At 33.1% G+C, this 144,179-nt stretch overlaps 1 protein-coding gene and 1 non-coding gene across 2 annotated transcripts; both read left to right on the forward strand.

The window, feature by feature from the left end:
- Nucleotides 1-26,776: 26,776 nt before the first annotated feature.
- On the forward strand, nucleotides 26,777-74,005 carry LOC139889304 (uncharacterized). Its single transcript, XM_071872267.1, has 2 exons — nucleotides 26,777-26,893; nucleotides 73,493-74,005. Exons 1-2 carry the CDS (start codon nucleotides 26,777-26,779, stop codon nucleotides 74,003-74,005), a joined length of 630 nt encoding a protein of 209 aa, XP_071728368.1.
- A 28,841-nt stretch (nucleotides 74,006-102,846) lies between these two features.
- On the forward strand, nucleotides 102,847-102,953 carry LOC139887392 (small nucleolar RNA R71). The gene has a single exon (XR_011773227.1). It is a non-coding gene; the product is annotated as a small nucleolar RNA R71 (small nucleolar RNA).
- Nucleotides 102,954-144,179: the final 41,226 nt, after the last annotated feature.

The raw sequence follows: 144,179 nt of genomic DNA on the forward strand, positions 1-144,179 counted from the left end.
CTCCGGTTATTTTCAAATTCCCATTGATCCAAAAGACCAAGACAAGACAACTTTTACTTGTCCATTTGGTACATTCGCATATCGACGAATGCCGTTCGGATTATGCAACGCGCCAGGCACCTTTCAAAGGTGTATGATGGCAATATTTCACGACATGATAGAAGGAAGTATGGAAGTCTTTATGGATGATTTCTCTGTTTTTGGAGACTCCTTCGATTCATGCCTTTCAAACCTCGAGCGAATGTTAATTCGTTGTGAGGAATCAAATCTTGTTTTAAATTGGGAAAAATGCCACTTCATGGTGAAGGAAGGCATTGTTTTAGGACACAAGATTTCTCGAGATGGAATGGAAGTAGACAAAGCTAAGATCGATGTAATCTCAAAGCTTCCTCCTCCAACTAACGTTAAAGGAATTTGAAGTTTCTTAGGTCATGCGGGATTCTATCGACGATTCATAAAGGATTTTTCCAAAATCGTTCGACCCATGACTAAACTTCTCGAGAAAGACAGTACATTCGATTTCAATGACGAATGCTTACAATCTTTCTCCATTCTAAAAAATAAACTTACGAATGCACCCATTATGGTATCACCCGACTGGTCCAAACCTTTCGAGCTAATGTGTGATGCTAGTGATTTCGCGATGGGAGCTGTTTTAGGTCAACGTCAAGATAACAAATTTCAACCAATTTACTACGCAAGTAAAACACTTACAGGAGCTCAGTTGAATTACACAACTACTGAGAAGGAGCTTCTTGCAGTAGTTTTTTCTTTCGATAAGTTTAGATCTTACTTAGTGTTATCTAAAACAATTGTTTATACCGATCATTCAGCCCTAAAGTACTTATTCAAAAAGCAAGATGTTAAACCTAGACTAATTCATTGGATTCTTCTCCTACAAGAATTCGACATTAAAATTAAGGATAAAAAAGGTGCTAAAAATCTCGCTGCAGATCACTTATCCCGTCTTGAAAATCCTAACTTAGAAACACTCTACGAATCTGTTATTCATGATACTTTTCCGGACGAGTTCCATATGAGAATTGAAATAGAAGAAGAAATTCCATGGTTTGCGGGCTATGCTAATTATCTAGCCGCAGGAATTCTTGTTAAAAATCCAACTTATCAGCAAAAGAAGAAATTCTTTGTTGATCTGAAGTTTTACTTCTGGAAAAGCCCTAACCTCTTTCGTATAGGGGCTGACCAAGTTATTCGTCGTTATGTATACGGCAAAGAAGTACAACAAATTCTAGAGCACTGTCATGAAGGACCAGCTGGTGGACATTTCGGACCAAGCTATACAGCCAAAAAGGTTTTTGACTCAGGTTTTTACTAGCCTACAATTTTTAAAGATGCATACAATATGATAAAAACTTGTGATGCTTGTCAAAGATCTGGAAATATCTCCAAGAGAGACGAAATGCCACAACAAAGCATCCTAGTATGCGAAGTGTTCGACGTTTGGGGTATTGACTTCATGAGACCATTCCCTGCTTCTAACAAATGCAAATACATTCTCGTGGCAGTTGATTACGTTTCTAAATGGGCTGAAGCCAAAGCCCTACCCACTAACGATGCTCGAGTTGTTGTCAGCTTTCTTAAAAATCTTTTCTCGCGTTTTGGGATTCCAAAAGCATTAATCAGTGATCGTGGAACTCATTTTACAAATCAACTACTCGAGAAAGTGCTAAAAAAGTACGGAGTTAATCATCGTTTTTCAACTTCTTACCACCCTCAAACGAGTGGCCAAGTTGAAAACACAAACAGAGGTCTTAAACGAATTTTAGAAAGAACGGTTAAAAATAGTCCAAAAATCTGGCATCGAAAGCTAGATGATGCGCTTTGGCCATTTAGAACTGCATTTAAAATGCCCATCGGCACTACACCTTTCCGATTGATTTACGGCAAGGCGTGTCATCTACCTGTTTAAGTTGAACACAAGGCATACTGGGCTCTGAGAGAATGTAATACCGACCATGTGAAAGCCGAAGAAAACCGATTCTTACAACTGAATGAATTAGATGAATTAAGACTACAAGCATATGAAAACTCTAAAACATACAAGGAGAAAACTAAAAGATGACACAATGCACGGTTAAAAGAAAAGAAAGAATTTGAACAAGGAGATAAAGTATTAGTATTCCAATCAAGTTTTAAGTTTTCACCTGGGAAACATAGATCCCGATGGATTGGGCTATATGTAATAAAACAAGTTTTTCCATCTGGATATGCAGAATTATATAGCAAAGACGGTGGAACTTTCAAAGTGAACGGTCATCGACTCAAATTATACTTTGAAGGAATCAATACTACGGAAAGAGACGAGATCACCTTCTACCCTAAATACAAGTAAATTCAGGGTAACTTTAAGGTTTTTCAACTCCATTCTCGAACTTTATTTTCATCTTTAAGAGTGGGGTTTGTTCGGTCTTTCCCTAGCCGACACTAAAGAACTAGTCTTCTCCCTCCATTCTACCTTTTTTTTTCTTTTCGTTTTTATTTATTGTTTATTTTCAAGATGCGCAATCAATATGTCTACAATCACTTCTTTTTGATGTGCGATAAAATTTTACCGAGAGATGTGGTTTTAGATATTAAAAGAAGATGCGATCAGGCGAGTAAAGAAATAAGGCAAAAACTTAACGAGAAAAATTATGCTAAAGGAAAATCAAAATCAGCTAAGAAACGTCGAGCGCGTCATTTGGGCAAATGTGTAAAATTTGGAAAACCAGCTCATTACGGAAATTGCCCAAAGAACCAGACGAACTCTAATTACGAGTACGTAACATTATGCCGAGAAGGGCCTTTTAAATGTTCAAAGGAAAACCTCTTAAACCAATGAGGTTACACCTACGAAGCCATGGGGGGCGAAATGATGCGACTCCACTACGAGGCGAGTCAGCGCGGTTTCACAATCTAATTCGTTTTCTCGCCAATTGTGTGTTTGAGCATTTTTGTAATTTTGTGCATTTTTGTGTGTTTATGTTTTGGTGTGTTTTAGTTGGTATTTGTTTGTTGTGTTTTTATTTAAAAAAAAAGTCTACCATTTAAAATTGATAAACCTTGAGTTTAACCTGTTTTCATTGAAAACGATAATGCTAAGTGTAATAACTGAATTGTCGTTCTTCAAATTGCACGAAATTAATTGTTGGATTCATAATATATCTTTTAAATGGTAAACCACCAAAAACAGAAGAAAAATTAAAACTAGTAAAAATATACTTTTTTATCAATAACCGTAAAGATATATAACTTATAAACCTTTGTCGTGGGTAATGATAGGTATAACAACCGAGATTGTCTCTACCTAGTTGATAGGAAACAAAGTTTTAAGTTTGAAAATTAGTTGGTTTGAAAGTATATATTAAAATTTAAAAATTTAAAAAGAAAAAAATATAGTGTATTTTAAATTCATTTAATTTTTATTTTTCATGTACTTGTTTTTAATTTTAAAATATTAATTTTCTTTTAATTTAAAATTTTAAAAAGAAAAAAATAGAGTGTATTTTAAATTCATTTAATTTTTATTTTTCATGTACTTGTTTTTAATTTTAAAATATTAATTTTCTTTTAATTTAAAATTTTAAAAAGAAAAAAATAGAGTGTATTTTAAATTCATTTAATTTTTATTTTTCATGTACTTGTTTTTAATTTTAAAATATTAATTTTCTATTAATTTAAAAATTTAAAAAGAAAAAAATAGAGTGTTTTTAAGTTGTTTTTGAAAAATTTTAAAAACTTTAACTTTTAAAGTATTAAATTTTATAAATTGAAATTAAAATTTATAAACGGATAAAAACTAGGTATACCAACCGAAATTTCCATTACAACAAATATAAATTTAAAATTGATATTTTGAAAATTTAAATACTTATAAAGTTGAAAAATATATATATATATATATATATATATATATATATATATATATAAAAATAAATAAATAGAATGTTTTTGTTTTATTTTTATTTTTGTAAAATATTAAAAATTTTAACTTTTAAATTATTAAATTTTATAAATTGAATTTTAAAATTTATAAACGGATAAAGACTAGGTGTAACAACCGAAATTTCAGTAACAACGAATATAAATTTATAAAAGAAATTTTAAAAGTTTGATTAATTATAAAGTTGAAAAAAAAATAAGGCAGAACACTTACGCGAACCGTGTGGCTACCCACGCGGAATGCGTACAATTAAAATCTACGCGAAACGCGTAGTACTACGCGAAATGCGTAAAGTTTAAAACAAGATCAGATATCAGTCGACCAACAGCAATGTTCTTCACACTCTATCCTTATTTTTTCTTTGCTGTGGACGAAGGAGAACACAAAAAACCCCAAAAATCACAACCAAACACTAAATTAACACTATCAATCTCCTCCAATTCATCCATCTTTCAACATGCCTAGATTGGTAAGGGTCCTAAACCCAATTTACCCCTTGTTTTCATATTTTTCATTATTTATTTGTTTAGTTTTAATCCAAATTTGGAGCTTGTTATTGTTAAATTTTGCTTGATTATTGCTATGGCTATGTTGTTAGTATGTTATTAAACCCGATTAGCATGAAAATTTGATGTTTAATTGATTAGTGAAAAGTTAGGGTTTATGTAAAATGGGGAAATTGAGGAATTGCTATTAAAATGTGTTATTTTGGGTCTAATTTGATGTTTTTAGATGTTTTGATAGTAGTAGAAGCTTTGAATATAAGTTTGATTGTTGATTTTGTGATTTTAATTTTCGTCTAATTTTCATAATTTGTTGTAATTATCATGAATCAAGTATAGATTGTAATGATGATTAGGAGCTGGAATATACGCAATGTGATTGAATTGGATTATATATGCTTAGCTCATTGCGTGTTTCCACTTGTGAATTAAACTTTGTTTTTGAAACTTGATTTATGATTATGAATTTTTGTTTTATTGTTTTTTATTGTTTTAATTTTTAGAAGTAAACTGTTGTTGAAATATTGATTCATGTGGTGTTGAAACAAGCTTGTATGTCAAGGATGAATTCTTTGCTAACATTAACTTACCCAATTGGGACGATTCTCTTGTTTTAAAATGTTATGCAGGGATTATTTAGAATGAGAGCTGTTAACCAACAACAAGGGGAAGAACAAGTAACACCGGAAATGGAACAACAACTTCAGAATCTGCACCCGAACCTGAGATTTCCTTATGATTTACCTAACCGATTACAAAAAGTTAAGGACCTACTTTCTCTGGTCAATAGAAACATCTCTCCAGTATACGTTGTGGATTAGGGTCCTTTAGGACACCCAGTCAACTTAGATGAACAAATAAGGGGAATTTTGAACCAAAGTTTTACAAACGAATTTGGAATGACTTTGGTTTTTAATGATTTTGAGAGATTGTTTAGTTTAAATAGCCCTGTATATAGAGAATGGTGTTTAGAGTTCTATTCTACCGTTAGAATGAGTTTACACCCAGAAACTATCAATGACCCTAATTTTCTACAATTTCGACTGGGTGGGGTAGATAGAAGTATGTCCCTAAGCAATGTGACTGACGCATTAGGGATTTACACCGTTGAGGAGATGTTGGCTCCTGGTTTTAGGGAATATATTTTTACAGGAGCTAGATATACAGGAAATTATGATTCTTCGAGAGTCTGGCAATCTTTCACTAATAGAAATACATATGAGCTAGGCCAAGAATCATACCTAAAAATCACTGATGTTCGCTTTAGAATAATTCATAAGTTTATAGCGAACACAATAAACCAAAGGTCATTTACTAATACAGATAAAATTAATTATATTGACCTTCGGTACTTAGATGCGATCAGAGATAGGGATACATTTGTTAGTATACCCTATGGAGTTGCTTACTTTTTGGCCCATGTTGGTAAGGGTGCTAGAGGAACAAGTGACATGTCAGGGGGTCACTACATCACGTGTCTAGGAAACTGGTTCGGACTCGACCCGAGTGAATCAGAACCTCCAATCCAACCGGTAGATCAAGCTGTTAAAACTTTAGGATTGGAGGTGTATAGGACGGTAAAGGCTATCCACGTGAGGGGCGGGGTAATTAGTTTAAGATGACAAGAAGTCGTTGCTTCCGCTCCTATGGAGGAGGATGAGGAACCCGCGAGGGAAACTAGGAGGAGACACAGACAGCCAGATCATGCTAGTTCGTCTAGTGCAGGTATTTCTGTTTTCTACATGCTACAAAATTCGTTTGATTCATTGAGTTTAGACGTAAGAAACTCATATGAAACATGGGGACAGAGATCAGAAAACCAATAAACTAGTTTATCTCAACAGTTAGGGGATGTAAGAGCAACCCAATTAGATCAGAATAATATTCTAGAAAACATCCGCTACGATCAGAGGGGCTAGGGAGCACAGTTAGAGTGGGCGCATCATCAGGCATATTTATACGCAGCTAACCCACAGGCTTACACACCCTCAGCCTTTCCTTCATACCCCCAATGGCAAGCACACGGTGACCCTCTACCTCCACCTTATGACCCCAACGCTGCCTTAGCCACAAGTCAGGAAGCCTATAGGCATTTTTACGAGGAACAACACCTAAATGAACAACGGCAGCAACAGCAACGGGAACAGGAAGATCAGGGAGGCCCTGCGTGGACATTTTTCTAGTTTCTTTTTAGTTTTAGAACTATTTATTTTGTATTTGTTTTGTGTAAAATAATTTTTATGGTGTGTTAATTTAGTTTTACTTTTATATATTTTATATTTACAAAAACTTTTAGTGTGGGGTAAAATTTTTATACTACTAAAGTACAACCCCATCTCATTTGTGTTTGACATATTTGTTGACAGGTACTTATGATGATGAGATTCGACATAGCGAAACACGAAAGCATTATTGTGATAAAAAGGATTGGATATGTTCATACAATAAGCAGTTTACAATCTCCAATTTTTAACTAAGGAAGTTCTAAACACTTTACACTTTTTGTCCTCTCAAATTTATACATTTTAATCTGATTTTATGTAATGAGGATATTACATAATCTTAAGTGTGGGGTGGGAGTATATAAATTCTCGAGAACTTATAATTTAGTGGTTTTTATGAAAATTTTTAAACAAATATAACTAATCAATTTTTAAGGTAATAACGAGCAATTAAAGATTAGGTGTCAAAAACCGAAATTATTGTCTCATACATTAAAAATACATAAGTTTATTTGATTAAAACCTATAAAAGAAAACCAAGTATAGCAGAATTTATAAACCCATATGTTTAGAACCATTTATCACATGTTTCTATGAAGTTTATTGCAGATATCATTGCTTTGGAATGTATAAACCTGCAAATCTCATTAAGGAAGTAAAGTCTTCCAAAATGACACACTTGCTAACTTATGTTAGAAGATGTAGTCCAGAACAACTGTAGGTTGATGAAAAATCTTGAAAAGTCATCTCTGTCATCGGCTGGAAATCCACCTCACCTCAACATCAAATAGGGTTTTTGGTGGTCAGACTTATCCTAACCATGAGATGGATCTGTCTCGTACAATGGAGGGGCACATTGCAAATTAGCTTTTAAGACTAATGAATCTAATCCCCAGATGGATGATCTTCGTAAAGATCAATCGCATCTATGTTTGACCGCGGTCAACATACATATGCCATAACAAATTGAGGTGTGCAAACTCATGGTTCACCGATGATATTTGGACACGATATAATTTTATTTTAAAACTTATGCTATTTTATGAATTATATTGTGTAAAACCATTTTTAGGACATTCGGTTTCAAGTTCCATGATACTTCAATTATGGGGGCGGATAGCTTGCTAATCGCCGACTGAGACTACGGTTTTCAGTTACCCTCGACCGGAATTTAAGGTTAAAACTGGAAAACGTATCTAGTGTAAAAACTAGCATGCCATTTTATAAAATCTTAAAACGTTTTCATAAGGTCCAATTTTCTCTAAGGATACAAATTTTTAAACCTTAATCACGAGATTTCTACTTTGTTTCTGTTGTCAGAATTTCATTTCGTGTGGTATGCGTGTGATCCAATAAAAATTGTGTAGTGTTTCCAACTTATTCCATATAGCGTGTGTTTCATTTCGTGTAGCGTGTGTTGTGTGATTTAATGTTCGATATGGAAAAATATGTAATGTTCCGATTCTATTTAGAAGATGTAATTGCTTGAGGACAAGCAACGTTCAAGTGTGGGGTATTTTGATATTGCTTTAAACATACATATATTTCGACGCAATATCATTTATATTTCATCAGCTTTTACCGAAACGAAGACATTCAAATGTATAATTCACGAGAAAAACGACAAAAGTAAACACGAGCTTGAAGTTTGATAAAACAACGATAAAACGACGGATTTAAACTAAATATGTATTAAGATAATGTTTACCCAAATGCAAGTTCAAGATGATCGAAGAGAATAGTTCAAATGAAAAGTTCCAAGTCGATATACGTCAACACGGGATTAATAAAGAACAAACGAAAAAAATAAAAATAAGAAAACTGCCGTGTACTCCTACGCGAAACGTGTGGTTTTCTACGCGAAACGCGTAGTATTTAAGTCTTACGCGGATCGTGTGGGTATCTACGCGAAACGGGTAATCTCTTGTCCAGATCCAGATTCCAAATACAAATGGGACGGCTGCTTTTGTATAAAATATAAATTCTTTAACAGCAATTCAGTTCTTTACACCAATACAAATTGCATTTTACAATTTTTTAAAGGAAACAGATCACAAGATGAGAGATATACTAGTGCTATATACAGAGAAGGGAAGAGTCAGTAGAGGACACACATCAAGATACATCACAAAAATTTATGATTCTCACTGTTTTTCATTTTATAAATTTCAAAGTACTCCGTATCAGATTATTTAGTTTCAAGTATAGTTCCAATTAATTTCCAAGGTTCAATTTTTAGGATAGTTTCAGTTTTAAGGGTGTATTGTTCGTGATTAAGGGTATTATTGTACGCGCTAAAGGAGTGTTGTTATTGTAATTTTCTATCGTGTAAAGTAAATGAGAGTGAAGATTTTCGTAAGTATATTCCATTAAAATTATCGTTATCAATTTTTATCGTTATTATTATGTTTGTAATTTTATATTTTCATATTTACCTTAGTATAATGAGTAGCTAATTTCCCTAGTGTTTGCTTAGATGTAGAGCCCCTAGTGAAATGGATTGTTATCATTTGTAATAATCAAAATGTAAACTTAGTATTTTTAACATTGAGCCTAATTAAAAGAACTATTATTATGTACCTGGATATTCAACCCTTGTCACTTAATTTATTAGATTTAAATAACGAAAGTAATTGTTATCTATATAAATTAAGCTTCAACATTAAAAGTGATCTAGACGAATTTATGAATAATTTATTAACACTAAATTAGAAGTAAGGTTCGGTGGTTTGGGTAATATCACTAGTCATATAATAGTGAAATTGTAAAAAGGGAAACCGTTATGATTTGGGTTTTGGCGAAAGTCAAAACTGGGTTGGGTCTCAATTTAAATACTTAAAGACTAGTAACTATCTAAATAGAATCCGATGAAAATTAGATTTAATTTAGTTAGTCATAACTTTATATTTTTTCGAAAGAAAAATATAAAGTTTATTACTAAAACATTTTAAATAAGGCTTAAACTCAAAAACAATCCATGGATCTAGAGGTGACACATTTAAGTAAACACTCCCATTTATATATATATTGCTAATTTTTATTATTATTATTTACGTATATTTATTCAGCAAAACTAAAAAAAAAATTATACAACATTATAATTCAGTTAAACATTACTGTTTTGTCACTTAGCCTATAACATACGCGGATCGTGTATAATTCTATACGATACGCGTACGTTTTAAAACATACGCGGAACGCGTATATCATTACGCGAAACGCGTAAGTTTAAATACGAATACTGTAGCAGTTAGGTTAAAATCTAGGGTTTTAAATATTTTATTATTATATTTAAGTTATTGATTTATAATTAGTATTAATTATTACAACTTTCTTTAATATATGTTTTAATCTTACTAGAATTTATTTAAATCTCAAGGTTTTAATTAAAAGCTTTATTATTAATTTTAAGTAATTAGTTTATAATTAGTTAATTATTATAATTCCTATTAATTTATATTAATTTAATTAAAGCATGTTATTTAGTTAATTTAAATAAATTTATATTATAATTGCTCAAAACAAAATTCTAATTAATTAGTTTTATTAAAATTTATTATTTTATTAATTATCATTTAGTAATAAACTTATTAGTATACTTTCAATTAATTCACTTTTAAGTTAATAATTATAAATAATGTATTCGTATAAATTAATAAGTAGTTCAATTAAATTAGGATTAAGTTATATTTTATTATTATTATGTAGTATTATAAATTCCTAATCCAAAACCCCCTTTAAATAAGTTTAACCTCAAAGACTATTAAAAAATTTAATTTGAACACTGTCTCCCTGTGGAACGAACCGGATTTACCAACAAACTAAACTACACGGATATGACTAGTTGCCTATATATGTTTGAAACCAACCTAAATTCATTAAAATACTATATATACAATAAATCAATTCGTGTAACAAAACAACTCAAATCCGTTCATAAATAAAGGTACTGTTTCAGAACATCACCATACGTAATGCTATGACGCTACCGGCTCCTTTTTTCACGCCATTACGCATTTGAGTCATACTCCTTTATACTGCTACCGGCTCGTGGTTCACACTTTGACGCTATCAGCTCGTGGTTCACGCCTCCTTTATAGTGCTGCCGGCTCGTGGTTCACACTTTAGTGTTACCGGCTCGTGGTTCACACTTGATGCTACCGGCTCGTGGTTCACATCATGACACTCATCACATACATGCTATGGTACTACCGGCTCATTGGTTCATACCATAACATTCACAAATAAATACGCCATATACACATACATATAATTATCCCACTCACCTTAACGCCAAGGTGATGATTATAATCCGCAAGCTTCAAGCGAAGTACCTAATAGATTAAGTACCCAAATCAACATACAAACTAGTGGAACTAACCTTCAACACTTAACTCTTGAGCATTTAATAATCTAAATGCATTGAATGACCCATTTACACCAAAACCGCCCAATTAAGACCAAGACTTATCATAAATCACTAAAAGCTAGTGATTAAAGTCCCACAACACCCATTAACATAAATTTAAGGTATTTCATACCCATCTTACCCAGCTAGGTCAACCATTACCCATTTGACCCATTTTAACCCTTAGACTCACAAATTGGTCAAATTTGAACCGATTAACAACCTTTCACTACCACACAAGTGTATTAGTGATTTGGAAGCACAATTAACACTTACAAACACCAAATCACATGACCAGACCCTAGATTACAAAATCTTAGGGTTTCCTTACATCAATATAACCCAATTCACCCATTTAACCCCCAAATGGGTCTTACAAGTCTCAAATGAACAAACCCTAGTCATAAATCAATTAAAACTCAAAACATGGAGTTAAGACTTACCAACACTATCACAACGTAGCTAGAGACTAGATGAACAACTTCAAAACTTGGACTTGGGCGAGATTTGGTCTTCTTCTTCTCTAAAGTGAGCTCTCTCACTCTAAAACTCTCTCTCTCTAGGATTAAAGTGGAAGAGATAAGGTGGTTGAAAATGGAGTAATGACACTCCTAGATCTGATCTTGTGCTTTAAATTCGTCCCTCTCGCGAAAGTAACAAAATGCCCCTCATTTAATTAATTTATAGCAAGGAGTTTTCGTCAGGCCCTAGCAGCACCGCGGATCAATTGGTTGCGTCACGGCCCAACACTGGAGCTGATGGTCGCCAGCAATTAATATATATACAATTTTGTACATTCTAAACTCGGGTCTTACATTTCTTCGTTTGATTCTAATACCAAGAATCACCTCAGCCTCCCCTATGTCTTTCATATCAAAACTAGATGATAAAAACTTTTTGGTTGTATCAACTTGGTGTTGATCAGTACCAAAAATCAACATGTCATCTACATATAGACAAATTATAACTCCTTTACCGGAATTATCAAATTTGCTATATACACACTTGTCAGCTTGTTTTATTGCAAAACCATTAGACAAAATCACATCATCAAACTTTTGATGCCACTGTTTAGGTGCTAGTTTCAAACCATACAATGACTTCTTCAGTTTGCACACCTTATTTTCATTTCCAGGCATCACAAACCCTTCAGGTTGTTTCACGTAAATCTCCTCATCCAAATCACCATTCAAGAATGCAGTTTTCACATCCATTTGATGAATTACAAGATTATGTATAGCTACAAGAGCTAACAACAATCTAATAGTGGAAATTCTAGCAACAGGAGCATAGATATCAAAAAAGTCAATACATTCCTTTTGCCTAAATCCTTGGATTACCAATCTAGCTTTGTACTTATCTATAGTACCATCCACTTTCATATTCTTTTTGAAGATCCATTTACAACCTAAAGATTTACAGCCAGGAGGTAAATCAACCAAAACCCAGGTATCATTATGAAAGATTGAATCAATCTCATCATGAATCGCTTCTTTCCAGAAATTTGTATCCCTAGATGCCATGGCTTCACTAAAAGTCCTTGGATCTCCTTCAGCAATAAAACAATATTGATGTTGAGACATAGTCCCATCCCTATTTCCTTAAACTAAATATAGATGAAAATCAGATCCAAAAGACTTAGCTTTCTTAGGTATAGAACTCCTTCTAGGTACTGATGATTCAGGAACATCACTCGCTTGATTTGAATCGTTGGTGAGGGATTTCTAAATCATATCCCTAGGTCTAGGTATAGACGTAAATCTATTTTCATCAAATATTGCATCTCTAGACTCTATCACAGTGTTAATTGATACAGAGTCATTAGATTCTATAACATAAAATCTATATGCCTTGGAATACTCAGCATACCCAATGAAAATACAATCTATACTTTTTTCACCCAAGTTTTTCCTTTTGGGTTCAGTGAGTCTCACAACCGCTCGACAACCCCAAACTTTGAGATAACTCAATTTTGGTACCTTTTTATGCCATATTTCATAAGGGGTATTTTTACTCTTTTTATTTAGAGTTCTATTCAATAAATAACAGGCTGTCAACATAGCCTCACCCCAAAATCCTTCACTTAAACCAGAATAGGATAACAAGGAATTAACCATTTCCTTCAACATCCTATTCTTCCTCTCAGCCACACCATTTTGCTGTGGTGTGTAAGGAGCCTTGGTTTGATGTATTATACCAGTAGATTGAAAATAAACTGGATCATAATACTCACCACCTCTATCAGTACGCAAAACTTTTATTAATTCATTTTTATGCAACTCTACTTCTTGTTTATAAATTTTAAATTTATCGAGAACTTCATCTTTTGTATGCACTAAATACACATAACAATATCTAGATGCATCATCAATAAAAGTTATTACATACTTTTTGTTCCCAAGTGAAGGTGTTGCATGAAAATCACATAAATCACTATGAATAAGTTGTAAAACTTTACTTTCTCTATTAACTTCCTTAAAAGGTTTTCTAGTTATCTTAGTAAGCATACAAGTTTTACACTTTTCATTATTTGTGTCAAATGCGGGAATTAAACTCATTTTGGACATATCGTTTAATCTTTTATGATGTATATGTCCTAACCTAGCATGCCATAATTCTAATTTGTTTAAACTATTGTTTACACTAGATGTAAGAATACAAACAGAATTAACATCAAAAGGATAAACAAGATTCAACCTAATCATACCGTTACAAACATAACCAAATCCAACAAAAGTACCATGTTTTGACAAGATATACTTGTCACTTTCTAACACTTGTTTGTAACCAAACTTATTCAACACAATTTCAGACAAGAGATTCTTTCGAATTCCAAGAACATTCAAAACATTATCCTCACATAAAACATTTCTAGAAGTGAAATTAAGTAAAACACGTCCTATTCCTTTGATTGGTTCAATTGCAACATTACCCATCTTCACACAAGATCCATCTTCAATTGGTTGACATTCTTCAAACCAACGAAGATCCTTGCAAACATGACATGTCGCGCCCGAATCAACCCCCCAAGCAACATCATCATCCTGAACATAAAATGCATCAGAAATCACAGAAATATAATTCTGAATATTATTAAATTTACATAACATATTCTGACCTTGTTGCTTTTCCGGATCCTTAGACCCACTTGGACCAGTGCCATCCTTTTTTCCTTTTCCAACACGAAATTACTTCTTCGTATGACAGGTTTGGCATACTTCCAACATTCAAGTTTCGGCTTTTTAAAACGACCAGATTTGTCATCACCGCCTTTGTTTTTGCGTTTGTTGTTGTTAAACTTGTTGTACTTCTTAGAAAATTCACCGTCCACCATGTTAATAGAAGAATTCCCAACTTGATTCTTACCTTTCGAATTGTTGTCAAGTTCTTGAGTATTCAAAGCCTCTTCAATCCGAAAATGACTTCCAAGTTGAATTAAAGTTAATTCTTCCTTGTTATGTTTCAATGTGTGTTTAAACTCTTTCCATGATGGAGGCAGTTTGTCAATAATCATTGCAACCGATATGGCTTCATCCATTTTCAGATTATGTTGAACAAACTGTCCCAAAATCCTCAACAATTCATGAAATTGTTCCATAACAGGCATGGTATCAACCATCTTGTAATTCATGAAATTACCAACCAGAAACTTCTTACTAGAAGCATCTTCTGCTATGTACTTGGATTCCATTGAATCCATAGTTCTTTTGCGGATTCGACATTTTGGTAAACATCAAATAGAGAATCAGACATACCATTCAATATGTGGCCACGACATATATAATCGTTGTTATCCCATTTTGATCTCCACCTAGTAACCTCCAGTGTTTCTTGTTCATCGAATTCAGGCCTGGGAGTACTCAGAACGTACACCACTTTCAGGGTTATGAGAAGGAAGTGCATCTTCTTATACCATCTACGAAAGTCCTTCCCATCAAACTTCGCCAATTTGTCAAACTTGCTTGTCATGTCTTTCACAGATTCTCCGTTCGTCATCTTCACATAATACTTTGATCTTTGTAGTAAAATAGAGTTTCGAATTCGGATTTCTGAGAGTAGTGTAATCACTTTCAGATCAAAGTATTTTGATGGTACTATCGAAATCTCTAATCGGATAAAACTCAGAATTTATTGAACAAAGAATGTGTGTTTTTTGTGTATCTGAATTTGAAAAATGTACCCGACTAAACAACCAAAAAATCGGAGTTTATAACTGCCGAATGGCCGTTCTATCTATAACTACCGAATGGCAGTTTCATAACTGCTAAAAAGGGTTGCCACCCCTTGGATCCCGCTATCGGGGGCACTGCCCCCGAACCCCCGTCATAATCAAGATAAGTTCAAACAAGTGTGCACTCCACACTTTCCCGAACTTGTTCGATATTTATCAAGATTATTTTGGTTAACAAATTAATCCCATTACACTTAAATCATATTAGTGACACAAATCATTAACAGTAATAAGATTTGCCATTATATAAAACAAATCTAGAGTAATTTTTAATCAAAAGTAAAATATACAGTTATTTTCATCATGCACATCTTATTTTATTTATCATAAAAAGTAAATAACATTATTAATTCAATACTGACTACATATATTATAATCATACTCTTTATATCCAAATTATGTGAGTTAATGAAAATAATAGAAAATAGCTCCTAAGTGTTATTCTTCTCGTGTTCATATTTGTCATTTTATCATTTTTCTAACGGCTTCAGCTATTTTGCCAAACACCTAAATATATCTAAAAAGCTCCGGCTACCAACTACAAGCTAACAACTAACAACTACTAGCTATCAGCTAACACCTACCAGCTCAAGCTATCAGCTAGTTTTGCCAAAAATACAATGTGGTGATTGCCAACTTGGTCTTTCTTCTTTCTTTTCTAGATGAATATATTGGTTTATATTGGAGTAAATATTAATTAGACTCAAAATAGAATGAATTAAAGTTGTTGTTTTTTTAATTAAAAATATATTAGGCTTGTTTGATGATGTTGATGGTGGTTTGCTCTCTATCAATGGTGGTTATTCAGTTGCAGTGACTTAACACATTTGTTAGCAGCAGTATTTCTAGCATCCTTCAAGTGGCAATTCAAGTGGCGAATCCAGGATGAAAATTCAATGAGGTCCTAGAAATTTTTTTCAAAACTAATTATATTTTAACGGGCATTTTAGTTAAAAATATATGGTGTCTTATCCTTAAATGGCGTCCTTCACTTGTGATACACTCTCTCTCATTCCTATTTTCTCCCAATGTACACAAAAACTACTAAAAGTGACAATATTTTTCTTGTAAAAATTCTTTAAATATGTTGATTATAAGAAGACACCACCACTATCATTTAACAAGATTATTTCTAACGATCCAAACGAGACCAATCTTGCCGGCGTCGGAGATCCCACGTGAAGCGAACCGTCCTAATCCATCTGGACGAATACATTACATTTGGTTACATCGCGAGGTACTTGACCTCTATATGATACATTTTATAAACATTGCATTCGTTTTTAAAAGACAAACTTTCATTTACATCGAAAGTTGACGGCATGTAAACCATTTCATAATATATCCAACTATAATTGACTTAATAATAATCTTGATGAACTCAACGACTCGTATGCAACATCTTTTGAAATATGTCATGAATGACTCCAAGTAATATCTCTAAAATGAGCAAATGCGCAGCGAAAGATTTCTTTCATACCTGAGAATAAACATGCTTTAAAGTGTCAACCAAAAGGTTGGTGAGTTCATTAGTTTATCATAATCAATCATATCCATAATTTTAATAGACCACAAGATTTCATTTATTTAATAATCATACACTCGTAAGTGTTAAAAATTCATTCGTATGGATTGAACACCTGGTAACCGACATTAACAAAATGCATCTAGAATATCCCCATATATAATCATCGAAGTACTAAAGCAGTTCAAATTCTCTGACTGGAGCGTGTCACAGCCCATAGATCTATCTTTAGGATTCGCGTCAATTGGTGGCAATTATAATAAACACCAATTCTTAGGTTACCAAGTTCAACAAGGGCGATATCCGGTATAACAATTCAACCATAGAATGTAGTTTCGATTACTTGTGTCTATTTCATAAAGCATTTATAAAAGCACATGTATTCTCAGTCCCAAAAATATATATATTGCAAAAGCATTTAAAAAGTGAGCAAATGAAACTCACAATACTGTATTTTGTAGTAAAAATACATATGATGAAACTGAACAATGTAGGGTTTGGCCTCAGATTCACGAACCTATATCATTTATATATATATATATATATATATATATATATATATATATATATATATATATATATATATATATATATATATATATATATATATATATTAAAACATATAATCGTAATCGAACAATTATTACTTTATATATTATGTAATTAATTTGTATATATATTTGAAAATGATTATTATATATATAGTTATATATATATATATATATATATATATATATATATATATATATATATATATATATATATATATATATATATATATATATATACTATATATATATATATTAAAAATACTTAATTTGTTATATATGGATATTTATATAAAGATTATTAATCTAATTAATTTATACTTATATGTAATATACTTATAAGTATATCTTTATATACATAATAATATATGATATTAATAATAGTAAATAAAAGTTGTATTTGATTATGATGATAATATTAATAATAATGATAATAGTGTTAATGATTCTATAAATGGAACTATTAATGATAGTTTTTATAATGAATCTCATAATAATGATAATAACAGTAGTTTATAATAAAATAAATAATTTAATAGTAATGGTAATGAAAATAATAATTTTGATAATAATACCTAATACTTACTAATAATAATAATTATAACAGTCTTATTTCTAATGGTAGTCTTAATAATAATACTTTTGTTAATAATAATAATAATAATAATAATAATAATAATAATAATAATAATAATAATAATAATAATAATAATAATAATAATAATAATAATAATTCTAAAATGATACTAATACTAATTTTAATGATAATTATAATAGTTTGTATTATTTTCATACCAACAATAATAAAAATAAATCTTATTCGTAATAATACTTATAATAATCATAGCGATGGTAAACATTAATAATCTTGTAATAATAATAATTTCGATAATGATATCAATACTAATCCTAAATGATAATAATAATACTAATAATAATACTATTACTTAATAATAATATCAATCAATAATAACAATAATAACAATAACAATAACAATCTATAATAATAATAATAATAATAATAATAATAATAATAATAATAATAATAATAATAATAATAATAATAATAATAATAATAATAATAATAATAATAATAATAATAATAATAATAATAGAAAATGGAAACTACCTCAAAAATCGAATTACAAAAAATAATGCCATCCGCCGGGCTCGAACCCGAGACCTCTAGCTCACCCAAATCAACATCCAACCATTACACTGACTTGTTTCATCTGATTATACCCACACCTGATATTATTTAACCCGTTTTACCCCGTTCTCCTTCTTCTTAATCTAACAGACCAGAGTACCATCTTTAATCATAACATTGAGTTACCAACTTGGTTTTGAATTTGAAATTTGGAAATAGAAACGATCGATTATGAGTGGTCTCGATTTACAGACCAGAAAGAAAAATTAAAACGAACAGCAGCAGTGGGAGTAACTCGCGATGAAGAACTCAAACACTGAATTTGAATTCCGTATACTTTTAGGCCATGATTACTAAATGAAATATATATTAATCCATTCATAGAATCTTCGTAAATTATCAATTGAATCTAACTCGTAACAGATTAGTCGAATTTATTCATAGAAATCTGTTTGACTTTTATTAACCGAAGCTTTGACTCAAAAATTCGTTCACGTTTTAACAAATTGGAATTTGAGATTTTTCGTACACATTACAGAGATGAATTGAAAGATCTCTGCAATTTTAGTTTTTCTCAATTCGTTAAGAATAATTTCAGGAGCCAAATTGGTCAAAGATGAACACGTAGGTCAAATTTGATCAAATTCTCTTATGGATGTTGCTGTAAATATGAGATGATGATTTACGAAGTTTAGGAATCAAAGAATGAATGAATTACAGTAATTACTTGGTATTGAGAAGCTTTAGAAATAGATTTTTGATTTTTGGATCAATTAAACTACGAACAGGGAGTTTGAGATTAAATAAATAAAAAAAACAGATAGCACAGATATAGGAGATAATGGATGGATTTCACGAATGCGTTCTCATCTACAGAATTCATATCGACAAGCATTCACATGTAAATAGAAAACAGAAGAAAACAATAGAACTGATTGATATATATAACATACTTTGTTCTTATATGTTTTATATGTAATAATATAATATATAAATATAATATATAAATATAGATATATTAATAATAATAATCCTATTAATAATAATAATAATAATAATAATAATAATAATAATAATAATAATAATAATAATAATAATAATAATAATATCAATAATTCTAAATACGTTAATAACAACAATAGGTAAAAATCATAAATTTGATAATTTCTAATAAATTTAATAATAATAATCAAAATAAAAATAATAACAATAATATTAATAATAACTTTATTAACTTTATTCTAATATAAGAATAAAAGTAATTAGAACAATGATAATAATAATATTATTAATGATAACCATATTAAATTGTATTATTTTTATTATAATAATGTTGATAACTATGATAATAATGAGGAAAATAATAATATCATTAATGATACTAATAATAATACTAATTACAATAATATTAGTAATAACAATATAACATTTTACATTTATATCCATTTTCATAATAATATAACAATACTAATATAGATATTAATATTGAAAGTAATAATAATATTACTTAACAATTATAGTTTAACTTATAATTAAATTTATTATATTAGATATTAATATTACATGTTATAAATCTTATGATATATATAATAATATTAATAATAATAATAATTCTTAATGACAATACATAATATTAATAATTCTTAATTCAAATGATTTAATTTTTATCATTTCCAATCCCTACATTTATATATATATATATATATATATATATATATATATATATATATATATATATATATATATATATATATATATATATATATATATATATATATATATATATATATATATAGTTATTTGCAACAATTGTCCGTGAATCGTCGGGAATGGTCAAAAGGGGCAAATGCATTCATGTAAACTGTTCCAAAGTTTTCAAGACTCGATTTAATAGACTTTGCTTATTGTGTCGAAACCATATAAAGATTTAGTATAAATTTGGTCGGAAATTTCCAGGTCGTCACAGTACCTTCCCATTAAAGAAATTTCATCCCGAAATTTGAGTGACGTGATCATGGTTAACAATAAAAATGTTTTCATGACGAATATGAGTTGATAAGTAGAGTTTTATCATCATTGAGTAATATGGATAAGATAATTCGATTATTCGAAGAGTACGAGTGAAGCTATCACAAGAGAGTGAAATGAGATAATAAAGGTTCATTCTTAACTTTTGAAGTTGTCTTGGTTGAATTCCAGAATTCAAGGGATTTAAAGAAATCTTCGAAATCTATAAGATCTGATTATTCGAGATTTAATGGAATTAGGATCTCTTAAATGCGGTCATCTGTCTCGATTGTTACGTCTGATTTTTCCTTTATAAATTAAACTCTTCCGTTCCATTATTCCCACCATTCCTGTACTTTCTTTCTTAGTTCGTACATCCAAAAGATTGTGAAAATGCTTAATCCCATTTTAATCCTTGATATTTTCCTAATTATCATTTCTGTCATCCTTCTTTTCAATCTTCCACCAGAAAAATCTGTTTACTTGTACTATTTCCTTGGGGTGATACTATTCTTAATTATACCGTGTCTTTATATTGCTATCCATATTAATATCCACGGTTTGTAACCTCCGTGTTGTTATTGGGCTTTATATTTTCTCTTATATTTTGGAGCTCTTTGCCTTTTTATTATCTTCTCGATGTCTAGTAAAGCGAGTAACGGTCCAGAATTCATAAGTATTAAGTTTCAAAATGAACATGGTTAATGTTCTAAGAGAGAATCTGTAGTGGCACAATCTTGATTGGTTAAATTACCAGAATACCTCGAAAAAGACCGAATTATCAAGAAAAATATTTTCTTGATATGTTTAGAGGTTAAGTAGAATACCAGAGTCGTGTAACATGGCATATGATGACGTTATGATCTGTGAATCATCACATTCCATTAGAAACTCAGCATGACTTACTGTAATATAATCACGTTGATCAAGTGTTATTATATTATACTAACTCATGCATCAGTTTCCAACACTACTTCAAAAACATTCATAGTTTAAACTCGAAAGTTTATAGAATATAGAAACTAACAGTTTCTTATATGATGTAACACTGATAGCGCGAAAAGATAAATGATTTCGGATAAGAATAGTTATGAAAATATCTTCAGAAATATCGAAGATATTTATGACGATATTTTGGAATTTCTAAGATCGAAGGTTGATGAAGAAAAGCAAGGATTTAGAATAAATAAGGAGCAAGATATTCGCTGAAGAGTTCATCAGATACAGAATCATCTGAATTCGTTAAGTACAGGTTTAGTCCTTGTGATTTGTCCACGGTCTCCTTTATAGTTTGCTCAATCCATTTTTCAGTTTCAACTTTTCTGAGCTTTGCCAACATACTATCCTTTATCATCAAACTTTTGGTTGTTAAGATCGTTTACAGTTTTTGTTGATTCATTCAGCTTTTTCAGCATTTCGATTATTGATTCTCAGACTGGGTGCTTTTCAGAATTTCAGAATGGAAGATCATAATTCTAAGATATAAATGTTATATGTATACATATAACTGTTGATGCAGAAATGCTACGAGATTCAAAATACTGATTGCTGATTTCCAGTAATTGGTATGGCAATTCTCGTTACAAGATGCGGATGAGTATATGATAGGGTTTTGATAAAAATAATAATTTTTCAGAAAGTCAGAGATCAATGAAGTTGCTGGTACATCTACTGATAATGTCACGGAATATAAAAGGTTCCTCGGTAACGAAGGCGAAAAGACAACGTATATATCATGGTTATAATAAGGCTAATCCGACTGAAAAGTCGAAGTTGACTTGCTGGAGCTGTGATAAAATTGGCTATTTTGAAAAAGAACTGCAAAGTTATTTTGGGTAATAATAACACTAATGGAATTAGCACAGCTACGTGTTAAATATTTACTCAGTTTTCCGAGAGTTTTTCAGGTGCATGATTATTTCTTAAATCTTTCTTCTCGTAGATGAAGTGCATTTGGTTCCTCCTCTAGATTGAGGTGTTTTTAAGAATCATGAAAGGTTTGAACGCAGATTGTAATCATCAAGATACAAATGAGGTTTAAGATGAAATCAAGTGGCAAACTTGAAGAATTGTTTAGTTTCATATGTTATAATCAATATTTTAATTCATTTTAATTGTCCAATGTTGGCAGTCCACAGTCAATAGTCCACAGTTAACAGTCCAATAATTCATATATAGTTTAATATATAATATTCGAATTAATTAATACGTATCATGACCCGTGTACATGTCTCAGACTCGATCACAACTCAAAGTATATATATTATTGTAGAATCAACCTCAACCCTGTATAGCTAACTCCAGCATTACTGCATATAGAGTGTCTATGGTTATTCTAAATAATATATATAGATGCGTCGATATGATATGTCAAAACCTTGTATACGTGTCCTGATATTTAAATGCGTAAATAAAGTATTTAAATGACGATAAATAAAGTGCGTAAAATAAAAAACAGAAATTAAATTACGATAAATAAAATTGCCAGAATATAAATTGCGATAAATAAATTGCGATAAATAAAATGTAATCAGTTAGCTAGGAACAGTTAGCTAGAATTTTGTTAGCGTGGATTCTTAATAGAAATTCTCATAGTTAATTCATTTGTTTCTAACAAATTTTATTTTGTCCAATGTTTTCTTCATTATGCCACTTGTTGGATTCTGATAGATCAAAATCTAAATATGAAATTGAATAAAAATGGTTATTTTTGCGGTGAACGGATACGTATATCGGTGGTTGTAAATAGGATAGTAAATGACTGTTGAATTAGATTTGAAAGAATGTACAGTGTACTTATTAATGTGAAATCTAAATATTTCTCGGGTATTATCTACCCGTTAAAATGTTTTCACCATTAATCATTTGTACAAAAGAATTTTTAATTACAATCTTTATGAAAATATACTTATATATATATATTCTCTTCAGATGTAATCATGGATTTAATGAGTCAATATGATATTAGACTCATTTGATTTACTGTTAGAACAAGGATATATAATCTCTAAAACATTAGAGATTACATAATTGCCATGTCGAGGTACAGAATGAGATGTAGAACAAGATAATCGAGGTATAGAATGAGATGTTGAGGTACAACAAGATAAAACATTAGAACAAGATAATCGAGGTACAACAAGATAATTGATGTAGAACGATACGTAGTATGATGATTATAATCGAGGTACAGAATGAGATGTTGAGGCGTGTGTTGTTGATGGTACGGGTGCTGTTGCTGGTGGTTCTGTTGATGTCGGTGATGTTGTTGAAGCTGGTAAGTTTTGCACCATATTCTCCAAATTTATTACTCGAGCGCGAAGCTCGTTGACTTCTTCCATTATTTCGGGATGATTGTCGGTCAGAACGAGCAGCTGAATAAGGTTTAGAATTGTGGATAGAATATAATCGTGACGAGCTACCCTGGAAATGAGGCTGAAAATGGTGTTTCAGATAGGTTCGCCGGTAAGTGCTTCAGGTTCATTGTCAAGAGGTGAATTCGGTTGGTGGGAAGGATCGCCTTCTTCGCGTCTTCATTGACTAAGTAACAACGAACCCATCAGATGAATTGGGGATTGCTGATTGGTTGATTCATTCTGGTGACACTGCTTTCGGAGCTTAGGTGAAACTCATGTCGGAATAGCACTCGGAATTCGAAGAACTTGAACTAGTGACGAGTTCCATTTCGTACGATTGAGTAAAGGGTTTTTCGGTATGAAATGATTTTTCGGCTATCAGATGGTATTCTAATTACATAGAATATCTATATATATAGAACAAAAGATTTTGTAGAATACGAAGGAATTTACGGAATATATGTCAGGCAAAGTTTACAGTAACAGATACGCTAAGATATGAATTTTGTCTATACACTATTCATGTAATCAATGCAGTAAGATGTGTCTAGACTAAGAATGATAAGCAAATGATTCCCTAAGAATGATAAGCATGTAATTTTTTACACGAAATGATAAGCAAAACTTTTGACATGCATACACGGTCGAAGTCCAGACTCATTAATGCATCCTAACAACTACTAGTTAGACACACTAATGCAAGACCTGGTTTGCTAAGACCACCGCTCTGATACCACATGAAGCGACCCGTCCTAATCTGTGATGACCCGGGAATTTCCGACTAAATTTAAACTTAATCTTTATATGATTTCGATACGATTATATATTTTTGTCATGATAAGCAACATCTGTAATGTTGAGTCTCAAAAATTTTGAACTGTTTCATATATTCAATTGACCTTCGACCATTCCCGATGACTCACGAATCACTATTTGTAGATAGATATGTGTGTATATATAAATAAATAATAAATTATAAATTGAAATATTATATGTTGTTGTTATTAAATTTAATTATGTAAAATAAAATAAAAATATGATATTATGAAAATTATTATTAAAAACACATCTATATAAATAAAGTATATTAAATGTATATTTTGTGGTTTTAAATTTATTTTGTAATTGTCAGTAGCACTCAATTATCATTCGATCGATATTAAACAAGTTAAAAACGAACTTTTGTGATTTTAAAATGAACGGTGATTCGAAAATGAGTTATACAATTTATAGGTTTGTTCATAATGAATTTAGGAACTATTTGTTGAATTTTAAAACTTTTTATATTTTACTTGGGGTTGGGAGCTAATAATTAATGTAATTTTTATTTGATAGTTAATGATTAAATTTTATACCATAATGACCAAAATAAATAAAGCTATTTAATTTAAAAATATGAAAAAAAAATTCGAAGACTTTTATCACTGATTAACAACGGAGTACGAAATTTAGTCCGTGAATGGTGACGGCTAACTTTCTTACACGTTTATTTTTAAATAATATTATAATTATTATTATATTATTATATATTAAAATATCTATTACTATATATGTATGTATTACGGGTATATAGATATGAGTGGATGGATATTGATATTAGGTGGTAGTCAATTAATCATCACAACAACTTTACTTGCTTGTCTGCCATATTATGCTGTCAATTCCCAACTTTATCAACAAGTTGATATTAATCAACTACACAATCAAAACTGAACCCTTTGCTCAACGAGTTCAAACGATACCCAAACCACAACCCTCGAACTCTTTCATATTTTTTCTTATGTAATGTAAACCATCACCGAAGCGCCACCACCTTCTCTCTCTCTCTCTCTCTCTCTTCTTCCTCTTTCCATTTCTCTTCGTAAAATGCCATCAATAACCACCCAAACAACCGAGTTCCACCACCTCACCTCCATCACAAACCTTCGACGTGATGCCACTGAGATAAACGATTTCAATAGGGGCCCAATTAACAGCTGTTTGTGTTGAACTAGGCATGCTAACTCTTCGACGTGATGCCACTATTGCTTTTTTTTTTTTTCGTGAACCCATTACTAACAACCATCATCAACCATCGAACCTTCAATCATCAAAACGCCACCATTTTGAACTCACACAAACCTCCACTTGCAAACTGATGTAACTTCTGCCTTTGTTCGATTACCATCAAATCCTCAACAAACCGCCAATATTTTTCTGTTGTTACTTGATGCTACTCGCTTTCCTGTTTAATTCTTGTCCGAGAACACACCACGATCTCTATGAAACCCACCCTCACATTTTCGAACAACCTACTTTCTTTATGCTGCTATTTTTTTCTGGTTAATGGAACACCTTGAAAACAATTAAAATGCTAATGTTAACCTGCTGCTATACTTGACTCACGTTTCATTTTTTGCTGCAACTGTTTTTCTTGTTTTTATGCGGAATAAAACCATAAACCATCACTCTAAACAGTCTTACTGCTACTTGCATCTACTCGTTTGTTTCTTTTTACAAATGAACCCAAAAGCCTAACATTACATTTTGTTAATGTCAGTCCACTATAAGCCTATGTTGGTTTGAAGTATTATATCTCAAGCCCAACAATTTATTATGGTTGTTTGTGGCCCTTTTATGAATCGAATTACACTAATGCTTTTGTTCGAATAAAAATCACAATCGAACCATGGTGTTGTTGCTTAAACCTTTTTCCTGTCTTATCTCACCATTTATGAGCCACCTGTTAAGCTATTGCTTCGAACATTTGTTGCTAGCTTAATCGAAACCCACAAAATTTTGAATGAAAATGATTATGATACGTAATATCTAGTTCGATGATGAAGAGGTTGTACATAAAAGGATTATGTTTTAATGTTATCAATGAGAATGTTAAGATAAGTGATGATGATGAAAAAGGTTAATGGTGATGATGAGGATGATATTACAAGTGATGATAATGATGATGATTACGATAAGATAATGAAGATGATGGTGAATGAACGTCGAGTGATGGCGACCGTATGATGATGATCGTGAGTTGATGATGGCGTATAATATTATGATAATGATCGTGATGAAGGTGAGTATGATGATCAAGACGGTGATAAAATGAAAATGAATGATGATGATATCATGATGAGATGATTAAATGATCGAAGTATGATGATGATGATGATGATAAGAGACTATGGTGATTATGAAGAAGGATGACAATGATTATGATGATGATATATGATGGCGAGGTACATTATGATGATACAGAATGATGAGAATGATAGTGATGAAGATGATAAAATTATTTGGTATATGTTATATAATTAAGTATGCGATATATATAACAAGAAGTATTAACGGTTCAATGGTTAAGTATGTTTCGGGTGAACGGGAGGTCGCGGGTTCAAACCTGGACTTGGGCATTATTTTTAGGGCTACTTCCTTGAGGTAGTTATCTATCTATTTATTATTATTATTATTATTATTATTATTATTATTATTATTATTATTATTATTATTATTATTATTGTTGTTGTTGTAAAATAAAACAACTTTTATTTATTGTTATTATCAATATTATTTTATCAAATAACTATTAGTTATATAAAACTATATTTACTACACATAACATAACTATATTAATACTTTTATAATAAATATTAATAAATATAATTAATAAGGTTATTAATGAAAAACCTAATTAAATAGCAATTAAATCTCTAATAATATATAAATTTGTTCGATTACCATTTTATGTGTTAATATATATATATATATATATATATATATATATATATATATATATATATATATATATATATATATATATATATATATATATATATATATATATATATATATATATATATATATATATATATATATATATATATATAAATGATATAGGTTCGTGAATCCAAGGTCAACCCTGCATTGTTCAGTTGTTCAATGGCGTCATATGTATTTTTACTACGAAATACAGTATTGTGAGTTTTCATTAATCCCCTTTTAAACGCTTTCGCAATATATATTTTTGGGACTGAGAATGCATGCGCTGCTTTTATAAATGTTTTACGAAATGGACGCAAGTGATCGAAACTACATTCTATGGTTGGATTATCTAATCGAATATTCCCTTTTTATATAGTCTGGTAATCTAAGAATTAGGGAACAGAAACCCTAATTGACGCGAACTCTAAAGATAGATCTATCGGGCCCAACAAGCCCCATCCAAAGTACCGGATGCTTTAGTACTTCAAAATTTATATCATGTCCGAAGGAGGATCCCGGAATGATGGGGATATTCTTATATGCATATTGTGAATGTCGGTTACCAGGTGTTCAATCCATATGAATGATATTTTTGTCTCTATGCATGGGACGTATGTTTATGAGAAATGGAAATATGAAATCTTGTGGTCTATTAAAATTATGAAATGATTATTTATGTTAAACTAATGAACTCACCAACCTTTTGGTTGACACTTTAAAGCATGTTTATTCTTAGGTATGAAAGAAATCTTCCGCTGTGCATTTGCTCACCTTAGAGATATTACTTGGAGTCATTCATGACATATTTCAAAAGACGTTGCATTCGAGTCGTTGAGTTCATCAAGATTATTATTAAGTCAATTATAGTTAGATATATTATGAAATGGTATGCATGCCGTCAACTTTCAATGTAATGAAAGATTGTCTTTTCAAAAACGAATGCAATGTTTGTAAAATGTATCATATAGAGGTCAAGTACCTCGCGATGTAACCAACTATTGTGAATCGTTTGTAATCGATGTGGACTTTGTCCGGATGGATTAGGACGGGTCATTACATAATCCATCTGGACGAATACATTACATTTGGTTACATCACGAGGTACTTGACCTCTATATGATACATTTTATAAACATTGCATTCGTTTTTAAAAGACAAACTTTCATTTACATCGAAAGTTGACGGCATGTAAACCATTTCATAATATATCCGACTATAATTGACTTAATAATAATCTTGATGAACTCAACGACTCGTATGCAACGTCTTTTGAAATATGTCATGAATGACTCCAAGTAATATCTCTAAAATGAGCAAATGCACAGCGGAAGATTTCTTTCATACCTGAGAATAAACATGCTTTAAAGTGTCAACCAAAAGGTTGGTGAGTTCATTAGTTTATCATAATCAATCATATCCATAATTTTAATAGACCACAAGATTTCATTTATTCAATAATCATACACTCGTAAGTGTTAAAAATTCATTCGTATGGATTGAACACCTGGTAACCGACATTAACAAAATGCATCTAGAATATCCCCATATATAATCATCGAAGTACTAAAGCAGTTCAAATTCTCTGACTGAGGCGTGTCACATCCCATAGATCTATCTTTAGGATTCGGGTCAATTGGTGGCAATTATAATAAACACCAATTCTTAGGTTACCAAGTTCAACAAGGGCGATATCCGGTATAACAATTCAACCATAGAATGTAGTTTCGATTACTTGTGTCTATTTCGTAAAGCATTTATAAAAGCGCATGTATTCTTAGTCCCAAAAATATATATATTGCAAAAGCATTTAAAAGGGGAGCAAATGAAACTCACAATACTATATTTTGTAGTAAAAATACATATGATGAAACTGAACAATGCAGGGTTTGTGAAATGTCCCGTTCATATTGATTATAAACGTTCCATATTAATTGATTTCGTCGCGTGGTTTTGACCTCTATATGTGACGTTTTTCAAAGACTGCATTCATTTTTAAAACAACCATAACCTTTATTTTATCGATAAAGATTTAAAAAGCATTACATAGATTATCAAATAATGATAATCTAAAATATACCGTTTACACACTACCATTACATAATGGTTTACATTAAGAATATATTACATCAAAAATAAGTTTCTTGAATGCAGTTTTTACACAATATCATACAAGCATGGACTCCAAATCTTGTCCTTATTTTAGTATGCAACAGCAGAAGCTCTTAATAATCACCTGAGAATAAACATACTTTAAACGTCAACAAAAAATGTTGGTGAGTTATAGGTTTAACCTATATATTATAAATCATAATAATAGACCAAAAGATTTCATATTTCAATATACATCCCATACATAGAGATAAAATTCATTCATATGGTGAACACCTGATAACCGGCATTAACAAGATGCATATAGAATATCCCCATCATTCCGGGACACCCATCGGACATGATAATTTCGAAGTACTAAAGCATTCCAAATTCCAGAATGGGGCTTGTTGGGCCCGATAGATCTATCTTTAGAATTCGCGTCAATTTGGGGGTCTGTTCCCAAATTCTTAGGCTACCAAGCTAAAAAGGGGCATATTCGGCTTCGATCATTCACCAATATAAAGTAGTTTCATTTACTTGTGTCTATTTCGTAAATCATTTATAAAATTGCATGTATTCTCATCCCAAAATATTATATTTTTAAAAATGGGACTATAACTCACTTTCACAGATTTTTACTTCGTCGAAAAGTAAGACTTGGCCACTGGTCGATTCACGAACCTATAACAAATATGTACATATATATCAAAGTATGTTCAAAATATATTTACAACATTTTTAATACATTTTAATGTTTTAAGTTTATTAAGTCAGCTGTCCTCGTTAGTAACTACAACTAGTTGTCCATAGTTAGATGTACAGAAATAAATCGATATATATTATCTTGGATCAATCCACGACCCACTGTATACACGTATCAGGCTAGATCACAACTCAAAGTATATATATATTTGGAATCAACCTCAACCCTGTATAGTTAACTCCAACATTACTGCATATAGAGTGTCTATGGTTGTTCTAAATAATATATATACATGGGTCGATATGATATGACAAAACATTTGCATACGTGTCTATGGTATCCCAAGATTACATAATATATTAGAATACATGTATAATACAATACAAGTTAGCTAGGATATGATTTGTATAGAATTGTTACAATATTTCCCATAGCTACAACAATAAAAAAAAAAAAATATCCAATCTTGTTTTACCCATAACTTCTTCGTTTTAAATCCGTTTTGAGTGAATCTAATTGCTATGGTTTCATATTGAACTCTATTTTATGAATATAAACATAAAAGTATAGGTTTATAGTTAAAAATACAGTTTAAAAGTTATTTTTGTAAAGGTAGTCATTTTAGTCGAAAGAACGACGTCTAGATGACCATTTTGGAAAACATACTTCCACTTTGAGTTTAACCATGATTTTTGGATATAGTTTCATGTTCATAAGAAAAATCATTTTTCCAGAAAAACAACTTTTAAATCAAAGTTTATCATAGTTTTTAATTAACTAACCCAAAACAGCCCGCGGTGTTACTACGACGGCGTATGTCCGGTTTTATGGTGTTTTTCGTGTTTCCGGGTTTTAAATCATTAACTTAGAATATCATATAGATATAGAACATATGTTTAGTTGATTTTAAAAGTCAAGTTAGAAGGATTAACTTTTGTTTGCGAACAAGTTTAGAATTAACTAAACTATGTTCTAGTGATTTCAAGTTTAAACCTTCGAATAAGGTAGTTTTATATATATGAAACGAATGATGTTATGAACATCATTACTACCTCAGGTTTTGTTGCTAAACCTACTGGAAATGAAAAAAGTAGATCTAGCTTTAAAGGATCCTTGGATGGCTTGAAAGTTCTTGAAGCAGAATCATGACACGAAAACAAGTTCAAGTAAGATTTCTACTTGAAATAAGATTGTTATAGTTATAGAAATTGAATCAAAGTTTGAATATGAGTATTACCTTGTATTAGAAAGATATATTACTGTAAATAAGAAAGATTTCTTGAGATTGGATGATCACTTTACAAGATTGGAAGTAAGCTAGCAAACTTGGAAGTATTCTTGATTTTATGAAACTAGAACATATAGAATTTATGAAGAACACTTAGAACTTGAAGATAGAACTTGAGAGAGATCAATTAGATGAAGAAAATTGAAGAATGAAAGTGTTTGTATATGTTTTTGGTCGTTGGTATATGGATTAGATATAAAGGATGTGTAATTTTGTTTACATGTAAATAAGTCATGAATGATTACTAATATTTTTGTAAATTTATGAGATATTTCATGCTAGTTGCCAAATGATGGTTCCTACATGTGTTAGGTGACTCACATGGGCTGCTAAGAGCTTATCATTGGAGTGTATATACCAATAGTACATACATCTAAAAGCTGTGTATTGTACGAGTACGAATACGGGTGCATACGAGTAGATTTGTTGATGAAACTAAACGAGGATGTAATTGTAAGCATTTTTGTTAAGTAGAAGTATTTTGATAAGTGTCTTGAAGTCTTTCAAAAGTGTATGAATACATATTAAAACACTACATGTATATACATTTTAACTGAGTCGTTAAGTTATCGTTAGTCGTTACATGTAAATGTTGTTTTGAAGCCTTTAGGTTAACGATCCAGTTAAGTGTTGTTAACCCATTGTTTATTATATCAAATGAGATGTTAAGTTATTACATTATCATGATATTATGATCTATTAATATATCTTAATATGATATATATACATTTAAATGTTGTTACAACGATAATCGTTACATATATGCCTCGTTTCGAAATCCTTAAGTTAGTAGTCTTGTTTTTACATATGTAGTTCATTGTTAATATACTTAATGATACGTTTACTTATCATAATACCATGTTAACTATATATATATATATCCATACATATGACATCATATAGTTTTTAAAAGTTTTAACGTTCGTGAATCACCGGTCAACTTGGGTGGTCAATTGTCTATATAAAACCTATTTCAATTAATCAAGTCTTAACAAGTTTGATTGCTTAAGATGTTGGAAACAGTTAATCATGTAAATAACAATTTCATTTAATATATATAAACATGGAAAAGTTCGGGTCACTACAGTACCTACCCGTTAAATAAATTTCGTCCTGAAATTTTAAGCAGTTGGAGGTGTTGACGTATCTTCTGGAAATAAGTGCGGGTATTTCTTCTTCATCTGATCTTCTCGTTCCCAGGTGAACTCGAGTCCTCTACGAGCATTCCATCGAACCTTAACAATTGGTATATTGTTTTGCTTAAGTCTTTTAACCTCACGATCCATTATTTCGACGGGTTCTTCGATGAATTGAAGTTTTTCGTTGATTTGAATTTCGTCTAACGGAATAGTGAGATCTTCTTTAGCAAAATATTTCTTCAAATTTGAGACGTGGAAAGTGTTATGTACAGCCGTGAGTTGTTGAGGTAACTCAAGTCGGTAAGCTACTGGTCTGACACGATCAATAATCTTGAATGGTCCAATATACCTTGGATTTAATTTCCCTCGTTTACCAAATCGAACAACACATTTCCAAGGTGCAACTTTAAGCTTGACCATCTCTCTAATTTCAAATTCTATATCCTTTCTTTTAATGTCAGCGTAGCTCTTTTGTCGACTTTGGGCGGTTTTCAATCGTTGTTGAATTTGGATGATCTTCTCGGTAGTTTCTTGTATTATCTCTGAACCCGTAATATGTCTATCCCCCACTTCACTCCAACAAATCGGAGACATGCACTTTCTACCATAAAGTGCTTCAAACGGCGCCATCTCAATGCTTGAATGGTAGCTGTTGTTGTAAGAAAATTCTGCTAACGGAAGGTGTCGATCCCAACTGTTTCCGAAATCAATAACACATGCTCGTAGTATGTCTTTAAGTGTTTGTATCATCCTTTCGCTCTGCCCATCAGTTTGTGGATGATAGGCAGTACTCATGTCTAGACGAGTTCCTAATGCTTGCTGTAATGTCTACCAGAATCTTGAAATAAATCTGCCATCCCTATCAGAGATAATAGAGATTGGTATTCCATGTCTGGAGATGACTTCCTTCAAATACAGTCGTGCTAACTTCTCCATCTTGTCATCTTCTCTTATTGGCAGGAAGTGTACTGATTTGGTGAGACGATCAACTATTACCCAAATAGTATCAAAACCACTTGCAGTCCTTGGCAATTTAGTGATGAAATCCATGGTAATGTTTTCCCATTTCCATTCCAGGATTTCGGGTTGTTGAAGTAGACCTGATGGTTTCTAATGCTCAGCTTTGACCTTAGAACACGTCAAACATTCTCCTACATATTTAGCAACATCGGCTTTCATACCTGGCCACCAAAAATGTTTCTTAAGATCCTTGTACATCTTTCCCATTCCAGGATGTATTGAGTATCTGGTTTTATGAGCTTCTCTAAGTACCATTTCTCTCATATCTCCAAATTTTGGTACCCAAATTCTTTCAGCCCTATACCGGGTTCCGTCTTCCTGAATATTAAGATGCTTCTCTGATCCTTTGGGTATTTCATCCCTTAAGTTTCCCTCTTTTAAAACTCCTTGTTGCGCCTCCTTTATTTGAGTAGTAAGGTTAGTGTGAATCATTATATTCATAGCTTTTACTCAAATAGGTTCTCTGTCCTTTCTGCTCAAGGCGTCGGCTACCACATTTGCCTTCCCCGGGTGGTAACGAATCTCAAAGTCATAATCATTCAATAATTTAATCCATCTGCACTGCCTCATGTTCAGTTGTTTCTGATTAAATATGTGTTGAAGACTTTTGTGGTCGGTATATATAATACTTTTGACCCCATATAAGTAGTGCCTCCAAGTCTTTAATGTAAAAACAACCGTGCCTAATTCCAAATCATGCGTCATATAATTCAGCTCGTGAATCTTCAATTGTCTAGACACATAAGCAATTACTTTCGTTCATTGCATTAATACACAACCGAGACCTTGCTTTGAGGCATCACAATATATCACAAAATCATCATTCCCTTCAGGTAATGACAATATAGGTGCCGTAGTTAACTTTTCTTCAACAATTGAAATGCTTTTTCTTGTTCATCTTTCCATTCAAATTTCCTCCCTTTATGCGTTAATGCAGTCAAGGGTTTTGCTATTTTGGAAAAATCTTGGATGAATCTCCTGTAATAACCAGCTAGCCCTAAAAATTGGCGTATGTGTGTCGGAGTTTTTAGGGTTTCCCACTTTTCAATGGTTTCAATCTTTGCTGGATCCACTTGAATACCTTCTTTGTTCACTATATAACCGAGGAATTGAACTTCTTCCAACCAAAATGCACACTTTAAAAACTTAGCGTACAGTTTTTCTTTTCTTAACAACTCTAGCACTTTTCTCAAATGTTCTTCATGCTCTTGGTCATTCTTTGAGTAAATAAGTATGTCATCAATGAAAACAATGACAAACTTGTCAAGGTATGGTCCACACACTCGGTTCATGAGGTCCATGAACACAGCTGGTGCGTTAGTCAACCCAAATGGCATAACCATAAACTCGTAATGACCGTAACGCGTCCTAAAAGCAGTCTTTGGAATATCATCCTCCTTCACCCGCATTTGATGATACCCAGAACGTAAATCAATCTTCAAATAAACCGACGAGCCTTGTAGTTGATCAAATAAGTCGTCGATTCTCGGTAGTGGGTAACGGTTCTTGATGGTAAGTTTGTTCAACTCTCGGTAGTCGATACACAACCTAAATGTACCATCCTTCTTCTTGACAAACAAAACAGGAGCTCCCCATGGTGATGTGCTTGGTCGAATGAAACCACGCTCTAAAAGTTCCTGTAACTGACTTTGTAATTCTTTCATTTCGCTGGGTTCGAGTCTGTATGGAGCACGAGCTATTGGTGCAGCTCCTGGTACAAGGTCTATTTGAAATTCAACGGATCGATGTGGGGGTATTCCCGGTAATTCTTTCAGAAATACATCGGAAAATTCTTTTGCGACGGGAACATCACTGATGTTCTTTTCTTCAGGTTTAACTTCCTTGATGTGTGCTAGAATGACGTAACAACCTTTTCTTATTAGTTTCTGCGCCTTCAAACTACTAATAAGATTTAATTTTGCATTGTTCTTCTCTTCGTACACCATTAAAGGTTTTCCCTTTTCACGCATAATGTGAATCGCATTTTGTAACAAACGACCTCTGCTCTCACCTTTTTCAACCAGTCCATACCAATTATTACATCAAAACTCCCTAACTCGACTGGTATTAAATCAATTTTAAATGTTTCATCCCCCAGTTTAATTTCTATATCCCGACATATATTATCTGCTGAAATTAATTTACCGTTTGCTAATTCGAGTAAAAATTTACTATCCAAAGGCGTCAATGGGCAACTTAACTTAGCACAAAAATCTCTACACATATAGCTTCTATCCGCACCCGAATCAAATAAAATATAAGCAGATTTATTATCAATAAGAAACGTACCCGTAACAAGCTCTGGGTCTTCCTGCGCTTCTGCCGTATTAATATTGAAAACTCTTTCGCGGCCCTGCCCATTAGTATTCCCCTGATTCGGGCAGTTACTTCTAATGTGGCCTAGTTTTCCACATCCATAACAAACAAAGGCGGCATTACTTGTTTCACCACTATTTGTTCCTTTAGTTCTGTTAAACTTTGGTCCGTAGACCTCACACTTTTTCACACCATGGCTAGTTCTTTTACACTTGGTGCAAAATGTTGTGCAGAACCCATTCTGGTGGTACTCTTCACACCTTTGGCATTTTTGGTTTTTTTTGCCATTGTTGTTATTGAGGTTGTTGTTGGGATTGTTATTGTTGTTGGAATGGTTATTGTAGTTGTTGTTGTTGTTGGGACGTTTATTGTAGTTATTGTTGGGATTGCGGTTATTGTTGCGATTGTTGTTGCGGTTGTGGTTGTAATTGTTATTGTTGTTGTATTGGTGACCCTTGTCACTGGTTTCTTCCCACTTTCTCTTGAGTTGTTTCGTGTTGGCTTCTTCGGCCGCCTGCTCTTTAATTCTTCCCTCAATCTGATTTATGAGTTTATGAGCCATTCGACTTACCTTTTGTATGGAAGCGGGCTCGTGTGAACTCACATCTTCTTGAATCCTTACTGGTAACCCTTTTATAAACGCGTCGATCTTCTCTTCTTCATCTTCGAACATTCCTGGACATAATAGGTACAACTCTGTGAATCGTCGTTCATATGTGGTAATGTCGAACCCTTATGTTCGTAACTCTCTAAGCTCTACCTTGAGCTTATTGACTTCGTTGGTAGGACGGTACTACTCGTTCATCAATTGCTTGAATGCCAACCACGGTAGTGCGTAAGCAGCATTTTGTCCTACCTGTTCAAGATAGGTGTTCCACCACGTTAACGCAGTACCTGTGAAGGTATGCGTAGCGTACTTAACTTTATCCTCTTCAGTACACTTACTTATGGCAAACACCGATTTGACTTTCTCGGTCCGCCGTTTCAATCCAATTGGTCCTTCAGTTCCATCAAATTCCAAAGGTTTGCAGGTAGTGAATTCTTTGTAGGAGCATCCTACACGATTTCTTGTGGAATTAGTGTCATAACCGTCCTTAACCATAAGAACGAGTTAGATAACGTATGATTTCATTGCGAGGTATTGACCTATATATGCGACATTTTTAAAAGAACAACTGCATTTATTTTACATTACAAACCATAACTCTTATGTTAATACAAGCTTTAGACAATATAAAGATGATTATCGTTTAGCGATAATCTTAGACTTACAAACTTTACATGTGATGATGACAATACGATTTCTAGCATATTTTACATTACAATTCCTCGGATATGCAGTTTTATTTTTGACACAAATATGCATACTCAAGATCTTCCTTAAATTCAACATGTTGCAGCGGAAGCTTTTAGTTATCACCTGAGAATAGACATGTTTAAAACGTCAACATAAAGTTGGTGAGATATAGGTTTAATGCCGGCAGCGATATAAATATAGACCACAAGATTTCATTTGTAAACATTTTAATAAAAATATTCTAAGTGGTTGAGCACTTGGTAACCATACTTAACATTTAATCACGTCGCATATTCCCTTTATTATGAAATCTTACTACACCTTACCAAGTGTAGTCACGAAACGAAGTACTGTGCAACCGTTAAATACTGGTCGTCCAGTCCGGTTGGGGTTGTCAGGCCCGATAGATCTATCAACAGGATTCGCGTTTACAATACCGCTGTAAATAATAGTTACCAAGCTACAGGGAAGTATGCCAGTGGTACAACTCAACGTAGAATATATTTTTCAGTTACTTGTGTCCATAACGTAAACATAAAATACATGTATTCTCATCCCGAAATACTTAGAGTTTAAAAGTGGGACTATATACTCACTTTTGCCTTGAAGATATATATATATTTTGACTTGGTCTCCGGTTGATATCACGAACCTATCCATATATAGTTTATCAATATATTTCCATTTTAAACAATCGTCACATATATATACTTATTATACTTTTAATAGTTTTAATAATTTCTTAGTCCGTAGTTAGCAGTCCGATGTTAGTAATTCAATTTTAATGGTTCATATTTAGGTGTTTAATAAATAAAACCCCCATCGAAATAAATAAAACCCCATCGTATTTGTATTGGTCGGGATTAATCTTGACCCACGGTACCGGTGTTGTCAAATGACGTGTTGCGTACATAAAGTACCGGTGTTGTCAAATGACGTGTTGCGTACAATCATGGGATCTTATGATTAATCTTCTCGTATTGTTTACGGGTGGTCCTGAAATATATAAAATTAAATTATGAGTACATATATATAAAATATCATGTTATTTTAGAAAGATGTGATTCATTTAATTTTTCTCCAACTATTTTCGTGGCTAAACTAGTTTTGGATATCCGATCTTGTTTTGGTCATAGTTTCTTCGTTACAACTCCGTTTTCGTTGGTTCAACTTGCCACTTCCTTGGATCGAGTTCTTCTTTAAGACTATGAACTGTAAATACCTTAGTTTGTATTTGAAATCACAGGTCATAGGTCAAACTTTGGTGAAACTTATGAAGTTAATCATTTTCCCTTATGTAAACAACATTAAATGATTATTTTTCTAAAAATACTTATACTTTGAGTTATATCATAAAATTTTTATGTGTTATCATATTCATAGTAAATATCATTTTTCCAGAAAATAAACCTCCAATTCAAGGTTCAAAATAGTTTTTAATTATCCAACCCAAAACCGCCCCCGGTTGCACTCCGACGTCGTAAAAACAGTTTTTAAGGTGTTCTTCGAAAAACCAAGTTATACCTTGTTAAATTAGCATATATTTATGATATATTACATGTCTTGAAGTATTTTAAAAGTTAAGTTAGAAGGATCTATTTAGTTTGAAAACATTCAAACTATGTTCTTGTTGTTAAAATTTTATACCATAAAATAAGATAGCTATATATATATGAATCGAATAAGGTTATGAACAAAGTTACTACCTCAAGTTACTTGGACAAGATTGCTGTAAAAGAGGAGTAAAAACCTAGAACCAAAAGAGTGATGGAATTGGATGAAAGATTGGAAGTAAACTTGTGTTCTTGGAAGGATTCTTGAAGTGTTTTTGTAAGGGTTTTCTTATGATGATTAAGTGATGTTTTTGGAACTAGATCTTCATGGTTGTGAGCTGAGATGGTTAAGGGGTTTAAGGCTCATAAGTGTGTGTGTTTTTAGCTAGAGAATTGAAGTAAAAATGAATCAAAATGATGATCCCCCATGGCTCTTAAAAAACGTGAATGGGGGGAACCAAGACAAAATTTTAGTTTGTAATTTTATGTATTTAGTCAAGCAATCATACAAAAGTAATTACCTTATACATAAGGCATGAACAAGGGCTGGTTGGTGGTGATTTGATGTGTATTTACCAATAGTAAATACGTATAGAAGCTAGGTATGATACGAGTACATATACTCTAGATATACGTATAGAAATCTTGTGAAAACGGAATGAGAATTCAAATATAGCTATCTTTTGTGAATATACTTATATGGTTTTATGTATTTAAGTCCTTAAAAAGTGATTAAATACATTATATATACGATATATGTATAAACATTATAGGTCATAAGTATTTATGTCAAATAACGTTACGTATGGTTATCGTTTTGAAAACTTAAGTTAGTAGTTTCAAAATATACTTATAACTTATTGTTATTAATACAAAATGAGATATTAAAACATCCATAAATCATGTTAAATATGTATATATACATATATATACACAAACGTATAATTATCATATATTATATAGTTCGTGATATCATCGGTCAAACTAGACGGTCAAACGTTGTGTAAAACTCTTTTCGAAAACATAAGTTTCAATAATTTGGATTGCTTATCATGTTGGTAAGGTTTAATTTATGTAAATATTAATCTTATAAGTATAAATTGATCGAAAAATTCCGGGTCATTACAGTACCTACCCGTTAAATAAATTTCGTCCCGAAATTTTAAAATTTTACCTATTTTGCGTCATCGGGAAACAAATGTGGATATTTTTGTTTCATCTGATCCTCCCGTTCCCATGTAAACTCGGGACCCCTTCAAGCATTCCAACGAACCTTAACGATCGGTATATTGCTCTGCTTGAGCCGTTTAATTTCACGATCCATGATTTCGATTGGTTCTTCGATAAATTGTAGTTTCTCGTCGACATGGATTTCTTCAAGAGGAATGGTGAGATCTTCCTTTGCAAGACACTTCTTAAGGTTTGAGACGTGAAATGTATTATGTACTCCGGCGAGTTGTTGCGGTAATTCGAGTCGATAAGCTACCGGTCCAATGCGTTCGATGATCTTGAACGGGCCTACGTACCTTGGGTTCAGTTTACCCCTTTTGCCGAAACGTATTACACATTTCCACGGTGATACCTTTAACATAACCATGTCCCCGATCTGAAACTCTAATGGTTTCCTTCGGACATCGGCGTAGCTCTTTTGGCGGCTACGGGCTGTTTTCAATCTCTCCTTGATTTGTACTATCTTCTCAGTCGTTTCGTGTATGATCTCGGGACCAGTTAATTGTCGATCTCCTACTTCATTCCAACAGATGGGAGATCTACACTTCCTTCCATACAGTGCTTCGAATGGTGCAGCTTTAATGCTCGCATGATAACTATTATTATATGAGAATCCTGCTAACGATAAATACTTATCCCATCCGTTTCCAAAATCGATCACACATGCCCTGAGCATGTCTTCAAGAGTCTGAATTGTTCTTTCACTCTGCCCGTCAGTTTGCGGATGATATGCGGTGCTCATATCCAAACGAGTTCCTAGTGCCTCCTGTAGTGATTGCCAGAACTTTGAGGTAAATCTACTATCACGATCAGATATAATGGAAATAGGTATTCCATGCCTTGAAACAATTTCCTTTATATATAATCGTAATAATTTCTCCATTCTATCCGTTTCTTTATAGGCAAGAAATGTGCAGATTTGGTGAGACGATCAACAATTACCCAAATGGTATCGTATCCCCAGGCAGTCTTTGGTAACTTCGTGATGAAATCCATGGTAATACCATCCCATTTCCATTCTGGGATTTCTGGTTGTTGAAGTAGCCCTGACGGCTTTTGGTGTTCTGCTTTGACTTTGGAACAAGTTAAACACTCCCCAACATATGTTGCAACGTCTGTCTTTAAATTAGGCCACCAATAATGTGTCTTAAGATATTGGTACATCTTTCCAACTCCAGGATGTATCGAGTATCTTGTCTTATGTGCCTCATTCAATATCAACTTCCTTAATCCACCCAACTTCGGTACCCAAATACGGTTTGCAAAATATCGAATTCCGTCTTCCCGTATAACGAGTTGCTTCTCATACTTCTTCATTATTTCATTTCTTATGTTTTCTTTAGTAAGTGCTTCTCGTTGAACTTCTTTGATTTGTGAGTTGAGATTCATGCGAATTTTTATGTTCATTGCTCGTACTCGAATTGGTTCTCGTTCCTTTCTGCTTAGAGCATCGGCCACCACATTCGCCTTCCCGGGATGATAACGAATTTCACAATCATAGTCGTTTATCAGCTCGACCCACCTACGTTGCCTCATGTTCAGCTGTTTCTGATCAAAAATATGTTGAAGACTTTTATGATCAGTGAACACAGTGCATTTAACCCCATACAAGTAGTGTCTCCATATCTTCAATGCAAACACGACTGCTCCCAGTTCTAAATCATGCGTCGTATAATTCCGCTCGTGAATCTTCAATTGTCGGGATGCGTATGCAATAACTTTCTTCCGTTGCATAAGAACGCAACCAAAACCTTGTCGCGAAGCGTCACAATATATTTCAAAATCATCGTTCCCTTCTGGTAACGATAAAATAGGCGCCGTAGTTAACTTCTTCTTTAGTAATTGAAATGCACTCTCCTGCTCAGATGTCCATTCATATTTCTTCCCTTTTTGCGTTAACGCTGTCAACGGCTTAGCTATTCGGGAAAAATCTTGAATAAACCTTCTATAATAACCGGCTAAACCCAAAAATTGGCGTATCTGCGTTGGTGTCTTAGGAGTCTCCCATTTTTCAATGGCTTCAATTTTTGCTGGATCAACCTGAATTCCTTTGCTACTAACAACGTGGCCAATAAATTTCACTTCTTTCAACCAGAAAGCACATTTAGAAAATTTAGCATATAGCTTTTCTTTTCTCAACAACTCTAATATTAACCTTAAATGCTGCTCATGTTCTTGCTCACTCTTGGAATAGATAAGAATGTCATCAATGAAAACGATAACAAACTTATCTAAATACGGACTACAAACTCGATTCATAAGGTCCATGAATACAGCTGGCGCATTTTTCAACCCAAACGGCATGACCAAAAATTCGTAATGACCATAACGTGTCCGAAAAGCAGTTTTCGGTATATCTTCTTCTTTGACGCGTAATTGATGATAGCCCGATCTTAGGTCAATTTTCGAGTACACACATGATCCTTGGAGTTGATCAAATAAGTCGTCAATTCTCGGTAGTGGATACCGATTCTTGATAGTTAACTTATTTAATTCACGATAATCTATACACATCCTAAAAGATCCATCTTTCTTTTTAACAAATAGAATCGGAGCTCCCCACGGTGAAGTACTTGGTCGTATGAATCCACGATCCAGTAATTCTTTTAACTGACTCTGAAGTTCTTTTAACTCGGAAGGTGCAAGTCTATATGGAGCACGGGCAACTGGTGCAGCTCCTGGTACTAAATCTATTTGAAATTCTACAGATCTAAATGGAGGTAATCCCGGCAACTCTTTCGGAAAAACTTCAGGAAAATCTCTTGCCACAGGCACGTCGTTGATGCACTTCTCTTTTTCTTTCTTTTCGACTTTATTAACATGTGCTAGAATAGTATAACATCCCTTTTCTAAACACTTCTTGGCTTTCAAACAGCTAATGAGTTTTAGCTTTGAGTTACCCTTCTCTCCATAAATCATCACCGGCATTTTATCCTTACAAGGAATGCGAATTGCCTTCTTGGCACACACAACTTCAGCTCCTACTTTGGACATCCAGTCCATGCCGACTATTACATCAAAACTTCCTAATTCTATAGGTATTAAGTCAATTTTAAATGTTTATCCGGCTAAATTTATTTTACAATCGCGGCAAATTTTATCGGCTTTAATTAGTTTACCATTAGCTAACTCAATCATGTACTTAGCATCTAGAGGTAATGATGAACAATTCAATTTAGCGTAAAAGCCTCTACTCACGTAACTTCTATCGGCACCAGTATCAAATATAATAGATGCGGATAAGTTATTAATGGTAAACGTACCCGTAACAAGCTCCGGGTCTTCACACGCCTCTCTAGCATTAATAACAAATGCTCTTCCATGTGCAGATCCATTATTCTTCTCTGGATTCGGACACTGGCTCTTATAGTGACCTTGTTTTCCACACCCATAACAAGTAATGGTAGCCAAAGCAGTTCTATTTGCATTGGTGGCAGGAGTCTTGGTACCATTTGTATTTGTAACGAGAGCCCTACAATCTTCAGCAAGATGACCCTTTCGATTACATTTGTTGCATACCACATTACAGTAACCAGAGTGATGTTTGTGGCATCGGTTACATAAAGGATTTTGTCCTTTGTAACCAAAGCTTAAACCACTACCCGCACCTTGCGTGATTTCTTGTTTCTTAAAAGATTGTTGTTGGTTACCTCGATCATAATTTCCATTCCACTTTCTTTTGTTACCTGATACCTTCACATCAGTATTGGATACTTTCTTATCCATGATGACCTGATCCATTAGCTCGTTTGCCATGGTTATAGCTTCATGAATTGTCTTAGGTTTCGATGCTGTAACATTTGCCTTGACCTTTTTGGGCAAACCATCTTTGTACATTTCAATCTTCCGTTCTTCGGTTGGAACCAATTCAGGACATAGCAAAACTAATTCCATGAATCGCTGATTGTAGTTGGTGATTTCAGTACCAACAACCTTCAGGCTTCGTAATTCATCTTCCAACTTCCTAACCTCGTTCCTTGGACAATACTCGTTGATTAACATTATTTTGAATTCTTCCCATGGGGTATCATAAGCTACATCTCCTCCTACAGCCTTCACGTAATTTTTCCACCACGTGAGTGCACTATCTTGTAAAGTGCACGATGCATACTTGGTCATGTCCTTTTCAACACAACCACTGATTTTAAACACAGTCTCCATCTTTTCTATCCATCGGGTTAAACCGATCGGTCCTTCTGTTCCACTGAATGATGAGGGCTTGCAAGCTTGAAAAGTCTTGTAGGTGCATCCTACACGAGGATTTGGGTTAACTGCAGCAGCTCTTGCAGCTTCGACCCATAACATTCTGTCGTTCACTCACTGGTTGATGAATTCCTCGACTTCTTGTTCCGTCATTCGATTCAATCGCGCCATTTCCTAATGAAAGAAAATAATTATTCACATGGAATATTATAGATGTAGTGTGTATTTATAGTACATTATAGCTTGTTAACAATATGAACCAGGTATTATTATAAAAGCCTTTTCTTCTTATTAGCATTTTATAATTATATCTAGGGTAGTACCTACCCGTTAATGTTCATACTTAATAGCTTAGTACAGAACCAATTACTACCATCTAAATAATACTTAACCATGGAAAATTATTGCATTTCATACTTCACTATTTTACATATGCTTATCTTACATCGAACATTAAGCAAACCACACTAATAATATTATACAAAACATTATATGATCCCATGGTTTAATACGGCAGCGCATCATTTGGTCTATTTTCTAGGACATTTAGGTTCAAGGAATGGCCTAACGCTTATCCTAGCTGTCTGCCTATATTTTGGCTGTGGGTCTGAAGAACTAGATGCCGGGATAGAACGAATAGGAATAGCGGGAATAGGGGTGGTAGTGTCTAGTGGAGTTGGTGCCACATCATCCTCTTCGAGATTTGAATTTTCTAATTCATTAGCCTTTCATTTCTTTCCTAGTTCGAACTTGTCTTTCGTAATTTCCTGTATTTCTTCCTCGGGTTCACTTTCCTCCTCGGGTTCACTTTCCGGGTTCCCTATAGTTGGTTCATCCGAAATTTGTGAGTCTTCCCCAAAGATATTATTTTCGTCATCGGATAGGTTAATGACTGAAACACCATCTGAAGATTCTGATTCGGAGTCGCTGAATGTGATAATAAGTTTTGAGCCCGAAATCTATCACACAACAACTAACCCATTAGTACTACATAATATTTACATATAAATTTTAACCAACAATGATAAGCAATGGTTGTTAAATCAGACCCGGTCAAAGTCCAGACTTACTAATGTATCCTAACAACTTATCAGTTAGACACACTAATGCAAACCTGGTTCGCTAAGACCACCGCTCTGATACCACATGTCATAACCCGTCCTTAACCATAAGAACGAGTTAGATAATGTATGATTTCATTGCGAGGTATTGACCTCTATATGCGACATTTTTAAAAGAACAACTGCATTTATTTTACATTACAAACCATAACTCTTATGTTAATACAAGCTTTAGACAATATAAAGATGATTATCGTTTAGCGATAATCTTAGACTTACAAACTTTACATGTGATGATAACAATACGATTTCTAGCATATTTTACATTACAATTCCTCGGATATGCAGTTTTATTTTTGACACAAATATGCATACTCAAGATCTTGCTTAAATTCAACATGTTGCAGCGGAAGCTTTTAGTTATCACCTGAGAATAGACATGTTTAAAACGTCAACATAAAGTTGGTGAGATATAGGTTTAATGCCGGCAGCGATATAAATATAGACCACAAGATTTCATATGTAAACATTTTAATAAAAATATTCTAAGTGGTTGAGCACTTGGTAACCATACTTAACATTTAATCACGTCGCATATTCCCTTTATTATGAAATCTTACTACACCGTACCAAGTGTAGTCACGAAACGAAGTACTGTGCAACCGTTGAATACTGGTCGTCCAGTCCGGTTGGGGTTGTCAGGCCCGATAGATCTATCAACAGGATTCGCGTTTACAATACCGCTGTAAATAATAGTTACCAAGCTACAGGGAAGTATGCCAGTGGTACAACTCAATGTAGAATATATTTTTCAGTTACTTGTGTCCATAACGTAAACATAAAATACATGTATTCTCATCCCGAAATACTTAGAGTTTAAAAGTGGGACTATATACTCACTTTTGCCTTGAAGATATATATATTTTGACTTGGTCTCCGGTTGATATCACGAACCTATCCATATATAGTTTATCAATATATTTCCATTTTAAACAATCGTCACATATATATACTTATTATACTTTTAATAGTTTTAATAATTTCTTAGTCCGTAGTTAGCAGTCCGATGTTAGTAATTCAATTTTAATGGTTCATATTTAGGTGTTTAATAAATAAAACCCCCATCAAAATAAATAAAACCCCATCGTATTTGTATTGGTCGGGATTAATCTTGACCCACGGTACCGGTGTTGTCAAATGACGTGTTGCGTACATAAAGTACCGGTGTTGTCAAATGACGTGTTGCGTACAATCATGGGATCTTATGATTAATCTTCTCGTATTGTTTACGGGTGGTCCTGAAATATATAAAATTAAATTATGAGTACATATATATAAAATATCATGTTATTTTAGAAAGATGTGATTCATTTAATTTTTCTCCAACTATTTTCGTGGCTAAACTAGTTTTGGATATCCGATCTTGTTTTGGTCATAGTTTCTTCGTTACAACTCCGTTTTCGTTGGTTCAAGTTGCCACTTCCTTGGATCGAGTTCTTCTTTAAGACTATGAACTGTAAATACCTTAGTTTGTATTCGAAATCACAGGTCATAGGTCAAACTTTGGTGAAACTTATGAAGTTAATCATTTTCCCTTATGTAAACAACATTAAATGATTATTTTTCTAAAAATACTTATACTTTGAGTTAAATCATAAAATTTTTATGTGTTATCATATTCATAGTAAATATCATTTTTCCAGAAAATAAACCTCCAATTCAAGGTTCAAAATAGTTTATAATTATCCAACCCAAAACCGCCCCCGGTTGCACTCCGACGTCGTAAAAACAGTTTTTAAGGTGTTCTTTGAAAAACCAAGTTATACCTTGTTAAATTAGCATATATTTATGATATATTACATGTCTTGAAGTATTTTAAAAGTTAAGTTAGAAGGATCTATTTAGTTTGAAAACATTCAAACTATGTTCTTGTTGTTAAAATTTTATACCATAAAATAAGATAGCTATATATATATGAATCGAATAAGGTTATGAACAAAGTTACTACCTCAAGTTACTTGGACAAGATTGCTGTAAAAGAGGAGTAAAAACCTAGAACCAAAAGAGTGATGGAATTGGATGAAAGATTGGAAGTAAACTTGTGTTCTTGGAAGGATTCTTGAAGTGTTTTTGTAAGGGTTTTCTTATGATGATTAAGTGATGTTTTTGGAACTAGATCTTCATGGTTGTGAGCTGAGATGGTTAAGGGGTTTAAGGCTCATAAGTGTGTGTGTTTTTAGCTAGAGAATTGAAGTAAAAATGAATCAAAATGATGATCCCCCATGGCTCTTAAAAAACGTGAATGGGGGGAACCAAGACAAAATTTTAGTTTGTAATTTTATGTATTTAGTCAAGCAATCATACAAAAGTAATTACCTTATACATAAGGCATGAACAAGGGCTGGTTGGTGGTGATTTGATGTGTATTTACCAATAGTAAATACGTATAGAAGCTAGGTATGATACGAGTACATATACTCTAGATATACGTATAGAAATCTTGTGAAAATGGAATGAGAATTCAAATATAGCTATCTTTTGTGAATATACTTATATGGTTTTATGTATTTAAGTCCTTAAAAAGTGATTAAATACATTATATATACGATATATGTATAAACATTATAGGTCATAAGTATTTATGTCAAATAACGTTACGTATGGTTATCGTTTTGAAAACTTAAGTTAGTAGTTTCAAAATATACTTATAACTTATTGTTATTAATACAAAATGAGATATTAAAACATCCATAAATCATGTTAAATATGTATATATACATATATATACACAAACGTATAATTATCATATATTATATAGTTCGTGATATCATCGGTCAAACTAGACGGTCAAACGTTGTGTAAAACTCTTTTCAAAAACATAAGTTTCAATAATTTGGATTGCTTATCATGTTGGTAAGGTTTAATTTATGTAAATATTAATCTTATAAGTATAAATTGATCGAAAAAGTCCGGGTCATTACAATTAGTTCCACTGCTAGATCCAGAGTTATTGTTATTTTGCATCGCAGCCTGTACTGCGGCTATGTTTGCTGCAAGGAAAACACGGAAGTCTTCCTCGCTCATGTTCAAATTCTGACGAGTCGCCGGTGCCATTTCCTTCAAAAATAGCCAAAAAAATTGAGTTAATCATATAGAATTTAAGAGTAGTCAATAGTATTTCGTAGCATAATATGAACTCATTTATAAAAGCTTTTTCTTCATATTAGCGTTTTATAAGTTTAAATTTGGGTACTACCTACCCGTTAAGTTCATACTTAGTAGCTAATATACAATTCAACTACTACAATTCCATATGAAAAACTGATTATAATAATATATCACATATAAATATTCTTCAAACTTACAACATCGCTATATTACATATAACATGAAATATAGTACACTTTGATACAGGACAGTTTTGAAGATAAATTTAGTTAATACGCAAGTTGTTCAGCAAAGGAAATAAAGACACGTAATTCATAAGTCCAGAAACAAGTCATGCATTCTGGTTTTACTAAGACGACTTCCCATCCTTGGTCTTGTGGAAAATAACCATTATGACCATTGGCTAGGCAGCATGTTGTAATGTTGTCAAAAGGACGAGGGTTTTTTAATGTCCAACAGCCCCGTAATAATCTAAAAACCTTGTTTCTCACCCCAACTACTGAATCCGTCACTTGTGAGAAGGTTTTATTTAAAAGCTGCAATCCGATGTTCTTTTTATCACTTTGGTAAGAAGCGAACATCACTAACCCGTAAGCATAACATGCTTCTTTATGTTGCATGTTAGAAGCTCTTTCTAATTCACGAAATCCTATGTTAGGATATGTTGAGTCAAAATAGGTTCTTAACCCGTAGCGTAAAATTGCATTTGGGTTCCCCGCATTTAACGCTTTAAAGAAAACACGGCGTAACTTACGGTCTCCCCAATGTGATATACCCCACCTATTAAAAGAAAGCCTTTTATAAACTAAGGCATTTCTGGAAAGTCTTTCAAATATTTGACAAGTTAATTTTGCCATAATTAATTGTGCTGATGAATTCTGACCGACTCTAGACAAGATTTTCTCAATCATATCATCTGGTAGATCTTCTAAAATATTCGGTTGTCTACCCTTAACATCCATTTTGTTTTTATACTGTAAAATAGACAAGGATTAGATTCGTAAAAGATAATTAACAAACAATACAAGCAATTTTTACATAGAACATAAAAGTACAAGCACACTACAATACATATAATACACAACATGATTACAACCCTCTAATCTGAATCACTGGTTTCTTCTTCTTCGGACTTGGTTCGTTTTCCTAATTTTCTAGGAATATATGGTGTTCCTCTAATACGAGCCGTCGTTTTCCACAATGGTTTAGAAAAACCTGGTCGAGGTAATCTCTATTTTTATACCTTTTCCCTTATTATTTTCTTTCACTTTATTAAATTGGGTCGAGGTAATTTCTATAACATCATCGGAATCCTCATCGGGATCCGATTCATCGGAAAATTGATAATCTTCCCAATATTTTGCTTCCTCGGCGGAAACACCATTGACCATTATTAACTTTGGTCCGTTGGTTGAGGATTTTCTTTTATTTAATCGATTTACTATAGGTATCAATATTTCTTCCTCCGGAACCTCCTCTTCTTTTGGTTCCTCTTCTTCCGGTTCCTCTTCTTCCGGTTCCTCTTCGGGAATTTGTGAATCTTCCCAAATTATATTCGACTCTTCATTATTATTAGGTGAGTCGTTGGGATTTGTACTAGTGGTAGACATCTATCACACAATATCAAACACATTAAGAGGTTAATATATCACATAATATTTACATGTTAATAATATATAGTTTCCAACAAAAGTGTTAAGCAATCATTTTTAAAGAAAATACGGTCGAAGTCCAGACTCACTAATGTATCCTAACAAACTCGATAAGATACACTAATGCAAATTTCTGGTTCTCTAAGACCAACGCTCGGATACCAACTGAAATACAGTGGGGAAAACCACCGTCCCACCTAGTGCCTTCCCAGCTAACCGCCTGGTGACCACTGAGTGTACCTCAGATACTGATTTTAGGGCCTGCCTCTCGGCTACTGCCAACCCTCGTAAGGGATCACAAGGAGTAAGAGCCAATGCTTCGTCACAGGTAATACTGTGAGAACCTCCTTTACGACTAACCCGCCACACATGGACGGCGTTCTACCAGCTCTGATACCAACTGAAATGCCCCGTTCATATTGATTATAAACGTTCCATATTAATTGATTTCGTCGCGAGATTTTGACCTCTATATGTGACATTTTTTAAAGACTGCATTCATTTTTAAAACAACCATAACTTTTATTTTATCGATAAAGGTTTAAAAAGCATTACATAGATTATCAAATAATGATAATCTAAAATATACCATTTACACACGACCATTACATAATGGTTTACATTAAGAATATATTACATCAAAAATAAGTTTCTTGAATGCAGTTTTTACACAATATCATACAAGCATGGACTCCAAATCTTGTCCTTATTTTAGTATGCAACAGCGGAAGCTCTTAATAATCACCTGAGAATAAACATGCTTTAAACGTCAACAAAAAATGTTGGTGAGTTATAGATTTAACCTATATATTATCAAATCATAATAATAGACCACAAGATTTCATATTTCAATAAACATCCCATACATAGAGATAAAATTCATTCATATGGTGAACACCTGGTAACCGACATTAACAAGATGCATATAGAATATCCCCATCATTCCGGGACACCCATCGGACATGATAATTTTGAAGTACTAAAGCATTCCAAATTCTAGAATGGGGCTTGTTGGGCCCGATAGATCTATCTTTAGGATTCGCGTCAATTTGGGTGTCTGTTCTCAAATTCTTAGGCTACCAAGCTAAAAAGGGGCATATTCGGCTTCGATCATTCACCCATATAAAGTAGTTTCATTTACTTGTGTCTATTTCGTAAATCATTTATAAAATTGCATGTATTCTCATCCCAAAATATTATATTTTTAAAAATGGGACTATAACTCACTTTCACAGATTTTTACTTCGTCGGGAAGTAAGACTTGGCCACTGGTCGATTCACGAACCTATAACAAATATGTACATATATATCAAAGTATGTTCAAAATATATTTACAACATTTTTAATACGTTTTAATGTTTTAAGTTTATTAAGTCAGGTGTCCTCGTTAGTAACCTACAACTAGTTGTCCATAGTTAGATGTACAGAAATAAATCGATATATATTATCTTGGATCAATCCACGACCCAGTGTATACACGTCTCAGGCTAGATCACAACTCAAAGTATATATATATATTTGGAATCAACCTCAACCCTGTATAGCTAACTCCAACATTACTGCATATAGAGTGTCTATGGTTGTTCCAAATAATATATATATACATGGGTCGATATGATATGTCAAAACATTTGCATACATGTCTATGGTATCCCAAGATTACATAATATATTAGAATACATGTATAATAAAATAAAAGTTAGCTAAGATATGATTTATATAGAATTGTTACAATATTTTCCGTAGCTACAACAATAAAAAAAAATATCCAATCTTGTTTTACCCATAACTTCTTCGTTTTAAATCCGTTTTTGAGTGAATCAAATTGCTATGGTTTCATATTGAACTCTATTTTATGAATCTAAAAATAAAAATTATAGGTTTATAGTCAGAAATACAGGTTACAAGTCATTTTTGTAAAGGTATTCATTTCAGTCGAAAGAACGACGTCTAGATGACCATTTTGGAAAACATACTTCCACTTTGAGTTTAACCATGATTTTTGGATATAGTTTCATGTTTATAATAAAAATCATTTTCCCAGAATAAAAACTTTTAAATCAAAGTTTATCATAGTTTTTAATTAACTAACCCAAAACAGCCCGCGGTGTTACTACGACGGCGTATGTCCGGTTTTATGGTGTTTTTCGTGTTTCCAGGTTTTAAATCATTAAGTTAGCATATCATATAGATATAGAACATGTGTTTAGTTGATTTTAAAAGTCAAGTTATAAGGATTAACTTTTGTTTGCGAACAAGTTTAGAATTAACTAAACTATGTTCTAGTGATTTCAAGTTTAAACCTTCGAATAAGGTAGTTTTATATATATGAAACGAATGATGTTATGAACATCATTACTACCTCAGGTTTTGTGGATAAACCTACTGGAAATGATAAAAATAGATCTAGCTTCAAAGGATCCTTGGATGGCTTGAAAGTTCTTGAAGCAGAATCATGACACGAAAACAAGTTCAAGTAAGATTTCCACTCGAAATAAGATTGTTATAGTTATAGAAATTGAATCAAAGTTTGAATATGAGTATTACCTTGTATTAGAAAGATATCTTACTATAAATAAGAAAGATTTCTTGAGGTTGGATGATCACTTTACAAGATTGGAAGTAAGCTAGCAAACTTAGAAGTATTCTTGATTTTATGAAACTTGAACTTATAGAATTTATGAAGAACACTTAGAACTTGAAGATAGAACTTGAGAGAGATCAATTAGATGAAGAAAATTGAAGAATGAAAGTGTTTTTAGTTGTTTTTGGTCATTGGTATATGGATTAGATATAAAGGATGTGTAATTTTGTTTACATGTAAATAAGTCATGAATGATTACTAATATTTTTGTAATTTTATGAGATATTTCATGCTAGTTTCCAAATGATGGTTCTCACATGTGTTAGGTGACTCACATGGGCTGCTAAGAGCTGATCATTGGAGTGTATATACCAATAGTACATACATCTAAAAGCTGTGTATTGTACGAGTACGAATACGGGTGCATACGAGTAGAATTGTTGATGAAACTGAACGAGGATGTAATTGTAAGCATTTTTGTTAAGTAGAAATATTTTGATAAGTGTCTTGAAGTCTTTTAAAAGTGTATGAATACATATTAAAACACTACATGTATATACATTTTAACTTAGTCGTTAAGTCATCGTTAGTCGTTACATGTAAATGTTGTTTTGAAGCCTTTAGGTTAACGATCCTGTTAAGTGTTGTTAACCCATTATTTATTATAACAAATGAGATGTTAATTTATTACATTATCATGATATTATGATGCATTAATATATCTTAATATGATATATATACATTTAAATGTCGTTACAACGATAATCGTTACATATATGCCCCGTTTCGAAATCCTTAAGTTAGTAGTCTTGTTTTTACATATGTAGTTCATTGTTAATATACTTAATGATATGTTTACTTATCATAATACTGAAATGTCCCGTTCTTATTGATTAAAAATGTTCCATATTAATTGATTTCGTTGCGAGGTTTTGACCTCTATATGAGACGTTTTTCAAAGACTGCATTCATTTTTAAAACAAACCATAACCTTTATTTCATAGATAAAGGTTTTAAAAAGCTTTACGTAGATTATCAAATAATGATAATCTAAAATATCATGTTTACACACGACCATTACATAATGGTTTACAATACAAATATGTTACAACAAAATAAGTTTCTTGAATGCAGTTTTTACACAATATCATACAAGCATGGACTCCAAATCTCGTCCTTATTTAAGTATGAGATAGCGGAAGCTCTTAATAATCACCTGAGAATAAACATGCTTAAAACGTCAACAAAAATGTTGGTGAGTTATAGGTTTAACCTATATATATCAAATCATAATAATAGACCACAAGATTTCATATTTCAATACACATCCCATACATAGAGATAAAAATCATTCATATGATGAACACCTGGTAACCGACATTAACAAGATGCATATATAAGAATATCCCCATCATTCCGGGACACCCTTCGGATATGATATAAATTTCGAAGTACTAAAGCATCCGGTACTTTGGATGGGGTTTGTTAGGCCCAATAGATCTATCTTTAGGATTCGCGTCAATTAGGGTGTCTGTTCCCTAATTCTTAGATTACCAGACTTAATAAAAAGGGGCATATTCGATTTCGATAATTCAACCATAGAATGTAGTTTCACGTACTTGTGTCTATTTTGTAAATCATTTATAAAACCTGCATGTATTCTCATCCCAAAAATATTAGATTTTAAAAGTGGGACTATAACTCACTTTCACATATTTTTACTTCGTCGGGAAGTAAGACTTGGCCACTGGTTGATTCACGAACCTATAACAATATATACATATATATCAAAGTATGTTCAAAATATATTTACAACACTTTTAATATATTTTGATGTTTTAAGTTTATTAAGTCAGCTGTCCTCGTTAGTAACCTACAACTAGTTGTCCACAGTTAGATGTACTGAAATAAATCGATAAATATTATCTTGAATCAATCCACGACCCAGTGTACACGTATCTCAGTATTGATCACAACTCAAACTATATATATTTTGGAATCAACCTCAACCCTGTATAGCTAACTCCAACATTCACATATAGAGTGTCTATGGTTGTTCCGAAATATATATAGATGTGTCGACATGATAGGTCGAAACATTGTATACGTGTCTATGGTATCTCAAGATTACATAATATACAATACAAGTTGATTAAGTTATGGTTGGAATAGATTTGTTACCAATTTTCACGTAGCTAAAATGAGAAAAATTATCCAATCTTGTTTTACCCATAACTTCTTCATTTTAAATCCGTTTTGAGTGAATCAAATTGCTATGGTTTCATATTGAACTCTATTTTATGAATCTAAATAGAAAAAGTATAGGTTTATAGTCGGAAAAATAAGTTACAAGTCGTTTTTGTAAAGGTAGTCATTTCAGTCGAAAGAACGACGTCTAGATGACCATTTTAGAAAACATACTTCCACTTTGAGTTTAACCATAATTTTTGGATATAGTTTCATGTTCATAATAAAAATCATTTTCTCAGAATAACAACTTTTAAATCAAAGTTTATCATAGTTTTTAATTAACTAACCCAAAACAGCCCGCGGTGTTACTACGACGGCGTAAATCCGGTTTTACGGTGTTTTTCGTGTTTCCAGGTTTAAAATCATTAAGTTAGCATATCATATAGATATAGAACATGTGTTTAGTTTATTTTAAAAGTCAAGTTAGAAGGATTAACTTTTGTTTGCGAACAAGTTTAGAATTAACTAAACTATGTTCTAGTGATTACAAGTTTAAACCTTCGAATAAGATAGCTTTATATATATGAATCGAATGATGTTATGAACATCATTACTACCTTAAGTTCCTTGGATAAACCTACTGGAAAAGAGAAAAATAGATCTAGCTTCAACGGATCCTTGGATGGCTCGAAGTTCTTGAAGCAGAATCATGACACGAAAACAAGTTCAAGTAAGATCATCACTTGAAATAAGATTGTTATAGTTATAGAAATTGAACCAAAGTTTGAATATGATTATTACCTTGTATTAGAATGATAACCTACTGTAAGAAATAAAGATTTATTGAGGTTGGATGATCACCTTACAAGATTGGAAGTGAGCTAGCAAACTTGAAAGTATTCTTGATTTTATGTAACTAGAACTTGTAAAATATATGAAGAACACTTAGAACTTGAAGATAGAACTTGAGAGAGATCAATTAGATGAAGAAAATTGAAGAATGAAAGTGTTTGTAGGTGTTTTTGGTCGTTGGTGTATGGATTAGATATAAAGGATATGTAATTTTGTTTTCATGTAAATAAGTCATGAATGATTACTCATATTTTTGTAATTTTATGAGATATTTCATGCTAGTTGCCAAATGATGGTTCCCACATGTGTTAGATGACTCACATGGGCTGCTAAGAGCTGATCATTAGAATGTATATACCAATAGTACATACATCTAAAAGCTGTGTATTGTACGAGTACGAATACGGGTGCATACGAGTAGAATTGTTGATGAAACTGAACGAGGATGTAGTTGTAAGCATTTTTGTTAAGTAGAAGTATTTTGATAAGTGTATTGAAGTCTTTCAAAAGTGTATAAATACATATTAAAACACTACATGTATATACATTTTAACTGAGTCGTTAAGTCATCGTTAGTCGTTACATGTAAGTGTTGTTTTGAAACCTTTAGGTTAACGATCTTGTTAAATGTTGTTAACCCAATGTTTATAATATCAAATGAGATTTTAAATTATTATATTATCATGATATTATCATGTATGAATATCTCTTAATATGATATATATACATTAGATGTCTTTACAACGATAATCGTTACATATATGTCTCGTTTAAAAATCATTAAGTTAGTAGTCTTGTTTTTACATATGTAGTTCATTGTTAATATACTTAATGATATGTTTACTTATCATAGTATCATGTTAACTATATATATATATATATCCATATATATGTCATCATATAGTTTTTACAAGTTTTAACGTTCGTGAATCACCGGTCAACTTGGGTGGTCAATTGTCTATATGAAACATATTTTAATTAATCAAGTCTTAACAAGTTTGATTGCTTAACATGTTGGAAACATTTAATCATGTAAATATCAATCTCAATTAATATATATAAACATGGAAAAGTTCGGGTCACTACAGTACCTACCCGTTAAATAAATTTCGTCCCGAAATTTTAAACAGTTGAAGGTGTTGACGAATCTTCTAGAAATAGATGCGGGTATTTCTTCTTCATCTGATCTTCACGCTCCCAGGTGAACTCGGGTCCTCTACGAGCATTCCATCGAACCTTAACAATTGGTATCTTGTTTTGCTTAAGTCTTTTAACCTCACGATCCATTATTTCGACGGGTTCTTCGATGAATTGAAGTTTTTCGTTGATTTGGATTTCATCTAACGGAATAGTGAGATCTTCTTTAGCTAAACATTTCTTCAAATTCGAGACGTGGAAAGTGTTATGTACAGCCGCGAGTTGTTGAGGTAACTCAAGTCGGTAAGCTACTGGTCCGACACGATCAATAATCTTGAATGGTCCAATATACCTTGGATTTAATTTCCCTCGTTTACCAAATCGAACAACGCCTTTCCAAGGTGCAAATTTAAGCATGACCATCTCTCCAATTTCAAATTCTATATCTTTTCTTTTAATGTCAGCGTAGCTCTTTTGTCGACTTTGGGCGGTTTTCAACCGTTGTTGAATTTGGATGATCTTCTCGGTAGTTTCTTGTATAATCTCCGGACCCGTAATCTGTCTATCCCCCACTTCACTCCAACAAATCGGAGACCTGCACTTTCTACCATAAAGTGCTTCAAACGGCGTCATCTCAATCCTTGAATGGTAGCTGTTGTTGTAGGAAAATTCTGCTAACGGTAGATGTCGATCCCAACTGTTTCCGAAATCAATAACACATGCTCGTAGCATGTCTTCAAGCGTTTGTATCGTCCTTTCACTCTGCCCATCAGTTTGTGGATGATAGGCAGTACTCATGTCTAGACGAGTTCCTAATGCTTGCTGTAATGTCTGCCAGAATCTTGAAATAAATCTGCCATCCCTATCAGAGATAATAGAGATTGGTATTCCATGTCTGGAGACGACTTCCTTCAAATACAGTCGTGCTAACTTCTCCATCTTGTCATCTTCTCTTATTGGCAGGAAGTGTGCTGATTTGGTGAGACGATCAACTATTACCCAAATAGTATCAAAACCACTTGCAGTCCTTGGCAATTTAGTGATGAAATCCATGGTAATGTTTTCCCATTTCCATTCTGGGATTTCGGGTTGTTGAAGTAGACCTGATGGTTTCTGATGCTCAGCTTTGACCTTAGAACACGTCAAACATTCTCCTACGTATTTAGCAACATCGGCTTTCATACCCGGCCACCAAAAATGTTTCTTGAGATCCTTGTACATCTTCCCCGTTCCAGGATGTATTGAGTATCTGGTTTTATGAGCTTCTCTAAGTACCATTTCTCTCATATCTCCAAATTTTGGTACCCAAATCCTTTCAGCCCTATACCCGGTTCCGTCTTCCCGAATATTAAGATGCTTCTCCGATCCTTTGGGTATTTCATCCTTTAAATTTCCCTCTTTTAAAACTCCGTGTTGCGCCTCCTTTATTTGAGTAGTAATGTTATTATGAATCATTATATCCATAGATTTTACTCGAATGGGTTCTCTGTCCTTCCTGCTCAAGGCATCGGCTACCACATTTGCCTTCCCCGGGTGGTAACGAATCTCAAAGTCGTAATCATTCAATAATTCAATCCACCTACGCTGCCTCATATTCAGTTGTTTCTGATTAAATATGTGTTGAAAACTTTTGTGGTCGGTATATATAATACTTTTGACCCCATATAAGTAGTGCCTCCAAGTCTTCAATGCAAAAACAACCGCGCCTAATTCCAAATCATGCGTCGTATAATTTTGTTCGTGAATCTTCAATTGTCTAGAGGCATAAGCAATCACCTTCGTTCGTTGCATTAATACACAACCGAGACCTTGCTTTGATGCGTCACAATAAATCACAAAATCATCATTCCCTTCAGGCAATGACAATATAGGTGCCGTAGTTAGCTTTTTCTTCAATAACTGAAACGCTTTCTCTTATTCATCCTTCCATTCAAATTTCTTCCCTTTATGCGTTAATGCAGTCAAGGGTTTTGCTATTCTGGAAAAGTCTTGGATGAACCTTTTGTAGTAACCAGCTAGTCCTAAAAACTGGCGTATGTGTTTCGGAGTTTTCGGGGTTTCCCACTTTTCAACAGTTTCTATCTTTGCCGGATCCACCTTAATACCTTCTTTGTTCACTATGTGACCGAGGAATTGAACTTCTTCCAACCAAAATGCACACTTTGAAAACTTAGCATACAATTCTTCCTTCCTCAATACTTCTAACACCTTTCTCAAATGTTCACCGTGTTCTTGGTCATTCTTTGAGTAAATAAGTATGTCATCAATGAAAACAATGATAAACTTGTCAAGGTATGGTCCACACACTCGGTTCATAAGGTCCATGAACACAGCTGGTGCATTAGTTAAACCAAACGGCATGACCATAAACTCGTAATGACCGTAACGTGTTCTGAAAGCAGTCTTTGGAATATCATCTTCTTTCACCCGCATTTGATGATACCTGGAACGTAAGTCAATCTTTGAATAAACAGACGAGCCTTGTAGTTGATCAAATAAGTCATCGATTCTCGGTAGTGGGTAGCAGTTCTTGATGGTAAGTTTGTTCAACTCTCGGTAGTCGATACACAACCTGAATGTACCATCTTTCTTCTTGACAAACAAAACAGGAGCTCCCCACGGTGATGTGCTTGGTCGAATGAAACCACGCTCTAAAAGTTCTTGTAATTGGCTTTGTAGTTCTTTCATCTCGCTGGGTGCGAGTCTGTAAGGAGCACGAGCTATTGGTGCAGCTCCTGGTACAAGATCTATTTGAAATTCAACGGATCGATGTGGGGGTAATCCCGGTAATTCTTTCAGAAATACATCGGGAAATTCTTTTGCAATGGGAACATCATTGATGCTCTTTTCTTCAGTTTGTACTTTCTCGACGTGTGCTAGAACGGCATAGCAACCTTTTCTTATTAGTTTTTGTGCCTTCAAATTACTAATAAGATGTAGCTTCGTGTTGCCCTTTTCTCCGTACACCATTAAGGATTTTCCTTTTTATCGTATAATGCGAATTGCATTTTTGTAACAGACGATCTCTGCTTTCACTTCTTTCAACCAGTCCATACCGATTATCACATCAAAAATCCCTAACTCTACTGGTATCAAATCAATCTTAAATGTTTCGCTAACCAGTTTAATTTCTCGATTCCGACATATATTATCTGCTGAAATTAATTTACCATTTGCTAATTCGAGTAAAAATTTACTATCCAAAGGCGTCAATGGATAACTTAATTTAGCACAAAAATCTCTACTCATATAGCTTCTATCCGCACCCGAATCAAATAAAACGTAAGCAGATTTATTGTCAATAAGAAACGTACCCGTAACAAGCTCCGGGTCTTCCTGTGCCTCTGCCGCATTAATATTGAAAAATCTTCCGCGGCCTTGTCCATTCGTGTTCTCCTGGTTCGGGCAATTTCTAATAATGTGGCCCAGTTTTCCACATTTATAACAAACTACATTGGCATAACTTGCTCTGACACTACTTGCTCCGCCATTACTCATTCCGACACCATTTGTTCCTTTCGTTCTATTAACCCCTGGTCCATAGACCTCACACTTCGCCGCGCTATGACCATTTCTTTTACACTTGTTGCAAAATTTGGTGCAAAACCCCGAGTGATACTTTTCACACCTTTGGCATAGCTGCTTCTGATTGTTGTTGTTGTTGCGGTTATTATTGTTGTTGGGATGATTGTTGTAGTTGCTGTTGTTGTTGTTGTTGTTGGGCCGTTTGTTGTAGTTGCGATTGATGTTGCGATTGTTGGGATAATTGTTGCGATTATTGTTGTAATTGCTGTTGTTGTTGTATTGGTGATTCTTTTCACCGCTTTCCTCCCACTTTCTTTTGACTTGCTTCACATTGGCCTCTTCAGCAGTCTGTTCTTTAATTCTTTCTTCAATCTGGTTCACTAGTTTGTGAGCCATTCTACATGCCTGTTGTATGGAGGCGGGCTCGTGTGAACTTATATCTTCTTGGATTCTTTCCGGTAATCCTTTCACAAACGCGTCGATCTTCTCTTCCTCATCTTCGAATGCTCCCGGACACAATAGGCACAATTCTGTGAATCGTCTTTCGTACGTGGTAATATCAAATCCTTGGGTTCGTAACCCTCTAAGTTCTGTCTTGAGCTTATTGACCTCGGTTCTGGGACGGTACTTCTCGTTCATCAAGTGCTTGAATGCTGACCACGGTAGTGCGTACGCATCATCTTGTCCCACTTGCTCTAGATAGGTATTCCACCATGTTAACGCAGAACCTGTGAAGGTATGCGTAGCGTACTTCACTTTGTCCTCTTCAGTACACTTACTTATGGCAAACACCGATTCGACCTTCTCGGTCCACCGTTTCAATCCGATCGGTCCTTCGGTTCCATCAAATTCCAAAGGTTTGCAGGCAGTGAATTCTTTGTAGGTGCATCCTACACGATTTCCTGTACTGCTAGATCCAAGGTTATTGTTGGTATGTAGCGCAGCCTGTACTGCGGCTATGTTTGAAGCTAGAAAAGTACGGAATTCCTCTTCATTCATATTCACGGTGTGTCGAGTAGTCGGTGCCATTTCCTTCAAAATAGTCAAATGGAACAAGTTAATCATACAGAATATTAAGAGTAGTTAATAGTATTTCGTAGCATAATATGAACTCATTTATAAAAGCTTTTTCTTCATATTAGCGTTTTATAAGTTTAAATTCGGGTAGTACCTACCCGTTAAGTTCATACTTAGTAGCTAATATACAATTCAACTACTACAATTCTATATGAAAAACTGATTATAATAATATTTCGCGTTCAAACTTTTATACAATATTTTACAAACTTACAATACCGCTTATTTTACATAAAGCATGAAATATAGCACACAATAACTTTGATACAAGATAGTTGTGAAGATAATTCTAGCTAGTACACAAGTCGTTCAGCAAAGGCAATAAAGACACGTAATTCATACGTCCAGAAACAAGTCATGCATTCTGGTTTTACTAGGACTACTTCCCATCCTTGGTCTTGTGGAACATAACCGTTATGGCCGTTGATAAGACAGCGTGTTGTAACGTCGTCAAAGGGACGAGGGTTACGTAATGTCCAACAGTCCCGTAACAATCTAAAAACCTCATTTCTTACCCCAATTACCGACTCCGTCACTTGTGGAAACGTTTTGTTTAATAGTTGTAGCCCGATGTTCTTGTTCTCACTTTGGTGAGAAGCGAACATTACTAATCCGTAAGCATAACATGCTTCTTTATGTTGCATGTTAGCCGCTTTTTCTAAATCACGAAGTCCAATATTCGGATATATTGAGTCAAAATAATTTCTTAACCCGTTACGTAAAATAGCATTTGGGTTCCCCGCAATATATGCGTCAAAGTAAACACATCGTAACTTATGGATTTCCCAATGTGATATCCCCCATCTTTCGAACGAAAGCCTTTTATAAACCAAGGCATTCTTGGAACGTTCTTCGAATGTCTTACAAACTGATCTCGCCTTAAATAGTCGTGCCGAAGAATTCTGACCGACTCTAGACATGATTTCATCAATCATGTCTCCGGGTAGGTCTCTTAAAATATTGGGTTGTCTATCCATTTTGTGTTTTTAAACTGTAAAATAGACAAGAGTTAGATTCATAAAAAAATACTTATTAATACAAGCAATTTTTACATATATCATAAAGCATAAGAACACTATATTACATATATTACACCACACGAATACAACTATCTTATTCCAACTCGCTCGTTTCTTCTTCTTCGGTTTTGGTTCGTTTTGCCAAGTTTCTAGGGATATATGATGTTCCCCTAATACTAACTGTCGTTTTCCACAACGGTTTAGAAAAACCTGGTGGTTTAGAGGTTCCCGGGTAATTGTTACAACTTAAGGACTTCGGGGGTTGACGATACATATAAAGTTCATCGGGGTTGGAATTAGATTTCTCTATTTTTATGCCCTTTCCCTTATTATTTTCTTTTGCCTTTTTAAATTCAGTTGGGGTAATTTCTATAACATCATCGGAATTCTCGTCGGAATCCGATTCATCGGAGAATTGGTAATCCTCCCAATATTTTGCTTCCTTGGCGGAAACACCATTGACCATAATTAACCTTGGTCGGTTGGTTGAGGATTTTCTTTTACTTAACCGTTTTATTATTTCCCCCACCGATTCTATTTCTTCATCCGGTTCCGATTCTTCTTCCGGTTCCGATTCTTCTTCCGGTTCCGACTCTTCTTCCGGTTCCGACTCTTCTTCCGGTTCCTCTTCGGGAACTTGTGAATCATTCCACGAATCATTCCAATTTACATTTGACTCTTCATTATTATTAGGTGAGTCAATGGGACTTGTTCTAGAGGTAGACATCTATCACATAATATCAAACGCGTTAAGAGATTAATATATCACATAATATTCACATGTTAAAAATATATAGTTTCCAACAAAATTTGTTAAGCAATCATTTTTCAACTAAACACGGTCGAAGTCCAGACTCACTAATGCATCCTAACAAACTCGATAAGACACACTAATGCAAAATTCTGGTTCTCTAAGACCAACGCTCTGATACCAACTGAAATGTCCCGTTCTTATTGATTAAAAACGTTCCATATTAATTGATTTCGTTGCGAGGTTTTGACCTCTATATGAGACGTTTTTCAAAGACTGCATTCATTTTTAAAACAAACCATAACCTTTATTTCATAGATAAAGGTTTTAAAAAGCTTTACGTAGATTATCAAATAATGATAATCTAAAATATCCTGTTTACACACGACCATTACATAATGGTTTACAATACAAATATGTTACAACAAAATAAGTTTCTTGAATGCAGTTTTTATACAATATCATACAAGCATGGACTCCAAATCTCGTCCTTATTTAAGTATGCAACAGCGGAAGCTCTTAATAATCACCTGAGAATAAACATGCTTAAAACGTCAACAAAAATGTTGGTGAGTTATAGGTTTAACCTATATATATCAAATCATAATAATAGACCACAAGATTTCATATTTCAATACACATCCCATACATAGAGATAAAAATCATTCATATGATGAACACCTGGTAACCGACATTAACAAGATGCATATATAAGAATATCCCCATCATTCCGGGACACCCTTCGGATATGATATAAATTTCGAAGTACTAAAGCATTCGGTACTTTGGATGGGGTTTGTTAGGCCCAATAGATCTATCTTTAGGATTCGCGTCAATTAGGGTGTCTGTTCCCTAATTCTTAGATTACCAGACTTAATAAAAAGGGGCATATTCGATTTCGATAATTCAACCATAGGATGTAGTTTCACGTACTTGTGTCTATTTTGTAAATCATTTATAAAACCTGCATGTATTCTCATCCCAAAAATATTAGATTTTAAAAGTGGGACTATAACTCACTTTCACAGATTTTTACTTCGTCGGGAAGTAAGACTTGGCCACTGGTTGATTCACGAACCTATAACAATATATACATATATATCAAAGTATGTTCAAAATATATTTACAACACTTTTAATATATTTTGATGTTTTAAGTTTATTAAGTCAGCTGTCCTCGTTAGTAACCTACAACTAGTTGTCCACAGTTAGATGTACTAAAATAAATCGATAAATATTATCTTGAATCAATCCACGACCCAGTGTATACGTATCTCAGTATTGATCACAACTCAAACTATATATATTTTGGAATCAACCTCAACCCTGTATATCTAACTCCAACATTCACATATAGAGTGTCTATGGTTGTTCCGAAATATATATAGATGTGTCGACATGATAGGTCGAAACATTGTATACGTGTCTATGGTATCTCAAGATTACATAATATACAATACAAGTTGATTAAGTTATGGTTGGAATAGATTTGTTACCAATTTTCACGTAGCTAAAATGAGAAAAATTATCCAATCTTGTTTTACCCATAACTTCTTCATTTTAAATCCGTTTTGAGTGAATCAAATTTCTATGGTTTCATATTGAACTCTATTTTATGAATCTAAACATAAAAAGTATAGGTTTATAGTCGGAAAAATAAGTTACAAGTCGTTTTTGTAAAGGTAGTCATTTCAGTCGAAAGAACGACGTCTAGATGACCATTTTAGAAAACATACTTCCACTTTGAGTTTAACCATAATTTTTGGATATAGTTTCATGTTCATAATAAAAATCATTTTCTCAGAATAACAACTTTTAAATCAAAGTTTATCATAGTTTTTAATTAACTAACCCAAAACAGCCCGCGGTGTTACTACGACGGCGTAAATCCGATTTTACGGTGTTTTTCGTGTTTCCAGGTTTTAAATCATTAAGTTAGCATATCATATAGATATAGAATATGTGTTTAGTTTATTTTAAAAGTCAAGTTAGAAGGATTAACTTTTGTTTGCGAACAAGTTTAGAATTAACTAAACTATGTTCTAGTGATTACAAGTTTAAACCTTCGAATAAGATAGCTTTATATATATGAATCGAATGATGTTATGAACATCATTACTACCTTAAGCTCCTTGGATAAACCTACTGGAAAAGAGAAAAATGGATCTAGCTTCAACGGATCCTTGGATGGCTCGAAGTTCTTGAAGCAGAATCATGACACGAAAACAAGTTCAAGTAAGATCATCACTTGAAATAAGATTGTTATAGTTATAGAAATTGAACCAAAGTTTGAATATGATTATTACCTTGTATTAGAATGATAACCTACTGTAAGAAATAAAGATTTCTTGAGGTTAGATGATCACCTTACAAGATTGGAAGTGAGCTAGCAAACTTGAAAGTATTCTTGATTTTATGTAACTAGAACTTGTAAAATATATGAAGAACACTTAGAACTTGAAGATAGAACTTGAGAGAGATCAATTAGATGAAGAAAATTGAAGAATGAAAGTGTTTGTAGGTTCTTTTGGTCGTTGGTGTATGGATTAGATATAAAGGATATGTAAATTTGTTTTCATGTAAATAAGTCATGAATGATTACTCATATTTTTGTAATTTTATGAGATATTTCATGCTAGTTGCCAAATGATGGTTCCCACATGTGTTAGGTGACTCACATCGGCTGCTAAGAGCTGATCATTGGAGTGTATATACCAATAGTACATACATCTAAAAGCTGTGTATTGTACGAGTACGAATACGGGTGCATACGAGTAGAATTGTTGATGAAACTGAACGAGGATGTAGTTGTAAGCATTTTTGTTAAGTAGAAGTATTTTGATAAGTGTATTGAAGTCTTTCAAAAGTGTATAAATACATATTAAAACACTACATGTATATACATTTTAACTGAGTCGTTAAGTCATCGTTAGTCGTTACATGTAAGTGTTGTTTTGAAACCTTTAGGTTAACGATCTTGTTAAATGTTGTTAACCCAATGTTTATAATATCAAATGAGATTTTAAATTATTATATTATCATGATATTATCATGTATGAATATCTCTTAATATGATATATATACATTAAATGTCTTTACAACGATAATCGTTACATATATGTCTCGTTTAAAAATCATTAAGTTAGTAGTCTGGTTTTTACATATGTAGTTCATTGTTAATATACTTAATGATATGTTTACTTATCATAGTATCATGTTAACTATATATATATATCCATATATATGTCATCATATAGTTTTTACAAGTTTTAACGTTCGTGAATCACCGGTCAACTTGGGTGGTCAATTGTCTATATGAAACATATTTCAATTAATCAAGTCTTAACAAGTTTGATTGCTTAACATGTTGGAAACATTTAATCATGTAAATATCAATCTCAATTAATATATATAAACATGGAAAAGTTCGGGTCACTACAGTACCTACCCGTTAAATAAATTTCGTCCCGAAATTTTAAACAGTTGAAGGTGTTGACGAATCTTCTAGAAATAGATGCGGGTATTTCTTCTTCATCTGATCTTCACGCTCCCAGGTGAACTCGGGTCCTCTACGAGCATTCCATCAAACCTTAACAATTGGTATCTTGTTTTGCTTAAGCCTTTTAACCTCACGATCCATTATTTCGACGGGTTCTTCGATGAATTGAAGTTTTTCGTTGATTTGGATTTCATCTAACGGAATAGTGAGATCTTCTTTAGCTAAACATTTCTTCAAATTCGAGACGTGAAAAGTGTTATGTACAGTCGCGAGTTGTTGAGGTAACTCAAGTCGGTAAGCTACTGGTCCGACACGATCAATAATCTTGAATGGTCCAATATACCTTGGATTTAATTTCCCTCGTTTACCAAATCGAACAACGCCTTTCCAAGGTGCAACTTTAAGCATGACCATCTCTCCAATTTCAAATTCTATATCTTTTCTTTTAATGTCAGCGTAGCTCTTTTGTCGACTTTGGGCGGTTTTCAACCGTTGTTGAATTTGGATGATCTTCTCGGTAGTTTCTTGTATAATCTCCGGACCCGTAATCTGTCTATCCCCCACTTCACTCCAACAAATCAGAGACCTGCACTTTCTACCATAAAGTGCTTCAAACGGCGTCATCTCAATCCTTGAATGGTAGCTGTTGTTGTAGGAAAATTCTGCTAACGGTAGATGTCGATCCCAACTGTTTCCGAAATCAATAACACATGCTCGTAGCATGTCTTCAAGCGTTTGTATCGTCCTTTCACTCTGCCCATCAGTTTGTGGATGATAGGCAGTACTCATGTCTAGACGAGTTCCTAATATTTGCTGTAATGTCTGCCAGAATCTTGAAATAAATCTGCCATCCCTATCAGAGATAATAGAGATTGGTATTCCATGTCTGGAGACGACTTCCTTCAAATACAGTCGTGTTAACTTCTCCATCTTGTCATCTTCTCTTATTGGCAGGAAGTGTGCTGATTTGGTGAGACGATCAACTATTACCCAAATAGTATCAAAACCACTTGCAGTCCTTGGCAATTTAGTGATGAAATCCATGGTAATGTTTTCCCATTTCCATTCTGGGATTTCGGGTTGTTGAAGTAGACCTGATGGTTTCTGATGCTCAGCTTTGACCTTAGAACACGTCAAACATTCTCCTACGTATTTAGCAACATCAGCTTTCATACCCGGCCACCAAAAATGTTTCTTGAGATCCTTGTACATCTTCCCCGTTCCAGGATGTATTGAGTATCTGGTTTTATGAGCTTCTCTAAGTACCATTTCTCTCATATCTCCAAATTTTGGTACCCAAATCCTTTCAGCCCTATACCGGGTTCCGTCTTCCCGAATATTAAGATGCTTCTCCGATCCTTTGGGTATTTCATCCTTTAAATTTCCCTCTTTTAAAACTCCTTGTTGCGCCTCCTTTATTTGAGTAGTAATGTTATTATGAATCATTATATTCATAGATTTTACTCGAATGGGTTCTCTGTCCTTCCTGCTCAAGGCATCGGCTACCACATTTGCCTTTCCCGGGTGGTAACGAATCTCAAAGTCGTAATCATTCAATAATTCAATCCACCTACGCTGCCTCATATTCAGTTGTTTCTGATTAAATATGTGTTGAAAACTTTTGTGGTCGGTATATATAATACTTTTGACCCCATATAAGTAGTGCCTCCAAGTCTTTAATGCAAAAACTACCTCGCCTAATTCCAAATCATGCGTCGTATAATTTTGTTCGTGAATCTTCAATTGTCTAGAGGCATAAGCAATCACCTTCGTTCGTTGCATTAATACACAACCGAGACCTTGCTTTGATGCGTCACAATAAATCACAAAATCATCATTCCCTTCAGGCAATGACAATATAGGTGCCGTAGTTAGCTTTTTCTTCAATAACTGAAACGCTTTCTCTTGTTCATCCTTCCATTCAAATTTCTTCCCTTTATGCGTTAATGCAGTCAAGGGTTTTGCTATTCTATAAAAGTCTTGGATGAACCTTCTGTAGTAACCAGCTAGTCCTAAAAACTGGCGTATGTGTTTCGGAGTTTTCGGGGTTTCCCACTTTTCAACAGTTTCTATCTTTGCCGGATCCACCTTAATACCTTCTTTGTTCACTATGTGACCGAGGAATTGAACTTCTTCCAACTAAAATGCACACTTTGAAAACTTAGCATACAATTCTTCCTTCCTCAATACTTCTAACACCTTTCTCAAATGTTCACCGTGTTCTTGGTCATTCTTTGAGTAAATAAGTATGTCATCAATGAAAACAATGACAAACTTGTCAAGGTATGGTCCACACACTCGGTTCATAAGGTCCATGAACACAGCTGGTGCATTAGTTAAACCAAATGGCATGACCATAAACTCGTAATGACCGTAACGTGTTCTGAAAGCAGTCTTTGGAATATCATCTTCTTTCACCCGCATTTGATGATACCCGGAACGTAAGTCAATCTTTGAATAAACAGACGAGCCTTGTAGTTGATCAAATAATTCATCGATTCTCGGTAGTGGGTAGCGGTTCTTGATGGTAAGTTTGTTCAACTCTCGGTAGTCGATACACAACCTGAATGTACCATCTTTCTTCTTGACAAACAAAATAGGAGCTCCCCACGGTGATGTGCTTGGTCGAATGAAACCACGCTCTAAAAGTTCTTGTAATTGGCTTTGTAGTTCTTTCATCTCGCTGGGTGCGAGTCTGTAAGGAGCACGAGCTATTGGTGCAGCTCCTGGTACAAGATCTATTTGAAATTCAATGGATCGATGTGGGGGTAATCCCGGTAATTCTTTCGGAAATACATCGGGAAATTCTTTTGCAATGGGAACATCATTAACAAGTTTGATTGCTTATCATATTGGAAACACTTAATTGTGTAAATAACAATTTCATTTAATATATATAAACATGGAAACGTTCGGGTCACTACAGTTTGGCCTCGAATTCACGAACCTATATCATTTATATATATATATATATATATATATATATATATATATATATTAAAACATATAATCGTAATCGAACAATTATTACTTTATATATTATGTAATTAATTTGTATATATATTTGAAAATGATTATTATCTATATATATATATATATATATATATATATATATATATATATATATATATATATATATATATATATATATATATATATATATATATATATATTAAAAATACTTATTTTGTTATATATGGATATTTATATAAAGATTATTAATCTAATTAATTTATACTTATATGTAATATACTTATAAGTATATATTTATATACATAATAATATATGATATTAATAATAGTAAATAAAAGTTGCATTTGATTATGATGATAATATTAATAATAATGATAATAGTGTTAATGATTCTATAAATGGAACTATTAATGATAGTTTTTATAATGAATCTCATAATAATGATAATAACAGTAGTTTATAATAAAATAAATAATTTAATAGTAATGGTAATGAAAATAATAATTTTGATAATAATACCTAATACTTACTAATAATAATAATTATAACAGTCTTATTTCTAATGGTAGTCTTAATAATAATACTTTTGTTAATAATAATAATAATAATAATAATTCTAAAATGATACTAATACTAATTTTAATGATAATTATAATAGTTTGTATTATTTTCATACCAACAATAATAAAAATAAATCTTATTCGTAATAATACTTATAATAATCATAGCGATGGTAAACATTAATAATCTTGTAATAATAATAATTTCGATAATGATATCAATACTAATCCTAAATGATAATAATAATAATACTAATAATAATACTATTACTTAATAATAATATCAATCAATAATAACAATAATAAAAATAACAATAACAATCTATAATAATAATAATAATAATAATAATAATAATAATAATAATAATAATAATAATAATAATAATAATAATAATAATAATAATAATAATAATAATAATAATAATAATAATAATAATTATAATAATTATAGAAAATGGAAACTACCTCAAAAATCGAATTACAAAAAATAATGCCATCCGCCGGGCTCGAACCCGAGACCTCTAGCTCACCCAAATCAACATCCAACCATTACACTGACTTGTTTCATCTGATTATACCCACACCTGATATTATTTAAACCGTTTTACCCCGTTCTCCTTCTTCTTAATCTAACAGACCAGAGTACCATCTTTAATCATAACATTAAGTTACCAACTTGGTTTTGAATTTGAAATTTGGAAATAGAAACGATCGATTATGAGTGGTCTCGATTTACAGACCAGAAAGAAAAATTAAAACGAACAGCAGCAGTGGGAGTAACTCGCGATGAAGAACTCAAACACTGAATTTGAATTCCGTATACTTTTAGGCCATGATTACTAAATGAAATATATATTAATCCATTCATAGAATCTTCGTAAATCATCAATTGAATCTAAATCGTAACAGATTAGTCAAATTTATTCATAGAAATCTGTTTGACTTTTATTAACCGAAGCTTTGACTCAAAAATTCGTTCACGTTTTAACAAATTGGAATTTGAGATTTTTCGTACACATTACAGAGATGAATTGAAAGATCTCTATAATTTTAGTTTTTCTCAATTCGTTAAGAATAATTCCAGGAGCCAAATTGGTCAAAGATGAACACGTAGGTCAAATTTGATCAAATTCTCTGATGGATGTTGCTGTAAATATGAGATGATGATTTACGAAGTTTAGGAATCAAAGAATGAACGAATTACAGTAATTACTTAGTATTGAGAAGCTTTAGAAATAGATTTTTTGATTTTTGGATCAATTAAACTACGAACAGGGAGTTTGGGATTAAATAAATAAAAAAAATAACAGATAGCACAGATATAGGAGATAATGGATGGATTTCACGAATGCGTTCTCATCTATAGAATTCATATCGATAAGCATTCACATGTAAATAGAAAACAGAAGAAAACAATTGAACTGATTGATATAGATAATAGACTTTGTTCTTATATGTTTTATATGTAATAATATAATATATAAATACAATATATAAATATAATATATAAATATAGATATATTAATAATAATAATCCTATTAATAATAATAATAATATCAATAATTCTAAATACGTTAATAACAACAATAGGTAAAAATCATAAATTTGATAATTTCTAATAAATTTAATAATAATAAACAAAATAAAAATAATAACAATAATATTAATAATAACTTTATTAACTTTATTCTAATATAAGAATAAAAGTAATTAGAACAATGATAATAATAATATTATTAATGATAACCATATTAAATTGTATTATTTTTATTATAATAATGTTGATAACTATGATAATAATGAGGAAAATAATAATATCACTAATGATACTAATAATAATACTAATTACAATAATATTAGTAATAACAATATAACATTTTACACTTATATCCATTTTCATAATAATATAACATATAGATATTAATATTGAAAGTAATAATAATATTACTATAACAATTATAGTTTAACTTATAATTAAATTTATTATATTAGATATTAATATTACATGTTATAAATCTTATGATATATATAATAATATTAATAATAATAATAATTCTTAATGACAATACATAATATTAATAATTCTTAATTCAAATGATTTAATTTTTATCATTTCCAATCCCTACATTTATATTTATTTATATGTATATATATATATATATATATATATATATATATATATATATATATATATATATATATATATATATATATATATATATATATAGTTATTTGCAACAATTGTCCGTAAATCGTCGGGAATGGTCAAAAGGGGCAAATGCGTTCATGTAAACTGTTCCAAAGTTTTCAAGACTCGGTTTAATAGACTTTGCTTATTGTGTCAAAACCATATAAAGATTTAGTTTAAATTTGGTCAGAAATTTCCGGATCGTCACACCACGCGCCTCCAAAAAACAACCATCGGAGGTGGGTTTTTCCGGTCAATTTTCAAGTTTTTCCGGCCAAATCCCGGCGAGTGAACAATCACACCCTTCATACCTGGCTCAAGAACATTTTTTCGCTTAGGAAATTACCACCCTTTGTTTACACCGCAACACTTCTGCCAACCGTCGCCGCCGCCTATTACCGGAAATTAATCTTTCCGGCCGGTTACGATTATCTCTCTCTATCTTTTTTGTTAACTACTTTCTGATTTCCTGCTTAAGCGCTCTCTATATATATATATATATATATATATATATATATATATATATATATATATATATATATATATATATATATATATATATATATATATATATATAAAATACCCTTATATATTCATGTTTATTCATCTTTGTGTTATACCATTGTTATACTTTTCGTTTCTTTTTGAAATTACATTATTTATAACATACATTTATTTTTATTCATTTTTAGTTTTAGATATTATAAATAACAATATATACTAATTTAACATATTTTTATTTTTAGCTTGTATTTGCGTCATCTTTTGGTATGTAGGTTAATATAGACTCTACACATACTTATGGTCACTTGAGGTCATGTCCTCCTAGTTTAGGGGTGGGTAGGCCTAGAGGGGTTAGAGGAGGTAGTAGGGCAGCCACCCTTGGTAGGATTAGAGTGGGTAGTTGGAATATAGGAACTTTGACGGGCAAGAGGATAAAGCTCGTTGATACCTTTCTTAAGAGTAATGTGGATATAGTGTGTGTTCAAGAGACTAGATGGAAGGGTGAAGCGGCGGTAGATATTAAGGACTATAAGTTGTGGTACCCGGGTTCTAGGATAGCACGGAACGGGGTAGGTATCTTTTTAGGAAAGCTACATAAGGATACCGTTGTTGACGTGGGTAGGTTTAGCGATAGGATTATGTCGGTTAGTCTAATTATTAAGGAGGAGACTTTCATGGTCATTAGCGCATACGCACCTCATGCGGGTTTAGGTGATGCGGAAAAGAAGAGTTTTGAGGAGTTGTTAGATGAGGTTGTGAGGGGTACCCAGCTGACCATCGACTAATTATATGGGGTGATTTGAATGGACACATAGGAGCGGAGGCAGAAGGTTATGAGGGAGTCCATGGAGGCTTTGGGTTTGGTCCTAGAAATGAAGAAGGGCACTCAATTCTTGAGTTTGCCATTGCCCACGAGTTGTTGTAACAAACTCTTTCTTCAAGAAGAGGGATGCTCAGTTAGCCACTTTCATAGCGAGGGTCGTAGCACCCAGATTGAGTTTTTGCTTCTTCGTAAAGGGGAACTTAGGACACGTAGGGGCTGTAAGGTCATCCCAACATTGATTGTTGGTCATGGACCTAGTCACTCGGGAAAGAGTTAGCAGGAGGGTCAGGGCTGTACAACCTAGAATCCTTTGGAAGAACCTATATGGAGCGAATGTAGAGATTTTTAGAGCGATAGTTGCTGATAGATTGAGTGTTGAAGGGGATAACGTAGCCCATACTGACGCAGACCATATATGGAACCGCATGGCGTCCACTATTAGAGATGTGGCCAAAGAGGCCTTAGGGGTGGCAATAAGGACATCGAGAGACCATAAGAGTAGAAGAGAATCGTGGTAGCTTAGTGACGATGTCCAAACAAAAGTCACGTTAAAGCAGATGAGGTTTAGGGAGTTCATTACTTTTGGAGAAGGGACACCTGTGGAGAGAACTAGGGTAGAAGAAATTTTAAAGAAGCTAAAAGAGAAGCAAAGAAGGTCGTAGCAATTGTAAAAGACAAAGCATGTGAAGATTTATGTAGGAAGCTAGACTCTAAAGAGGAAGCTAAAGACATATATAAGATAGCCAAAGCTAGGGAGCGAAGAAGCAGATATTTAGATAACATCAGGTATATCAAGGATGAAGCGGGTCAAAGCATTGTAACCTTTTTCCGCAGCAAAGCGGATACTTTTCGCGCTCGTTAATATTCAAATGATAAATGATTTTGCTGAATTAAATTTGAGTCCCTATTAATCATTAGATCTTTCATATATACAAACATTAATCCATAAAATTTTAAGTAGCAACAAACTCGAAAACCTCGAAACGCTTACAATACTGAAGTATCAATATCAATCTACATATTCAATTTTTTGTTTTTGTCTCAACTATAGGATTGATATCAATCCTTCGTCATTAAACAAAATTCTTATGCACTTCTTTTCACCTGGAGATTTTTTCTCAATACTAACAGTCAGCACATTGAAAGATAGGTAATGTATAACTAAAACAAGCTTGAAAAGTAATTCGATGATTGCCTCAATGGCAACACCGAAGAACCATCCACATATTTTTATTGTTAGCCTTTGGCAAATCGTGTCGAAGAGTTTCAGATTGGTGGTGAAAATCAGGTTTATTAACCGTTTTGACGTCTTTTTTTGAAAGGCAGCCAATTGAATTCTTGTTGCATTATATAACATAGCACAAGAACTAAGCGCACTCATCATATAAAATGAAATTTCCAGTAACCATAATAAATTTTCAATTTGACCTTCTTGTGATGATTCATTTGAGGAAAGATCGATCAAACTTATTAACGTCAGCCTTGTTTGTTTATCTTCGCTTAACGAGTTAACAAATTAGCGAATAGGTTCGTAATTATTTCAACAAACCCATATGTAGTTAACGAAAACACAGATATTCTGCTCAAACTTAACTCCACTCCTTTATCTATCATGGTGGAAAATGACGAGTATCAAGGTGTATGAAAGTAGTCAACCAATATAACGAAGATTAGGCCTTGAATGTAGTATCGTGTTAATACATACCCAAGAATGGCAGGAACGTACGCCGGTATGAAATCAAAGAATCTTGACAACAAACAGGAAATATAATCGTCGTTGAGATGTATGTTGTATGTGAGTGGTGAAGCAATCAGTTATAAACTGTGTTTCAAGTTTGAAACAAAATGAAAGGGAACATAACAAGATCGATATGAGAAAGCGGTGGCGTGTGGAGAAGACGATGGCGGTGGTTTCAGTGATGATGCGGAAAACGGTGGCTTGAGTGGTGTGGTTCATGGTGGTGGTGAACGAATCTTGATTTTCATTTTCTTTTTTAGTTAGATTAGAATCATCATGTCATATCATAAAGTTATATAAAAGAGATTCTAAAAAAGATGAGTTGACGTCATTAAGTGAAAAATGAAAACCTGTAATCTTCAAATTTTTTTCAATTAAAAAAACCCACTTCTCTTTAAAACACATTACCTACATTGCTTTTTATTTTATTAAATTATTATTATTATTATATTAATAAAAAATAATAAGTAAATCAGTTTTAATTACTTTTAACCGACTAAGTCAAATATATTACGGTGGTTACCTAAAAAATCGCCATTAAACCGTTTCACAAAAAGTGTTTCACTCTCCTACCATAGGAGTTTTTCTGTGTCCTCTTAAATTCTTTACAATTTTTTTATTAAATCAAGTCTTCAATCAAGTATATAAAAGTTGTTGTATGGTGATTAAGTAAACATAACAGTAGAAAGATGGATTATATTAATTAGCATAACCTCACATGTTTATCTTCTTGCATTAAGCAGAATCACACATGAAGAAAGTGCAAACATAATTTCGAACAACCAAAATAGGTTTTCGACTTCCCCCTCTTCCTCTTCAGATACTTCAACAGTAGGAAGATGGATTATACTAATTAGCATAAACCTAACATGTTTATCTTCAATAAGTTAAGGAAATAACCAACAATCGAGTAGTTACCTTAACTAAAAAAAATTTTAGTTATGAAATTGTGATACAAGTACAAATGATTGTTATAAAAACTTAGAAATAATGTTATTTTGCTGCCCTTATTTCCCTCTAAGAATATTCTTAAAACTAAAAATAAACTCATATATATTGTTGCAAGATCACGCAAAAGAAACACTTTAGTCAATTCTTGATAATGAGTATTTACTTTCAGAATTTATCGTGAAAAATCAACAATTTTTTCAAGTTTCGAAATACACTTGTGAAACAATTGAGTATAGACAACCCCAACCGGGGATTGTAAAAATGGAGTCTGATGTTATTAGCATTGAGATAGGGTGTACCGAGTGTTTTCAAGTAGAATGGAAGGTTATTTTCTAGTTGAAATCATCAACGAGGGCTTGCTAGTGGGTGATGTGGAGTTGTGAAGTCGAGTGAAACAAATTTTGATTGAAGACTCGTAATCCATGGACGAGACCAATAACATTATGGGTTTTAAGTTTATAGAAAAGCAAAAGAAAATATAGATGAGGGAAATGAAGAAACTGTTGTGTGTGAAGAACAAGAAGGCGGTGGTTTGGTAGAGTATTTGGGTGGTGGGGATGATCTGAAGTAACAAAGAAGCATTTTAGAGGTTCATGATAGAATCAATGATGATGAATCTTAATTTTCCTGACCGATTATAAAATTACTTTTGCATTTTGTTTTGATTCTGCATTATTTGTGGTGTTCTATGTATGTTATTTTATATCTAGAAATTTGGGTGCCTTTAAAAAAAAATATTTTGAAATTTAGGGCACTCAAAACTTATTATAAATGGGTAAATGCAAAATTAGTTATGAAACTCCATAAAAGCATAAATAATTGTTGTAGGAAATTTGAAAGAATGTCATTTTGTTGCCCTTATTTGCATCTAACAATACTCTTAAAACTTAACCATTCACGCGTTCATCTCTCACAGTTGCATAATTGGTCGCCAACTGTTGTTCAAGAGAAAACTCGGCCCAATCCGAGGGCATGGACGGTAAAATTCCTCTCCCCCACTGCCCCTACAACTCGATGTGCGGAGTCACCCTTGGGTGGAATTCAAGGGTAAAGGGGCACCTTATGTCCAATGTTGCACTCCACGGGAGTCGAACTTCTTACCTCTCACTAGGAGTGGCAAGCCACTACCACATGAGCAACAACACAAGGTTCTATGTAGTGAAAATTTGATTGATTAACCTATCAATGTGGATCATATAAACGTCAATGCCTCCAAACATCATGAGAATAAGGTGATCATATAATAACAAGTGAAATTCTAGAGCATAGGAAATGCAAGGTTTTCTAGAATTGTATAAGATGGGTCCATGGCATAGCCTCGTTGACAAAAAATAAATTTACATATTCTTTTTATTTTCAAAAAAATATACAAAGGGCAAATTTCATTAAAAGATAACGTTTTTACTTCAATTTCCTATTTTAAGCAACCTAAAAATAACAATACTAAAAAAAATACCAAAACTAATAAAAAAAATGCTTGAAACGAAGAAGGAAACAAAAACTAAAATCGCGAGAACTGAAAGAAAAATTGAGTCTACACTCTAAACTATAATGGACATGCAAGAACTTGAAATTCAACATGACCGAAATTAAGAGAAGAGCTGACTATAATTTGTGACTTCGATGGGAATGGACACCCATAATTGATAATTTAGAAAGCACCACAAAATCATTAGATGATATAATATAATAGGTTAGTTGGTCAAATCTAATTGCGAGATTAGGTTCGTTCAGATTTAGTAAGGTGTTTAAGGTTTCATAATATCTTATGGAGTTTCATTATTTAACATGCATTTTTCACACACTAGAGTTCCTACTTTTAATTTTTTCTATGTTTGTTTGTGGAGTCTAGCTTTGTTGCTGTTTTGTTGAGAGTTTTTAGTCGTTGATGTGTTGTTCTCTAGCATCTATGTTCTGGTTATGGCAAGCTTTTTGTTTCCTCTAGTTTGCTTTTTCTTAGGTTGGTAAGGTTTTGTTAGAACGTTTGGTAGGTCATGTCACTTATTATAGTTGGTGGGTTTTGGTCCTTTTTTGTATCGTTCTAGGTGTTTTTAATTCTTGAATGAAAGTTTCTCTTATTTTATTTGTATAGCTCGATTTTTCGCAAAAAATAAATAAATTAAGAAATAATATATTATTTAAAATGTCACTAAGATCGTAATGAGATACAATTAATCCAACATCCTCATTGAGCCTTCCCAAACTCCTACACTAATCAACAAAACATGCTTCAACCCTGATAACAATCGACACATTTGTTTTTCCTTTGTTGAACGGTGGTTTAATTAATTGTTGAATGGTGGCTCACATTTATTTATTATATTAAATAAATTCAAGATATTTTATATTTGCATGGAATGCACATGGGTAACTATTTGGTAATAGTTGTAGCCTAACTTTTGACGAAAGTTGTGATGTGCATTACATAAAGTCAATGATAGAGGGCATCATGTGGTTGTCATTGCTTATTCCATTTCACATGTATCTTTCACACTATATATATATATATATATATATATATATATATATATATATATATATATATATATATATATATATATATATATAGGGGCACGATTCATGGATAAGCTTAAAAGAAGTACAAACCGGATAAGCAAAATAAAATTTTTTTTTTGGAATTTTTTTTTACATTCATAAATCTGCATTAAAATGCACCTCTAATCAATTTTTTTCATAAAAAAAAAGGTCAAAATCTTTCAAAAATCGATGATGAATGGTAAAATTAACCATTCATCGGGTTAATTTATCATTCATCTTGTTTACGATTAATGATAAAATTAATCATTGCTAAAAAAAACCAGATGAATGGTTAAATTAACCATTCATCTGTTTTTTTATCATTCATCATAAACAGATGAATGGTTAAATTAACCATTCATCTGCTTTTTTTTAGCATTGATTAATTTTATCATTCATCGCGAACAAAAATGAATGATAAATTAACCAGATGAATGGTTAATTTTACCATTCATCATCAATTTTTACCATTCATCATCGATGTTTACCATTCATCATCGATTTTCGAACGATTTTGTTCAAAAACTTTTTAAATTTTTTTCGTTTTCTTTTATTTGCATATTAAAGGATCGTTTTTTTAAAAAAAAAAAATTTGAAATTTTACTTATCCAGTTTGTGCCCCATTTAGTGCTTATCCATGGATTGGTCCACTATATATATATATATATATATATATATATATATATATATATATATATATATATATATATATATATATATATATATATTCGACCATGCAGAGATAAAGATGCATCCACACAAAAAAAATCACAAAGATAAAACACAGTTGATCCATAATATCAACGGAGAGTGTGTATTTGTGAGGTCAAGAATTTTATTCTTGTAAGGAGTGTAAAAGAGTATACGGGAAACTTAGATTTTATACTAAAATCTAAGGGGCTTGGGTTTGGGTTTAACTCATAGTGTACTTTTTTCTTGTACCGGGTTCTTTTATATTATAAGAATAAAGGAGACTCTTGCGGTGGATGTAGGCAGTGTTTGTCAAACCACGTTAAATCGTCGTGTTATCAGTTACTTTATTTGTTTTCTATTATTTCTCGCAAGTTTGTCTCAAACAAATTATATCCTCGCTTCCGCTGGTGTGGGTGCGCTAGGCAAATTGTCATAACAAGTGGTATCAGAGCGTATCCAGGTTTATCGGATATTTTTTTTGTTTGAAGATGGCGGGAAATAGCGGTATGCATTTTAAGATGGAGCCTTTTGATGGAACCGGAAATTTCACCTTGTGGCAAGCAAGGGTGAAGGATGTCCTGGTTCAGCAAGGCTTGGCAAAGCCGTTGAAAGGTAAAATGGAAGGAAAGCCAGAAAAGATGACGGATGACGATTGGAATGACATCGAGGAAAGATGTGTCAGTACCATTCGCCTTTCCATCAGTGATAAGATCATTAATAATGTCAGTGGCGAGACAACCGCGACGGGGTTGTGGGTGGCCCTCGAGAATTTATATCTCGGGAAGAATATGACCACAAAGCTAAACTTGAAGCATGATCTTTATCGTTTAAAGATGGAGGATGGCGGGAATATCATTGAACACATGAACGTGTTTAATGGTCTGGTGGATCAACTTGCAAAAGTTGAGGTTAATATTGAGGAAGAAGATAAGGCCCTTATTCTTCTTACCTCTCTTCCCAGTTCGTATGATACTTTGGTCACTACTATTCTTTACAGTAAGGCTACTGTAAAGATGGAGGAGGTAATACCGACACTTTTATCTCAGGATAAGAGACAAAGATCCGATGGCCGTTATGAGCATGAGTTTGCTATGGTTGGTTATGGAAAGGGAAGGTTTGCCGAAAAGAGATCTGGTAATAAAAGTAGGTTCAGATAAAGAGACGGTGTGAAGGGTGTCCAGTGCTTCAAATGTCAAGAGTGGGGTCATTACAAGAAGGATTGTCTACTCTGGAAGAATGGTGAAGATAAATCTGGGGGTTCATCAGTGTGATGCCCCGTACAAAACCATCGTGTACGAATCATCAACAACAGGATCATTACAAGGTCAAACACTATATGCGTTTTCAAAACAAGTTGCATTCATGATAAAAGGTGACGTCATAACCAACGTCAAATGTTTTACAATCAAAAGTATGCTTCAATGAAAAGAAGCAAATAGTAGTAGTACGTGACCCTTAGGTCGTTACAAATCATTGTTCAAAAGTATTAAAGTTATGAATGCAAGATAAACAGTTCATGCGGTGATAACTCTAGAGCAGCGGGTGTCTACAGCAAGACAAGTATACAGCGGAAGCAACCTTAAGCACCTGAGAAAAACATGCTTAAAAATGTCAACACAAAGGTTGGTGAGCTATAGTTTAAGTATAACAGTATGTAAGGTAGGCCACGAGATTTCAGTGCTACAAAGAGCGTTTCAAAACAGTATGATAAAGTATATGTTTAACCGTGGGCACTAGGTAACTAACTTAACATTTATACCCCCTGAAAGTACACTTGGCAAGTGCGTATGTATACGAAGTATTAAACACCCGTTAAATGCTAGCGCTACTAGCCCGAGTGGGGATGTCAAACCCTATGGATCCATATCTAAGATTCGCGTTCACTGGTTCAAAAACCAATGACTAAACGTTACCGAGCTAAAGGGAATGTTTATGCCGTTGTATAACCCACACATATATAAGTTTAAGTACTCGTGCCTAGTATGTAAAACGTAAAATGCGCATGTATTCTCAGTTCCCAAAATAGTTAAAGTAAAAAGGGAACGCTATAACTCACAGTGGTAAAGTAGTGGTAAAGTCGAGTCGGGAAAATAAGCAAGTACGTAGGTCCGGAAGTCCTCAACCTAAGTCAAATAGTACTAAGTCAGTAAATCGTCTCAATAGGTTTAAATGTATGTAAATAAGGTCTTAAAGGTCATCATCATTCATCATCAAACAAAAGGTGTAAAGTAAGTTTCGTTCATGAAAGAAGTTTAAAACAAAGGCTGACTTCGGTCAGTCACCACGGACTCTAAACCTACTGAAATAAGGTGAGACCAGTGGACATGGCTCCACATATGAGTACTCTAGTTGTGGTAAAAATTCCAGAAGCAAAATCGTCTTTGTTTGACCGTGGCAACGGTCTAAGTGCTAGTAGGTCAGAATTTTTCAGCACAACGTTAAAAGGACATAGTGACGATCGGAGGGCCATAAATCCTAAACCGTAACTCGGATTAAGACGAGTCCTAAATGAAAAGTTATCTACTCGAACAGAGCCAACTGAAAATAATCTTTACAGTAGCCCATGTCATACGGGTCAGACACAGAAACAGTAAAACAGTAGGTTCCGGGGTTTCTTGGTACTCGATGCTTATCACGGTTCCCATCCTCGATGCATATAGCTTCAAGTGTACAACTCGTTGATGTGTTTACATCATCTTTACCAAGTTTTGACCATCATAACCCAAGTATAAGTCTAAGACAAGTAGCACAACTCAATTAAGTGTTGTATGTAGTTTGATGAACCAAAGTTACATCAAAGTCTTAGATTTAACACATACATGAACTATAAAAGTAATATTGAACTACAAACTAGAAAGTAAACTAACTAATCAAGATCCTAAGATGTAGAACATAGTTCTTAGTTAGATCTTGAAGATCCAAGACCCAAAAGTCTAGATCTAAAGTTATTAAGTTAAATCTAACACAAGTGTATGAAGTTATAACTAAAGAGTTACACTTCCATGTTCTTGAACTTTCAAGTTAACTTTTGTTCAAGAAAAATGACATCAAGATTAACTAGTAATACTTGACCAAATCACAACTTTAAAGTACATAAAATGAAGAAATAATCTAAATAAACAAGTAACAAGTTCATGGGTTTCATACTTTTAAAGATTCAAGCCTAAGTCTTGATCTTTAGAAAGTAAACTTTAAGTTTACTTCATGAACTTCAAGTATGGTTTTAACTCATGAACTTTAATCTTTTAAAACTTTAAATGTAGAACATAAACTAGCAAGTTTAGTTCTTGTATGTTCTTGTTATGAACAAGATAAATGAAGAATCAAACTAACAAGTTTGATTCTTAATAATTAGTAAGTAACAACAAACAACTACAAGTAATGAAACAATAACAAGAAACAAGTAAAAGAATGATGATGATAAGTGTGTTATGGGTTCGGTTTTACAAAAGAAAAAGAAGGAGAAAAAACCTCGAAAGGAACTCACAAAGTAGAGAGCAAATGAGAGAAAAGTTGCAAGTAATTTGAAGTGTGTGTGAAAGTGAAAGAGTAAAATGAGAGAATACAAGTGTTAAGTAAAAAAAAAAATTTTGAACCCTCCCATGCTATAGGTGGCCGGCGGTTTGGGGTATCAAAAGGGGGGAGGGAGTTGTCTACTAGTTTCTTGCGTGGTAAAGGTTTAAAAGTTGGTTAATAGGTGCATTTGCATGGGAAGTATATGTAACTAGATTCTTACAAGTATTAAACTAACTAGTTCATCTTAAATGTAATACTTGCATGTGTGTTGGGCTAAATAATCCATCTAGTTAAGTAGAGTGGGCTAACAAGTCCATTAAAGATGTAGGGTGGGCTCTTAAGTCCATTAACTATTAATAAAAGCCCAAGTTCCATTAATTAACAAATTAATCCAACAAGAGTCCAAGTAATTAACCAATAACCTTAGTTAATTAAAATGATTAATAAAACTTAATCATGAATGTAAATAATACTTGAAAATATTATTCGTGTAAGTTTCGCGTGTCACAAAGACGTTTCGGGCATTCAAAAGTTAAGTATGATCAATCATGGTAACAAGTAAATGTATAACAATACATTTGTTTAATCACAAGTATTAATAATAACAATTATTAATAAATAAACGTTAGAAAATCCAGGGTCGTTACATTACCCACCTATTAAAGAAAATTTCGTCCTGAAATTTAAGCTGAGGTAGATGGAGGAGTCGGGAAAAGGTGAGGATACTTCTGCATCATTTGATCCTCTCGCTCCCAAGTAAACTCAGGTCCTCGTTTGGCATTCCATCGTACTCGAACGATCGGAATCTTGTTGCGTTTCAAAGTTTTGACCTCACGGTCCATAATCTCGACAGGTTCTTCCACGAAGTGAAGTTTGTCATCAATAGTAAGTTCTTCCAATGGTATGATAAGTTCGGGTGCAGCAAGGCACTTCTTCAAGTTTGACACGTGGAAGGTAGGATGAACTGAGCTCAATTGTGCTGGTAGATCCAAACGGTAAGCAACGGGTCTAGCACGTTCCAAGATTTTAAGAGGACCAATGTATCGTGGGTTCAACTTTCCACATTTTCCAAGACGAATCACACCCTTCCAAGGTGCAACCTTTAACATTACACGATCACCAATGTTGAATTCAAAGTCTTTACGTTTACGGTCAGCATAACTCTTTTGACGATCGCGGGCAGTCTTAAGTCTAGCTTGAATCTGAGCAATCTTTTCCGTGGTTTCATGGACTACCTCGGGTCCGGTGATTTGCTTTTCGCCTACCTCGGCCCAACAAATAGGAGATCGGCACTTGCAGCCATACAACGCTTCAAAAGGTGCAGCATTAATGCTCGAGTGATAACTGTTGTTGTACGAGAATTCGGCTAACGGAAAATGCCTTTCCCAGGCCTTTCCGAAATCAATGACACATGCACGCAACATGTCCTCCAAGGTCTGAATCGTTCATTCACTTTGCCCGTCGGTCTGTAGGTGATAAGCAGTACTCATGTCGAGACGGGTTCCCATGGCTTCTTGTAAGGAACGCCAAAATCTGGAAGCAAAACGGGGATCGCGATCTGAGATGATCGATAAAGGTACACCATGACGAGATACAACCTCTTTGATGTATAATTGAGCAAGTCTCTCCATCGTATCAGTTTCCTTCATTGCTAGAAAGTGTGCAGATTTGGTAAGACGGTCAACAATAACCCAGATGGTATTGTATCCGCCCACCGTTTTTGGTAGCTTGGTGATGAAATCCATCGTTATCCTTTCCCACTTCCATTGTGGGATTTCCGGTTGTTGAAGCAATCCAGAAGGTCTCTGATGCTTGGCTTTAACCTTCGAGCAAGTCAAACACTTACCAACATAAGTTGCAACGTCCTTCTTAAGATTCGGCCACCAATAATGTTCCTTAAGATCATGGTACATCTTGTCCGCTCCGGGATGAATCGAATATCTCAATTTGTGTGCTTCATCAAGTATAAGATTCCGTAGATCTCCATAAAGAGGTACCCAAATTCTTCCGGCATAACATCGGAGTCCAGACTCCCTAACCTCGAATCGAGAGACAAGTATGTTCAAATGTTCATAAGATATATTCTCCTCTTTGAGAGCCTCATCTTGGGCTACTCGGATCTGGCTGTTGAGGTTTGAATGGATGGTGATGTTCAGAGCCCTAACACGAAGAGGTGTCACCCTCTCCTTTCGGCTTAAAGTGTCAGCTACAACATTGGCCTTGCCAGGATGATAGCGAAGTTCACAATCGTAGTCGTTCAATGTCTCGATCCATCGTCGTTGTCGCATGTTTAGTTGCTTCTGATCAAAGATGTGCTGGAGACTCTTGTGGTCGGTGAAGATAGTACTTTTAGTTCCATACAAATAGTGTCTCCACAATTTGAGCGCAAAGACAACGGCTCCAAGTTCAAGATCGTGAGTAGTGTAGTTCCGCTCGTGAATCTTCAGTTAACGAGAAGCATAGGCAATAACCTTTGATCGTTGCATCAGTACACAACCAAAACCACTTTTCGAAGCATCGCAATAAACGACAAAATCGTCACTGCCTTCAGGAAGAGATAAGATAGGTGCAGTAGTTAACTTCTTCTTCAAATTTTGGAATACTGATTCATGTGCGGGTTCCCAAATGAACTTCTTCCCTTTGTGAGTCAGTGCGGTCAAAGGACGCGCAATCAGAGAAAATCCTTCAATAAACCTTCGGTAGTAACCGGCGAGACCTAAAAATTGGCGAATGTGCGTCGGAGTAGTGGGGGTCTCCCACTTGCTGATAGCTTCAATATTGGCGGGATCAACTTTGATACCCTGGTCGCTTACAACATGACCCAGAAATTGGACTTCCTTCAACCAAAATTCACACTTGGAGAATTTCGCATAAAGTTGCTCTTGTCTCAAGAGTTCAAGTACTAATCGGAGGTGTTGGTCATGCTCTTCTTCACTCTTTGAGTAGATGAGGATATCATCTATGAAGACGATAACAAACTTATCCAGGTACGGCTTGCAGACACGATTCATAAGGTCCATGAACACGGCAGGTGCATTGGTTAAACTGAATGGCATAACGAGAAACTCATAATGACTATAACGGGTTCTGAATGCAGTTTTCATCACATCACTTTCTTTCACCCTCAACTGGTGATAACCGGATCGCAAATCGATCTTAGAGTAAGCGCTCGATCCCTGAAGTTGATCAAAAAGATCGTCAATTCGGGGAAGAGGATACCGATTCTTGATTGTCAATTGTTGAGTTCACGGTAGTCGATACACATATGGAAGGATCCATCCTTCTTCTTCACAAACAACACAGGTGCGCCCCAAGGCGAGAAACTTGGTTGGATAAATCCACTGTCTAGCAGTTCTTGTAGTTGGCTTTGTAATTCTTGCATCTCGGAAGGTGCGAGTCTATAAGGTACGCGAGCTACAGGTGCTGCTCCTGGCACTAAATCAATCTGAAACTCTACTGCTCTCGGCAGCGGTAATCCAGGCAATTCTTCAGGAAAGACATCGGAAAATTCGTTCAAAATTCGAACGTCGTTCACACTCTTCACCTCGGTTTCTACCGTTTTCACATGTGCTAGGACAGCAAGACGTCCCTTCTTCATGATCTTTTGCGCTTTCACGCAACTAATGAGGTTCAGGTTCGAGGTACATCTCTCTCTGTAAATGGTCAGTGGCTCACCATCTCCTTGTGGTATACGTAGAGCTTTATCTCCACAAATAATGTCAGCCTTTATCTTGGTCAACCAATCCATGCCGACGATCACGTCAAAACTTCCCAATTTGATAGGTATCAAGTCAATCTTGAAATCCACACCAGCTATATTGATAATAGCTCCTCGACTAATATGGTCAACTTTCTCAAGTTTTCCATTGACGACCTCGACAAGCATACTCTCTTTTAAAGGGACTAACGACCAATTAATCTTATCGCAAAAGTGTCTACATACATAACTTCTATCGGCACCAGTATCAAATAGGACAGAAGCTAATAAATTATTGATAGTGAATATACCTGTCACCAAGTCAGGATTCTCGTGTGCATCCCTTGCATTAATGTTGAAAGCTCTACCACGGGGTGGTCCGCCATCTTTTCTTTTGTTGGGGCACGCATTTCTGAAATGGCCCATTTGTCCGCATTTGTAGCACTTTTTCGGTCCATTAGGGTTCGGCTTCACATTCAGGGTGGTGACCTTGCCGTCTTTACTAATATGTCCAGTCCGTTGGCACTTTTCGCAAACAACATTACAATACCCAGTATGGTGTTTGTAGCACCGCTTGCATTGTGGTAAGGTTCCTTTGTAGTTCGGGTTTGAGTTGGTGTTCGGATTGGGGTTTCCACCGTTGTTGTTTCCTCTGAAACCCTCATGTCATTTCGCCGGGTTCTGATCATAGGTCCTTCCCCTGTTGTTATCCCATTTGCGCTTCTCGCTACTACCTGCTTCAGACTTAGCCTTCTCCGGTTCATCGATGATGATTTGGTTCATTAAAGTATGCGCATCGCTTCTGGGACATTGGGTGGCTTGGACGAGGTGACATTTCCCTTAATGCTCTTAGGAAGTCCCCAGAAGTATCTTTCCATTCGTTTAAACTCCGGTGTAACCATTGTCGGACACATCAGGGCTAATTCCAAAAACCTCATGTTGTAACCATCAAGGTCGTTCCTGCATGAATTCAATCTCCATCTTCTGGATCTCAGTCCTAGGGCAATATTCCTCAATCAGGGCCCCCTTGAACTCCTCCCATGGAGTAGCAAACGCCTCATCGATACCCTTTGCTTGAGCCAACGTGTTCTACCACGTTAGCGCGCCGTCAGACAGAGTGCATGAAGCAAACTTGGTTTTATTCGATTCCGAGCAGTTACTAACTCGAAACACAGACTCTAATTTCTCGAACCATCTAGTGAGACCAACCGGTCCCTCTGTTCCACTGAAGTTATGAGGTTTGCAGCTTTGGAACTCTTTGTACGTGCACCCATTACGAACGGGTTGAATAACCGGTGGCGGTGGCGGTGGAGCTTGGGGTTGCATTTTCGCAATGACTGTGGCTACCCTTTCGATAATCATCTCCTCGATTTGGGCTGCGGTAGGTGTTGATGTTGATCGTCCGTTGGCCATGGTGTTCTAAACAAAAATTTTGACTCAAGTCAAAATCCAGTATTCAAATAGTAATGATACAGTATATGTAACCAACATGGAATCAACACATCACATGTTTATTAAGTAACGCATCTAGGTACAAATACCACAGAATCATATAGTAACGTAAATAGAACATCGTGCAAGAATTAAATAACACAAAGTTCCAATCATTAATAATAAGTTGCATACATCTGAATAAGTTCGTACAATGCATAAGTGAAACATAAAACTACAGCTAGATTACATAATTAAATCTACTACAAAAGTCCTATGGTGAAGGTGGGTGTAGGATGTCCAATATGTGGGACATCTGGTCCTCGAGCTCAGTTACCCGAGCACGAAGGATCTCCACCTCCCTCATCAGTTCCTCGACAGAGGGAGTGGGTGGGGCAGGCGGTGCAGTCAGCGCGGGTGGTGCTGGTGGAGCTGGCGGTGCAGACGGTCCGGCTCCAGAAGTAGAGGCTGCGAGGCGGTAAGGCTTACGAATGAAGGGATCTGCAGGATACGGCACAAGCCGCTTACGAGCGGTAACCCTACGACGCCGACCAAATGCGTCAGTGAATGCTCGACCTCCGTTGATCCCCGGAATAATGGTGCCGTCGAAATGGTACCGCTTCTTCGGCAGGGTGGAGGGTGGCTGAACAGGTGCGTCATCAAGGTCCTCCTCGTCGGAGTCATTGTCACTGGAGTCGTCTGTGGATGAGTCGTCGGATGAAGGGTCATCTGAATCGTGTGGAGGTGGCTGCACGGGTGGCTGTACTGGCTCTCCTCGGGCGGCCATCATCTGTCGGTATCTAAAAGGCGGGATCAGCACGAGTCGTCCATCAGGAGCGCGTCGGCACCAATGGCGATACTGGTTATGGAATGGACCTTCCCCAAATTCCGCGGGAATCACAACATCACCGGAGCGAGGCTGTGACCCCGAGGGTCCTGGGGCAGATGGAGCTGGAATCTCCGGGAGGTCCTGGGCTCCGTCAGAAGTAGCCACTGGGGCGGGAGTATGACTGCTAGCTCCGGAAGTCAAAGCGCCTGGGTCACTAGAGTGTGTCGCTGACGGGATCGGGGGATCGGCAACAGTGGCAGGTGAAGTGGCTGAAAGTGTCTGAACTGCCCAAAACGATAGCAGGTGGAATATCCGACATCTGAATAAGGAAAAATAAATTTTCCATGTCAGTAAGTCATAAAGCAAGCACGTATTAGGCCAACAGTCTAAATCATGTATAACGGTAAATAGCATGGAAATAACAGTAAATCTTACAGAAGTAGCATGCAATTGAAAGCAAGTAATATCATGCAATAGTGAAATCATGTAGTAGCAGACGGCATATAGCAGTAAAAGTAAGCAACAGCATGCAGTAAGTTCAGCGGAAACAAGTAAACTAGCAAGTTGTAGATTAGTCCTATTAGTGAATCCTACTCGGGTCAGTCTTAGACTCACTAATGCAACCTAATTCCCTACAACCAATGCTCTGATACCAAATGTGATGCCCCGTACAAAACCATCGTGTACGAATCATCAATAACAGGATCATTACAAGGTCAAACACTATATGCGTTTTCAAAACAAGTTGCATTCATGATAAAAGGTGACGTCATAACCAACGTCAAATGTTTTACAATCAAAAGTATGCTTCAATGAACAGAAGCAAATAGTAGTAGTACGTGACCCTTAGGTCATTACAAATCATTGTTCAAAAGTATTAAAGTTATGAATGCAAGATAAACAGTTCATGCGGTGATAACTCTAGAGCAGCGGGTGTCTACAGCAAGACTAGTATACAGCGGAAGCAACCTTAAGCACCTGAGAAAAACATGCTTAAAAACATCAACACAAAGGTTGGTGAGCTATAGTTTAAGTATAACAGTATGTAAGGTAGGCCACGAGATTTCAGTGCTACAAAGAGCGTTTCAAAACAGTATGATAAAGTATATGTTTAACCGTGGGCACTTGGTAACTAACTTAACGTTTATACCCCACTGAAAGAACACTTGGCAAGTGCGTATGTATACGAAGTATTAAACACCCGTTAAATGCTAGCGCTACTAGCCCGAGTGGGGATGTCAAACCCTATGGATCCATATCTAAGATTCGTGTTCACTGGTTCAAAAACCAATGACTAAACGTTACCGAGATAAAGGGAATGTTTATGCCGTTGTATAACCCACACATATATAAGTCTAAGTACTCGTGCCTAGTATGTAAAACGTATAATGCACATGTATTCTCAGTTCCCAAAATAGTTAAAGTAAAAAGGGAATGCTATAACTCACAGTGGTAAAGTAGTGGTAAAGTCGAGTAGGGAAAATAAGCAAGTACGTAGGTCCGAAAAGTCCTCAACCTAAGTCAAATAGTACTAAGTCAGTAAATCATCTCAATAGGTTTAAATGTATGTAAATAAGGTCTTAAAGGTCATCATCATTCATCATCAAACAAATGGTGTAAAGTAAGTTTCGTTCATGAAAGAAGTTTAAAACAAAGGCTGACTTCGGTCAGTCACCACGGCCTCTAAACCTACTGAAATAAGGTGAGGCCAGTGGCCATGGCTCCGCATATGAGTCCTCTAGTTGTGGTAAAAATTCCAGAAGCAAACTCGTGTTTGTTTGACCGTGGCAACGGTCTAAGTGCTAGTAGGTCAGAATTTTTCAGCACAACGTTAAAAGGACATAGTGACGATCGGAGGGCCATAAATCCTAAACCGTAATCGGATTAAGACGAGTCCTAAATGAAAAGTTATCTACTCGAATAGAGACAACTGAAAATCATCTTTACAGTATCCCATGTCATACGGGTCAGACACAGAAATAGTAAAACAGTAGGTTTCGGGGTTTCTTGGTACTCGATGCTTATCACGGTTCCCATCCTCGATGCATATAGCTTCAAGTGTACAACTCGTTGATGTGTTTACATCATCTTTACCAAGTTTTGACCATAATAACCCAAGTGTAAGTCTAAGACAAGTAGCACAACTCAATTAAGTGTTGTATGTAGTTTGATGAACCAAAGTTACATCAAAGTCTTAGATTTAACACATACATGAACTATAAAAGTAATATTGAACTACAAACTAGAAAGTAAACTAACTAATCAAGATCCTAAGATGTAGAACATAGTTCTTAGTTAGATCTTGAAGATCCAAGACCCAAAAGTCTAGATCTAAAGTTATTAAGTTAAATCTAACACAAGTGTATGAAGTTATAACTAAAGAGTTACACTTCCATGTTCTTGAACTTTCAAGTTAACTTTTGTTCAAGAAAAATGAGATCAAGATTAACTAGTAATACTTGACCAAATCACAACTTTAAAGTACATAAAATGAAGAAATAATCTAAATAAACAAGTAACAAGTTCATGGGTTTCATACTTTTAAAGATTCATGCCTAAGTCTTGATCTTTAGAAAGTAAACTTTAAGTTTACTTCATGAACTTCAAGTATGGTTTTAACTCATGAACTTTAATCTTTTAAAACTTTAAATGTAGAACATAAACTAGCAAGTTTAGTTCTTGTATGTTCTTGTTATGAACAAGATAAATGAAGAATCAAACTAACAAGTTTGATTCTTAATAATTAGTAAGTAACAACAAACAACTACAAGTAATGAAACAATAACAAGAAACAAGTAAAAGAATGATGATGATAAGTGTGTTATGGGTTCGGTTTTACAAAAGAAAAAAAGGAGAAGAAACCTTGAAAGGAACTCACAAAGTAGAGAGCAAATGAGAGAAAAGTTGCAAGTAATTTGAAGTGTGTGTGAAAGTGAAAGAGTAAAATGAGAGAATACAAGTGTTAAGTAAAAAAAAAAAAAAAATTTTGAACCCTCCCATGCTATAGGTGTCCGACGGTTTGGGGTATCAAAAGGGGGGAGGGAGTTGTCTACTAGTTTCTTGCATGGTAAAGGTTTAAAAGTTGGTTAATAGGTGCATTTGCATGGGAAGTAGATGTAACTAGATTCTTACAAGTATTAAACTAACTATTTCATCTTAAATGTAATACTTGCATGTGTGTTGGGCTAAATAATCCATCTAGTTAAGTAGAGTGGGCTAACAAGTCCATTAAAGATGTAGGGTGGGCTCTTAAGTCCACTAACTATTAATAAAAGCCCAAGTTCCATTAATTAACAAATTAATCCAACAAGAGTCCAAGTAATTAACCAATAACTGATGTGTGCGTGGTGTACTAGGAAATAGTATATATTTTTACAAGGAAAATACTATTAAATACGATACAATTTTACACAAGTTATTTATTTATTTATCGAGTGGATATACCTAAACCTTGCTACAACACTTATAGGCAGTGTACCTAATCGTATAGTAGTGTAGTTTTTAGTAAGTCCGGTTCGTTCCATAGGGAGCTAGCCAAGTTTAACGCTATATTTTTAAAACTATATTTTAAATATATATATATATATATATATATATATATATATATATATATATATATATATATATATATATATATATATATATATATATATATATATATATATATATATAAGTAGTATTATTATTATAAAAGGGGGTTTTTACCGTTTAATGACCGGTTTGTCGATTTTAAAACTTTAGTCGCAGTTAAAACCTAATGTAAAATATTAAATAAATAAAAGACTTAATTTAAAGCGTAAAGTAAATGACAATAATTAAAGTGTGAAAAAGTAAAATGCGATAAATAAAATTGCGATAATTAAAAGTGCAATTAAATATGAAAATAAAGGAATTATGCTTATTTAAACTTCCGTAATCATGATGTTTGACGTGTTGATTTTAGTTTATTACCATGGGTTAATTGTCCTTTGTCCTGGATTATTCAATATGTTCGTCTGGTTTTTGTCCATAACAGTCCATCAGTCATAAATATAAAGTGCGAGTGTCCTCGTCAAATTATCCTTATATCCGAAGTCAAATATTCCAACTAATTGGGGACTTAAACTATAATTACACCAATTTTCCTTGTATATAATTCACCCCTGTTTTAATAAGTCCATTGACTATTAATCCATTCCCGTGTCTGGTTAAATGAACGATTATTAGTACTTATAAATATCCCGCCCATCGTGTCCGATCGAGTGTATATGGTTATTTATAGGTACGTCCAATTATAAATCTTTATATTAAATTAACAAACTATCATTTAATTAGACAAATATAAATCCCATTAATAGCCCATAGTCTAATTTCCACAAGTGTCGTTATTTTGTCCAAACCCCAATTATGGTACAAAGCCCAATTACCCCGTCTTAATATTTTTAGCCCAACATCATGATTACTTCGGCTTAAATAAGCATAATAATAACTTAGGTACGAGACATTAATTTAACAATAAAATGAAACATAACTTACAGTGGGTGTTATTAGCGTAGTGGTACACGGACAGAGTTTCGACTTACAAAACCTTAAAACATTCGACTAACCTAACCTTATTATTTTCACTAACTTAAAATTAAAATTACAAATTGAGATTACTAATTGGAGTGATATTTGATACATATGATAAGAGAAGAAAAAGATGTGTGCGTAATGTAAATGATGGCTGATCAGTACCTCTATTTATAGTACAAGAAATGTGTACTATTACTCCATTGAAAGTTTCGTGAGTTGTACAGCTGTTGAACAAGTTGATAATTTGAGACAAGAATCAACTAGTTGATTTGTCTCCCGATGGCTTATTTAATTTATTATTATTATTATTATATTATTTTTATTATATTATTATTACTCACATGCATCAACTTTACGAATTATTATTATTATTATATATTATTATTATTATTTATTATTATTATTAATTATATATATATTGTATTATATTCTTGTGCATAGTTGACTTGTAATTTTAGCTCCGTTGTCTCATACATTTATGCCCGGTTTATGTCTTGGTTTCGATTTCTCGAACGTCTTTTCGTATGCTTTAATATCTTGTACTTTGCGTTCCGCGGCTTGTACTCTTGTCAATTTTTAGACGTTATTCATCGATAAATTAATCCACTTGGAGTGTAACTTGTACGTTTGAGCGTTTTGGACATTTGCGTCTTCAAATCTTCGTTTTCGTCTTCCATCTTCGCACTTATTTAATATGAACGATTACAACTTAAAAATAGAACAGTTACAACTAAAAACTTTACATATTGGAAGGATATTGTTACTAAATATATGTTCATTTGGAGCACTATCAAATATCCCCACACTTGAACGTCGCTTGTCCTCAAGCAATACAGAACTTGAAATTAAATCACACTTCACTCAAATAACTTTTTTATTCTCACACTTTTTATATCAGTGATTTTGATACATCGGTATAAACAATGATAGTAACGATATGGTTTACAGTCCCACATGACTATGAAAATTTAGATCCTTTAAGGAAATTGGATCTTTATGAAAACATTTGATCTGTTGAAAATTCAAGCTAGATTTTACCCTAGACAAGTTTTCCGGAATAACCCTTCACCGGTGTTTGCAAAATATTTTTATGGGTTGTGTGGGTTTCAGATTTGAAAATTTTAGCTCAAAACTTGCGGTTTTGTGTCACCCACTAGCTAACCTTGTATTGAGAAAGCAATACGTCCAGTATACTTGCTCTGTATATTACCTTTTGGTAAACTACCGTCCGGTTGTAAAGGAAAGCGTTGAACAAGCAACTGTTAAGGCATTGTCCCATGACATGCTTTTAATTATGGTCTATAACGTGTCGGATGCAATTACTATCCTTTGTAGGAGCAATAGTAAAGATCACCCTATAGTTTTTCGGTCTGGCACAAGGTCCTGTCTTTGACCATGCTATGCAGCCACCGTTCTTACAGTTGATACCCGATTTGGTTCAGGTGACCTAATGAATTCTAGGTGAATTCCTAGGATTTTACGTTCAATGGTAATTAATGCATTGAAAATGGGTTTTCAGAAAACAAATCTGTTTGTAATTTTGATCAAAATATTTTCTCGTTCAAGCTCGAGTTTAGATATCATCGAATTTCATGAGTTTGTAATTCTCAATCTTTAAAAGTCAATCTCAAGGATTGAGTAATATCGGGCTTAAAAGCTGATTTTTGATCTTTAAGGAGATTATCCTTTCTGGGAATCTGAATCATTAGTCTTATCAAGCTAATTTGCACGGCGCCCTTCCCATTTTACGAGACAGATCCTCTCATGGTTAGGATAAGTCTGACCACTTGGCGACCCTGTTTGATGCTGAGGTCCGTGGATTTCCAGCTGATTTTCGAGAAAACTTTTCAAGGTTTTTCGTAGACTCTACAACTGGTCTGGATGACAACTTCCTGACCTAAATCAAGAAGCGCATTTCTTTTTCGGAAGACTTTACTTCCTTTTAATGATGGAATTGATTCATCGTGTAGATCCATCTTTTCTTTTTTCTTTATTATAATATTACGGGTAAAACTGTTAATTTAGTCCAAAACAAAAGCACCTGCAATAAACTTTACAGAAACATGTGATAGATAGTTTTATTGAATAACTTGGTACATTCTCCCCACACTTAGTTTTTTTCTTTGCCTTTTTATTCTCCTTTATTCCATTTTAAATGAATTCAAGCGTTTTAGGGTGTTTCTCAATTTATGTCCTTTCCGAGGTAACGATAATTTCGATATTAACACCTAGTTTTCATCGTTCATAAATATGTATAAACATGATTTTGAATTCATTTAGATAAAAAATTTTCAAATTTTTACAAAATTTGGCAATTAAACCAAGTGTAAACCCGAGAGAATTTATAACCCTTCCCCACACTTGAGATCTTGCAATGCCCTCATTTGCAAGAAATCAGTAAAAATTTAAATTCATGAGGGTGATTAGTGTAGAAAAATGATTAAAAATACCGAGTTTGCAAACCTATTGTTTTATATCACATTTGATATTTTACGTCTTGTCGTTAAAATTAGTAGCTTTTGCTGAACATAATGTCAGTTTTTGAAAGTGTGCTATTTTACCCTGTTTTGTACATAATATAAACTACAAACAAATATATACATAATATTTTTTTTTATATAAAACCTTTATTTATTAAAATAATTTAAATGAATAATTTTTAACATTTTGTTTCCTTTTACTTTAGGTAGAGGTAGTTTCGGTACGTTTACCTAGTCCGTCCCTCGACAAAATTCTAAAATTTGTCATTTTAGTGATTGTTTTAAAAGCAAAGATTTTCGGGTTTTTTTTTTTTTTTATGTTTTTGGCATACTTTATATCAATAAGATTAAAAATAATGATAACAAAATTTCTCGTCCCGCCCTTGGGTAAAGCAATTTCGGTTCAAAGACCTAGTCTTCAACTTACGATGAATTTTGAAAATCAATTTTTAACTTAATGAAATAAAGTAAATTTTGTTTTTAAATTCACACCAAACTTAAATTTAAAATACATAAAATTAAAACTTCATTTAAATATAATTAAAATTTTTAATTTTACAAACTTATATTAAAAATATTAGTTTAAAATATTTACAAACTTAAATATATTGATTTTAAAAATTTACAATTTTAAAAACATGTAAGAATAAAATTAAAAATCTTTTTTTTTCTTTTATCCCACTTTAATCAATCAAATATTATCAAAAATATACGCCCCTCTTTTCGGTAAAGTAATTTCGGCTATATTACCTAGTTTTACTCATGACGAATTTTTGAAATATTTTTGGGTAGATTGATTAAAGATATTTATACCTTATGAATAAACGGTAAATTTCGCAGTGATGTAATAAATTTTTGTATGATATCAATAATTTCGGTCGTAAAACCTAATTTTATTAAGTATCTATTTAATACTTTATAGCGAACAATTTAGTGTTTAATATCAAAAGGTTAAAAGCAAATAAAAAAAATAAAAACTGTACATACTTACCTATGAGATAGAATTCTCAGTGACCTGCTTTAGCCCACTCATAATATAGTCGGACTAATTGGTTTTCCATAGCTACATAGGCGTAACCTCGAGCATTCAACGATTTTTCTCCTAAACATATGAACGGTCCTTCTCTGCATAAAGTAACGAACTCGGTATTGGAATATGTCTGATTCGTCGAGCATTTTCCTTCGTGTGACCATTTTCCGCATTTGTGACATCTTTCAAGGCGTCATGCTCTTCTTTTCGCTGCAGATTTTGATTTTCCTTTACCAAAATGTAACTTATTATGATCGTTCCTGAGTTCTTTTCTTACTCCGTCCAATTTGGCTCTTATTACTGACACCAGGTCACTCGGAAGGGTGTCATTATTACGTTTAGTAATCAAAGCGTGTAGCATTAGACCATGGTTTAGTTCACAGGAATTCTTCATCTCGTAAAACCTAAAAAAAATAAAAATTCAGAATGGGGGGAGAAGACTAGTTCTTTAGGGTCTGCTAGGGAAAGACCATTCGGATTCCATTCTCGAGAACTACATGAAAACGGAATATCTAACTCTAACAGAAATACATATTACCCTAAAAAGATTCGAACCTTCCCACACTTAGTTAGTTGTGGTGTTGAAATTGTGGTTAACTTCGTTGTCAACTTCCATCGGACTATCTATGTAATATTTAACTCTGTGACCATTAACCTTAAATTTAATCCCATTTGAATTTATTAATTCTATTGTTCCGTACGGGAAAACTCTTTTGACTATGAATGGTCCAGACCATCTTGATTTCAATTTTCCAGGAAATAGCTTGAATCTTGAATTAAAAAGAAGAACTCTGTCTCCTTCTTTAAATTCTTTTGAACTTCTGATTCTTTTATCATGCCATTTTTTCGTTCTTTCTTTATAGATTAACGAATTTTCGTATGCTTCATGTCTTAATTCTTCTAATTCGTTTAATTGACTTAAACGTAGACGTCCAGCTTCATGTAAATCAAGATTACATGTCTTCAAAGCCCAAAATGCTTTGTGTTCAATTTCTATTGGAAGATGACATGCTTTTCCGTAAACGAGTTTGAAAGGTGTGGTTCTAATTGGAGTTTTGTAGGCTGTTCTAAAAGCCCATAGTGCATCCTCCAATTTCATGGACCATTCTTTCGAATTTGATCCTACGGTTTTCTCTAGAATACGTTTTAAAGCTCGGTTGGTATTTTCAACTTGTCCACTCGTTTGTGGATGATAAGCAGTGGAGATTTTATGAGTTACTCCTTATCTTTTGAGAACTTTCTCAAGTTAATTATTACAAAAATGAGTACCCCGATCACTTATTAAAGCTTTCGGTGTTCCAAACCTAGCAAAAAGATGTTTTAAGAAGTTGACTACAACTCATGCATTGTTAGTTGGGAGAGCTTGTGCTTTCGCCCATTTAGATACATAATCAATGGCAACGAGAATATAGAGATTATTATGAGATTTTGGAAATGGACCCATAAAGTCAATACCCCAAACGTCAAATACTTCACATACTTGAATGACATTTTGTGGCATTTCATCACGTTGACTTATTTTTCCGGCCCTTTGACAAGCATCACAGGATTTGCAAAGAAGGTGTGCGTCTTTGAAAATTGTAGGCCAATAGAATCCAGCATCGTAAACTTTTCTTGCTGTGAGTTGAGGCCCATAATGCCCTCCTGTTGGTCCTGTGTGACAATGGTTTAAGATTTAACTAGCTTCATCCCCAAATACACATTGGCGTATTATTCCATCGGGACAACTTTTAAACAAATGTGGATCTTCCCAGAAATAGTGTTTTATATCACTATAGAATTTCTTTCGTTTTTGGTACGATAATCATTTTCCAAGGAATCCACATACTAAGTAGTTTGCATAGTCTGCAAACCATGGAATTTTCATTATAATCGATTTTCAAGAGATATTCATCAGGATAGTTGTCTTGTATGGCCGATTCATTTAGAACTTCTAATTCGGGATTTTCAAGACGAGAAAGATGATCAGCGGCGAGATTTTCTGCTCCCTTTTTGTCTCGGATTTCAATATCGAACTCTTGTAAGAGTAAGATCCAACGGATTAATCTTGGTTTGGCATCTTGTTTCGAAAATAGGTATCTAAGAGCAGAATGGTCAGTATAGACCACCGTTTTAGCTAGAACGAGATATGAACGAAATTTGTCAAAAGCAAAGACAATAGCAAGGAGTTCTTTTTCAGTAGTTGTGTAATTTGTTTGTGCTCCTTGTAGCGTCTTACTAGCGTAATAAATAGGTTGAAATCGTTTTTCAATCCTTTGTCCTAAAACAGCTCCCATTGCAAAATCACTTGCATCGCACATTAGTTCAAATGGTAGATTCCAATTTGGAGTTATCATGATCGGCGCATTAGTGAGTTTTTCTTTAAGAATATTAAAAGATTTGATATATTCATCTGAAAAGATAAATGGAGCATCTTTTTCAAGGAGTTTGTTCATAGGAGTGGCAATTTTAAAAAAATCTTTTATGAAACGTCGGTAAAAACCGGCAAGCCCTAGAAAACTCCTAACTCCTCTAACATTGGTGGGATATGGAAGTTTAGCAATTACATCTACTTTAGCTCCATCCACTTCAATTCCTTCCTTTGAAATTTTATGTCCAAGAACGATGCCTTCTTTAACCATGAAATGGCATTTTTCCCAATTAAGAACTAGATTTGATTGTTCGCATCTAATAAGTATTCGTTCAAGATTAACTAGACATGATTCAAAAGTATCACCGAAGACTGAAAAGTCATCCATGAAAACTTCCATGCATTCTTCTATCATGTCATGAAAAATCACCATCATGCACCTTTGAAAGGTTGCAGGGGCGTTGCAAAGTCCAAATGGCATGCGTTTGTAAGCAAAAGTACCATAAGGGCACGTAAATGTGGTTTTCTCTTGGTCCTCGGGTGCTATTAGAATTTAAAAATATCCGGAAAAACCATCAAGAAAACAATAGTAACTATTTTCGGCTAATCTTTCCAACATTTGATCAATGAAAGGTAAGGGAAAGTGATCTTTTCTGGTGGCGTCATTTAATTTTCTATAATCAATACAAACACGCCATCCTGTTACAGTCCTAGTAGGAATAAGCTCATTTTTCTCATTTGTAATGACAGTCATGCCACCCTTCTTAGGCACGCATTGAACTGGGCTTACCCATGAACTATCAGAGATTGGATAAATTAAACCTGCATCTAGCAGTTTAATTATTTCTTTCTTAACAACATCTTGCATATTTGGATTTAGTCTTCGTTGGCGTTGCACATAGGTTTTATGACCTTCTTCCATAAGGATTTTATGTGTGCAATACGAAGGACTTATACCATTAATGTCATGAATCTTCCATGCAATAGCTGGTTTATGAGCTTTCAGCACAGAAATGAGTTGAGATTTTTCATTTTCCGTAAGAGAAGAAGATATTATTACAGATAATTCATATTCACCATGTAAATAAGCATATTTCAAATGGTTTGGAAGTGGCTTTAACTCTAATTTCGGTGGTTCTTCTATCGATGATTTGTATCGATATCTGTCTTCCTCTTTTAGCATTTGAATTTCTTCTATTGTTGGTTCATATCCATTAGCCAAAAGTGTAGCTAACATTTCAGCTTCATCAATTGGTTCAGTTCCTTCTCCTAAAGAACATTCTCCCGTTCCTTGTAATTCTGGAAATTCTTCTAATAATTCTGCATGTGAATCTATAGTTTGAATATAATAACATGTATCATCTGCAGATTGCGGTTGTTGCATTGCTCTATCAACAGAAAAGGTAACACTCTCGTCCTCTATACTTAGGGTCAGTTTCTTACCAAACACGTTTATTATTGCATTAGCCGTGTTTAAGAATGGTCTTCCTAATATGAGAGGAACTCGAGAATCTTCTTCCATGTCCAGAATAACAAAATCTACTGGAAATACTAAAGTACCAACTTTAACTAGCATGTTCTCCATTATCCCTCTAGGATATTTTACTGATCGATCGGCTAGTTGTATGCTTATTCGTATTGGTTTCAATTCTCCAAGGTCTAGTTTAACGTATAATGAATACGGCATTAGATTTATACTAGCACCTAAATCTGCCAATACTTCTATTGAACTAAGACTACCCAGAAAACATGGAATTGTGAAACTTCCTGGATCTGATAATTTTTCTGGTATCTTATTCAACAGCACTGCAGAACAATTAGCATTCATAGTAACAGCCGAGAGTTCTTTCATTTTCTTTCTATTTGTGATTAGATCTTTCAAGAATTTAGCATATCTAGGCATTCCTGAAATCACATCAATGAAAGGAAGATTGACATTTATCTGTTTAAACATATCCAAGAATTTGGATTGCTCGGCTTCAAGTCTTTCTTTTCTCATTTTACTCGGGTAAGGAAGTGGTGGTTGATATGGTTTAACATAAGGCTTTGCCTTAACTATGTTATCTTCATTAACCTTTTCAACTACCGGTTCTGTTTTCTTATCTTGCTCAGGTTGTGGTTTTTGTGGAGTAGGAATAGCTTCATTAGAAATTACAGGTATTTCAGGTGGTTTAAGTGTACTACCACTTCTTGTGGTAATGGCTTTAGTTGTTTCATTCCGGGGGTTAGTATTTGTATCGCTAGGTAGACTTCCCGATTTTCTTTCACCTATCAACCTTGCTAGGTTACTCACTTCTTGTTCCAGATTTTGGATTGAAGCTTGTTGATTTCTAAATGCTTGAGCATTTTGTTCATTGGTTTGTTTCTGAGATATGAAAAATTGAGTTTGAGATTCAACTAGCTTCGACATCATATCTTCAAAATTTGGCTTTTTATCATCGGTTTGTGGTGGTTTATTTTGAAAAATAGGTCTTTGCTGATTGTAAGTATTATTAGATACTTGTTGATTACTAGGACCTTGTTGGTTGTTGTATGAAACATTTCGGTTATAATTCTGATTTTGATTGTAAATTGGTCTTGGTGGTTGATAATTATTTCCAGGCCTTTGGTTCATGTATGAAACATTCTCTCTTTGTTCCATTGTCTGTTCAATACTGAGACAATCTTTTGTTAAATGTGGTCCTCCACACTGCTCACAACTAATTCGTATTGAGTGAATATCCTTAGTCATCTTTTCCATTCGTCTCTCGACAGCATCTATCTTTGCAGAAATGGAATCAAAGTCATGGCTAGAATCAGCTCTAGCTGCTTTAGACGATCTAACGATATCTTTTTCTTGGTGCCACTCATGTGAGTGGGAAGCAGTGTTATCAATAATTTTATAAGCTTCAGTTGCGGTTTTCTTCATAATGGAACCACCAGCTGCTATATCGATATCTTTTCGTGTAGTGATGTCGCATCCTTGGTAGAATATTTGTACTATTTGACAAGTGTCTAAACCATGTTGCGGACATCTTCTCAATAACTTTCCAAATCTTGTCCATGCCTCATATAGAGTTTCATTTGGCTTCTGTGTGAACGTAACAATTTCTCCTTGAAGTCTTACGGCTTTAGATGCCGGAAAGAATTGTTTAAGAAATTTTTCAACTAAAACATCCCATGTATCAATCGCCCCTTCAGGTAACGATTCTAACCAATCTTTGGCTTCTCTCTTTAAAGTCCAGGGAAATAACATGAGATATATCTGTTCATCCTCCACTTCTCGAATTTTGAATAGAGTACAGATCCTATTAAAGGTACGAAGATGTTCGTTTGGATCTTCCTTCGCCGCACCACTAAATTGGCATTGATTAATTACCATGTTTAGGATTTGCCCTTTGATTTCATAATCTGGTGCATTAATATCTGGTTGAGTAATTGCGTGACCTTGGCCAGTGCGTTTAGCTCTCATTCGGTCTTCCATACTTAGAGGTTTCAGATTTTCCATGATTGAATTTGTTGAATCTGAATCACTAGAGGATTCTGATTTAATGGTTTGTTCCTCGACAATTTCTGTTTGAATGATTGGTGGTTCCGGAGGAAAGATTAGTGGTTCAGGATCTCTAAATTGTCCCTGAATATCCTCCGGATTCTCAATTGTGAGGTCGGGTTCAAAAAATGGATTATCGGAAATTTGAATTGGAGTACTTGGTAGACTTGATGACGATTCTAGAGAAAAATTAACGGCGACAATATTGGCTAGATGTCTTGATCGAATTACAGGTGGTGAACGTACAAAAGGTGGTGAACGTTTTGCTCGGTGCATTCACTGAATATCCTATTAGTTATAAAAGATAAAAATTATATAAGTTATCAAATTAATAGACTTTTCTGATTTTGCCCACGTTTCGAATAGCCAATAGATGCAGCAGGTAGCCAGGACCCTTTAAATCGGAAGCCCACAACTCACCACTAACAAATCCAACTATTACTACGAACCAGAAAATTTTAGATGTCTATCAATTTAACCGCTTAAAATAATTTTTCGTTGAAATTTAAAGAAATTTTAGAGAAGAAATAGAAAATTCTATGTCCTAAAAACTAGAGCGTCGAAAAATAAGAAAGAAAAATAGCGCGTTGAAAAATGTAGAAAAAAAAATCGAAAAATAAGAAAATTGTAGCGCGTCGAAAATTAAAAAGGGATTCTAAACGAAAAACGGGAATTACTTAAAAGGATACTAAAATTTTAACACGGCGTCGCAAAATTTTAAGGCACCTAAATCTTAGTCTAAAGAAAAAGCACTTAAGGGATTTTACGGCAAAGCCTAAAAATCTAAAAGTATATAAATAACTATGGCAAAACTAAACTTAATACTAAAATTGTGACTAGAGTCTAAAAATCTAAAGGTAATAAAACATAAAATAATTTTTTTTTTTTTTTAGAGTTGAAATGGGGATTAAATAATGTAATCCCACCCCACTAGAGCTAGTAGTAACAGTGACGATAGGTAGGCATCATGTGATCTCACATGTACTACTATACAAACAATTACAATACACACAGCAAAAAGAAATAAATAAACAAAGCTGTGTTTTCTTATTCTGCGAGCATTTATTCTGACTTCATATATATTTTTTTTAAATGAACTAGTGGTCTTTTGGTAAAATGAAAATATGTCAGAGAGTTGGTAGTCACTTTATGACTTGAGTCCGCTTTTATATTGGCACTCTTTGGTGTGGTTTACCTTTTTATCAAACTTTTAAGAATTAAATTAAACATGGGTTTATGTATATATATTTTTTTTTGGTTAATGGACCAAGTCAACCTGACAAACCCACAATTAAGTAAAAAGAAGAGAACTATAATGATTATGTTAATATTTTATTTTAATATAATTAATTAATAATTAATTTTAATATAATATTAAAAAAATAAAGAGTAATACTCCGTATATCTTTCTTAACTTTCAACCCAAAATGAAATTAAGCCTTTGTTGTCATTAAGTTTTTACTTTGTATCATCTGTATTTTCATTTCCACCAACAAACCGTCGCGTCGTCGCCAATATTCATCACCATCAATCAAACCTATTGAACAATAGATTTGACTCCTTTTGGTTTCCGCTTTTATTCGTTTTTTTCTACAAAGCAGCGGCCAAAGGTGGTGGTTGATTGGTGTGGATTTCACCACTCAAAACTGAAAAACGTGTAAAAACTCCGGCCACTCGCAAAATGAAATTTAGTTTGGCAGATTCAGAAAATAATTGCAAGTTCAATGGTGTTAATGGTGACATCTAAAATTATAACAGATGAACATAGTCTGTGTTCAAAGATCTTGGGTGTGTGTTTGGTTCTTAAAAGACAGAGAGAGTAAAAGAAAGTTAAGAAGGGAGAGATAGACAAATAATGTGACGGAGAGAGGAAGTTGACTAGTTAATTTAACATCTCTCTCGGATTAAGTAAAAAATGTCATATCGAGGTAGAAAAGTAAATTGAAACTGAAATATTTGCACTAGACTTGGTCCCTAATTAAAATAGCTTTGGTCAAAAGACTGAACTCATTAAACATTTGCCTAACATTTCTATCCATACGCTGAACGCACACAAGCCATAATTTTATTATTATTTTTTTTTCTTTTTTTTATAATTATATTTTTACAAATATAAATTAAAAATATAGCGTTTCGCGAACCCTGGCAGCGGCGCCAAAAATACTTGATGTGTGCGAGGTGTACTAGGAAATAGTATATATTTTTACAAGGAAAATACTATTAAATACGATACAATTTTACACAAGTTATTTATTTATTTATCGAGTGGATATACCTAAACCTTGCTACAACACTTATAGGCAGTGTACCTAATCGTATAGTAGTGTAGTTTTTAGTAAGTCCGGTTCGTTCCACAGGGAGCTAGCTAAGTTTAACGCTATATTTTTAAAACTATATTTTAAATATATATATATATATATATATATATATATATATATATATATATATATATATATATAAGTAGTATTATTATTATTAAAGGGGGTTTTTACCGTTTAATGACCAGTTTGTCGATTTTAAAACTTTAGTCACAGTTAAAACCTAATGTAAAATATTAAATAAATAAATGACTTAATTTAAAGCGTAAAGTAAATGACGATAATTAAATTGCAAAAAAGTAAAATGCGATAAATAAAATTGCGATAATTAAAAGTGCAATTAAATATGAAAATAAAGGAATTATGCTTATTTAAACTTCCGTAATCATGATGTTTGACGTGTTGATTTTAGTTTATTACCATGGGTTAATTGTCCTTGTCCTGGATTATTCAATATGTCCGTCTGGTTTTTGTCCATAACAGTCCATCAGACATATATATAAAGTGCGAGTGTCCTCGTCAAATTATCCTTATATCCGAAGTCAAATATTCCAACTAATTGGGGACTTAAACTATAATTACACCAATTTTCCTTGTATATAATTCACCCCTGTTTTAATAAGTCCATTGACTATTAATCCATTCCCGTGTCCGGTTAAATGAACGATTATTAGTACTTATAAATATCCCGCCCATCGTGTCCGATCGAGTGTATATGGTTATTTATAGGTACGTCCAATTGTAAATCTTTATATTAAATTAACAAACTATCATTTAATTAAACAAATATAAAGCCCATTAATAGCCCATAGTATAATTTCCACAAGTGTCGTTATTTTGTCCAAACCCCAATTATGGTACAAAGCCCAATTACCCCGTCTTAATATTTTTAGCCCAACATCATGATTACTTCGGCTTAAATAAGCATAATAATAACTTAGCTACGAGACATTAATTTAACAATAAAATTAAACATAACTTACAGTGGGTGTTATTAGCGTAGTGGTACACGGACAGTGTTCCGACTTACAAAACCTTAAAACATTCTAACTAACCTAACCTTATTATTATCACTAACTTAAAATTAAAATTACAAATTGAGATTACTAATTGGAGTGATATTTGATACATATGATAAGAGAAGAAAAAGATGTGTGTGATGTAAATGATGGCTGATCAGTACCTCTATTTATAGTACAAGAAATGTGTACTATTACTCCATTGAAAGTTTCGTGAGTTGTACAACTGTTGAACAAGTTGATAATTTGAGACAAGAATCAACTAGTTGATTTGGCTCCCGATGGCTTATTTAATTTATTATTATTATTATTATATTATTTTTATTATATTATTACTACTCACATGCATCAACTTTACGAATTATTATTATTATTATTATTATTTATTATTATTATTATTAATTATATATATTATATTATATTCTTGTGCATAGTTGACTTGTAATTTTAGCTCCGTTGTCTCATACATTTATGCCCGGTTTATGTCTTGGTTTCGGTTTCTCGAACGTCTTTTCGTATGCTTTAATATCTTGTACTTTGCGTTCCGCAGCTTGTACTCTTGTCAATTTTTAGACGTTATTTATCGATAAATTAATCCACTTAGAGTGTAACTTGTACGTTTGAGCGTTTTGGACGTTTGCGTCTTCAAATCTTCGTTTTCTTCTTCCATCTTCGCACTTATTTAATATGAACGATTACAACTTAAAAATAGAACAGTTACAACTAAAAACTTTACATATTGGAAGGATATTGTTACTAAATATATGTTCATTTGGAGCACTATCAATAACCTTAGTTAATTAAAATGATTAATAAAACTTAATCATGAATGTAAATAATACTTGAAAATATTATTCGTGTAAGTTTCGCGTGTCACAAAGACGTTTCGGGCATTCAAAAGTTAAGTATGATCAATCATGGTAACAAGTAAATGTATAACAATACATTCGTTTAATCACAAGTATTAATAATAACAATTATTAATAAATAAATGTTGAAAAATCCAGGGTCGTTACAATCAGCTGCAGTAGCAGTTAATGAGTCGGTTAATTTAGGAGATGTTCTCACAGTCTCCAAAGGTTCTACTTCTGCTCAAGATGAATGGATTTTAGATTCTGGTTGTACAATGCATGTGTGTTCGAAGAAAGCTTATTTTGATAAGCTAATATTGAAGAAAGCGGGGGTACTAACTTTAGGTGATGGTTCAACATGTGATGTTTGTGACGACCCGGAAATTTCTGATCAAATTTAAACTTAATCTTTATATGGTTTCGACATGATAAGCAAAGTCTGTAATGTTGAATATTAAAATTTGTAAACTATTTTCATGTAATCATTTACCTTTGGACTGTGCCCGACGATTCACGAGCAATTAATTGCAAATAAATATGTGTGTATGTATATAAAAATAATAATTCGAAATATAATTTGAAGTATTATATGTTGTTGTTATTAAAAATTAATAAAGTAAAAATAGGATAATATAATAATTATTATTTAAAATATATCTATATATATAAAGTATATTAAAAATAAATATTAAATGATTGTAATACTCGTTTGATGTTCCGATTGATAAGCAAGTTAAATTCAAACTTATGATTTTAAAATAAACGGTGATCCGAAAATGAGTTTTATGAATTTTAGGTTTATTAATAATATATTTAGAAGATGTTTGTTAAATTTTAGAACTTTTTATATTTTACTTGGGGGTTGGGAGTGAATAATTAATGTAATTTTTATTTAATAATTAATGATTGAATTTAATACCATAATGACCAAAATAAATAAATATAGTTAATTTAAAAATATGGGATTTTTCTGAACACTTTTATCCGCCACTAATTATCATCGGGGCACGAAATAGTAGTCCGTGGAAACTGTCGGTAGAATGCATACAAATATAATTCACGTGAATTCAATTAAGTATAGTGTGTTTGTTCTTTTTCCTGTATCTTTCCACTAATTATTCTTTTTCCTTTATCATTCACTGAACCAAACTCTATTATCTTTAGTGTATATATATACATGATACTTACATAAAATAACCAACACCTCATCATCTTGACAACCTTTCACCATCCCTTTCGATCAACACCATGCCACCACCTTATCACCACCTTCGTCAAAGAATCACCACCTTCATGATCTTCGTGATCACCCCCACCACGAACAACCATCGAAGTGCTGTTGGGTTGTGTTGCCAAAGACCAAAACAACACACATCAATACAAACTTGATCTTGTTTATGTCAAGTGCCATTCCCAAAACTAAAACCCATTAGAACCAGTATTATATTCTACCTCCTTGAGCTAAATGACCCAAACTCAAGCTATTTTCTCTTTCGGTTCAGCACCCCCATCAAAAACCAACTTGTCACCACATCCTGTAACTCCAACCAAACCACCACCGTTGTCTTCCTATTTTAACCATCGACAACCATTAGCATGTATATTGATTTAATTCCCACTTCACCTTCATGAAACCCATCACCATGACAACCATGGAAACCCCACTTATCATTTATATTTCATTCAAACCTGCGACTGCTAACAGCACCTGCTCGACTTCTATTTCTACTAATTTTAGGTGTCGCAGCTCGATATGAATTAACCTGCAACCTACAATATGTATATATATATATATATATATATATATATATATATATATATATATATATATATATATATATCTTTTTTTTTTACTGTTACTACTCACGATCGTTACTGTGTGTTGTAGCTGTAAACGTCACTCATAATCAACAAGAAACCACCATCTTCCTCATAAAACCAAACACCTCTTTATTTTCATTTTCCTGTATTAATCATCGAGAAACAACAACAACCCATCGTTAACAAGAACCTGCTGCTGTTATAGCTAATTAACGCGAAACACCCTAAGAATCAACCATCTTTTAAACCTGTTAATGTTCTATTCGAAAATCACTTTAAACCGCTATCGTTTTATTGTGTTTTATTTTTACGCTGCAGTGCTACTGCTATGTACACCTGCTTCCGTTCTTAAAGCTAATGATAATGAGGGTGAACGAATTCAAAGATAAAGACTGTTAAATGATGGACACGTAATGAAGAGAGTTGATAGTGCGATGGAAAAAAAAAAGGAAACCCTTTATTCTTTTTGTTTCTTGGCCGCCACCACTTGCTTTTTATTTTTCTGTTATCTTTATAAATTAAGACAGATTTGTGTTAATGAACTGTTTTAAGTTGGGCTGATAACAGATCATTTAAAAATAAAAGCATTTGGGCCGATTATGATTATTTGTTGTTAGGCCATGATTAAAATGGGACGAGACGTAAAATAGATTAAATGAATATGGGTTACGAATTATAACAGAAAATTTGAAATGGTGCAATGGTTTGATGGTGTTGCTGGGTTTCGAGAGGTCTCGGGTTCGAGCCCAGGCTGGGGCATTATTTTTAAGCCATTTTCTTTTTGAGGTAGAAATTCTATTTATTATTTATTATTATTATTACTCTTATTAATATTAATATTATTGTTATTATTGATATTATTATTATCACATCATTATTATTATTAAAGATAAGTATTAATATTACCATTAACATTATTATCATTATGAGTATAAGCATTATTATTATCATGAATATTAAAATTATCATTTTTAAAACTATCATCATTATTATTATCAGTATTATCTATATTATTATTATTAAAATAATTATAATTATGAAAATAAAAGTTTTAATGATGTTATTAACGTATAATCATAAAAATAAAGATTATAAATATATATTTATTACACATAACCTAACTATATTAATATTTCTATATATAAAATGAAAATATATATAATTAAACATATTAAGTTATTATATATAAATTATCTCACTAATAATAATAATATATATATTTGTTCGATTTTAATTACGTGTGTTAATATATATACAAATGATATAGGTTCGTGAATCCGAGGCCAACCCTACACATGTTCAATGTCGTCATATGTATTTTTTACTATAAAATACAATATTGTGAGTTTCATTACTCCCTTTTTATATATATTTTTGGGACTGAGAATACATGCGCTGATTTTATTAATGTTTTACGAAATAGACACAAGTGATCAAAAACTACATTCTATGGTTGGATTATGAATATTGAATATCACCCATTTTTAGCTTGGTAACCTAATAATTAGGAAATGGGTATGATCCCTAATTGACGCGAATCCTAAAGATAGATCTATGGACCTCGACAAGTCCCATCTGGTGTACGGCTTTAGTACTACGAGATTATTATTATTATACAGACGAGAGGTTCTGTTTGGGGATATTCTATGCATTAAAGTTAAGTCGGTTATCAAGCGTTCACCATATGAATGATTTTTAATTCGCGGGTTACGCGTATTATTTTGTACTCGGGTTACGTGTACAATTAAATATATGAAATCTTGTGGTCTATTAAAATGATAGAAATGAATGTTTATGATAAACTAATGAACTCACCAACCTTTTGGTTGACACTTGAAAGCATGTTTATTCTTGGGTATGAAAGAAATCTTCCGCTGTGCATTTGCTCATTCTAGAGATATTACTTGGAGTCATTCATGACATATTTCAAAAGACGTTGCATTCGAGTCGTTAAGTTCAACAAGATTATTATTAAGTCAATTATAGATTGGATATATTCTGAAATGATATGCATGTCTGTCAACTTTTGATGTGATGAAAGTTTGTCTTTTAAAAATGAATGCAATGTTTGTAAAATGTATCATATAGAGGTCAAGTACCTCGTAATGAAATCAACTATTGTGAATCATTTATAATCGATATGAACGGGGAATTAAAGTTGGTATCAGAGCAGTGGTTTTAGCGAACCAGGTCTTGCATTAGTGTGTCTAACTGATAGTTGTTTAGATGCATTAGTGAGTCTGGACTTCGACCGTGTCTGCATGTCAAAAGTTTTGCTTGTCATTTCATGTCGAAAATTACCTGCTTATCATTCTTAGGGAATCACTTGCTTATCATTCTTAATCTAGACATATCTTACTACCTGGATTGCATGAATAGTGTATAGACTGTAACAACCCTCACTTTTCGACTTCTAAATTACTGAATTAACCCTAGGGTTATATGTCTGACTATATGTATTAAGGGTTGTTATATACAATTAAATATTGACTGAATAGTAATTTTTAGTCAACAATGTACGCTTAAATAAATAATATATTATTAATTTATATAATTTGACATAATTTAACTAAGTATATAAACTTTGTATCACTTTTATTATTTAGTTAATGTATTATATATTTAACTATATAATAAATCCAATTATATATAAATGTAATAATATTTATAAACTTACTAAAACTATAGTTTAATAATTAAAATCATAATTATTATTAAAAATACAAAATACCGAATTATTTATTATTTTTATGCAAAATTTGTATTTAATATAAAAAAAAATATTATTGACAAATATTCTTGGAAAAAGCATTAAATCAATTTGTTTATTTATATAAAAAAAATCCTTAAAATAAATGAAAAAAAATAAATAAATAAATAAATAAATTACTTTTTTAATTAAAAATTGTAATGGAAAAACTACTTTTATTATTTTATTTTGTGCATTATCCCATGCCCTAACATTTAATATTTTTTAATTTTAAAATCTCATTAAGAATTAAAATATTTCTTTTTATTTTAATTATTTTATTCTTTTTACCTAATTTTTTCAAGTATAAATACCCCTCATTTCTCATTCAAACTCACACCAAAATTTCTCTCATTCTCTCTTTGAAGAATTACTACTAGTAAGTATTCTTTTCTTACTTTTTATTTTTTTTACTTTTTACTTTTTACTTCGGTTATTATTTTTACCGAAACATGTAAATAATGTTATAAATTATATGCAATTAAAAATAAAATAAATAACATGTATACACTATTACTATTACTAGCACCTATAACCTACTACTTATATTGTAACATAAAAACATTTTGGGATATGTATTAGAGATGTATAGATCTTCGAACTTTCTTGACGAATGGTTTCTATGAGATTCTAGGCAGAGGGTTTGGATTTTCGATTTAAAGGGTCCTATGGCTCAAGCCCCTAGATCTAAATTAGCCATTCGAAGGGAAAGGGGTGATTGGAAGCTTATCTAATACGACAAGTATCCTAAAATGGAAAATACTGATAAAAGTAGAAACTCTCTAGTCATAGAAACTTAGTAAAATAAGAAACTTTCTAAAAATGGAAACTTTATAAAAATAGTAACTTACTAGGAATAGAAACTTAGTAAAACAAACTATACTTAAACACATACTTAAACTTAAATATGGGCAAAACACTTAAATACTCTTAAATGTCAATAGGTTGATTTTCCTGCTCACTCGTTCAACTCTTTATTCCGAGGAATAACTCTCTCTCTACTTACTAAGGTGAATTCATAGCCCCTATTTATTGCTAGCAAACTTACTTACTTTACTTGGGGTGAGACACATGCTGTTTTTACTTTTTACAATTTAGACACAAGTACCAAACTGTTAAACTATGCTATACCCGGCTATGTCCGACTAAGTCCCTACAGTGATATTTTTAATTGCTGCTGCATGCTTAATTATAGGGGGTAGGCCTATCGGGAGTAACGTCCCCGATACATTGGACTAAGTCTTTGTATTACTTAATAATGAAATTAAACCAACAAGGACAGACACAACTTGTCATGGGGCAAACTTAAACGTTTAGTCTAAATATCACGCATTGGCATAACTTTTTGATCCTGCGGGAGATCAACTTTACAAACTAAATCTTGTGGTCTAAAACAACGACAAACTTTTTGTTAAATCTATGAACTTCACTCAACCTTTTTGGTTGACACTTTAGCATGTTTTGTCTCAGGTGCTGTTTGATTCAAGCTCTTATACTTACCTCTTATGTGATGCTACTTGGACATAGGATCAAGAGATATCGCATTTATTACTTCTGCATGTGAACATTTACGATATTGTTATTCCTGTCATTGTAATGACATTTCATTTTCCGCTGCGTACTCATTAAAGTTAAATTCATCATTTAGTATTATTCTCGTTTATTATAATATGTTGGTATGTTTTGATATTAGTGACGTTCCTTCCAGACCCTATTAGAAGGACGTTACAGATTGGTATCAGAGCATAACCAGGCTGTTATAGAGAACCAGGATTGCATTTTTATATGTGCCTTACTTGTTAGCTAGGGTGCCTTAGCAATCTAGGAAACTATAACCTTTCCTGCCTTAGAATTAAAGCACTTAGGATTGCCCCATAATCTTAACGATTATGCTTTAATAAACTTGACTTAAAGATTCTAATCAAAATATCCTTCCTAATGTTAGGATGTCTAATTATCATCAAACGACCAAAATGAATCTTTTCAAGCCAACCGAAAAAGATACTGAAAGGTCTTCCACAGAAAGACCAGTCCAAAGTCCACCTTATGGCTTTGGTGGTCCTCCCTCACCAAATTATAGCCCAAATACTACTCTAAAGTTACATGGGTCTCCTGAATACTATCCAACCCCAAGGAATAAAGACAAGAGGAAATGTCTTGAAGAAACTGGGCCGTCAAAGAAAAGATCCCGATATCCTTCCTACGATGAAGTTGATGCCAATAACGAGCTCATGAATCTACAAAAAACTACCGATGACCTTATTCGCCATATTGCAAGGATCGATGCTCAAATGAAGGAAAAAGACCTAGCGATCAAGAAGCTCATGGAGGAAAATGCTGAGCTAAAGAAAGAGATTATATACATACATTTGTTTTATCCCATGACCGATGTGGACTTTGGTTTGCACCCTTACAAGAAATGCCCGATGGGGGAAGCAATATCTCTCCTACCTAAGAGAAGATGTTGACTTTAGATTGAAGATGGAGGAAAACCGCGTGAATAATCAACTTTCTATGAGGGACCACAAGTACCATGTAATCAACAATGATGTTTCCAATCTTTATGATAACATCGAGTATCTTTATGAGGAACAAAAGGAGAAGAACGACAAGTTTGAGAAGTTTATGAAGGAGGTTGAGGACGAGAAGAAGAAATATGAAGACTACTTCAATCTTAATATTTCCTAGTTATTTTCTATCTATGCAAAGGCTAGGCCTTAAACTATTTCTATCCCCGAATCGTGTAATAAGAAGGCTTGTTTAAAGCCTTGTTCTTAATAAAATAAAGTGTTTCGTTTATATCATATTCATCTTTATTCCACTTAATTTTTTTTTTCAAACTTATGACCTATCAAGTTTATCAAACTTCTATATGTTATTGAAGATAACGGTTTGTCCACAAGCTCCTGCTACTACTTCAAACACTCACGTATCTTATGCCTTTATGCATCAGTTTGCGAACCAGAAAATATTATTGGGTTATCACAGTATACGAATTGAAATTCTTTAATCAATATCTGGTTACAAACCTCAACACGTCATACCACCATTATTACATAAATGGATGACACATCATATCTTATCATATATTATCATGTCTATAAACTTTGTCTACCACTTATCCTAAATTTCCTTCGTAAATTACGGAAATCTTTTTGCTATAAATACGTATTCAAGGAGACGAATATATCATTCGGTATTCAATACCCATTTCATATCAAACCCTATTCCAAACATATAATATGAATTTCTCAAACTCTTCAAGCTCCCACGGCAGCGTAACCGGAACAAACGAACCAATCCGCCATCATCTATTCTAGATGAATTGGGGATGGGTTTTAAGCTGACTCAATCAATGGAGACAAGAAGAAGGTGATCCCTTCCACCAACCGAATTCACCTCTTGGAGAAGAACCTGAAGCGCTTACAGGTGAACCAGTCCGAAACACCATTTTCTCTCTTCTTTCCAAGGTATCCCATCACGAATATATAATATCGAAGATTCTAGATCTTATTCACCCCCTTGTTCCAACCACCAATCATCCCGGAATAATAGAAGAAGTCAACGAGCTTCGCGCTCGAGTAGTGGCTCTGGAAAATCTGGTGCGAAACCTACGAACACCAGCAGCAGCACCAGCAGCATAACCAGCATCACCACCAGTACCATCAACATCACCACTAACAGCATCAGCTTCATCAACAACAACATTCGCATCCCCCGCCTCAACAACACACTCAGTACCTCAAACATCAACATGATACGCCCCATAGATACCAAGGAATATTAGCAATAAAGAGTTAAGATGTATTGACTCATTCTTCATGAAGAATTATATATGTATACCTTATATATATATGATTTGGAACAATAATAAATCTTGTCGTACTAAGCAATTACGTGAGAAACTCAACTAGTATGTACTACTTGGTTAATTCATATCACTAATATGCTATGATGTACACCCTTTGCTAATGACTTAACAATTGTTAATCACTACTTCAGCACAATAAACTCCATTTCATAATAAATCAAGTATAACGATGAATGTATTGATTCATAACTTCATTAGCGAAATATTTCGCAACAATTATGAAATCTCTAAGATTTTGGAGATTATTTACTCTCGTTCCAAACCGCAAATCAAATGAGTTTAATATATAATAACTCATTAAATCTATGATTATATCTGAAGAATACATATATGAACGTATATCTTCATAAAGATTGTAAAAACTGTTAATTGTGAAAATATTTTAACGGGTAGGTAATACCCGAGAAATATTTACATCTCACATAAATACACTGTATATTCTTCAATTTCGATTCATAAATCATTAATTATACTCACTGCCTTTACTGTGATATACAATCATTTTCATACAAATTTAATTACACATTCTGAAATTAACATACCAGAATTCAAGTAAAGCTTTAGCAGGTGTTATCTTCCTAAAGATCACTACATTCATGAATTATATTCATTCGTATTCTGTGATGGATTATCACATCAAACCACCGAAATTATCATCAACAACGCCTATTCATTAACCATTAGATCCGTTGACAATTACAATCAGCGTTTAATCATCTAAAAAATAAAATTTCTTGAAACCATCTCGGATTGATAACCAATGATTCAGATATGGTAGCATTAAATGCAGAGGAAACAAAAGAATTTTCCTCGTCATTGGAACTTAGAAATTCTGAGATATCACTGTATCTTTCGTTATAAATATCCTCTATATTTCTGAAGATATCTTTATAACGATTCTTGTCAGCAATTAATTATCTCTTTGCGATATCTTTATCACATCATAAAGGAAACTGTTTTAGTTTCTATATTCTGTAAAGTTCAAGTTTAAATTATGAATGATTTGAAGTAGTGTTGGGAATTGAAGCATGAGTTAGTATAATATAATGACGTCAGGCCAACGTGATTATATTACAGTAAGTCATGCTAAATTTTTAATGGAAGATGATGATTCATAGACTTTATAATCATCATTTGCCATGTTACACGATTCTTATCTATTTAAACTCTAAACATATCAAGAAAATATTTTTCTTGATAATTCGGTCTTTTCCGGATATTCTGGTAATATGACAAATCAAATCGTGTTATTACCTTTCCTTCTACTTTGAATATCATGATCATTCGAAACTTCATACCTACGAATTCTGGACCGTTACTTGCTTTACAAAAGCATGAAGCTTCGACATATAAGGGAAAATATAAATCCCGATAACAACACTGAAATTACAAACCGTGTAAATCAATGCGTATAGCAATATAAAGATACGGGAGAACTAAAAACACAATAAATCCTAGAGCATAGTAGAAGTAAACAGACTCCTCTGGTGGAAGTTGGAAAAGAAGGATGATTGTGGCGATAACCAATATAATGTCAAAGACAGGAACTAGATTGAGCATATTAACAAAACTTTTGGAAGTATGAATTGAGAAAGAAAGTATATAAGTGGTGAAGATAATGAAACGGAAGAAGCTAATTTATAGCAAAAATTCCAGACACAGCAATCGAGGCAATTCACCGCATTTAATTAAAGAAAATCCTAATTTCCGTAATTACCGGAAAATCAAATCTTATAAAGATTTCGAATATTTCTTTAATTCCTTGAAATCCAGAAATCAATCGTAACTACGTCAAAAGTTAAGGCGAACATTTAAGTTTCTCATTTACTCTTTTACGATAGCTTCGTTTATACTCTTTCTATAATCGAATTACTTTATCCATATTATTTAATGTTGATAAAACTCTAATTCATCATTCTTGTTATAAAGAATGACGATCTCTATCAAATTTCATGACTATGATTTTCATGAACTCCTCTCTGTTTTGTCTGCCTAATATTGCAGCATAAACGCTCAAGGTTTTAAATGAGCTCAATATTATTCATAACACATTTCATGTATCCAATTTACTGAAATGACTTGCATAACATCATCATTTTGAATGATCTCTGCATTAATGATAAAATGCACTTCGTAGAAGAACCTATGGAGATTATGGTTTGTATGACTTAAACGCTTGAAACAAAACAATATTCTATCCTTTGGAAAACACGCAAGGCCCCGAACATACCTGGGAACGTGAAGACCAAATGAAACAGAAATATCCCCATCTCTTCTCAACCGCTGATGCATCCGAGAAGTCTACCTAAAACTTCGGGACGGAGTTTTTATTAACGGGGAGGTACTGTAACAACCCTCACTTTTCGACTTCTAAATTATTGAATTAACCCTAGGGTTATATGTCTGACTATATGTATTAAGGGTTGTTATATACAATTAAATATTGACAGAATAGTAATTTTTAGTCAACAATGTACGCTTAAATAAATAATATATTATTAATTTATATAATTTGACATAATTTAACTAAGTATATAAACTTTGTATCACTTTTATTATTTAGTTAATGTATTATATATTTAACTATATAATAAATCCAATTATATATAAATGTAATAATATTTACAAACTTACTAAAACTATAGTTTAATAATTAAAATCATAATTATTATTAAAAATACAAAATACCGAATTATTTATTATTTTTATGCAAAATTTGTATTTATTATAAAAAAAAATTAAAAAAAAATATTATTGACAAATATTCTTGGAAAAAGCATTAAATCAATTTGTTTATTTATATAAAAAAAATCCTTAAAATAAATGAAAAAAAATAAATAAATTACTTTTTAATTAAAAATTGTAATGGAAAAACTACTTTTATTATTTTATTTTGTGCATTATCTCATGACCTAACATTTAATATTTTTTAATTTTAAAATCCCATTAAGAATTAAAATATTTCTTTTTATTTTAATTATTTTATTCTTTTTACCTAATTTTTTCAAGTATAAATACCTCTCATTTCTCATTCAAACTCACACCAAAATTTCTCTCATTCTCTCTTTGAAGAATTACTACTAGTAAGTATTCTTTTCTTACTTTTTATTTTTTTTACTTTTTACTTTTTACTTTTTACTTTTTACTTCGGTTATTATTTTTACCGAAACATGTAAATAATGTTATAAATTATATGCAATTAAAAATAAAATAAATAACATGTATACACTATTACTATTACTAGCACCTATAACCTACTACTTAGATTGTAACATAAAAACATTTTGGGATATGTATTAGAGATGTATAGATCTTCGAACTTTCTTGACGAATGGTTTCTATGAGATTCTAGGCAGAGGGTTTGGATTTCCGATTTAAAGGGTCCTATGGCTCAAGCCCCTAGATTTAAATTAGCCATTCGAAGGGAAAGGGGTGATTGGAAGCTTATCTAATACGACAAGTATCCTAAAATGGAAAACACTGATAAAAGTAGAAACTCTCTAGTCATAGAAACTTAGTAAAATAAGAAACTTTCTAAAAATGGAAACTTTATAAAAATAGTAACTTACTAGGAATAGAAACTTAGTAAAACAAACTATACTTAAACACATACTTAAACTTAAACATGGGCAAAACACTTAAATACTCTTAAATGTCAATAGGTTGATTTTCCTGCTCACTCGTTCAACTCTTTATTCCGAGGAATAACTCTCTCTCTACTTACTAAGGTGAATTCATAGCCCCTATTTATTGCTAGCAAACTTACTTACTTTACTTGGGGTGAGACACATGCTGTTTTTACTTTTTACAATTTAGACACAAGTACCAAACTGTTAAACTATGTTATACCCGGCTATGTCCGACTAAGTCCCTACAGTGATATTTTTAATTGCTGCTGCATGCTTAATTATTGGGGGTAGGCCTATCGGGAGTAACGTCCCCGATACATTTGACTAAGTCTTTGTATTACTTAATAATGAAATTAAACCGACAAGGACAGACACAACTTGTCATGGGGCAAACTTAAACATTTAGTCTAAATATCACGCATTGGCATAACTTTTTGATCCTGCGGGAGATCAACTTTACAAACTAAATCTTGTGGTCTAAAACAACGACAAACTTTTTGTTAAACCTATGAACTTCACACAACCTTTTTGGTTGACACTTTAGCATGTTTTGTCTCAGGTGCTGTTTGATTCAAGCTCTTATACTTACCTCTTATGTGATGCTACTTGGACATAGGATCAAGAGATATCGCATTTATTACTTCTGCATGTGAACATTTACGATATTGTTATTCCTGTCATTGTAACGACATTTCATTTTCCGCTGCGTACTCATTAAAGTTAAATTCATCATTTAGTATTGTTCTCGTTTATTATAATATGTTGGTATGTTTTGATATTAGTGACGTTCCTTCCAGACCCTATTGGGAGGACGTTACATAGACAAAATTCATATCTTAGCGTATCTGCTACTTCATATCTTAGCGTATCTGTTACTGTAACTTTGCCTGACATATTCCGTTAACTCCTCTGTAATCTAGGAAATCTTTTGTTCTATATATATAGATATTCTATGTAATTAGAGTACCATCCAATAGCCGAAAATCATTTCATATCGAAAAATCCTTTACTCAATCGTACGAAATGGAGCTCATCACTAGTTCAAGTTCTTCGGAACCCGACAGCTATTCCGACATGGATGTTCACCTAAGCTCCAGAAGCAACGTCACCAGAATGAATCAGCCAATCAGCCATCCCCAATTCATCTGATGGGTTCGTAGCCTCCTTAATCATTGGAGACAAGAATAAGGCGATCCTTTCCATCCATCACATTGCCCTCTTGGCGAAGAACCTGAAGCACTTACCGGCGAACCTGTTCGAGACACCATTTTCTCTCTCATTTCTCGAATATCTCGCCACGATTATATTCTATCTAAAATTCTAAACCTTATTCATCCGCTCGTTCTAACCGACAATCATCCCGGAATAATAGAAGAAGTCAACGAATTTCGCGCTTGGGTAGTGACTTTGGAGAATATTATGCAAATTTTACCAGCTTCTGCAACATCACCAGCACCAACATCAATACCAGTACCACCAACAACCCAAGTTCAACATCACACACCTCAACATCTCATTATGTACCTCGAGCATAATCATCAATCTGCGAATCGTTCTGCATCATTTATCTTCGTTCGACATGGCGATTATGTAATCTCTAATGTTTTAGAGATTATATATTCTTGTTCCAACGGTAAATCAAATGAGTTTAATATCATATTGACTCATTAAATCCATGATTACATCTGAAGAAAATATATATGTATATATATTTTTTCATAAAGATTGTAATTAAAAATTCTTTCGTACAAACTGTTATTCTGTTAATGGTGAAAATATTTTAACGGGTAGGTAATACCCGAGGAATATTTAGATTTCGCATTAATAAGTACATTGTACATTCTTTCAAATCTAATTCAACAGTCATTTACTATCCTATTTACAACCACCGATATACGTATCCGTTCACCGCAGAATAACCCTTTTCATTCAATTTCATATTTAGATTTTGACCTATCAGAATCCAACAAGTGGCATAATGAAGAAAACATTGGACAAAATAAAATTTATTAGAAACAAACAAATTAACTATGAGAAATTTTGTTAAGAATCCACGCTAACAAAATCCTAGCTAACTGTTCCTAGCTAACTGTTCCTAGCTAACTGTTAATTCCTTATTACATTTTAATTATTGCAATTTATTTTATCGCAATTTAATTCTCGCAATTTTATTTATTGTCATTTAATTTCTGTTATTTATTTTACGCACTTTAAATATCGGGACACGCATACAAGGTTTTGACATATCATATCGACGTATCTATATATATTATTTGGAATAACCATAGACACTCTATATGCAGTAATGCTTGAGTTAGCTATACAGGGTTGAGGTTGATTCTATAATAATATATATACTTTGAGTTGTGATCGAGTCTGAGACATGTATATAACGGGTCATGACACATATTAATTAATTCGAATATTATATATTAAACTATATATGAATTATTGAATTACTAATTGTGGACTGCTAACTGTTGACTGCCAACATTGGACAATTAAAATGAATTAAAATATTGATTATAACATATGAAACCAAACAATTCTTCAAGTTTGCCACTTGATTGCATCTTAAACCTCATTTGTATCTTGACGATTACAATCTGCGTTCAATCCTTTCATGATTCTTGAAAACACCTCAGTCTAGAGGAGGAACCAACCGCACTTCATTTACAGAAGAAAAGATTGATGCGTATAGTTATGCACCTGAAAAAATGTCAGAAACTAAGTAAACGTTTAACAAGTATCTGTGCTAACTCCTTTGTCGTTGTTATTACCGAAAATAACATTGCAATTTTTTTTCAAATTAGCCAATTTTGTCACAGCTCCAGCAAATCAACTTCGACTTTCATTCGGATTAGCTTTATTATAACCTTGATATATAAGTTTGCCTTTTGACATCGTTACTGGAGAATCGTTTATATTCCGCCACATTAGCAGTAAACTTACCATCAACTTCATTACTCATTGGCTTTAGAATCTCCGAAGAACCATTATATTTGTCCGTTGAAACCCTATCATATACTCATCCGTATCTTGTAACGAGAATTGCCGTACCAAATACCGAGAATCAGCAATTAGTATTTTGAAATCTCGCAGCATGTCTACGTCAGCAGTTATATGTATACATATAACATCTATCTCCTAGAATTATGATCTTCAATTCTGAAATTCTGCAAAGCACCCAGTCTGCAAATCAATACTTTGAATTTTGAAAAATGCTGATGAAGCAGCACAAAAAAAAAACTGTAAACGACCTTAACAGTAAAAAGTTTGATGATAAAGAATAGTGTGTTGGCAAAGCTCATAAAAAGAGAAGGTTTGGAATTGGAAAAAGGATTGAGCAAAGTATGAAGGAGGCTGTGGACAAATCACAAAGACTAAACCTGCCTTCAAAGAATCCAAATGACTCAGTTTCTACTAAAGTCATTAACAAATACCTTGCTCCTGATTCTCAACCCAACAATATTCTTCATCATCCTCTGATCTTAGATATTCTAAGATATCATCATATCTTTCATTATAAATATCCTCGATATTTCTGAAAATATTTTCATAACTACTCATATCTGAAATCATTTATCTCTTCGCGTTATCTGTATTACATCATAAAGGAAACTGTTTAGTTTCTAAATTCTGAAACCTTCGAGTTTGAGGTATGAATGTTTTTGAAGTAGTGTTGGGAACTGAAGCATGAGTTAGTATAATATAATGACACTTGATCAACGTGATTATATTACAGTAAGTCATGCTGAGTTTCTAATGGAACGTGATGATTCACAGACCATACTGTCATCATATACCATGTTACACGACTCTAACATTCTACCTAATCTCTAAACATATCAAGAACATATCTCTTGATAGTTCTACCTTTTCCCTTGAATTCTGGTAATATAACAAATCAAATCTTATATAGATTTCGAAGATTATCTTTAAATCCTTTAAATTCCGAAATACAAACGTGACTACGTCAAGAGTTAAGACGAAACATTATTTCTTCAATTCACTCTTTTGCGATAGCTTCTCTCATACTCTTTACGTAATCGAATTATTTTATCCATATTACGCTATGGTAATAAAATTCTATTTATCAACTAATATTTGTCATGAAAACATTTTTATTGTTAGCCATGACGACTGATGTGCGTAGAGGTGTATACGAAATAGTTATATTTTTACTACAAAATACTATTAAATACGATACAATTTTACACAAGTTATTTATTTATTTATAGAGTGGATATACCTAAACCTTGCTACAACACTTATAGGTAGTGTACCTAATCGTACAGTAGTGTAGTTTTTAGTAAGTCCGGTTCGTTCCACAGGGAGCTAGCCAAGTTTAACGCTATATTTTTAAAACTATATTTGTATATATATATATATATATATATATATATATATATATATATATATATATATATATATATATATATATATATATATATATATAGTATTATTATTATAAAAGGGGGTTTTTACCATTTAATGACCGGTTTGTCGATTTTAAAACTTAAGTCGCAGTTAAAACCTAATGTAAAATATCAAAAATAAAACTTAATTTAAAGCGTAAAGTAAATGACAATAATTAAAGTGTGATAAATTAAAGTGCGATAAATAAAATGACAATAAATAAAATTGCGATAATTAAAAAGTACGATAATTAAAATGATAATAAATTAAAGTGCGATAATTAAAAGTGCAACTAAATATGAAATAAAGGAATTATGCTTATTTAAACTTCCGTAATCATGATGTTTGACGTGTTGATTTTAGTTTATTACCATGGGTTAATTGTCCTTTGTCCTGGATTATTCAATATGTCTATCTGGTTTTTGTCCATAACAGTCCATCAGTCATAAATATAAAATGCGAGTGACCTCGTCAAATTATCCTTATATCCGAAGTCAAATATTCCAACTAATTGTTGACTTAAACTATAATTACACCAATTTTCTTTGTATATAATTCACCCCTGTTTTAATAAGTCCATTGACTATTAATCCATTCCCGTGTCTAGTTAAATGAACGATTATTAGTACTTATAAATATCCCTCCCATCGTGTCCGATCGAGTGTATGTGGTTATTTATAGGTACGTTCAATTGCAAATCTTTATATTAAATTAACAAACTATCATTTAATTAAATAAATATAAAGCCCATTAATAGCCCATAGTCTAGTTTCTACAAGTGTCATTCTTTTGTCCAAACTCCAATTATGGTACAAAGCCCAATTACCCCATCTTTAATATTTAGCCCAATATCACGATTACTTCGGCTTAAATAAGCATAATAATAACTTAGCTACGAGACATTAATTTAAAAACGTTGAACATAACTTACAATGATTAATAATAGCGTAACGTTACACGGACAGAATTTTAACTTACACACTTACAACATTTGCTAACATACCCTTATTATTATTAAAATTAAAATTAAAATTAAAATTAATATATATATATATATATATATATATATATATATTACATTGAGAAATAGAGAAGAGAAAACGATGTATGAAATTCGACCAAAACTGCGAAATTTATAGGACCTGACCCAAAATTTGGGGTCATGCGATCGCATGAAATATAGGTATCCTGGCCATGCGATCGCATGGCCAGCTGGATCAGTTCACATGTGCTTGTTTGCTAGTTTGCCGACGGTTTTAATATATAATATAATATATATATATATATATATATATATATATATATATATATATATATATATATATAATTTTAAGGATTAATTATATATTATATTATATTCATGTGCATAGTTGACTTGTAATTTTTAGTCCGTTGCGTTGAGCGTTGAGAGTTGACTCTGGTCCCGGTTTCGAATTTTTGAACGTCCTTGCGTACAATTTAATATCTTGTACTTTGCGTTTTGCGGCTCGTACTCTTGTAATTTCTAGACGTTTCTCATCAATAATTTGAACCTCTTTGATTGTACTTTGTACTTTTGAGCTTTTTGGTCATTTGCGTCTTCAATTCGTCGAATCTGTCTTTTGTCTTCACCTTTTATTATTTAAACGAATATTATTTGTAAATAGAACAATTGCAACTAAAAGCTTGTCTTTCTTGAGGGATAATGCTATGAAATATATGTTCGTTTTTAGCATTATCAAATATTCCCACACTTGAGCGTTGCTTGTCCTCAAGCAATATAGTCTTGAAATAAAAATACTAGAATCACTTCTTTATTCTTCACACTTTGTACATTAGTGATTTCTGTAGGGCGGTATGAACAATGGTAGTAACGATGTGGTTTACAGTCCCACATGACTATGAAAATTTAGATCCTTAAGGAAATTGGATCTTTATGAAAATATTTGATCTTTTTGAAAATTCAATCTAGCTTTTACCCTAGATAAGTTTTCCGGAATAACCCTTCACCGGTGTTTGCAAAATATTTTTGTGGATTTTGTGGGTTTCAGATTTGAAAATTTTAGCTCAAAACTTGCGATTTTGTGTCACCCACTTGCTAACCTTGTATTGGAAAAGCAACACGTCCAGTATACTTGCTCCGTATATTACCTTTCGGTAAACTACCGTCTGGTTGTAAAGGAAAGTGTTGAACAAGCAACTGTAAAGGCAATGTCCCGTAACATGCTTTTAATTATGGTCTATATCATGTCGGATGCAATTACTATGCTTTGTAGGAGCAATAGTAAAGATCACCCTATAGTTTTTCGGTCTGGCACAAGGTCCTGTCTTTGACCATGCTATGCAACCACCGTTCTTACGGTTAACATCCGATTTGGTTCAGGTGACCTAATGAATTCCAGGTGAATTCTTAGGATTTTACGTTCAATGGTAATGAACGCATTAAAAATGGGTTTTCAGAAAACAAATCGGTTTGTAATTTGATCAAAATATTTTCTTGTTCAAGCTCGAGTTTAGATATCATTGAATTTCATGAGTTTGAATTCTCAATCTTTAAAAGTCAATCTCAAGGATTGAGTAATATCAGTCTTAAAAGCTGATTTTTGATCTTTAAGGAGATTATCCTTTCTAGGAGATCTGATTCATTAGTCTTATAAGCTAATTTGCATGGTGCCCCCCATTGTACGAGACAGATCCTCTCATGGTTAGGATAAGTCTGACCACTTGGCGACCCTGTTTGATTCTGAGGTCCGTGGATTTCCATCTGATTTTCGAGAAAACTTTTCAAGGTTTTTCGTAGACTCTACAACTGGTCTGGATGACAACTTCCTGACCTAAATCAAGAAGCGCGTGTCTTTTTCGGAAGACTTTACTTCCTTTTAATGATGGAATTGATTCATCGTGTAGATCCATCTTTCTTTCAAATATATTACAATTTACCGGGTAAAACGGTTAATTTTGTCCAAAACAAAAGTATCTTCAATTATTTGTACAAAAATATGTGATATATGTTTTAAATAACTTGATAAATTTTTCCCACACTTGGCTTTTATTTTCCTTTCTTTTCCTTTTTATTGTCTTCTATTCCATTTTAAATGAATTCTAACATTTTAGGTTGTTTCTCAATTTATGTCTTTTATGATGTAACAATAATTTCGGTGTTAACACCTAGTTTTATCGTTCATAAATATGTATAAACATGATTTTGAATTCATTTATTTGAAAATTTTGAAAAATTTTACTAGAATTGGGTAGTCAGTATATAAGATTAGGGCTGTTCTTTATTATCAGAGAGCACTAGATTCTAATACAACTACTGCGTTACTAGTATTTTTAATGGTAACCAAGTCTATAAGTTAAAATTTTAAAAATCCGAAAGAATTTAACCCCTTCCCACACTTAAGATCTTACAATGACCTCATTTGCAAGAAATCAGTAACAATTTAAATTATTGAGGGTGATTAGCGTAGAAAAATGATTAAATTTTACCAAAGTTTCCAAACATATTGGCGTTTGTTTGCTGAATGATAAATGGTGCACATCATTTGTTCATTCCGTCTTTGTTGTTACATCACATTTGTTTTTCGTTTTGTCGTCAAAATTAGTAGCTTTTGCTGAACTTAATGCCAGTCTTTGAAAATGCGCTGTTTTACCCTATTGTGTACAATTGACAATATACATATATACAAATAATAACATGGATGGTAATTTGAAATGGGACTTAAAATCCCACTTTCAAATCAAATATGAAATATTAGTACAACATACTAAAAAAATGTTAAAACTTACATAAAAGTATCACAATATTATATGTTTAAACATAAATAAATAAAAATAATAAAAATATAAAAATCATAGAAATCACCAACGGAACTATATCAATCTGGATAGGGGTTCCAGTTCATGTCGTTGGGCGAGTTCCATGGTTGGTTATAGGTGTACTGATAGGCCTGGTTAGGGTCGTAGAGAGTAAATGGTAATCGCATATCGGGCTGGTGTGGAGGATAGTAAGCAGGTTGGGTCGGTACGTAGTGATCCTGAGGTGATAGCTGGCTCATGATCTGATGCTGATGATAGTGCCATCTATCATGCTGTCGTTGCCTAGAATGCTCGTACACATCCTGGGCGTGCCACTGCTCGTATCGACTATGTCTATCCTCGTTTGTCATTTCTACCTCATCTATACGCTGGTAGACGTCAGTCATAGCCTCCCTAATGACATTCCTAATGTCATCTGCTTCCTCCATTTCCTCATCTGAACCTCTCTACCTGAGGATGACTACCATCATATGGTACTGCCTGGTTGCGTCTGCTTTTTAATACCTTAGCACCCTGATAGACCTTCAATCCTAAAGTATCATCCTGTTCCCTACATACCATAAGTGGACCCCCTTGATCCCTATCTACACCCAAATACTCTCCAATGAGAGTAACAAAAATTCCTCCTCCTGAAAGGACCCGTTCATATACATTATAAACGATTCACAATAGTTGATTACATCGCGAGGTATTTGACCTCTACATGATACATTTTACAAACATTGCATCGTTTTTAAAAGACAAACTTTCTTTATAACGAAAGTTGATGGCATGTACACCATTTCATAATACATCCAACTATAATTGGCTTAATAATAATCTTGATGAACTCAGTGACTCGAATGCAACGTCTTTCAAAATATGCCATGAATGACTCCAAGTAATATCCTTAAAATGAGCTAATGCACAGCGGAAGATTTCTTTAATACCTGAGAATAAACATGCTTTAAAGTGTCAACCAAAAGGTTGGTGAGTTCATAGGTTTATCATAACAATCATTTCAATATATTAATTGACCACAAGATTTCCGTTTATAAATATATGTACACTCGCAAGTGTATAAAAGTATTCTATAAGTTGTAGGCACCCGGTAACAAGCCTTAACATTCATGTTTTACCCTATGAAGTACACCAGATCAGGTGTGTTTAAAATAACCTCGAAGTACTAAAGCATCCCATAGTCGGGATGGGGTTTGTCAGGCCCAATAGATCTATCTTTAGGATTCGCGCCTACCGTACATAGACAAGTAGTTTAATGTTACCAAGCTAAGGGTATATTTCTGGTTTAAACCCACATAGAATTAGTTTTAGTACTTGTGCCTACTTCGTAAAACATTTATAAAACAGCGCATGTATTCTCAGCCCAAAAATATATATTGCAAAAGCAATTAAAAAGGGAGCAAATGAAACTCACAATACTGTATTTCGTAGTAAAAATACATATAACGTCATTTAACAAGTGCAAGGTTGGCCTCGGATTCACGAACGTATCAATATTGAGATTCAATATTGCAGGAAAGTACGTAGACGCAACGAAGATGATAAACACTAGATTGACCTCACGAGCATACCCATGAACCATACCCATCACCTCCATAGCTATAACCCATAATTTCCTTAGCTTCGACTCATTCAAAAAAAAAACTATTTTGAAATCACTCGGACAGCACTCCGTCGTAATATTTTATGTATACTAATAATATCTTGAAATAATACAGAGCAAATATATATATGTATATATAAATCGATTGAGAGAGTTTAGAGAAATATATTTTCAAGTTTCTATGAAATAATGAAACCTATTGAATTCTATTTATAATAGATTTTTGAATTATTAAAGTGAATTATTAAAGTATGAATTATTAAAGTGAATTATTAAAGTATGAATTATTAAAGTGAATTATTAAAGTATGAATTATTAAAGTGAATTATTAAAGTATGAATTATTAAAGTTAAAATAAAGTAAAAGTAAAGTAAAGGTAAAGTTAAAGTATAGTAAAAGTATAAAAACTATGTATGTATAATACGCGTATAAATATATATAATATTAATTTAAATCGTTATATATATTTAATGAAATAAAATATAAATATCGTTATATTTATTATACTGGTTAAGTAATGAGTTATCAAAAGTGATTCTAGATATTTATAAAAGTTATATACGTTTTAATAATAAAGTTCTTTTTAAACTGAAAACGTCTTTGTACGTTTGAAAATAGATTAATAGAATATTATGGAAATCAATTCTCCACTAACTTTTGTCTAACTTTCGTAAATGACACTTTTTGTTTTTATTTATAAATAGCTTTACAAATTATTCTGAATATCGTTAAGAGGAATAGATTTTCTCAAATCATAGTGGACCTCTCAACAGAGACTTGTAATCATAATTCAATGTTTCTGATAATTCAATCATTTAATATATATTTTTTTAATTTCGTCAAAAATCAAATTGAAACAAATACGTTCGTGTAAAGTATTATACGTTTAATACTTTATTAATATTCTCAAGTTATAATATATATATACATATACATATCTATTTATATATAACGGTTCGTGAATCGTCAGAATTTGGTCGAGGTTATAATGAATGTATGAACACAGTTTAAAATTCTTGAGATTTAACTTAACAAACTTTACTTATCGTGTCGGAATAATATAAAGATTAAAGTTTAAATTTGGTCGGAATTTTTCGGGTCGTCACAGTACCTACCCGTTAAAGAAATTTCGTCCCCGAAATTTGATAGAGGTCGTCATGACTAACAATGAGAATGTTATTATAACGATTATAGAGTTTTATCATGTTCAAGAAGAATGGATAAAATAATTCGATTACTCGAAGCGTGTGAGTGAAGTTATCGCAAATGAATGAAATAAGATAATAATGATTCGTCGGATCTTTTGACGTCATCACGATTGATCTCCGAAAAGAAAATCTTTGTAATCTATATTGGATTTGATTATTCGGTGATTAAGGAAATTATGATCCTCTTCGAATTAATGCGATAATCCATTTTGATTTCTCTGTCGGATATTTCACTATAAATCCACCTCATTTGTTTTCTTACAACTCACACCTTCTCAACTCATATTTTAAAGTATTTGTCAATATGCTTCATCCAGTGCTGATTCTTGATATACTCCTCACTTTCATATCTGTCGCTCTTCTTTTTCATCTGCCTCCGGAAGAATATATTTACTTCTACTATACTCTTAGTTTTATAGTGTTTTTAGTTCTCCCGTGTCTTTATATTGCTATATGCATTGATATACGGTTTGTGATTTCTGGGTTGTTGTTGGGTTTTATATCTTCCCTTATATTTCAAAGTCCTTGCTTATTCTATAATCATTGTCATCCACAGTTAATGCTCTCTTCTATTTGCTATGATTTATACTCCCATTTCTAGTTCAGAGCTTTGTCCTTTCGTTTCTTCTTCTTGCGATTAAGCACCGCTTGTAATGGTCAAGAATTCGCAGATATAAATTTCGGAATGAACATTGTTAATGTTCTAGGAAGGAAATTGTAATGACACGATCTTGACTTGTCAAATTACCAGAATACCTCGAAAAAGGCCGAATCATCAAGAAATATTTTCTTGATATTTAGAGAACAAAGAGAATACAAGAGTCGTGTAACATAGCACATGATGACTTTATGATCTGTGAATCATCATGTTCCATTTAGAAACTCAGCATGAATTACTGTAATATAATCACGTTGATCAGGTGTCATTATATTATACTAACTCATGCTTCCGCTCCCAACACTTCTTCAAGAATATTCCTATTTTAAACTCGAATGTTTCAGAATTTAGAAACTAAAATAGTTTGTTTTATGATATAATATAGATAGCGCGAAGAGGTAAATGATTTCAGATAAGAATAATTATAAAAATATCTTTAGAAGTATGGATGATATTTATAATGAAAGATACGATGATATCTTAGAATGTCTAATATCAGAGGATGATGAAGGATATTGTCCTCAGGGGTTTAGAGTCAGGAGCAAGGTATTCGTTAATGACTTCAGCAAGTACTGAATCATTTGGATTCTTTGAAGGCAGGTTCAGCCTTTGTAATTTTCCCACAGCCTCCGTCATACTTTGCTCAATCCGTTTTCCAGTTCCAAATCTTCTCTTTTTCTGAGCTTTGTCAATACACTATCCTTTATCATCCAACTTTTTACTGTTAAGGTCGTTTACAGTTTTTGCTGCTTCATCAGCATTTTTCAAAATTTCGAGAACTGGTTCGCAGTTTAGGGTGTTTTTCAGAAATTTTTCATTCAAAGAATGTAAATCTTGGAGGTAGACGTTGTGTGTATATGTAATTGTTGATGTAGACATGCTGCGAGGTTTCAAAATACTGATTGCTGATTCTCAATAATTGGTATGGCAATTCTTGTTATAAGGTACGAATGAGTATATGATAGGGTTTCGATAATTATAATGATTTTTTTTTTTTTTGAAAGTCAAAGATCAGTGAAGTTGTTGGTAAGTTTATTGCTAATGTGGTGAATATAAACGATTCCCCGGTAACGTTGGCGAAAGGGCAACGTATCTATCGAGGTTATAATAAGACTGTTTTGATTGAGAAGTCGAAGTTGACTTGCTGGAGCTGTGACAAAACTATCTATTTTGAAACGGAATTGAAAAGTTATTTTAGCTAGTAAATGCCAAAGGGTCTAACACGGATACGTGTCGAACTATGACTTGGGTTTTGAGAGTTTTTCAGGTGTATAACTGTGGGTAACATGTGGTTGGATCATCATCTCGATTGTTCCTTAGTTGAAGTGTCTTCTGGAATTTCGAAGGGTTTGAGCACATATTGTAATCGTTAATACATATGATGTTCTAACACAGTTTTGAAGTCAAAGTATAGCTTTGAAAGATATAGGAATCTAAGAGTGATGATACTGGATATATTTTGAATTGAATTATGCTATTTCAAAATCAGAATATGTAATTGAACTTGAATGAGTATGATTGTTTTGATTTATATGAAAGAATGGATATTGTTGTGAAAGTAGGGAGTATAGTTGATGATTGCTGAATCAGTTTCGAAAAATGTTATATATTAATTGTGAATTTATATATCTCTCGGGTATTACCTACCCGTTAAAAAACTTTCACAATTAATATTTTGTACAAAATAAGTTTATTACAGTCTTTATGAAAATATATGTGTATATTTTCTTTAGATGTAATATAGATTTAATGAGTTAATATTAAATTAAACTCATTTGTTTTATGGTTGGAACTAGAATTGAGTAATCCCTAAAACTTTATAAATTGCATAAGTATTTCTTCAATAATATTGAAATTATGAATCATTACTTTGTTATTTGTTGGTTTTCGTGAAATTCTTGTGAACTTCGCAAGGTATGAATGATGTTATTTGAAAAGTTTCGAGTACATCGATGATGAAAGTGTAAAATCAAACATATATTCGAATAATACACTTGATTTATTATGAATTGGATTTTTATTGAATTGAGACAGAGATTGTAATTAACGATGGTTAAGTTGCGGACGAAGGACGTACATCATTGCATATTTGTAATATGAATTAACTGAGTAGTTAAGATTCACACATATTAGCTTAGTACGGGAAGATTTATTATGGTTTAAAAATTTATACATATAAAATATACATATAAATCTTTTGATTGGAAATGAGTTAATACTTCATAACTCGTTGATACAATATATTTGTTGTTGATTCGTAATGATGTCCACAATGATTCTTGAACTGACAGAGTTTGTGATGTTACAGGTCCTGTTGATTCTGACGATACTGACGGCACTGACCGTGTTGATGATCCTACGGTCCTGTTGATGCTGTTGGTAAAACAATTCTAGCTTGTAAATCGTACACCATTTTCGATCAAAGTTTCTACTCTACCATCTCCGTTCACTCATCCGATTTATGGTCAGAATTAAATAATCTCTAAGATTTTGGAGATTACATAACTACCGCAGAGATATCTCTTCAATGAAGTTTATGAATTAATACTTCATCGTTTGTTGTTGTTGATATTCCTGGATATTTACAGGGCGTATGACGTTGATGTTTGAGATACAGATTGTGATGTTGCGGTGTGGAATGTGGATGTTGTTGTTGGTGGTGGTGATGGTACTGTTGGTGTTGCTGATGGTGGTATTGTTTATGCTGCTGGTGCTGCTGCTGGTGTTTGTAACCTTTGCACCATATTCTCCAAAGCCACTACCCGAGCGCGAAGCTCGTTGACTTCTTCTATTACACCGGGGTGATTGTCGCTTCGGACGAGCGAATAAATAAAATCTAGAATTTGGTGTAGTATGTAATCGTGACGAGATACTCTAGAAATAAGAGAGAAAATGGTGTTTCGGATAGGTTCGCCGGTAAGTGCTTCAGGTTCTTCGCCAAGAGGGCAATGTGGTGGATGGAAGGGATCACCTTCTTCTTGTCTCCAAGGATTAAGGAGGCTACGAACCCATCCCCAATTCATCCAGAATAGATGAAGACTAATTGGTTGATCCATTCCGGTCACACTGCTTTCGGAACTTGAGTGGGATTCCATTTCAGAATCCGAGGGACTTGAACTAATGACGAATTCCATTTCGTACGATTGAATAAAGAATTTTTCGATATGAAATGATTTTCCGGCTATCGGGTGGTATTCTAATTATATAGAGCAAAAGGTTTCGTAGATTACGGAGGAATTTACGGAATATGTCAGGCAAAGTTTACAGTAACAGATACGCTAAGATATGAATTAGCAGATACGCTAAGATATGAATTTTGTCTATACACTATTCATGCAATCAATGTAATAAGATGTGTCTAGACTAAGAATGATAAGCAGGTAATTTTCGACAAGAATGATGAGCAAAACTTTTGAAATGCAGACACGGTCGAAGTCCAGACTCACTAATGCATCCTAACGACTATCAGTTAGACACACTAATGCAGACCTGGTTCGCTAAGACCACCGCTCTGATACCAATTGAAAGGACCCGTTCATATACATTTTAAACGATTCACAATAGTTGATTACATCGCGAGATATTTGACCTCTACATGATATATTTTACAAACATTGCATTTGTTTTTAAAAGACAAACTTTCTTTACAACAAAAGTTGATGGCATGTACACCATTTCATAATACATCCAACTATAATTGGCTTAATAATAATCTTGATGAACTCAGTGACTCGAATGCAACGTCTTTCAAAATATGCCATGAATGACTCCAAGTAATATCCTTAAAATGAGCTAATGCACAGCGGAAGATTTCTTTAATACCTGAGAATAAACATGCTTTAAAGTGTGAACCAAAAGGTTGGTGAGTTCATAGGTTTATCATAACAATCATTTCAATATATTAATAGACCACAAGATTTCCGTTTATAAATATATGTACACTCGCAAGTGTATAAAAGTATTCTATAAGTTGTAGGCACCCGGTAACAAGCCTTAACATTCATGTTTTACCCTATGAAGTACACCAGATCAGGTGTGTTTAAAATAACCTCGAAGTACTAAAGCATCCCATAGTCGGGATGTGGTTTGTCAGGCCCAATAGATCTATCTTTAGGATTCGCGCCTACCGTACATAGACAAGTAGTTTAATGTTACCAAGCTAAAGGTATATTTCTGGTTTAAACCCACATAGAATTAGTTTTAGTACTTGTGCCTACTTCGTAAAACATTTATAAAACAGCGCATGTATTCTCAGCCCAAAAATATATATTGCAAAAGCAATTAAAAAGGGAGCAAATGAAACTCACAATACTGTATTTCGTAGTAAAAATACATATAACGTCATTTAACAAGTGCAAGGTTGGCCTCGGATTCACGAACGTATCAATATTGAGATTCAATATTGCAGGAAAGTACGTAGACGCAACGAAGATGATAAACACTAGATTGACCTCACGAGCATACCCATGAACCATACCCATCACCTCCATAGCTATAACCCATAATTTCCTTAGCTTCGACTCATTCAAAAAAAAACTATTTTGAAATCACTCGGACAGCACTCCGTCGTAATATTTTATGTATACTAATAATATCTTGAAATAATACAGAGCAAATATATATATGTATATATAAATCGATTGAGAGAGTTTAGAGAAATATATTTTCAAGTTTCTATGAAATAATGAAACCTATTGAATTCTATTTATAATAGATTTTTGAATTATTAAAGTGAATTATTAAAGTATGAATTATTAAAGTGAATTATTAAAGTATGAATTATTAAAGTATGAATTATTAAAGTGAATTATTAAAGTATGAATTATTAAATTGAATTATTAAAGTATGAATTATTAAATTGAATTATTAAAGTATGAATTATTAAAGTGAATTATTAAAGTATGAATTATTAAAGTGAATTATTAAAGTTAAAGTAAAGTAAAAGTAAAGTAAAGGTAAAGTTAAAGTATAGTAAAAGTATAAAAACTATGTATGTATAATACGCGTATAAATATATATAATATTAATTTAAATCGTTATATATATTTAATGAAATAAAATATAAATATCGTTATATTTATTATACTGGTTAAGTAATGAGTTATCAAAAGTGATTCTAGATATTTATAAAAGTTATATACGTTTTAATAATAAAGTTCTTTTTAAACTGAAAACGTCTTTGTACGTTTGAAAATAGATTAATAGAATATTATGAAAACCAATTCTCCACTAACTTTTGTCTAATTTTCGTAAATGACACTTTTTGTTTTTATTTATAAATAGCTTTACAAATTATTCTGAATATCGTTAAGAGGAATAGATTTTCTCAAATCATAGTGGACCTCTCAACAGAGACTTGTAATCATAATTCAATGTTTCTGATAATTCAATCATTTAATATATATTTTTTTAATTTCGTCGAAAATCATATTGAAACAAATACGTTCGTGTAAAGTATTATACGTTTAATACTTTATTAATATTCTCAAGTTATAATATATATATACATATACATATCTATTTATATATAACGGTTCGTGAATCGTCAGAATTTGGTCGAGGTTATAATGAATGTATGAACACAGTTTAAAATTCTTGAGATTTAACTTAACAAACTTTGCTTATCGTGTCGGAATAATATAAAGATTAAAGTTTAAATTTGGTCGGAAATTTCCGGGTCGTCACACCTCCTATTATTCCCCCGTCCTGTATTCCGGCTACCACTTTGGACAGATAAAAACCAACACAGTAGGGAATATTAACAAAGCTTCTATTGTTTTGAATACACTTAAGGTAAAATAAGTCATGTAAGGTCATATTCTCCTTGTTTTTACCTATTTGTGTAATCGAATTAGCTAAAAATCTATGTATAATACGTAGCTCTGCTTTGTTAATATCTAAACAGGAGTGTCTTTCTCCCAGCGAAAAAACATTATAATTTGACATACGCCTCCAGATGGCGTTCGCGTCAAAATTCCTATCTACCCGCTCCCCATGATAAATCAAATTTGTACAATCGGGTAGTAGTAATTCACCAGGAGTGTAAATCTGTAAAGCCCTGGCCATGTCCAGTATGGACATTCTATACATCCTACGGCCAACTATATATCTAAGAAAACTTCTATCATCTAACCTAACTACATCCGCATTAGGTGAAATAGTACTCATAAGCTCAACGCACCACTGCTTATATACAGGCCTACGAATGGTGAATAAACGTTCCCAATCGGGAAAAGAAGAGCTGCCATACCTTTGGATCAGATGCAGTCTAACTGAGTTAACTAGTTGGATCCTTTCCAAAGACTCCCAATCGATTACCCTCGGCACTTCTACATTTTTCGTTACCAATTTGAATTTGTTACTTTTGTACGTCGGGTAATCTCTCCAACTTCGATCAAATCTCAAATTGAGATGCAACTGTTCTTCATGAATCGTTGGGTGTGCTATTATCGGATGAATCGGAAAAATTACGTAGGCATTAACATATTCTTGTTGTGGATTATAATATGGTACGTGTTGATCAGGTTGTTGTTGTTCCTGTTGTTGCTCCTGTTCAGGTTCTGGTTCATATTGTGGCTCATATTGCATTTCTGGTTCAGGTTCTGGAGCAGGTTGCCTAGATGATGATGATGCACCATCAGTATCGGTATTTTTCTGCAAAACACATTAAACACAAAATTTGTGCATCCAAATATGCATTAGTGTTAGCAAAATAACAACTTGAAACAATTACAATAACATGTTCAATCAAAATTAAACTTATACACATTTTTACAATTTTAACAATTCTACACTTTTTCAAATAAACACATATGAAAATGTTTACAAAGTTCATAAGCATTCAACTCAAATAACATGTTAAAATAACCATTACTAGTAATTAAACAACTTTCGAATGGCATTTACATCAATTTAATCAAGTTCATGAATTTTAGACCTAAAAAGTCTACTTTAATTCTCAAAAATCATGTTTAGGATCAAAGTTTGGATCATTTAGCTACCTAAACATGTTACACTACTTAATTTAGCAATAATTCATGACAAAAATTGGCCATAACCTGTTTATATCAAAAAGCCCCAAATTGCTCAAGAACACAAACCCTAGATTCCTAAAAATTTTGAAGTTTTTGGCTTCAAATCATGTTAAATAGCATCAATCTAGGTTATACATGCATAATATACTAACACTTTAACTCTAATTACACTAGAAATTGACAAAATTAAATTAGGTAAAATATTGATAATTATCACAAAAACTAAGAAATTTAAGAGTTTAGGGGTGTAATTTTTACCTTCTTGCTAAAAAATCCGAACCTATGCATGATTGTAGCGAAGTTTTGTGAGAAATTTGGTGAAAATTGGTGATTTGAAGAGTGTATGTGTGTATGTGTTCGTGTTTGTGTATGAGTGTGGAGTGAGACAGAAGCAGAACTCGCTGCCTTTTGATACCTAACCAGCATTTTGGCCTCATGCGACCGCATGAGGTTTAAGAGGAAACCCCATGCGATCGCATGGGGTCCCTTTTTTTAATATAAAAACCTTTACCTAATAAAACATAAATTAATAAATTTTAAAAATTTGTTTCTTTTAAGAATGAGGGCGTTTCGGATCGTTGTCTTAGTCCGTCTCTCAACAGAGTTTTTAAAATTTGTTACTTTTTAAGCGTCGTTTTAAAAGCAAAGATTTTTGAATTTTTTAATGTTTTTGGCATACTTTAATTCAATAAGATTAAAAATAATGATAATAAAAGTTCTCGTCCCGCCTTCGGGTAAAGCAATTTTGGTTCAACGACCTAGTTTTCAACTCACGACAAATTTTTAGAAATCACATATTTAACTTAATGAAATAAAGTAAATTTTTGTTTTTAAATTCACACCAAACTTAAATTTAAAATGCATAAAATTAAAAATTCATATTATTAATATTTTTATACATACAAACTTATATTAAAAATATTAATTTTTCAAATATTTACAAACTTAAATATTTTGATTTTAAAAAGTTTATAATATTAATTTAATATTTATATATTAATTTTAAAAAAAAAACAAAGTAAAAATTAAAAAATCTTTTTGGTCTTTTATCCCACTTTAATCAATCAAATATTATCAAAAATATACGCCCCTCTTTTCGGTAAAGTAATTTCAGCTATATTACCTAGTTTTACTCCTGACGAATTTCTGAAATATTTTAGATTGATTGATTAAAGATATTTATACCTTAAGAATAAATGGTAAATTTCGCAGTGATGTAATAAATTTTTGTATGATATCAATAATTTCGGTTACGCATACCTAATTTTATTGAATACCAATTTAATACTTTATAGCGAATGATTCAGCGTTTATTATCAAAAGGTTAAAAGTAATAAAAATAAAAATAAAAACTGTACATACTTACCTGTGAGAAAGAATTCTCAGAGACCTGCTTTAGCCGACTCATAGGAGAGTCGTGTGATTTGGTTTTCCATAGCTACATAAGCGTAACCTCGATTCTTCAATATCTTTTCTTCTAAACATATAAACGGTCCTTCTCTGCATAGAGTAACAAATTCGGTATTTGAATATGTTTGATTATTTGAACATTTACCTTCGTGTGACCATTTTCCGCATTTATAACATCTTTCAAGGTGTCGTGCTCTTATTTTTGTTGCGGATTTTGATTTTCCTTTACCAAAATGTATCTTATGATGATCTTTTCTGAGTTCTTTTCTTACTCCGTCCATTTTGCCTCTTATGAATGATACCAGTTCACTCGGAAGGGTGTCATTATTACGTTTAGTAATCATAGTGTGTAGCATTAGACCATGGTTCAGATCAAAGGAATTCTTCATCTCGTAAAACCTAAAAAAAATAAAAATTCAGAATGGAGGGAGAAGACTAGTTCTTTAGGGTCTGCTAGGGAAAGACCATTCGGATTCCATTCTCGGAAACTACACGAAAACAGAATATCTAACTCTAACAGAAATATATATTACCCTAAAAAGATTCGAACCTTCCCACACTTAGTTAGCCGTGGTGTCAAAATTGTGATTAACTTCATCTTCAACTTCCATTGGATTATCTATGTAATGTTTAACTCTGTGACCATTAACTTTAAATTCAATCCCATTTGAATTTATTAATTCTACTGTTCCATATGGGAAAACTCTTTTAACTATGAATGGTCCAGACCATCTTGATTTCAATTTTCCAGGAAATAGCTTGAATCGTGAATTGAAAAGAAGAACGCTGTCTCCTTCTTTAAATTCTTTTAAACTTCTGATTCTTTTATCATGTCATTTCTTCGTTCTTTCTTTATAGATTAACGAATTTTCATATGCTGCATGTCTTAATTCTTCTAATTCGTTTAGCTGACTTAACCGTAAACGTCCGGCTTCATGTAAATCAAGATTACATGTCTTCAAAGCCCAAAATGCTTTGTGCTTAATTTCTACTGGAAGATGACATGCTTTTTCGTAAACGAGTTTAAAAAGGTGTGGTTCCAATTGGAGTTTTGTAGGCTGTTCTAAAAGCCCAGAGTGCATCCTCCAATTTCATAGACCATTCCTTCGGATTTGATCCTACGGTTTTCTCTAGAATACGTTTTAATGCTCGGTTGGTATTTTCAACTTGCCCACTTGTTTGTGGATGATACGCGGTTGAGATTTTATGAGTTACTCCATATCTTTTAAGAACTTTCTCAAGTTGATTATTACAAAAATGAGTACTCCGATCACTTATTAAAGCTTTCGGTGTTCCAAACCTAGCAAATAGATGTTTTAAAAAGTTGACTACAACTCGTGCATCGTTAGTCAGGAGAGCTTGTGCTTCCACCCATTTAGATACATAATCAATATCAACGAGAATGTAGAGATTATTATGAGATTTTGGAAATGGACCCATAAAGTCAATACCCCAAATGTCAAATACTTCACATACTTGAATGACATTTTGTGGCATTTCATCACGTTGACTTATTTTTCCGGCCCTTAGACAAGCATCGTAGGATTTGCAAAGAAGGTGTGCATCTTTGAAAATTGTAGGCCAATAGAATCCAGCATCGTAAACTTTTCTTGCTGTGAGTTGAGGCTCATAATGCCCTCCTGTTGGTCCTGTGTGACAATGGTTTAAGGTTTGAATAGCTTCATCTCCGAATACACATCGGCGTATTATTCCATCGGGACAACTTTTAAACAAATGTGGATCTTCCCAAAAATAGTGTTTTATATCACTAAAGAATTTCTTTCATTTTTGGTACGACAACCCTTTTTCAAGGAATCCACATACTAAGTAATTTGCATAGTCTGTAAACTATGGAATTTCATTATAATCTATCTTCAATAGATATTCATCAGGAAAGTTATCTTGTATGGCCGATTCATTTAGACTTCTAATTCAGGATTTTCGAGACGAGAAAGATGATCAGCGGCGAGATTTTCTGCTCTCTTTTTGTCTCGGATTTCAATATCGAACTCTTGTAAGAGTAAGATCCAACGGATTAATCATGGTTTAGCATCTTGTTTTGAAAATAAGTATCTAAGAGCAGAATGGTCAGTATAGACCACCGTTTTAGCTAGAACGAGATATGAACGAAATTTGTCAAAAGCAAAGACAATGGAAAGGAGGTCTTTTTCAGTAGTTGTGTAATTTGTTTGTGCTCCTTGTAACATCTTACTAGCATAATAAATAGGTTGAAATCATTTTTCAATCCTTTGTCCTAAAACGGCTCCCATTGCAAAATCACTTGCATCGCACATTAGTTTAAACGGTAGATTCCAATTTGGAGTTATCATGATCGGCGCATTAGTGAGTTTTTCTTTAAGAATATTAAAAGATTTGATGCATTCATCTGAAAAGATGAATGAAGCATCGTTTTCTAGGAGTTTATTAATAGGAGTGGCAATTTTAGAAAAATATTTTATGAAACGTCGGTAAAAACCGGCATGCCCTAGAAAACTCCTAACTTCTCTAACATTAGTGGGATGTGGAAGTTTAGCAATTACATCTACTTTAGCTCTATCCACTGCAATTCCTTCCTTTGAAATCTTATGACCAAGAACGATGCCTTCTTTAACCATGAAATGGCATTTCTCCCAATTAAGTACTAGATTTGATTGTTCGCATCTAATAAGCATTCGTTCAAGATTAACTAGACATGATTCAAATGTATCCCCGAAGATGAAAAGTCATCCATCAAAACTTCCATGCATTCTTCTATCATGTCGTGAAAAATCGCCATCATGCACCTTTGAAAGGTTGCAGGGGCGTTGCAAAGTCCAAATGGCATGCGTTTGTAAGCAAAAGTACCATAAGGGCACGTGAACGTGGTTTTCTCTTGATCCTCGGGTGCTATTGGAATTTGAAAGTATCCGGAAAAACCGTGAAGAAAACAATATTAACTATTTCTGGCTAATCTTTCCAACATTTGATCAATGAAAGGTAAGGAAAACTGATCTTTTCTGGTGGCGTCATTTAACTTTCTATAATCAATACAAACACGCCATCCTGTTACAGTCCTAGTAGGAATAAGCTCATTTTTTTCATTTGTGATGGCAGTCATGCCACCCTTCTTAGGTACACATTGAACTGGGCTTACCCATGGACTATCAGAGATTGGATAAATTAAACATCTTGCATATTAGGATTTAGTCTTCGTTGGCGTTGCACATACGTTTTATGACCTTCTTCCATAAGGATTTTATGTGTGCAATACGAAGGACTTATGCCTTTAATGTCATGAATCTTTCATGCAATAGCTGGTTTATGAGCTTTTAGCACAGTAATGAGTTGAGATTTTTCATTTTCTGTAAGAGAAGACGATATTATTACAGGTAATTCAGATTCACCATGTAAATAAGCGTATTCCAAATGATTTGGAAGTGGCTTTAACTCTAATGTCGGTGGTTCTTCTATTGATAATTTGTATCGATATCTGTCTTCCTCTTTTAACATTTGAATTTCTTCTGTTGTTGGTTCATACCCATTAGTCATAAGTGTAGCTAACATTTCAGCTTCATCAATTGGTTCAGTTCCTTCTCCTAAAAAACATTCTCCTGTTCCTTGTAATTCTGGAAATTCTTCTAACAATTCTGCATGTGAATCTATAGTTTGAATATAACAACATGTATCATCTGTAGATTGCGGTTGTTGCATGGCTCTATCCACAGAAAAGGTAACACTCTCGTCCTCTATACTTAGGGTCAGTTTCTTACCGAACACATCTATTATTGCTTTAGCCGTGTTTAAGAATGGTCTTCCTAATATGAGAGGAACTCGAGAATCTTCTTCCATGTCCAGAATAACAAAACCTACTGGAAATACTAAAGTACCAACTTTAACTAGCATGTTCTCTATTATCCCTCTAGGATATTTTACTGATCGATCGGCTAGTTGTATGCTTATTCGTGTTGGTTTCAATTCTCCAAGGTCTAGTTTAACGTATAGTGAATACGGCATTAGATTTATACTAGCACCTAAATCTGCCAATGCTTCTATTGAACTAAGACTACCCAGAAAACATGGAATTGTGAAACTTCCTGGATCAGATAATTTTTCTGGTATCTTATTCAACAGCACTGCAGAACAATTAGCATTCATAGTAACAGCCGAGAGTTCTTCCATTTTCTTTCTATTTGTGATTAGATCTTTCAAGAATTTAGCATATCTTGGCATTCCTGAAATCACATCAATGAAAGGAAGATTTACATTTATTTGTTTAAACATATCCAAAAATTTGGATTGCTCGGCTTCAAGTCTTTCTTTTCTCATTTTACTCGGGTAAGGAAGTGGTGGTTGGTATGGTTTAACATAAGGTTTAGCCTTAACTGTGTTATCTTCATTAACCTTTTCAACTACCGGTTCTGTTTTCTTATCTT

Source organism: Rutidosis leptorrhynchoides, chromosome 1 (genome assembly GCF_046630445.1).
Source record: "Rutidosis leptorrhynchoides isolate AG116_Rl617_1_P2 chromosome 1, CSIRO_AGI_Rlap_v1, whole genome shotgun sequence".
Lineage (NCBI taxonomy): Eukaryota > Viridiplantae > Streptophyta > Magnoliopsida > Asterales > Asteraceae > Rutidosis > Rutidosis leptorrhynchoides.

Bases quoted from the DNA above. Each gene is read 5' to 3' on its own strand.
- LOC139889304 (XM_071872267.1), top strand. From the start codon at position 26,777: ATGATGATGAAAAAGGTTAATGGTGATGATGAGGATGATATTACAAGT. The intron at 26,894-73,492 runs GTATGATGATGA...TTTGGTATGTAG, and splicing joins AACGTCGAGTGATGGCGACC to GTTAATATAGACTCTACACA.